Here is a 121,896-nt window from a genome sequence, read left to right as displayed (position 1 = left end):
CATATTGACACATACGGACTAAGAATGTGTCATCACTCAAATTCATGCATATGTAAAGGCAGATGAGCAAATACTTTTGGCAAAATTACGTAACATTGACCTATGAACCATTAATTCATAACAAGGCCCCTATATCAAAGAGATTAACAATTAGGTCTAGATGTAACAGACAATTTAGTAAAAACTAAACAAAAATTGGATCTGTAGACATTTTGTTTCAAGCATATAGTCGCTCCATGCCAAAGCAATGCAAGAATGAGCAATACAAATAACAGTAACAAGACAAAGGTGTCTGGAGGCCCACATACTTGTTACACATACAGTGTTAGTTTCCAGTTTCAGGTTTCTGATGATCTACTGCAGCATGGAGTGCCAGGTTTGTCAAAAATCAAAATAATCACATACCTTTATACACTACAATGCTGCATAGTGTATAATAATACACGCTGTCAAATACATCACCAGGTTTTAAATAGGCACTACCTGGTATGTTTGTACAGTGCTCTTGCAATTTGCTATTTTTTTATTGTTTTTCAGATTGTGGATTTTAATACTAGAAGAGGTTTTTCAAAGGTATCAGACATCTGTTCAGCATCCCAGAACAGTTGTCTGAACCTTCTTTTGTCTGCTACTTGTTCACTTTCCTCACCTCGCTGTCATGTGCATTATGCTGTCATGATTAGGTACACATACAAAGTTCAAAGAAGAACTTTATAAGACCTTCACACAATCTAGAGAATTACTTATCAAGACCACTTTAAAAGATTACAAGAAAAGCTTTCTGCTTGGTTTGACAATTAAAGAATCATTTTCAAGTTTTGCACAAAACTGTAGACTACAGCTACATTAATATACAATCTCCAAAGTCTTCTGCAATATTTACAGACCTTCAGTTCTTATTCTATGCTGAATTTAACAGCTATTGATTTTCCAACATCCTCGCAGGCCAAGCAGTCTGCCTCTTCCCCTGCCGGCTGTCTGTGATGTTGTTATGTAACAGATTGTAGGGGTTTCTGCAGCAGAGCCCTCTGCTCATTAAGGGGGAGCTAAATCAGCTGTCAGGTTACCAATAGTCTGCCTGATATATTCCTGGCCTGGTGGGGCAGCTGGGTGGCTGTTTGCCTGCTAGCAATGCAATAGCCTGAGGCCCTGCAGCTCAGGAACTGCTGCTTTTTATTTATCTGGCCTCGGCTCTCATCCACATGCTCCATTTGATGGCAAGCCTAACCATTTGTCTTCACCTTCGATTTTCCAGAATAATAATGGCCTGTTTTGTTCAGGGAGCCAGCCAAATTGGATTTATGACATGCCAGCGGAAGCTTTACAAAAATCATAGAGTTATGTAAAATACTAGGATATGGGGAAGTAATCTGAGTTTGGATACAAGGCAGCAATTTAACTAAAGAACAGATGGAAAGGCTAATGGCAGCTTAAAAACGGTGGCATGCATTTGTGGCATTTAGCCTCTTCTCTGATACCCCTAAATAACATCCAGAGGAAGCAATAGTCTACAGAACCAGCTAATTAGTAAACTGAACTCCAGTATGTAATTTAAACTCAATACCAGTACAGAGTTCTGTAAATGTCTTAGTTAATAGGATAAATTAGTGAGTAAACAGCATATGCTGTTTATAAGCATATAAGTCCAGTTTTTTCACAAGGGATGTAAGAGACACAGCAACCATGTGGATAATTGTGCTCTGCTCAGATGAGACCAAATCTAAACTTGATGGCTAAACAGTGTGGAGAAGAATTAGCACAGCACAACATCCTGAACACACCATCCCCATGTTGGGACCCACAGCCATGGTTACAACGTGAAAGGCCAGTACAGATTTTCCTGGAACTTTCAAAATAAATTGCATTAACCTACTTCCGGCACAGCCAAGCAAACTGTAGCAGCGGACTTCCCATGATGCCACTGGCTGTATAAAAGCACCCCCTTTCCAATGGTCCGACCTCTTCCACGCCGGTGATCATCGGGATAGGAGGAGACAGCGCGCTAATGTCTCTTTGCTGGCAAACAGACATACACTCTTCAATTGGATTCAAGGGTGTCATACGATCCCGCGATTATATGCACAAGTTAAGTACTGATGTACTGATGAATTACTGTTGAAAGAATCTGGTACTCATTCATAGAAAGGGGTAAATTAAGGTATAAGCATTGATTACTTTCTCTCTGAGGCCTGCAGAAGCAAACTGTCGCAGAGAAGTCCCCAGTAGAGAAGCTGTCTCTACAAGCCGAGTGAAGCGGTTTTCCCTGCCTGAGAGAAGGACAACAGGAGCCGCGTCACAGGGCCGACAGAACAGCCGCCACTCCCCACAGCTACGGAGGTTAGCTGTAGCTAACCGTTTAAAGATTGTGGACTTTTCTTCAAACTTCTCCGCCTTGGACAACATTCCTCACCACAGTTCATGAGGTTAAGTGTTTGGGCAGAATAATATAGAAGTGATTTAGATTGAAATTATCTAAACCTTTTCCATTTTATGAAGTTTAGTTTTGTTTTGGGTTGAACTCAGCTATCTTGGTGCTAGCAGAATATCTGCAGCACACGTGCTCAGGTTGTGTTCTTTGTATGTTTTTAAAGTTAAGACAAACTATACTTGAAGGGTGATTTTAAACAGAAGATTGATCCTAACGCGCCATCTGCGCTTATGCATTTTAACCCTTTTATTGACCCTGGTATTCTAAAGGTGTGGGTTTGATTCTGGTGCTAAGCTACCTGCTTCTTTGTTAGCTTCCACTGCTAACAAAGGACACGTGCTTGCTGCCAAAAAATATTTACCCAGAAAGGTTTAGTTTTCAATCCAGTAAATAATGTGTCCCCAACATCATTTTACTAAATTTGATAACTAAGCAAACAACATTAAGCCCCATTTCTCCAGAAAGACTTGGCTCTTTTCCAAAATATTCCCTTAAATATTTTACCATTTCCTTTAATAATATTTCTTTAAATATTATTTCATTAAATAAAGGCAGCTAATGAGACACCATTGAGAATTAGTCATCCAGAAAGTTGGTTTTATTCAGCAGATCATTTGTAAAACATTATTTTATTAAAATAATATTTTATCTGATCTTGCATTATGATTGGTTGTCTAAAGGTATGATGATTATTGTCTAAGTTAATTCCAAGACTAACTTAACTTCATTTCCAGATTCTTCAAGATAATCCTTGGTTCTCAAACATAAACATTGCATGGTAATGTTGCATCACTCCTTCAGTCATGATTTTCAATCATCTTTAATCAACATGTTTATATTGTTCATAGCCCATTAGTCTTCATTATTCTTTAATTCTGCTTGGTAGTTTTGTTGGACTGTTTTAGCATAGTAAAGAGTTTGTTGATTGAAATATGTTTGACTTTGAGTTGACTTATTTTTGTTAATAAATTCTTGTATTTTAAAAAACTGTGTGAATTAATTTCATGTGTGTGCAGAGTTTTTGCTGTTCAATAATGTCAGAGCTTGTCTCACCCTTTTCTATGTTGTCCTAATACCATCGCCTTACTGGGCTGGTATTCACAGGACAACACTTAACAGACCAAAATATTATTTGATAAAATATTAAAATATTAATATTAAATATTAAATAATATTCTCAGATTCATAATCCTAACACCTACAAGTGACCGGAGGTGGCAGTATCATGCTGTGGAAATAGTTTTTTTATTCTGTATAGAGAAGGAAGTTGAATGACTTGAAAGGAAGATGGATGGAGCTATATACTGGGCTCTGCTTAAAGAAAACCTGTTGGAGACTGCAATAGGCTCAAGACTGGGGAGGTTCACCTTGCAGCAGGATAACAAACCCAAATACAAAGCCAGAGCTACGAAGAGCTGTGACTTCTAGGGCCCTGCACAGTGACTCATACTAACATTTAGCAAAAATGCTCTATAACTGACCAGTGTTGTTGAATAACAAAAAAGAGGGTAGAATTTGCAGTTTTTCTATGTTTTCATCCAACACCTGAATTTCCACAACAAAATGACAATGAAAACTCATTTTGTATTTTATGTCAGTTAGCCAAAAATGGCAAGTTTCTTTTCCCCAATATACAGTACATTGGGCATTGTATTCAATTTCTTTTTTGTAAAGGTTTGATGTTTGTCTTCATTATAAAATCTAAAACAGTAGAAATTGTGATTTTTTTAATTCAACCATTAAATACAAATTTCATTTAGCAGATGTTTTTAAAACAGGTATGTAGGTTGTGCAGCTTTAAACTATTTTTATTTAGTAGGAATGAGGCCAGAATTTGCTTATTCGAATGCAGTGATTAACTCTGGATAAGTTCAAAACATACCAATATGTTAGATTGGCCCAATCAAAGTCCAGACCCAAATCCAGTCTCAAGAATCCCTGGCAAAACATCAAAATGGATGTTTACCGACACTCGCCATCCACTCTGACTGAGCCTTAGTTATTTTGCCAAGAACTTGCAGATTTTCAGTCGCTAGAGGTTCGTCTCTAACAGCGTTGAACATAAAATCCTTCAGCTGTAATTGCAGCAAAAGGTGGTTCTACAAAGCAGTAAAACAGAGGAATGAATACAAATGCCTGCTACACTTTTCAGATTTTTATTTGTAAAACATTGTGAATACAATGTTGGTCTATAACACGGCTGAAAATCCTACCAATCTACGAGATCTATCTGGGAGCTCTGCCACATAGTGACCATGTGACTGTTCCTTTTAAAGAACGCTGAGTTTGACTAAAACCCACAAAGAAACAGATTTGACAGTTCGTAGGGTATTAACGGCCCCTCATTTTACTGACTGATCATCATGTGTTAAATGAGTTCTGTGCTTCACCCCACACACAGCGTGGGTGGAAAAATTAGTTTGATATGGACAGTTATTAAAAACACACAACCCTGTGTGATTCTGCAGTGTGTTTTTTAAAATGTCCAGTGATGTGCCGCTCTGGATCAAAAAGGAAAAAGGAGGGAGCGGTGGGAAGCTATCAGCAGGGGAAACCAAACACACACGCTCTGTAGCAGATTCTTACACACCTCCATTCAGCACATTAGCACATGAAGGGACAGAGATGGAAAGTCTTTCCAGTTGAGCGTGGGCGTATTTGTGTGTTGACTCCAAATTGCTAAAAGGGCCCGGAGGCTTTCTATTGCATTAAATCTCCTAGTCAGCTTTGGAGAAACTAGTTCAAGGTACCTGTCCTCTAGAGTGGGAGACAGCGGGGCCTTCGCCTGACTGACTCGTTGACTAACGCCCACCACAGCCAAGCGCCAGTTTCACTCTTATGGAGATTGTTTTATAAGCCTGCTCCTTTTGAAGGGAGGCCAGTTATGCCCTCAGGGCTGGGGAGGGGGGGGGGGGCAAGAGACTGAGTTGGCACTTCCTCTTGTCTCCACTTACTTAATTCCTTTCAGTCATGATGGTGACGCTTCAGTCAGCTGGTATCAACATATTTAACCGGTTAGTTTGCTAAACAGCAGTCCTACATCTTCAGTTTCTATTTCTACCACCAACGCTGAAAGCTAAAATATTGATGTACATTCCTATCCAATTTAGTCTGAGCTGTTCTGTGGACATTTTATGCATTATGCTTACTGTATAATGTAATAACAGAATATTCACACTCATTAAATCTGCCATCAGGTGAGCCAGGGACAACAAAACTCATAAATTCCTACATGCTTTACAGCAACCTCTGCAATTACTGGCACCCCTAGTAAATATGTCGTTTTCTTGGTGCCGTTCTAGCAGAGGCCACCAGATTATTATTATTTAAAATGTTTTTTTTTTTTTTGCAAACCAAGTTCAACACGTAAAGTCAAGTCACGCCAAATTAACAATATGGAAAAATTTATTGATACATAAATGGGGCAGTTAAAGCCCTATTTATTTCACCCAGTGTTATTTATATACTCCATAATACCCTAAAAGTCAAAGGAGAGCCCGACATAAATGTAATGAACTACAGCAGTTCAATAATCACAGATACCTTGACATGCGATAAATGTTTAAAACTTGATTATGTTTCATGACCTATCCCCACTTTAAAGATCTCAATAATGTTATTCCTGACCTGTCTGGTGTTTGCTCTTCTGTTTATTCTTTAATTTTCTGAAACAATTTGACAGCCTCTGTGTAGATCAGTTACTTTTTCTACTGATACATAGTTTTTGAAATAGATAAAAACAATTATGGAGTGTTCATTAAATGTTGTGGGGGGGCGGGAATAAGCTCCAAACAAAATAAATAACTACTTTAAATGATTTTCCCCAAAGAGAAAGTGATTTGTCAGTTTGCAGTTTGAACAGGGCTACATTTAGGCTTCATCCGATATCTGATCCGGACCAACTCCTGAATCTGGCTCTGTAGCCGCAATCATGTTATTCAGCTTTGTTTGTCTGCTGGGTATACAACACGTTAGCATGTGGTGATCTTTCAGATAAAATGGCTGCCTCCTGCTGCTGAAATAAGTCTTGTTTTCCATCGCCCCCAAAAAACAGAAATAGAGTAGGAAGAAAACAAAGCTTTTGCATGCAAAGATCTGAAATGATAAACTGGACTACATGTGAGGTTCAGTCCAAACTACAAATCAGTCTATGTATTGCAGCTCAGCAAGAGCACTTGTAAACAGTTCAAATTTAACAGGTCACCATAGTGACAGAAAAGACTTTGAGAACATGAACTGACCAACTAAAGTTATTGATTATTACTTCAGGTTAGATGGCTTTGATATAGTCAAGTATAGTCATACTTGGATTAGAAACCACTTACATATTGTCTGTAAATTCCACCCAGATCAATGCTATTAAATTCAAACTTGCTGTCATATTCAACACAACTGAACCATCCATATGGTGCACTTCAAACCGTACTGTCTTTTACAGACCTGAAGAAATTTCAACACCTTACCCCTGGATATTAAAATATAATATTCATTTAATTTAAGCCTTTTTCAACATTTAATCCTGTTTAAAATGGCTGAGGAACAACAGAAAAGAATAACACACCAGCATGTCAAACCAGGTCCACACAATGACAACATTGTTACTCAGTCTTAAAGAAAGTTTACCCTGTTTTAACCTCAAACATTTAGTTGGGTGTTCCTGATTGTTGCAGTGAGAGTCACCACTATTGTAAGTTTCAAAGAGCTTTCTTCCGCAAGAAGGTTGTAGCGGCTTATGGGTCTGGTAAGGAATTTTAAGAGGTCTCCAAAGAATTTAAAATCAGCCATTCTACAAAATAGACTAAAGTGGATGACATTGAAAAACTGATAACTCCAAGCAAGTTCACCCTGAGAGCAGACTGCAAATGCTAAAAGAGGTCTCCAAAAACCCTAACATGTCATGTGACTGACAACAGGCTCTTACTACTGCTGATATGAAATTGTATGCCTGTCTAATCAGAAAGAGATTGCAGATGCTGAACTTCCATGGGGGATGTGCAAGGAGGAAACCTTTCCTCACCAAAGACAACATGCAGGTCAAACTGAAGTTTGCCAGAGAGAATGTTGACAAACATCAGGACTTCTGGAATAATGTTCTTTGGACATTGAGTTATCTGGAGTTATTATCTGGAGACCAGAACCACTGACAGGTTTGGAATAAACTTATCCACTAAAACCACATTCCAAAAAAATATCATCATGACAAATGTGACGCATAGAGCTGTGAGGGTTATGGTTTGGGGATGCTGTGCTGCATCAGAGCCTATAAAGCCTGCAAAAACATTAAAGTGGAGCAGAACTGGACCCTGCAACATCACAATGATTTAAAACATATCAGAAAATCCACAAAGGACTGGCTTAGGACTTGACGCACAATCCAGTTCAGTCTAAATATTTCTAATTAAACACCCTGATTCAATCTAACAGATTGCCATCACATTAACTCCAGTTCAACCTATTTAATTCCCAAGAAGGTCCTGCTCTATACAGAGTCCAATTCAGTCAAATTCATTCCTTTTGCATACAATACCAATCTGATGCTTTTATTTCTAATTACACAATCCAATTCATTCAAACTAATTTCACCTACAGGCATTCCGACTTAGTCCTATTATTTTCAATTACATATACAGCGGTATATACATGGTAAAAAATAATAATAATACAACCTCTAACTTTTAAGTGGTTTGTACAAAATGTTGTACATAGGCGAGTTTTTATTGTTTTTTATAAATGTTTCCAGCTGTTAAAATGCAACCTTTGTTTTCAGCTTCATATGTGGCACAGCCAGCAGACACTGATCACAGGACCTGGTGGGGGACCTATGGATTTAAAAGACCCGGTCCTTTGTCCATTAAGAGCTCAATAAGTGACCATGAGTTTCCGTTACCTGAGGTTTAGTTTCTCTCTGGAGCGCAAAGAAAGATTTCAAGTTTTTTTTCCAGGAATAATAAATAAATAAATAAAAACATTTGTTCTTACAGTCTCACTTCAAATCAAACTAAGTTTTCCACGATTTAGGTCAGTTAAGGTTTCAAAATGTATTTGTATTTTTTAAATACCAGAATGATTACTATATTAGACTTTTAAATTTTTTTCCCAATGTCTTCAAATTAAGTTTAAATTAATTTTCTTAGTAACTGGTAAGCCTGACTTATAAACTGTATGACTTTGCTAAAACGTTTTGGACATCTTTGTACAAGCAGAACCTGTCACGTTCCTGAATGGCATAATGGCTGGGCATTCCCATGCAGTTTTTACTTAATTATTTGTAGAGATTAATCTGGCATCTTCAGGTATCTGGTAATTTTCCTCAAGGGTGAACCAAGCCTGTGGAGGTCCAGATTTCTCTTCTTAATATCTTAGCGGAGTTCTTTTTATATTTTTTCCCATGTGGTCACACTAGGAAGTGGTGTGTTTGAGGCATTGCCTTAAAATCCTAACAGACTGAGACCTTTAGTTTGATTTAATGCCAGAAAATAAAATTGTATTTTCTTTTTACAGTGTATGTACAGGGGTTGGACAATGAAACTGAAACACCTGGTTTTAGACCACAATCATTTATTAGTATGGTGTAGGGCCTCCTTTTGCGGCCAATACAGCATCAATTCGTCTTGGGAATGACATATACACGTCCTGCACAGTGGTCAGAGGGATTTTAAGCCATTCTTCTTGCAGGATAGTGGCCAGGTCACTACGTGATACTGGTGGAGGAAAAGGTTTCCTGACTCGCTCCTCCAAAACACCCCAAAGTGGCTCAATAATATTTAGATCTGGTGACTGTGCAGGCCATGGGAGATGTTCAACTTCACTTTCATGTTCATCAAACCAATCTTTCACCAGTCTTGCTGTGTGTATTGGTGCATTGTCATCCTGATACACGGCACCGCCTTCAGGATACAATGTTTGAATCATTGGATGCACATGGTCCTCAAGAATGGTTCTGTAGTCCTTGGCAGTGACACGCCCATCTAGCACAAGTATTGGGCCAAGGGAATGCCATGATATGGCAACCCAAACCATCACTGATCCACCCCCATGCTTCACTCTGGGCATGCAACAGTCTGGGTGGTACGCTTCTTTGGGGCTTCTCCACACCGTAACTCTCCCAGATGTGGGGAAAACAGTAAAGGTGGACTCATCAGAGAACAATACATGTTTCACATTGTCCACAGCCCAAGATTTGCGCTCCTTGCACCATTGAAACCGACGTTTGGCATTGGCATGAGTGACCAAAGGTTTGGCTAAAGCAGCCCGGCCGTGTACAGGTCCTTCTCAAAATATTAGCATATTGTGATAAAGTTCATTATTTTCCATAATGTCATGATGAAAATTTAACATTCATATATTTTAGATTCATTGCACACTAACTGAAATATTTCAGGTCTTTTATTGTCTTAATACGGATGATTTTGGCATACAGCTCATGAAAACCCAAAATTCCTATCTCACAAAATTAGCATATCATTAAAAGGGTCTCTAAACGAGCTATGAACCTAATCATCTGAATCAACGAGTTAACTCTAAACACCTGCAAAAGATTCCTGAGGCCTTTAAAACTCCCAGCCTGGTTCATCACTCAAAACCCCAATCATGGGTAAGACTGCCGACCTGACTGCTGTCCAGAAGGCCACTATTGACACCCTCAAGCAAGAGGGTAGTCACAGAAAGACATTTCTGAACGAATAGGCTGTTCCCAGAGTGCTGTATCAAGGCACCTCAGTGGGAAGTCTGTGGGAAGGAAAAAGTGTGGCAGAAAACGCTGCACAACGAGAAGAGGTGACCGGACCCTGAGGAAGATTGTGGAGAAGGGCCGATTCCAGACCTTGGGGGACCTGCGGAAGCAGTGGACTAAGTCTGGAGTAGAAACATCCAGAGCCACCGTGCACAGGCGTGTGCAGGAAATGGGCTACAGGTGCCGCATTCCCCAGGTTACTGACCATGGTATCACTGTGCTCAATTGGCCTGCCAACTCTCCTGACCTGAACCCCATAGAGAATCTTTATCACAATATGCTAATATTTTGAGAAGGACCTGTATATTGCCCCTGTGGAGCTCCCGACGGACAGTTCTGGTGGAAACAGGAGAGTTGAGGTGCACATTTAATTCTGCCGTGATTTGGGCAGCTGTGGTTTTATGTTTTTTGGATACAATCCGGGTTAGCACCCGAACATCCCTTTCAGACAGCTTCCTCTTGCTTCCACAGTTAATCCTGTTGGATGTGGTTCGTCCTTCTTGGTGGTATGCTGACATTACCCTGGATACTGTGGCTCTTGATACATCACAAAGACTTGCTGTCTTGGTCACAGATGCACCAGCAAGACGTGCACCAACAATTTGTCCTCTTTTGAACTCTGGTATGTCACCCATAATGTTGTGTGCATTTCAATATTTTGAGTAAAACTGTGCTCTTACCCTGCTAATTGAACCTTCACACTCTGCTCTTACTGGTGCAATGTGCAATCAATGAAGACTGGCTTCCAGGCTGGTCCAATTTAGCCATGAAACCTCCCACACTAAAATGACAGGTGTTTCAGTTTCATTGTCCAACCCCTGTACATATCTGGTTTCAACTATATTTAAGACATGTAACTTAAAACCTATTGGGGCTTTTAAAAGCTAGATCATCAGTTTATAAGGAATGTCTTTAAGAAGCTAAAAAAGTGTCAAAGAGGGAGCAGGTACACAAGTAACAACATGGGTCCTGAAAGAGAGCCTTGAGTTACACCATAATAGAGGGACCTGCAATTTGAAGCAGCTGCAGAAAAGGATTTGTCTGATAGATATGATGAAAACCACTTTCAAACAGATTCTAATAGACAAACCGAATAGATGAGTCTGTCCAAGATGAGGGTCAACTCTATCGAAGGCTGAGGTTAAGGTGCCCCCCAGGACAAAACAAGTTTCACCGTTATTCAGAAACTCAGATGTTCACAAACACATTTAGGCTATATCTTTGTTTAATACATAATGACAGTGTGGAGTCTGTGGGTGTGCTTTTGTGCACCTGAGAATATATTTAATAATTAAACAAGATCACTTATACATTCAAACCCTTTAAGTATCGCTGTCGTTTATTTTATTTTACCGGGCTCCAGTCTGATTCAGTCCAGTTCAGTTTAGTCTAATTTATTCTGACAAACAGTCCAGTTCAGTCCAATTACTTTAAAAGAATTTAAACTAACCCCTAACTCCTAACCCTCTAATAACAGAATGCCATTCAGTCCAGTTAATCTGATTTACATGCATTGAAACCTAGTCCAATTAATGTCTCTTACTTACCGTTGTATTTGGTTACATTAATACCAGTTTCATATATGCCAATTAATTACATTGACATATGGTTTAATTCAATCCAGTTATGGTTAAATTAAATGTAGTATATTCAGGTTCAGTGCCTTATTTCCATTAGTAATCCCTAAAAAGTTGTCCAGCAAGGGAAGCAAACTGATTCCACTGAACTCCCTGCAGATTTGACTCAAATGCATCTCTGACAATGACAATGTGATTTTCTTTCAGACCAAACACCAAAGCCAGTGTTTGGATTGAGCTTAAACCAGCAGTGTGTACACTTTAGCATCATGGAGACTAAACAAACAACAAAGACGAATATTGACAGAAAGATGAGGGAGGATTAGAAAGACACTCAGACAAGTAAACACCAACAAAGAAGGCAGTGCGCAAAGACGCTCGAGGGAAAACAGCTCTTTGAGGGGAGGGGAGAGACTGAGGAGAAAACGGAGATGGGAGGAGCAGCCAAAGAGAGAGAAATGTGAAACTTTGAGAGGACAGGAGGAGTTCAAGGCAGCGCTGCCAGTCTGGTGAAGGGTGTTTCTGTGTTTGTGCTGTCATGTCGGCGAACAAGGCTCAACACTTCCCCTGTGGAGTGGATGAGTGTAACGCATGTCGCGGTTGGAGGCTGGAAGGCCGAGCTGTGATAGCATGTGGTTTGCAGGAGACTCCTGCAGTTGGCTTCTTGCAGCGCGGGAGGCTGGTTGAGAGGCCGATCAAGGCCATGGAAGACAAGTACAGAGGGGTCTTTCCTTTACTACATTTAGAGTAAGAATTTATTTGATTTATATGATTTATTTCCATGTTTTTTTTGTTTGTATGTTGGGTTTTAACTGCAAGAGCCATGGCATCATTTTCTTCTACGTCATCATTTTACATGTTTTATGTTTACAAAGAGCAGTAATTCAGTTTAATTCACTTTCATATAGCACTCCCAAATGATAATATGTCCAATATATGTCCAATTATATGCAAGTCAGTCTGTCCAAATTTAGTTTAAATTATTCTGTTTCATTCTGATACAATCTAATTATATAACTAGATTCAGACCCAATTAATTTCAGTTGCAAGATAGTACAGTCAGACTCAATGCTACCTGGTAACTGATTTTGCAGCAATCAAATAGACTAAAGTAAACAGAGAAGCAACAGGGCAGCAGTATTGTCAAAGATTACACATTTCAATGTAGCTTTAGCCCCTCACAACAAGAGAAACAGCTAAACAGAGAATCACTGAACCAGGGTAATATCTACATGACAGAAAAGTTAGAATACAGTGTAAATGACAGCAACGGTAGGTTTGTCAGTTGCTCTTTAAAGGAAAACGACATGGCTAAACAGATAAACAAACAACTTCCTATGTGAGATATAAATAAGGAAAAAATAAGAGTAGACACAATTTTTAGCAGCAATATAGCTGTCAATAGCCCATCCAGGAATGAGACACAGCTAAACACAAAAGCATCAAGACAGCTGCTCCATCCGTAGAAATGCAGGAAACTGATATCGATTGAGTGGTAAGGCTGTCATAGACACTGTATGTTAGGGACACGCTTGAAACAAAGGGCTATGGGCAGTATTTGGGAAGCCAGTCACAATTTTTACTCTCTAAAAAAAAAGCATGGTGTCCCAACAACTATTATAGTGTGATCTGATGTATTCTGGTGCTTCACGTTTTCCACAGGTGAAAAACAACTTCCTTAATAGAAACATTTTAATACCACAATATTCTAACTTAATACATTAATCACTAGCTTAAAAATGATATATCGTTGTTAAGTTTGGTAACTGCTTGCATGATACGTTGAAACTCCAGCCGGACCCCTTCATGTTTATTTAGAGAAAATACAGTAACACTGAACAGTGTTAGCTTTCTGAAGGGGTTAGTTTCATCGTATATTTTTCAACCACCACCTGAGATTATTTCAGTGCCTTATGGGACACTAGTGTCAGCAGGCTAGTGTTAAACCAGCCTACCTAAAGAAGTGGTTAAAATATTCCACTTATCACGTCATCAGCGGTCAGAACGTATTTCATGAAAAAATATGTTATATCAAAATGTCATGAAAACAGTTATTAAGACAATGTTGATGGGCAAAAGAAAGAAAATCCCAAATTGAAGAGCCACTTTTGTGCTGCATGTCAAAAAGAATTGGATTGAAAGAGAGTTTGGCTAAAATCTTAAGCAGAAACAAACGAATTCTCCAACAATCTGACTCAGCCTTAATGTGTTCTAGCCGGCAGAATGTAGAAAACAGACTCAGTCAGATACTGACTTACAAGAGGCGTTGCTTGATTTTGTGCTTCTTGTTTTGTTCATTCAGATTAGTTTGGTTTCTGGACACAGACTGTCTTATGTTCTGGTTTGCAATAGATATGAGGGTATCTGAGAAATTAAGGTAAAACATAAAAGAAAGAGTCAGTATTTGACAGAAGCCAAAATATTTTCACTATATTGCAAACTCCAATTTGCAGTTTGTCAAGCATCATTGGTCTGTGAAGATATCTTTTTTTCCCTCTCCTTCATTCTAATTCACTAGATAAATGGTGTAAATTAGTCAGAGCGCATTCCGGGAGATGCTTTCCAGTGTGATGGTTCTGCACTCACTAAGACAGGAGAAAAGGCCCACGTTTGCATCTTTAATGTTGCCATAAATCTAATGCAAAACATTTGCTGTTTTTATGCATGCAAGGTGAAAGACGATTGCTACAGCTGACAGGATGAAAACGGCTGCGTAAATTACACCGAAGACAAACTGGAAATTGATCGGAGGTGGCATTCCAGACACTTTCTGTGCCCTTCTGTGGCTGCTTCACCCTCTGCAAATTGTTGTTTTTTTCCCCTCTTGTAGCCCCCATTAGGATGATAGATGAGAAAAGATGGAGAGGGTATGGTTAATCTTCCGAGGAGAGAAAGACCATAGAGGGGGGGGGGGGGCGCGAGACCAGCGTGGCCTGTACATAAATAAACAGGACAGTTGCAGGACGGATGAAAAATGACTGCCATCGCCCCTTAAAAGATGGAGGATGGGTGACCGGGAGAAAAGGGACTAAGCCAAGCACGACTGAGTGAGGGGATGGAAAGTGATTAAAAACGAAGGGAGAATGAAAAGCAGAGAGATGAGGAGGACAAGTGAGATCTAACGAGAGGAAGAGGAGCGGGATATTGTTGGGCAAGGGGCGGGGATTCTGGAGGGGGCTATATTGAGCTCAGCCTCTCTGCAGGAGCTGCTTAATGAGCACAGAGATTTTTAAGTAATTATTGGTTATCAACCTGATGATAGTCATTGCTCTGGTTTTGTATTGCAGACTCCCTATAGTTATTCAATTATAGGCCTTTTTTAACAAAGCCCCAGCTCTGAATTGCTGCCTTGTGTTCAAAACGTATAGCGTGTTTGGACTGGGCCATTATTATACTGTTGCGTAACACAGGTTGCCAGCAGGGGGGAATATATAAACACAGTGTCCCTTACTGCTGTAGGGTAGACTATGATTAATTGTTTAAACCAGATGCTACAATTTATTAAAGTATCGACAGCTAACGCTTTAATGCTATGCTTGATATTTATAAAAGAAACTTTATGACAAACTGCTTTGGGATTATTTCAATTGTTACGAACACGGAGACAGAAACGAAAAGGAAAACATAAGAAGCACGAAAGAGAGAAAGGTGGGGCAAAAAGGAAAAAGGGAAAGAATGGGAAAAGAATGGAGGAGAGGAAGAAGGATGGAGAGATTACAAGCTTGCTTCTACGCCTGCAGAAACAAACATAACAGCTTTTTTACTGAAAAGTGCACGGTACTTATGAATGCAAGATGTATTTAGTGGTAACTGCAGCTCAATATAGAACATTTGTGTATCTGTTAACACCTGAATCTAAACACCTGTGGGTCTGAGTGTTAGCGTGCTTGTGTATACAAGGTTTCTCCATAAACATATGCAATAGTGAGTGTGAGAAGCCACAGACCTGCCCCCCTGGACCTGGGACAGATATGGAGGAGATCCGAGCCACATACATCCAAAGGCCCCCCAGAGCACAGGAACCCAGGGAGAACCACTGCCGGGACTATCGCAACAGCCCCAGAGAAGAGCAGTGGAGAGTCCCAGGGGAACCACCCAGCAGCCACAATGCAGAAGCCTCATGGAGCTGCAGCGACGAGCCCACAGGCCTCGCTAGCAGCCATCTACGCCCGAGCAGATCGAGCCATGGACCCAGAGACCCAAGACCCCGGAACATATCACTCCCAAGTAGAGGCCCAACAGAGCCCAGGGGTCCAGGCTCCAGCAAGCAGCCAAGTGAGCCAGCACACACCAAATCACCCAGCCCTGGATACCGAGAACCACAAGTACACCAGTGGGCAGAGACACCAACCACCGGTAGGTAGTGTGCCGGGGAGGAAATAGGACCCACAAGGCTTTAATTTTCAAAAGCATAGTTAACATGTTTATATTATTGCTTAAACTTGAACACAAAAGATTGCATATTTTCCTGCTAGTCTATCAGTTGCATGAGATGAGGCAGTGAAGACATCAGACATCTGAGAATTACAGATGTAGTGTGGCGGGAAGGAAATAGGTCACACATTTGATGGGTAGAAATTCTGAAACTTCTACTAATAGCAGATCATAACTATTGTGTCATTTGGTTGCTGCAAAGGGTGAATTCTGCTAATTTTTTTATTTAGATCCAGAAATTTTATCCATCACCTTGAATTCACCATGTCCACAGAGAAACATGGTGGTGGCAGCATCATGCTGTAGGGAAGTTTTTACCCAGCATCCAGTCAGAGCTACAGTGAAATGATTAAGAACAAAGCACAGTCATGTGTTAGAATGGTGCAGTCAAATCCAGAACTGAATCTTCAAGACTTCAAGACTGCTTAACATCCAATATAAGATTGAGCAACGAAGAATAGGTCATAATGTCAGTCTCTAAATGTGTAAAGCAGACATACCCCAAAAGAGTGGTGGTTCCACAAAGCATTGACATAAAGAGGCTGCAAATGCTTTGTGTTGGTACATCCTCAAATTCCAATAGAAATGATAAAAAAAACATTGAAGTTTGTGGTTGTATTATGATAAAATGTGAAACAAAATTGTAACGGTAAAAAAAACAAACAGGGAAGTGTGGACTTTAAAATCCTGCCACACACAAAAGTGAAAGCGGAAAAAACGCTCAGAATTGAATGTTAGCATGCTGTGGGCAGCGTTACACAAAAAGGGGGACAAGAAAAAGAATCAAGGGTTGTGCCATGTATGCTCAGCAGCCTCCACAGTGCAGGGAAGTCATCCATTTTAAGGGCTGCAGCAGCAGCAGAAGACCTGCTAGCTTCTCATTAGCAGGTGAGACACACTGATAGGATTCTTGGGATGCAGTCGGATGGCTGGCCAGACAGACAGATGGCTCTCTGCTCCATTACTCAGGAATACAGCACAACACTGGATGCTTTCCACTCCATACAGAGAGAGTGAGAGACAGAGAAAGATAGAAACAAAGAAAAAGAGAAAAAAAGAGCACTTTAGTCTTTTAAGAGAATAAAAGAGGCAGAGAAGCATGCAGAGTAAAGTCTATAAAAGGACGAAGAGATGCAAGCGCACTGATGCTGCGGCCTCAAGATTTATAGCCCAAACAATGCCTTGGGTTTCTGTTAACGAAACTGGTCTCTTTAAATAATAAAGCTTGTTTTGTTTTTTCCTCTACTTTTCTCTCTTTTCAGAGTATTGGTTTTAAATTTCAGATGAGTGCTGCAAGGGGAAAAGAGATATGAGTGCTGCTCAGCTGAAAAAAGAAGAGAAGTCAGCGTTGGCTGCTGCAGCGTCTGTTGATTCAGTCATCAATTACAGCAGCAGCAATCGTGTTAAATAAAAGTCAACAACTGACTAACTGCAAAACCCCGTCCAGCTGTTTATTGAGTTCCAGGCCCACAGCATCAGCCTGGCCTTATACACACATCATTGATCTCTATAAGGTATTCAAAGTCTACACGTTTGATCAAAGCTGGTGGAGGGTGGGGAGCAGTTTTTCGGAGGCCAGTAATACTACCTGAGGAAGAATAAGAAGGTGGTGGTGGGGAGTCTCTGATGCCATGACAGATCTGGATCAAGAGTACCTATCACAGAATCAAAGTCAGCGGCATCAATATTTCATCAGAGGAGAAGCAGTCGGTCGCCGTTCACCCACACCCTCTCCTGCAACCTTCCCAACCAAATGCTTGTTCTTCCCTGTCCTTTGCTCTCCTATGAAGCTGCTTTTGGGTTACAGTTGCCTCGATCATATTTGCCCAACCTCTGGATTATAGATTCATTTTATTGACACCATATCCTGGTAGCTTACAGTGACTGCAGTGGAAAAATATCTGTCCCCTTACAGATATTTTCTGTTCTTGCTTTTTTGTCAGGCTTATCTGTTTGAGATCACCAAACCACATTTTAATATCAGAAAAAGATAACCTAAGTAAATATAAGACAGAGTTTTTGAACAACTCATTATCTATTCAAATCAACTTCGCCCCATGTGAAAAATATGTGCGGACGTCTGCTGGACAGTTTTTTACGGCTGCGTTTTTACTCCAAAAATTGCACAGCAGGAAAAAAATCTTCATATTGAACTGATTTATATGTGACACTGAGCCACACCGACAGGTGTGTGGTGGGTCCCCTGGTGGTGCCCAACTAGCTCATCAAACTTGCTACTATCTATTCGGAAGTATTCAAAGTGTTTCTCGCTGTCCATCGTCTCCATGTCCTTTACCTTGTATTCCCCTTTTTCATCACCTGTCTAGTTTATTGGCCTTATACAGGTCCTTCTCAAAATATTAGCATATTGTGATAAAGTTAATTATTTTCCATAATGTCATGATGAAAATTTAACATTCATATATTTTAGATTCATTGCACACTAACTGAAATATTTCAGGTCTTTTATTGTCTTAATACGGATGATTTTGGCATACAGCTCATGAAAACCCAAAATTCCTATCTCACAAAATTAGCATATTTCATCCGACCAATAAAAGAAAAGTGTTTTTAATACAAAAAACGTCAACCTTCAAATAATCATGTACAGTTATGCACTCAATACTTGGTCGGGAATCCTTTGGCAGAAATGACTGCTTCAATGCGGCGTGGCATGGAGGCAATCAGCCTGTGGCACTGCTGAGGTCTTATGGAGGCCCAGGATGCTTCGATAGCGGCCTTTAGCTCATCCAGAGTGTTGGGTCTTGAGTCTCTCAACGTTCTCTTCACAATATCCCACAGATTCTCTATGGGGTTCAGGTCAGGAGAGTTGGCAGGCCAATTGAGCACAGTGATACCATGGTCAGTAAACCATTTACCAGTGGTTTTGGCACTGTGAGCAGGTGCCAGGTCGTGTTGAAAAGTGAAATCTTCATCTCCATAAAGCTTTTCAGCAGATGGAAACATGAAGTGCTCCAAAATCTCCTGATAGCTAGCTGCATTGATCCTGCCCTTGATAAAACACAGTGGACCAACACCAGCAGCTGACACGGCACCCCAGACCATCACTGACTGTGGGTACTTGACACTGGACTTCTGGCATTTTGGTATTTCCTTCTCCCCAGTCTTCCTCCAGACTCTGGCACCTTGATTTCTGAATGACATGCAGAATTTGCTTTCATCCGAAAAAAGTACTTTGGACCACTGAGCAACAGTCCAGTGCTGCTTCACTGTAGCCCAGGTCAGGCGCTTCTGCCGCTGTTTCTGGTTCAAAAGTGGCTTGACCTGGGGAATGCGGCACCTGTAGCCCATTTCTTGCACACGCCTGTGCACGGTGGCTCTGGATGTTTCTACTCCAGACTCAGTCCACTGCTTCCGCAGGTCCCCCAAGGTCTGGAATCGGCCCTTCTCCACAATCTTCCTCAGGGTCCGGTCACCTCTTCTCGTTGTGCAGCGTATTCTGCCACACTTTTTCCTTCCCACAGACTTCCCACTGAGGTGCCTTGATACAGCACTCTGGGAACAGCCTATTCGTTCAGAAATTTCTTTCTGTGTCTTACCCTCTTGCTTGAGGGTGTCAATAGTGGCCTTCTGGACAGCAGTCAGGTCGGCAGTCTTACCCATGATTGGGGTTTTGAGTGATGAACCAGGCTGGGAGTTTTAAAGGCCTCAGGAATCTTTTGCAGGTGTTTAGAGTTAACTTGTTGATTCAGATGATTAGGTTCATAGCTCATTTAGAAACCCTTTTAATGATATGCTAATTTTGTGAGATAGGAATTTTGGGTTTTCATGAGCTGTATGCCAAAATCATCCGTATTAAGACAATAAAAGACCTGAAATATTTCAGTTAGTGTGCAATGAATCTAAAATATATGAATGTTAAATTTTCATCATGACATTATGGAAAATAATTAACTTTATCACAATATGCTAATATTTTGAGAAGGACCTGTATACCACCTTCTTTTCTATTGTTCTCCCAAAGCTTCAAGGCAAATTATGTAGGAAATTAGTACACCCGACTGTGCAGTACATGCATAGTATGTCTGACTCTGTGGGAACCCTAACTGTGGTGGAGGAACTTAATTCATAGTAGTGTGCATATAGATCTTTATATTTCCAGGATCTACATATATTTTGGTATGATTCTGTGTGATGTAATCTTTGCAACAACTTGCAGGTAGTGGCATTTCCTTGTTCGAGGGCCAAAGACCCCACACGATGACCCTGTACATAATTCATTTGTCTGATGAAAAGCCCATCACTTTAAAACATTAGTTTGGTGCCACATTATGGTGCAATAAATGAGCCAGCACTGAGTCCTGCTGTGTGGGAACCTTTTTGGTTCATCAGATAAAACATGTGTGACCTCACCCCCATGAAATTACCCAGATGTAAAGGACATGGGTAACATAAGTTGTACAAATATGAAAGTCAGTCAAATGTGTTAAAAGTTCTCTGCCTCATCTGACCTAGGAAGGCTTTTGGCTTGTCCATGTGGGAAGCTGCAAATTTAAGCCGAGCTTGAAGTTGTCAGTCTTGAAGAAAGGTCTTCTTTCTTAGTTGGCACCCTCCAGGTTAAAGAGTATGTGAAACTTCGTCACTGGGGATTGTAGGACTGGTTTTTCAACTATTTCCAGTTGATAACAGGCATGATCCATCTAAGGGGGATGGTTTGTTGTAATGTATGTTTACTCTGCAAAGTGCTATGGGATATTTCTCCAAATATTAGTATGGGTGTATGTATATATCTGGGCCTGTATAAATAATTTTGATTCCGTAGATTAGAAATAATTCACAGAAATTTAAATGTGTGACTCTTTTTATCATTATTGTATAATCATACTACAATGGAAAATAGTTCATTAAAACCCTCCCAAAAAACACGTTCATGTCCAAATGAGTGCGTGTGAACAACTGTTTGTGTCCATGTTCAGCCTGTACAATAAATACAAAAATGTTAATCCCGTCAGAATGTCAGGTTCATGAAAACAACTTCGATGTGTCACAATCTGGATTCTTCTCCAATCCCAAAATGGGGAGGCAGCAACACACGCTGTGCAGAAACTAGGCTACAGAGTGCTTAACATGGCACCACGTCGACTAATACAGGAAGAGGTTAAGTTACTTCCCAAAACAAACTCACACCGACACACCGTATTAATGCAGGAGAGGGGAAATGAAAGTTTGCATTATTTTTAGAAGGAAATTATGTCTGTGGAACTCCGTAATTATAAAGCTATTCAGAATTGACTGATAGGCCTCGGGTTTACTCCGCCATCCGTACTCTCGCAGCCTTATCTTTACCCAGCACAACCACATAGACTCCTACATCCATTTTAATATGGTAATTATTGAGCAAATTCTAAACAGCGAGCAAAACGGAAAAGCTGGTGAAAGCAGTTAAAATGGGATTCAGCTACCTGCCACCAATATCAACATAACTCATCCTTTCCCCTCACTTCCTGATGATCCGGGTTTATTCAGGGTATATATAGACCTTCTCCTCCTTTGTGTCCACTCCCTGGCGAGCTATTTTCAGCACCTCTGCTGCCGTCATCGGGCTGATTCGAAAGCATGATAAACTTACGCACAGAATGAGCAAGCGTCGTCATTTATAATGAAAACCATTGTTCAGCTTCTGTTAACAAGGCGCTTTATTCTAACGTCTATTCATTCCATAGGCTGAAGATATTGTCATGCCTTAAAATATAAAAGCTGAGCTTTCAGATTCAAATGGGGAACAAAAACACAGGATTTATTTGGCAACTCTGGTCTTAGTTTGTAAGAATTTTGCATCTCAGTGCTGAAATAGGAAGATAGAAAAATTGTTAAAGGGAGGGGAAGAAGTCCCTGTAGAGTTTTTCTTTCTCAAGGCAAGTTTTTTCTGGTTTGACAAGACTGACAACTTGTCTTACGAGGAAAGAAGTTCTGAGGAAGCAACAGCAGCCATTCTCTGGCTGGCAACATCTAACAGTATACTAAATCTTTTTGGCAGGGAAAGAAAACCTAATTTGCTCCTAATTTACCCAATGGAGGGGTGATGAAGGACAGGCCAGGCAAGGAGATTCCTTTTTATACTGTTTCTTAAAGTTTAAAACCCAAAGGTCACCTAAAAATTGATGGATGGACAGACAGATTCATGGACGGATGGATGACATTATTCCCACTTCATACTTTATAGAGTAGATGTTGATATTTTTGTCTGGACAGATGGAACATACCCATCCTAAAACTACAGACACATGGGAAAGTGTTCTTGTTTTTGAAAGACAGTGGAAAAGCTGACGTTGATCCCTGACATGAGTGGTGATACATGAAGAGCTGGGTCGCGCTTGTCTTTATTGCAAACCTTTTTGTTGCTTAACATTCTGATTGCTTTAATCGAATTAAATCTACAAAAAAAGAAATATCTTACGGTTTGCTTGCAACTTTAAAACTGCTAATTCAGAAGTATCGGTGCTCTCAGAGATCTCATTCTGTTTTGTCAGCAGATGTTGTACAGCCTCTCTCCACCCTCTGTGATAAATCCATCTCGTGATTTGTCCTTTCTGTCCCCTTTCTCTTCCTCCCTTCTGGGTTAGCTCTGCAGTTTAGCTTATGGGCCCAGGGATGTTGTATTAATTAACACGCCTCACTGCACTCCCATCAAGCAGCCAGTAATAAGCCCAGCTCCAAGTTTCCCTCCTGGAGCGCACCAAGATGGCAGCATCCGTAAACAACTCAAAATTTACAGCACTGCAGTCTCAGCAGCGGGGCCCCTGCTCTTCCTTATGCTGAAGGACCGCAGGCTGGAGCGTCCAGGCTCGAACAGACCATTTCTTTGTTTAATATCGTTTAGAATCTAAATGCACTTTTGTCATATTCAAACTATTGCTGCCTTTTTTCCAGTTACTTCTTGGATACCGGTAAATTGTGACTGCTGCTCAGGACAGTGTAACCTTTTCAGACGTGCAAAGCAGTCCTTATTGGGCCAATTGCTCAGCGCTGGAGCAACAATAATCAACTTTGTCTTCCTTCACATGTGGCAGGATTGAAATCGGTGCAAATCTCTGTCAATACCAACATGGTTCGACAAGCAGCTATGCAAATCAATCAGCTCCTCCGAGAGGCTGTATTGAGGTACATAGCCGTGTGTACATGTGTTACTGTAGTTGGAAATATCAGCAGCGCTCCTTGTGAAGTGCTGAGGTAACTCAAGGTGTGGAGATGCAAATGCAGCCCACGGTCCACGGAGACTCCAAAATCATACATTACCTTCCAGTAGATGGGTCACCAGATATATTTAGCCTTGTTTTTTCTTAGAACTGCTTACTTGTTTTGATTTCAGAGTACAGTATCAACAGTAAAGCATTAAAAACACAGATCTGCAGCCCTGTTGTTCTGGCCAAAATGATGCAAAATCACTGAATCCTCTACTGCAGTCACAACAAAACAGAAATGGTTTTTTTGTAAGAAGTAATAATAGTGGAGACAGCCACCACCACTTCAGGTAGAAACAAATGTATAAGTCAAGAAGGCATGAAATTCTGTTATGAAACATGTAATAATAATTGGTTGTCAGGGTGACCTGACTAACAGCACGAAAGGCGTACTGTTTCAACAGCATTGCACGGAAAAAGCAGTTGAAGTTTTGGAGAGGCCTTCAATGATCCCAGTCTTTCAAAAGATTCCTGGGCAGAGCTGAAAAGGTGCATGCGAGCAAGGCGGCCTATAAATCAGACTCAGTTACAACAGTTCTGTCAGGAGGAATGGGCTATAATTCTAACAGACTGTTGTGAGGAGCTCGTGGATAGATGCCAAAAATTTTTTATTCAAGTCATGCAGTTTATAAGGCTGTTCTACCATATACTACGAAAAGATAATGTTTACTTCTGAAATTAGAGAAAGCCTTAAAAACTTTCACTATTCTGCCATTTTGCAAACAGAAACACTTCAGGTAATGCTTAAAAAAAGATTCCTTATTGACCTAAAACAGGGAAGGTTTAGTATGGTATAATGACAGACTGTGAGCAGAAAGGGTCTCTCAATGTGTTTAAACATCTAGTTTGAACGGATTGATTGCTATATGACAGAACAAAACTCCAACAAAAACACATTACATCTGTTTATATATAAGAAACCGATGCCGTTGTCTGGAAGAGGTTTCCCATTTTGCTGTGGAATATTTCAACCCCTTACTCTTCAAGTTTAAATAAAGGTTAGGACAGTTCAGTTCTAGGGTTGGGTTAACTTTGCAACATAAGATTAAGCCAAACCAACCAAAGTACAAACAAACCGGTGACAGAGATCTAAATGAGCACAACGAGACCAAAACAAATGGGAAAGATAACAAAAATACAGAGAATGACAAAGAATTAGCAATGCACCTACGCAGATCTCAGCATCGGCTATCTGTCCGATACCATGTGCATGTACTCATACTTATATTCATTAATACGCTGCGATAGTACAGGATCAGGTACCAGTGTGATGGGAGCTTCATTTTCCCTCTAACAGTAATACACCATAAAATAAATGCATGCTACATGAAAAGAAGAAGACGACGACGTACGGTTGCTGGACAAACCACTTAACGGCAGCTGTGTAGTAGAAGAGGAGCCACGTCGGCGGCATGGAGACATTTTCAAGTGAACAAAGGTGATAAAAGAATAGCCGACTGCAAATTATGTTCAACAAAGTTGAGGTGTGAGATTCCTAGCCGCCACCACAACACTGACACAAAGTTGCCTAAACTACACAACTTTGTAAATAGTAATTCTTCACAGCCCGTAAAGGCTCAGACTCAGCCCTTAGTTACCATAAATTCCGGATTATAAGCCGCTACTTTTTTCCCCACACGTTGAACACTGCAGCCTATACAACGGTGCGGCTAATGCATGTTTTTTTTCATGCCGCCAAAAACATTTTGCCTGGTAACAGTAGAAGAATCAAATTGATGAGTAGTTCAAAGTGGTCCAATGAACTTGTGCAATAAATCAAGAGCACTTTCACAATTCAGTTACCAGTATTGTAAATCAGACATTTATATTCACCCTCATCAACATGGAAAATCACCAATGGATTTCAAAAGGCTGGACTGCGGCGTGATTAAGGGGACCGGGAGCGCTCAAGTGAGAGCGTCAACAAAGAGGCTGACATGAGTGACGAGATCCTGAGGCTGTTCAATTCGGACACAGAAGAACAGGACTTTGATGCTTTCAGTGCGCAAGAAGAAGATGAAGGCGATCAATGACTTTTGACCTGGTAGGCTGCAGTGTATATCAGTTAGGAGACACTGGAATGTTGTTTGTAGACTGTTCAGTTAAAAAGCATTAGCAAAGAAATTTGTGTGTTACTGATAACGTACGTATATTTAAAGGTAGCCGTGTTACAGCCACTGTTCGAAAAAAAGCATTTGAAATATGCATTTGTTTATATTACCATACGGATGAAGTTAAAAGCTAAAAATTTGTCACATGTAATATCTTTCTGTGTAAATTATATTACAATGTGGGACACCCACGGCTTAACATCCGGTGCAGCCTGTACAGGTACAAAATTGATTTTCTTTCTAAAATTAGAGCATGCGGCTTTTAATCAGGTGTGCTCTGTAGTCCGGAATTTACGGTACCCATTGATATAACTCCGTGTTCCTCCTTATCTTGAGGTCACATACTAGACAAGCCATCGCAGATGTGTTTGGTGACATGTTGCAGAAGTGGGGGTAACTGAAACTTCTGCTCCTGTTGTGCATAGTCACAATGCTAAAAACATGATAAAAACCATGAAGGATTCTGGACAACAGAGCCTGGTGTGTGTTGCACACACCCTCCAGCTGGTGGTTGGTGAAGGTCTTTTGGCCCAGAGGATTGTGGTGGATGCTGTGGCTGTTGGTCGGAAAATCATTGGACATTTGAAACCCTCTACATTAGCCTACTCCTAGCTAGAACACATTCAGGGGCAACTCAGCCAACCAATTAAAGGACAGGATGCTCAGACCTACTGGAATAGCACATTCTACTTGTTATAGTCTCTCACTGAGCAGAAGAGGGCCCTTGGACTATAAGAAACTGAACACGAGCTTCCACATAATCTCATCGCTCACCAGGTACAAAGATAGCTTTTTTCTTAAACATTCACACCGCTATGGAAGCTAAGGAAATGCTGAAGGTGGAGCTGAAGAGGGTATCTGGAGAATCTGGGTGAGCCACCTGCCAGAAAACCTTGTAAAGCACAAGCTAGGAAAGGTCTGGACAATGTGTTTAAAGAGATACCAACAATCTTCTTTAGTGAGCCATGAACCAGTAGGTGTTGCCATTCAGTTAAAGACCTGTCTTGGAGAGACTACAATTTCTCGGGAAGACAACCTGCTGCAGTACTGGGGTGGGGTTCATAAGGTGTGGTTCTTCACTTTGGCTAAGTATCCTGGAGGCACGTCTCAGTTCCATGTAGAGTGGAAAGTAAGAATTTTCAACTCAGTGTCAAACACTGTAGATGAAAACTGAAACAGACTAACTGTAAATGCAGAAATGCTGCTTGTCAAAAATTTGCTACTCACTTTCTTAAAATAGGCTTAGACTTCACAAACAGACTTCACAGATAACGTAACCCAATTTCAGTTGCTTTGCCACAGTTTTGTTTGTACAGGTACATATTTAATTTACATTTAGGTGAAAGTTGTGGCAAGGCTGTTTGTTAAAGAGATTCAGTTAATGTTAAAATGTAAGCAACATTTTGTTACATTAAGAGTATGGTTGTACATCAGTAAAATGCAATAAGAAGGTGGTTCTCCAAAAGTAAAATGCACTAAAAGTGTATTTCAGAATCAGAATCAGCTTTATTGCCAAGTTTGTACATACAAACAAGGAATTTGACTCTGGTACACTTTGCTCTTTGGTTCTGTTTTTGCATTACAGAATATACAAATTTACAATTTACAATGTACAATATACACATATCTAATAAAAAAGGTGCATTTGCAACATCTGTTTGCTGTTGTTTTGTACTCTATTGAATGTTCAACAGAGAAACAGCCTGGCGGAAGAAACTGTCACTGTGGCGGCTGGTTTTAGCGAACAGAGCTCTGTAGCGGCGGCCTGAAGGTAAAACTCTGAAGACCATCTCAGGTCCTCAGAGATGGTGGTTCCTAAGAACCTGAAGTGGTCCACAGCTCATACAGAGTTGTTGAGGATGGTGAGGGTGGTGTATGGGGGTGGTGTTCTCTGAAAGTCCACCACCATTTCCACAGTCTTGAGTGGGTTGAGTTCAAGGTAGTTCTGACCGCACCAGTGTACCAGCCGATCCACCTGCTGTCTGTATGCAGACTCATCACCGTCCTGGATCAGTCCAATGACAGTGGTGTCGTCTGCAAACTTAAGGAGTTTCATGGACGAGTCAGATGAGGTGCAGTCATTTGTGTACAGAGAGAAGAGGAGTGGGGATAGAACACACCCCTGGGGGGCACCAGTACTTACTGATCTGGATCGGGAGAAGATGCTCCCCAGTCTCACCTGCTGCTGTCGGTCCGTCAGGAAGCTGTTGATCCACTGACAGGTGGAGGCTGGGACGTTGAGCTGGGTGAGCTTCTGGTGGAGGATATCTGGTATGATGGTGTTGAAGGCCGAGCTGAAGTCTACAAACAGGATCCTGGCGTATGTCCCTGGACAGTTGAGGTGTTGCAGGATGAAGTGTAGACCTAAGTTAACAGCATCATCTGCCGACCTGTTTGCTCAGTAAGCAAATTGCAGGGGGTCCAGCAGGGGGCCTGTGATGTCTTTCAGGTGCTTCAACACCAGCCGCTCAAAGGATTTCATGACCACAGACGTCAGGGCTACAGACCTGTAGTCATTTAATCCTACAATGGTGGGTTTCTTGGGCACTGGGATGATGGTGGATCGTTTGAGGCAGGAGGGGACCTCACATTTCTCCAGTGATTAATTATTTCTGTTAAATATGCCTAATGAAAATAAATAATTTTCAAATTACATGTGCAGAGTGTAATAGGCTTTATTGGTACTCATATCGGTTCTCAGTATCGGCAAGTACTGAAATGTAGGTACTTGTACTCCGTTTGAAAACATTTGGTAACAGTGCATCCCTAAACAGAATATTTTAAAATTTTAAATTACCGCAATTAGAGGTAAATGGACAGCCTTTGATCATGTAAGACCCTCATTTTGGGGGTTTTAGTCCTAATTAAAATAAGAGTGGGGTAACTCTACAATGTTGAGGGTCTCAGCTAAGATAAAGAAAAGAGCCAGGGAACGGAGGATGAGTCACCCCACCAGTGGTGCACATAGCAGCTCCTTATTTTAAAGGCCAGGCACAGAAATACTCCAGCTCTGCTTCATCTATAAACAATGATCTGAGTTTTATTCTTCCTGTGGACATGGCTTTCACTTATTTCTTCCTCAACAATAAAAATAGACCTCAACGAGACACACCCAGAGGTCAGCTAAACCAAACATCATTATTACAAGGGGTAAATGTCAAGAAGAGCTCTGATCTCCACCTGAAGCAGAGGCAACTACTCTTCCTGGTTAGCTCTAAATCAGCTGTTATCACAGCTGGTGAAGTTATAATGTGTACATATAAAGCTCGTACCGCATGCATGGATCGACACATCATAATGATCCAGATGTGCATCACACAAACAGCCATGCTGAGCTTTCATCAGAGCCTCATCAACACACTCAGTGGGACGTTTCAGTCTGTCAGGAGAGTCTGCTTCCAGGCCTGTCTTTAGCTCGGAGACTGCAGCTCTGCTTGCTTTGGAGAAATCATTTGAGCAGCAACAAGGCAAAGAAGAAAATGAAACCAAAATAGTAAACATGACAATTATCTGCTACAGAAGCTCCACCACTGCCTGGAGAAGTTGTGAAAGTGTTGGGAAAAGGTCCGAACTGCAGCTGCTCTGTGAGGGAAAACTGACAGTCTTGTTGAATGGAGCTGCAGCTGCTTCACAACAGCAGTGGGACTCGCTACTCGACAAAATTTCTTGGGGATTTCACTCAAGTGCAGAGCAGAGACAGTTTCAGGAACTAATTACAGCAGATAATCCCAACTGTGCAACACTCCCTGACACGACTTTTTATCCCACCCCCCTTGTAAATACGAGGAGTTTTAAAAGCAAATGTTTTAGTTGCAAATGTTTTAGTTTATTGTGGATTTACTGTAATCCACACATGATCACATTTTATACAAACACCTCTACAAATATTGGGTTATCAAGAATCTGCCATAATCCTGGTTGCATATTTGACCACTCTTTTAAAAAGAAATAGTAGAGTTCATTTTAGTTAGTTGGTTTCTTTTTAAGGCCTTTACTTTTAATCATAGTCCAAACATTTTAAATCAGATTGAGGCCATTCCAGAAGCTTAACTTTAAACTGCTTTATCCATTCAAGCCCCTGTTTTCATGTGTGTGGGAATATGTTTCAGTTGTGTCAAAGTAAAAAAAAAGTGCAATTTTTGTCTCATCTGACAGTGAAATCTTTCTCAGGAAGAGAAATTAAAGGTGGAGGTGTAGTTTCAGTGGTTTGCCTTATTATGGCATGGTTTAGCTTTGGTGGCTCCTGTGTTGTTCCTAAACAATTTAACTCATTTCTTTTTTTCTACGAAATATTGTTTAAATTAGTTGGTTGAAACCTGGACAACAGAACTGTGATCCCAAAGACAGTCAAAAAACTGGTTTTAGAGTAGTTAAAGCAGCTTCAGGGATGGCCTCAACAACAGTCCCATTGCACATTTGTGGACTCTGCTTAAAAGTCCACACCAACTAATTTAAATGAACTGTTACAATTTCTGGCAAGAAGAGTCATCAAATATCCAGCCAGAAATCTCCCAGACAGTTCTTGAATAAATGCATCCTTGGCAAGCCTCAGCGTTCTGTAGCCCCCTCTGTCCTCACTCATAACCAAACACATTAACACCCCCTGATAAACACCACTCTGCAAACAGCAGTACCTTTTTACAAATTAATTTATTAATTCCCCATTATTAATTCCCCTTATTCCCCATTGACTTGATATGGTAGTAAGAAATAGAAAATATGTTAGGGCTACAACTAACAGATACATTTTTTATAGTGCAAATAACTCCCCCCCCCCAGACAATGCCACCCTGGGCAGAGGGCCATATCGCCGCTATCAAACCCCGCTGCTGACGCCAGAAGCTTGTTGATGGCCCAAGGTGCAAAAAAAGAAGAATGAGAAAATTCTTGTTTTTGAAAAAAAAGTAATTGAAGATTGTTGGACTATCATTTGACCAAAACTGTAGGATGTAAATTTTGGTACATTGAAAAAGACTAAGAGAACATCTATCAATTATTTGGTAAACTTGCAAAGGATTAGGAATGCACCATTTTTTAAATCAGTGAAATAATTCCAGTTTTGTTAGTTGTTTTCTATATGTAGATGTTCAGAAAACCTTGAGATATCTGCGAAAACAAATACTGAATTGTGATTCCCAGGCCCTCAGGCAGCACAGCAGTGAAAACCTACATGATTCAGTAATAAAAAAAAAGTCACCATTTTGACTCAGGAACCACTTCAGAAAGTCACTGGGAGTAAACAAAGTTTGTTGTTGCATCCAAATGTAAAAATCTGCCATGTGAGGGAAAGCAAAAACATCTAGAAACAAGAAGTAGAGAAGTGACTGTCTGCTCTGAGTTTGAGCTCATTTAAGATGCTTACAGAGTGGAATTTGGTGGTAAATATTCCCTCTTTCCTTTCTTTAAATGACCTACCCATATAAAATTAACATGAATTACATGTCTCTCAGCTCCAAACCTAATTGGACCACTAGGATCTAATGAGCCGATCTCTTTTGACCAACAGGGGACCCAAAGTCTCAAGCTGCAGTATGAGCCCATTCCCAAACACTGCTGTCTGAAATCCTTGTTTACTCGTCACTGAGAAACAGTTCCTGTCAATAACAATCCCTGTCAGAACGTGCCTCGCCCAGAGAGGGCTTTATTCGTCTACTGTGGTTTGTTTTGAGCTGACAGAAATCAGAGGCCTGGATTTCCTCTGCGCTCTCCACAGCATGTTGGAGAGGGCCAAGACTAAGACTAAGACGGAAACGGTTTGCTGATTTCCTTCCTTGTTCCGGCTGCCTGCCACAGCTACTTTTCTTGGGGCCTGTTTTGCGTGGGGTTGTGGGGGGCTCGTGGTTGAGAAGCAAAGAGAGTTAGAGGCGAGATTTCGCCACGGCACCCGCGGAATGAGAAATGACACAGTTTCCCCAAACGTGGCGCCTCATCGGGCTGTTACGGATTAGTTAAGGCTGTTATTCTAATCTGCGCCCCTTTTTTCTTTGCCGCCTCATTATGGAGCGGAGATGCCAAGGCCTCATGGCGAGAGTAATCTGTTAAGAGTGGTGAGGGTACAGATGATGGAAGCCAGTGCTGATCTGACGGAGGCTGGGGGAAGCCAAGCTCCAACCATTTGTGGTGTAAGGATTTAAATCCAATCACTGAACATGTTTGACCATGGACGGCAAGAAATAGGAAGACAGCTGAACAAGGACGCACGTCTTTGATGTCAGACACATGGAAAAATGACGCAAAAGAAGAGCATTAAGTATTATGTGTTCCTCTTTGTAAGCCACTGGGCTTGTCAGTCAGAGGCAGAGACTGAAAATGAGCTGCCAATCGTTTTAGCCTTCAACATACACAACGCCTTGCAAGCGTATTTTGCCTCGTCCACATCACAACTATATACCTCAGTGTATTTTATTGGAATTTTATGTGATAGAACACAAAGTAGTACAGAATGGTGTAGTGGAAGGAGAATGATGCACGTTTTTCCAAAGCTTTTCTTATAAAATTTTAAAATGTTTGGCTTGCATTTGTATTTAGCCATCCAGATTCAATATTTTGTAGACCCACCATTTGCTGGAATTACACCTGTGAGTGATTTGCACATCAAGAGACTGAATTGTTTTCCCCAATTGTCATTTATAAACAAATGCTCGAGCTCACTCAGATTAGATTAATTTAGAGTCTGTGAACATCAATATTCAAGCTTCCTAGTATTAGCTTCCAGCCCAGATTTGTGGCGTTCACAACTAATAACTGTTGTGTTGATAGACTCCCCCAGCTGATCTGTGGATCTCTGCAACTCCTCCAGAGTTACCAGCCTCTTGGCTGCTTCTCCAAATAATGTTCTCCTTACCCAGCCTGCAGGTTTAATTGCATGGTCATGTCTTTGTAGGTTTGCATTTGGGCAATACTCGCTTTTTTAATGGAGGAGTATGAAGGTACAGAGGTCTACATATAAATGCACGACACTCTCAAGTTTAATTAAAAAAATATATATTTACCATTTTCTTCTCATCATGCACTACTTTTTGTTTGTCAGTCACCAGTCATCCCAATAAAATACCTTGAAGTTTGTGGTTTTAATAAGCAGAAAATGTTCAAGAGGTATTTATACTTTTGTAAGGTAGTGTAGCTATAAGTATTTAAAGAATTATTAGAATTATTATGCTTTGAACTAAACTGTTCTAGTTTCCCCAACCACTGATAAAAATATCTCCCCACAGCATAATGTTGCCATCACCATGTTTCATTGTGGGGATGCAGGCTGATGTGTTAGTTTGGTGCTACACTGGTCTACTTCTGAGGGCAATCGACTGCACTGGATTTACTTTAGGGGTATCAGAGTAAAAAGGGCCACATTTTTACGAAAAGAAAAATATTTTTGTATGAAGTTGAAGATTTTGGTTGCAACGTATGAATTAGTTTGCAAGGCACCATAATTTACTTTAGGTTAGCGAAAAGTGGCAGCCTCAACTTTATTTCAGTGTTTTAAACTTTGAAGTCAAGCCATTTGAATTTAAGCAGTGACAAGCATCACTGATCACCACTTATCCTCGTATACAACAGACAGATACAACATCAGGACCCCTTCCTAAAGGCTAAGAAGTGCTTAATGAAGCAACCTCACATGTGGAGAAGGCACTTGTATTTATCTGTGACACAGACCATTAAAGCCACGTGAAGCACCAGTATTCAGCTACTTCACCCCAATCAACTTCAAGGCCTTTTCATTTAGCAAGTTCAAGAGGGTTTCATCTGGGGACAAAAGGGTGAACATCAGTAAATCAGCAGAGGACAGAGGAACGCCTCAAAGGCCTTCCAACCGGGAGGGTCAAAGCAAAGCTAAGTCCTCTATGCTTGTAATGTAGAAGAAGGCACAGATAGAGCATAGCAAGGCAAACTGCTGAATCTAAATATTTTAAAAAAGGGGATTTATTTCAGTACTTTAGTTCAAAAAGTGAAACTTATACATTATAAAGATTCTATACACAAAAATTGATATTTCAAACATTAATTTCTATTAATTTTGGTGATTATGGCTTGAAGCTATTAAAAACCCAAAAATAAGTTTCTCAGAAAATTACATTATTACAAAGTAAAGCTTCATGCAGCACTCCTGATGATCCAATATTTAGCGCCGAGGTTTCCTCACTAACCTACACCATGGTTCTTCCACAGTTCCTCTTCCTGCATAAGTAGTTGATTTATCCATTTCTATTTATTGTTCTTCTTTCTTTGATTTTAATATTGGTTGTTTTGTTCAAAGTCAGATGATTTCTCCATGATTGTGTTGGTCACCACATACCATTTCTGCATCATTTTGTCAGTGAATAAATGAAGGATATTAATCGGTTTACCAACAAACACCACTGTTAAAGTGTAAAAAGAAAGTGCACTCTCTAAGTTCTAGGGTTTCCTCTTTCACATAGGAGGTAAGAATCCTCTGGTCTGTAACCGATTCTAAAATTATTCAAAACTAACAATATGTGTACAAAAAAAGTACACAACAGATCCAGACAGTCAATCATTATTTACTAAACAAAGATCCTACTCTGCAAACCTGTCATGCTGCCATGTTGTTCTAAATGGGATGTTTTCTTCTGGAAACCCTTGTAAACAAACTACAGGTCCTTCTCAAAATATTAGCATATTGTGATAAAGTTCATTATTTTCCATAATGTCATGATGAAAATTTAACATTCATATATTTTAGATTCATTGCACACTAACTGAAATATTTCAGGTCTTTTATTGTCTTAATACGGATGATTTTGGCATACAGCTCATGAAAACCCAAAATTCCTATCTCACAAAATTAGCATATCATTAAAAGGGTCTCTAAATGAGCTATGAACCTAATCATCTGAATCAACGAGTTAACTTTAAACACCTGCAAAAGATTCCTGAGGCCTTTAAAACTCCCAGCCTGGTTCATCACTCAAAACCCCAATCATGGGTAAGACTGCCGACCTGACTGCTGTCCAGAAGGCCACTATTGACACCCTCAAGCAAGAGGGTAAGACACAGAAAGAAATTTCTGAGGGAATAGGCTGTTCCCAGAGTGCTGTATTAAGGCACCTCAGTGGGAAGTCTGTGGGAAGGAAAAAGTGTGGCAGAAAACGCTGCACAACGAGAAGAGGTGACCGGACCCTGAGGAAGATTGTGGAGAAGGGCCGATTCCAGACCTTGGGGGACCTGCGGAAGCAGTGCACTGAGTCTGGAGTAGAAACATCCAGAGCCACTGTGCACAGGCGTGTGCAGGAAATGGGCTACAGGTGCCGCATTCCCCAGGTCAAGCCACTTTTGAACCAGAAACAGCGGAAGAAGCGCCTGACCTGGGCTACAGAGAAGCAGCACTGGACTGTTGCTCAGTGGTCCAATGTACTTTTTTTGGATGAAAGCAAATTCTGCATGTCATCCGGAAATCAAGGTGCCAGAGTCTGGAGGAAGACTGGGGAGAAGGAAATGCCAAAATGCCAGAAGTCCAGTGTCAAGTACCCACAGTCAGTGATGGTCTGGGGTGCCGTGTCAGCTGCTGGTGTTGGTCCACTGTGTTTTATCAAGGGCAGGGTCAATGCAGCTAGCTATCAGGAGATTTTGGAGCACTTCATGCTTCCATCTGCTGAAAAGCTTTATGGAGATGAAGATTTCCTTTTTCAGCACGACCTGGCACCTGCTCACAGTGACAAAACCACTGGTAAATGGTTTACTGACCATGGTATCACTGTGCTCAATTGGCCTGCCAACTCTCCTGACCTGAACCCCATAGAGAATCTGTGGGATATTGTGAAGAGAACGTTGAGAGACTCAAGACCCAACACTCTGGATGAGCTAAAGGCCGCTATCGAAACACCCAGTGCTACAGGCTGATTGCCTCCATGCCACGCCGCATTGAAGCAGTCATTTCTGCAAAAGGATTCCCGACCAAGTATTGAGTGCATAACTGTACATGATTATTTGAAGGTTGACGTTTTTTGTATTAAAAACACTTTTCTTTTATTGGTCGGATGAAATATGCTAATTTTGTGAGATAGGAATTTTGGGTTTTCATGAGCTGTATGCCAAAATCATCCGTATTAAGACAATAAAAGACCTGAAATATTTCAGTTAGTGTGCAATGAATCTAAAATATATGAATGTTAAATTTTCATCATGACATTATGGAAAATAATGAACTTTATCACAATATGCTAATATTTTGAGAAGGACCTGTATATGTATTCAGTTTTTCACTAAAGAGTGATGAAAAAGCATTTTCCAGCTCACAGTTACCTTATTTACTCAAGTTCTCTGACTGATATTAAAATATATTTAATTATCTAAAACATTCAAATGTAGCAGAAAAAGCACCGATGGAAGAATCTGTGAAAGGGGTATACTTTTTTTCCAGGACTGTAACTGTCCTCTCATAAGCTTCAATAAATACACACTGCCTGCAGCTCCTAAAAATTATGTTCTTGAGCTTTCTGCAATTTCTCTGAGCAGTAGGGTTATATTCTGAAGAATTTCCTGTGACCTCTTCTTTTGAACAGAGGAGTTTGCATAATTCAGTAATGGCCTCATGCAGCGTTTGCAGCACAAATATCTCTAAATATCCTGCTTTCACATTTCTTGCATGTTTGACATGTTTTAGAGGGGATCAGACCTGCTGATGATCAACTAATCAACACATTTCCTTTGAAGCACCTGGTTGCAACTTTCCCTCTCAACTCAGTCCGTAGGCGTGTACTTAGTTATACATTTTGTCTTCCTTTTGGTTTGATAAGTAACAACAGCGTGGAATCTGTTGGGTTGTTTTGCACGCTTGAGGGATATTTTCAAACAATTTCAGAACCTGTTAGACTAGAGCATTTTGTATTGGATCCAAATAAATAAAACAATAGAATGGGATTGTTTACAATTACTGATGCTGAAGGCGACTATGGGAAAATGTACAGGTCCTTCTCAAAATATTAGCATATTGTGATAAAGTTAATTATTTTCCATAATGTAATGATGAAAATTTAACATTCATATATTTTAGATTCATTGCACACTAACTGAAATATTTCAGGTCTTTTATTGTCTTAATACAGATGATTTTGGCATACAGCTCATGAAAACCCAAAATTCCTACCTCACAAAATTAGCATATCATTAAAAGGGTCTCTAAACGAGCTATGAACCTAATCATCTGAATCAACAAGTTAACTCTAAACACCTGCAAAAGATTCTTGAGGCCTTTAAAACTCCCAGCCTGGTTCATCACTCAAAACCCCAATCATGGGTAAGACTGCCGACCTGACTGCTGTCTAGAAGGCCACTATTGACACCCTCAAGCAAGAGGGTAAGACACAGAAAGAAATTTCTGAACGAATAGGCTGTTCCCAGAGTGCTGTATCAAGGCACCTCAGCAGTGCCACAGGCTGATTGCCTCCATGCCACGCCGCAATGAAGCAGTCATTTCTGCCAAAGGATTCCCGACCAAGTATTGAGTGCATAACTGTACATGATTATTTGAAGGTTGACGTTTTTTGGATGCTTCGATAGCGGCCTTTAGCTCATCCAGAGTGTTGGGTCATGAGTCTCTCAACGTTCTCTTCACAATATCCCACAGATTCTCTATGGGGTTCAGGTCAGGAGAGTTGGCAGGCCAATTGAGCACAGTGATACCATGGTCAGTAACCTGGGGAATGCGGCACCTGTAGCCCATTTCCTGCACACGGTGGCTCTGGATATTTCTACTCCAGACTCAGTCCACTGCTTCCGCAGGTCCCCCAAGGTCTGGAATCGGCCCTTCTCCACAATCTTCCTCAGGGTCCGGTCACCTCTTCTCGTTGTGCAGCGTTTTCTGCCACACTTTTTCCTTCCCACAGACTTCCCACTGAGGTGCCTTGATACAGCACTCTGGGAACAGCCTATTCGTTCAGAAATTTCTTTCTGTGTCTTACCCTCTTGCTTGAGGGTGTCAATAGTGGCCTTCTGGACAGCAGTCAGGTCGGCAGTCTTACCCTTGATTGGGGTTTTGAGTGATGAACCAGGCTGGGAGTTTTAAAGGCCTCAGGAATCTTTTGCAGGTGTTTAGAGTTAACTTGTTGATTCAGATGATTAGGTTCATAGCTCGTTTAGAGACCCTTTTAATGATATGCTAATTTTGTGAGATAGGAATTTTGGGTTTTCATGAGCTGTATGCTAAAATCATCCGTATTAAGACAATAAAAGACCTAAAATATTTCAGTTAGTGTGCAATGAATCTAAAATATATGAATGTTAAATTTTCATCATGATATTATGGAAAATAATGAACTTTATCACAATATGCTAATATTTTGAGAAGGACCTGTATATCATGTTACAGAAATATGATACTGGACAGGTTCATAAGTGAGTTGAGGAGGGAGTCCCAATTGACAGAAGACATTGGTATATGTTGTGAGAACATGGAGGGGTGGAGATATAAGACAGAATGGAACTGAAAGAAGTAGATGTATTGAAAGTAGAGGAGATTAAGTACCTGGGGTCAACAATCCAAAATGGTGGTGCATGAGAAAGGTGCAGCCAGGATGGACTGGTTAGAGATGAGAATCAGTGATTTAAACATGATAAAATACAAAGTAAACATGCATGCATATGAATGTGTGCCAGTCTGTTTATCCAAAATGTATGCATTATAATCTGTCATTAAAGGCTTGTATTATTCTTTTCACCTGCCGCTGCATACAGGCTCTCAAAACACACAGAGGAAAACCCTGAGCTTGATAAAGGCCTTTATAATGCCAAGGAATATGCACAAGAGCAAGGTGCGGATAATAAATGAGTCCAGCAGAAACAACTTTGGGTTATAAATCACTGCAGACAGACCGTATGCAGATGTGTTTATGTGCGACTCTGCTGACATCGGTAGCTTTGGACAAACATCTTTTATTTATTCCCAGTCTCATTGTGTTACACTATGTTTCAGCGGAAGGGTAGACCCAGAAAACGTATCGAGGACACAGAACCTAGGCTCAACTCTCCATGTAAGGAGCCATGTGGGAGCTACAGGTCAAAGCTGCATCGCTTTACACCTTTATGTAAAGGACAAACAGGACAAAGGGGTTTTTTATAGCTTCATAAATCCAACCAGGAGGTAAATCTCTATGACAAAACAGCTATAAACACATTTCTTCCCTGAAGCATTAGTCTCAGGGTGGGGCGTGAAAGATAACAGAAACTGTTGGCTACAGTGCTCTGGAAAAATATTCATTCCTCTTGATTTTTTTCCCCCTTATTTTGTCTCTCTGGAAATGTGGCAAGAAGAAAGCCAAGTCGTGTTGGAATGACAGTAAACCAAACCAATCTTTCTGGCATACATGAAAAATCTTTTGCTTGGTGCCAAAAAAACCATCCACATGTTGAAACATGGAAGTGGCAGCATCATTCTGCATTTCTTTAGCAGGCACAGGGAAGCTGGTTAGAGTTGATGGGAAGATAAATTGAGCTAAATATGAGATAATCCAGGAAGAAAACCTGTTAGAGGCTGCAAAAGACTTAAGATTGAGGTGGAGGATAACCTTTTCCAGGACGACAATAGACAGCACTACAATAAATTCACCAAAAAACAGTTCCCTGTTCATATAAACTGACTTTCTGTAGAGCATTTTTGGGTATAAAAAGCAAAACTTATAACATTTGATATGGAAAGATTAATGTCGACATTGAATCTACTCAGTATTGAGGGAAGGTTAACATCTTCCACCTGGCAGCAGCTGTTTTCTTTGAATCAAAAAACCGAGATCTGAGAAGTTCTCCAAGGACTTTAAAGACTAAAAAGAAACAGTTTGTGTTTGATGTAAACTACCTAGAAACACGTTTGTTTTATAATGAAACATGCTAAAACAATTGTTAGTCCAGTCCAATAACTGTTAGAAGCAGTTTGTCCACATTAAAGCACAATGGTGGAAGTGTCATGGTGTGGCCCTCGGAGAAGGAGAAAAATATCAACAACCTAACTTTAAATCCTGTATAGTTAGCAGTGGTTAAATTCAATTTATGGCATGTTTTTGTTCTTTCAAAACTTTTTTGTGGCCTTTATTTCGCTGTACATAGACAGGAAACTGGGAGAGAGAGTAGGTGGGAAGACATGCAGCAGAGGACCCAGGGTTGGGAGTTAAACCCTGGAGGACTGCACTGAGGATTCATAGCCTCTATACATGGTGTGCGTGTTCTACCTCGACACCACGCACCGCACCCATTTCAGACATGTTTCTTCCAAGTTCTCATCAGTATAACCATTCTCATGACAAACAAATCTAACTTTAAAAAGTTGATTTCAGAGGCTGGTGATCACTGATGCAAAACGCAAACAGAAACACATCCTAAGATAGTTTGTCACTTCCATGTGTGAAGCTAAATAATATAAAAACAAAAACAAAAGAAACCAAGGACAACGCAGCCAAAAATTGCTTTAGAGAGTTGAAGTTACAGATGAAGCACCAAACCCAGGCATCAGTGCATAACTCAATGGTCACCCAGAACAACAATAGTAATGGCATTGTTACTCTGATGCTCACAGCCATGAGCACTCTCTTTTAGCCAAACAACTGTCACCACAAAACTTTATTTTTATGGTTGTGTAAAACTTCACAACAGTGGATGGAAAACAGCTAAAGTCTTCACTTTGCGCCACATAATCTGTCCGTGTTTTACTCGTAAGAATTCAGCAGCACTACAGTAATGTAACCAACAAAATAATATTTAGAGGACACGTTCAGTCACCCCACCCAAGCTTTGGTAAGTTGTCTCACAACCTGCCATTTGGCAATACAAGGTCACTTCAAGATAATGTTTAATGTGTGGTGACTGGAAGGGAAAACAATGTCATACAATCAGTGATTCATTTGGCTCAGGCACAAAGAAAATAATTATCTTGCTGCTGCAGCTTTTGTAATGGGTAAATAGGATGGAGGAAAGTTTGGAGAGAATTTTTGATTTAATTTAATTCTGGTTCCACAGACGTCAATGGAAGTTTTGTAATGACAGATAAATAAAAAAAAACAATGCATTTTCTTACCTGAAAAACTTTATGCTCACAAACGCGTGCAGCCATCTCCGTCTATCAGCAGACTCCCCGAGAGCTACTACTCACAGCCGTGTCATGAAGTAGTTTGCGTCCTTGTCCCTCAGCATTTGTTCCTTCTTTTGTTGCAGAGATTTGAAGCTACTTTTTCACATTCCTGGAGTAAAAAGTGGTTTGAACAGGTAGACCATCTCCCTTTTCTTTCAGGAGTCTTACCCTCTTAAAGAAGCTTTAGAGAAAGTAAAAGTACTCACTCCATAATTTTCTATGCTGCTAAAGCTGTCACACATCAGTTCAAAATGTTCCTGTATTTTAGTCAATCTATTTTCTACACTGAATGAATAATTTAAAATGTTTGTAATAACCGTGGAGTTTCAATCAGTGATGTTACTTTTTTGACAAAACAGGTGTCTCTTATTTTAGGACAAAGACAACAGATGTTGTACATGCTGCTTATTGTGCATTCTTCTCTGTAAATCTGAAGAAAATCGGTCATTCCACGGCAAGATTAATGTAAGAGGGGTTAATATAAAAAATTTAAAAAAAAGCACAGAAAATATATTTAGTGTACCCACAAACATAATTTAGGCCACAACATTGTGAAGCATGGTGGCTCTGGTATCATGGTATGTGGATGTTTCTTAAACTATGTTGTTGGGGCCTAAATATCACATGACAGGAAGCACGGATCACTTCGAAAACAAACTTTAATAGGGCCTTTTGTCCTTTACTTTTCCCAATTTATTTGCATCTATGGAAATAAGTTATTTGATTAATTAGTCACATTTCTAAACCCAGTTATTTTTAAACAACTGTAAGGTAGTGCCGGTCTGTTTTAGAGTGGCATGATCCTAAGGCTCTTTATCAATCAAAAGTGGACTACTCAGTGGATTTTTTATTTATCTAATATTTAGATTTCCTGGTTATAAAAATATTTGCTGTTTGGAATAATTCTACTGTTTGGAAGCATTTTAGTTTAAACAGCTTTAGTAATCTTGAAAAGGTTTGATTTGACCTGTTAAATGAAAACTCCTAGAGATGCCGTCTTGTGAGGAATTTTTTCAATTGTATGAACCTCGTTTTCTGAAACTGGGTCGAAATAAGGCAGCAGTTTGCAAGAACTTGTCAAAGCACTTGAATGTTTTTTTTCTGCTGAAGGGTGAACACAAACATTTCTCCTCAAATACCTAAAAAGGACGAGACATCAGTTTACGGCAGCTAATCTGACAGCCTTCGACCGGTGAACCTAATCTTGTTTTATGTAATCGTTTCATACAGCTCAAACATTTGCCAATATGACGGCTCAGATAAGAGCCAAATATGGTGTCATTCATCTCCTCGCATCTTCAAATCAGCGTAAACTAAACCAGCAGCCCTTCACTTCCAATACTGGAATTTTAAATCTGCTTTCAAAGAAAACATATTTCAGTTTCGGAAAAGAAAGTGTTAAATATGGAAAGCCTCTAAAAGATTTTTAAGCAGCTCACACAATTTAACCTCTTTTCTTTCACAACTAAAAGCTATGGTTTCCATTCTTTTTTTTTACCTCTTTCATTAAAACAGTGTTCCTAGCAAGAATGGTACAGTGTGGGGAAGCCCTCTTCATAATCCATTTCATCTTCATCTGTTACCGACTGTTGATTCTTGCAGGACTTCTACCCTCAAGCTTTCAGCTGCTTTTTGTTGGCACCTGAACTGAGATCCAATTATCTGTTCTAGTTACTTATAAGCGTCCTGTCACCTACAACCCAGAAATGCAACTAGAAATGCCATAATGCCATGTGTGATTGACGGACAAGAACTTTATGGTGTTCCGACTCTGGACATTAATATGCATTGTTGATAGGGGACAGTGTTCCTACAAATTCCAGTATTTTAAAGGGTTTGTACATCATTAAATATAAAGCACTAAGGTTCATTATGAAACTATAGAGACAGTGAGCAGGTCTTAAATATGAAGCCTGCTAAAAACTTGGAAGGAAGACCTGCAGAGGACACGATAGGAAGGAACTGAAGGAATGAAGGAAAGACCTCGCTCCGATTTTGTGTCCAACCAGTTTGCAGTTGTTGCCAATCACTTCCACTTTGTTATAGTACCAATAAATATTGACTGGAATATTTAGCTGCTTCAAAATATCAGAAAGACTTATTGAAAAGCCACCGTTCCATCATGGTGCCATACTGGAATTCTCAGAGCTCCTAAAAATGAACTATTCTTTCACACTGTTGTAGAACCTGTTTGCAGGCCAGAAGATGCCGGATCCTATACACCTGTGGCCATGGATGTGATCAGAACACATCATTTACATAATTTGGAGGAATGAACCCAAAGTTCAGGCTACCAGTGCAACTTTGGGAGTGATAAATGATCCCCTCACCATCCATATGTACTAATCCATTACGTTTTCAGGTTTACCATGCTGACTGACCTGGGTGACAAGTAAATCCGCGTTTTGATACTAAAATCCCCGAACAGAACCTCTGTAAGCCATTAATCCTGGATTTTAGTGTAGGCTTCGACTGGAATGGAAAACCACAAAATACCATTAAAAGAAAAATCTCATTGCAATGCTTTGCCCTTCAAACTTATTTATTGATGTACTGAACATTGAAAAAACCCAAAGTATCCAAACACAAAGTAAAGAACATGTACATCCTCTTAAATAGTCAACAAAAGATATTCTGTTCCAAAAATGCTGTAAACCAAATCAGACTATACAACTTCAAATAAATAATTATTCCCATTAAGTACTGAGATAAAGCGGGTTTGGAGGGAGCGGTTTTTCACGCCGGACCATCAGCAAAATTTGGAAAGACCAAACCATCAGCAAAAGGTTTCGAAATGATAAAGATTTAAAACGGCGGTGAACCGGGCATGAAAAATGTGCTCCCCGTCTCCCCCTACAGCAGCAGGTATCACAACTCATCTGGACTTAAAGTTTAACTTTTACAACAACAGAAGGAGGAATAGATAACAAAAAAAGCAGTTGCAAAGAAGTCTATAATGCATAGCATACTGCTCGTTTGAGGGGGGAAGCATGACTAGTAACACCAAGCAGGATGCAGGTGCAGTAATCTGTGCATCTAGACGTTTGGGTCACGATCTCGTTTAAGATAATTTTGCAGCCAATTTTTTTGTTGACGTTAATGCAACTGCTTCACTGTGCTTCCCCAAACATAAAGCAATATACACCTTTTTACGATTTTAAAGACAGGTTATATGCATTACGTATATATGAGTATGAAAGAAAGCAAAGTATTTCCAAACTGTGGTTTATATCCATTCTTTACCACATAAATATATTTATCTATAATGTTTATATATATTAAAAAAAAACCAAATGTCTATACTTTATACTTTTTTTTTTCCTCAACAAAGCAAGACTATCTACAGACCAAACAACCAACATATTTGAATGCACTGAAATGCTAGTCCATGGGACGACAAAATATTTTAACCTAGGGGAAATTCAAGGTTTGAAAAACAATCTTACATACTCTGTGAAAGAAAAAAAAAAATTCACACTTTCCAACAAAGTCTAACCTAGAAAAAGAAAAACGAAAAGTCTGGTTAACATAAAAAAAAAAAAAGAAAAAAAAAAAGACTTATTTACACAGCTCAAAGCTCAGAAGTTATCCGTTTGATTCTTCAGACTCTTTAGATGCGGCTGCCATCATCAGCTTGTCCACAATCTTTCATACAAAGAATGTAAAAACCCCTAATGGTCGATATTAAGACAAAAATCCGTCTAACGATACTGTAGGTACACCACAAAAAACACCATGAGCTCCATCTGAAGGAAATCTTAGAGGAAGAACTGATTTTAATCCCCCAGAACCTTTTAGGATCTCTCCTTACTGTAATTTTGCATGCACATTTTTTTTTTTTGCAAATGAATCTTTATTTTGTTCGTTTCCAAATCTAAAAATCGGAAAAGCAAGTTTGTAGTCGAGCAGACGACCGGGATGGAGGACGACCCACAAGATGATTTACAAATGAACCCAGCACTGGCGCCGATTCTGTAATCTAAAGGTAATACAAAGATCTCAAAAGGTATCTTTTACATCATAAATCTCTCCAGAAACGTCAACCACTGCAAACTTTCCGTTTAAAGTTCAAAAGCTCACAAGGTGTCATATGAAGATATTTCTCAAAGTATCCAAGTCAAAATATTTTGTTTCAGGTCCAGTAAAAAGTTTCTCCAAATTTTTCTTTTTATAAAAATAGATGCTTTTTTTTAAACCCACATCAAAGAGGTTCTTAGCTCTTTGGCAAGGTACTGCTTTAAGAATTTTTTTTGTCTTTTTATCCGTTAGGTTTACAAGAAGCAACATTATGTAGCCAACCAATTACAAACTCAGTACAATAAACTCAACTAAAACAGCTCAAAATAAGTACCGGCTAACCACTCAAAGCGCTAACGCACCGATGGCGAATCAGGACACAAAGAAAAATCACAACCACCTTACGAGACGAACGGTTTCAAAGTAATGTGCAAGAAAAATCAAGAAAACTGTAGTAGCCTTATAGGTGATCCATCTGTGACGACAGCAACAGATTCAGTTACACAGGTTCTAAAACCTGCTTTTTTTTCTGCTTTAAAACTAATGAAAATATTCAAAGCGTAGCAATGAAGGAAAAACAAAAACATTGTTGGACTAAATATCGATTACAAAGCTGTTTTGCTAATGTAGAAAGTTACGGTCAATATGCTTCCATTTTCCCTTTTCTTGGTGAGTTTTCTAGAAACAATCTCAGTGGGTTTTTTTTTTTTTTTTAGGCTTTGTGTGTTTTGTTTGTTTTGAACGAGACTTGCAGAACTCTGTCCCCGAGGCGGTATCCGTTCAAGCTGGCGATGGCCACAGCCGCCTCGTCGTAATTAGTCATGGTGACAAAACCAAATCCTTTGCATTTGTTTGTGTTGAAGTCGCGGATGACCTTGACGTTTGTGACGGCGCCGAACGGCCCGAACATCTGCCACAGGATGCTTTCGTCCGCGTCTGGAGCCAGGTTGTAGACGAAGATGCACCAGCCGGAGCCCGCGTGCCCCGGGATGTTGATGCCAGCCAGACTGGTCACCCCGTCGATGGCCATGGGGGAGAACCGGCTGGAAAAGAAAAAAACCCAACATGGTTAAAGGCAAAACCAGAATGAGAACAGAACTGTCTGTTTAAAGATCAGTTTTCAATCAAATCTGACAACTGTCAGGGATCAGTCTCATCCACTAATCATCCTGAGTTAGTTTAGTCTCTGAAACTAAAACATTTATTCATATCAAACCTTACTCTGCTGTAGTAGCCAGTGTATTAGATTGTGAATTATAATAAAATGTTGACAAACTGCCAAATCTAATAGATCAGGTCACCGTTTACGTAACAAGTTCTACTCATTACTGTTCTGTTGCATTCTCAACCCTTTCATTTCAAAAACCCTTTAGTTACATAAACTACTGTTGCAAGAGCACTTGTTATACAACTTATACGTTTAAACTTCAATACAGGCTTTGAACCAGACTAAACCGTCTGGGTTCAGTCTAAAATATATAGTATAAAACATGAATTTTAGTCGACCAGGGGTGATTTTCAGGTCCAGCTGGAACAGAGGAACATTTTCTAATCGCTGTGCTACACGAGATTATTAGTTATCCTTAACCTAGCCTCCACATGTGCACAAATTGCAGTTCCCCACCAACATCAGTGGGTTTTCACTGGATCAAGTCCCTAAGATGAGCATGTTCCACAAACAAACTTTACAATAGTAATGTCTTTGTTTTTGCAGCACTAGTGACCTCTATTTTTCCTCATTTTTTTGACATTAAGCTGACAGAAAAGGGTGGAGAGAGGTGGAAGACTTGCTATAAAAGGTTGCCAGGGCCGGGAGTCGAACCCTCGACAGGCCGCGTCGAGGACTGGAGCCTCTGCCCCTGGTGTCAGATATGTTCTTGGAAAATTGTTACTGCTGGTACTACTGACGTCTGGTTATTCCCTTTCTTTGCCCTGGCATGAGCGTGTCGATCACCATCTCCTTACCCTCGTCGTCCTCTACCTTTTTGCAGCACCTGACTATTAAGTGCATCAACAACAAGTAGTTAATTTATTGAGGGTCTGATATGTTAGTCGACTGTCCAACATGATTAGGCTGCAGCAACAAATCTTGCAGTGTGACATCTTTCATCATGTCTGACAGCAGGTACAGTTGTGTTACCCTCGCCCAGTACATGTTCAAGTCCTATATGAATGCTAAAATTGCACAGGGTGTACTAAGCTCAAAAGTAAATAGTCAGATTTTTCTTCAAAAGTCAAATCAGGTAAACTGAGCATGATCAAGTGCTGTCAGATATATTTAAATACATCACAAGACTACATGACAAATGTGTGCGTCAGTGGTGCTGATGCTCTGTTGAACTGTGGTGGTACAGTGGTTAGGGAGGAGTTGACCCTAGAATCATGAGGGCAGTGGTCTCAAGCTCATGTCCTTGATGGCCAGTGTCCTGCAACCGTTAGATGAGTCTCTACTTCGACACGCCCTAATCAAATAATTAGGTCTACAGCAGAACTCTAGAAGTGGATCAGCTGCTGACCAGGCAATTCAGCTATATGATTCCAATATGTTGGACCAGGAAAGCATCTAAACGTTGCAGGACAACAGCCTTCATGAACTGTAGTTTGACACCCTTGCACTAGGTTCTGCACCTTTGGTTACTCTGGAAGGAGTAGATGGTTTCTCACTCTGGATAGAACAATAAACTAAAGTTAAAGAGGTCCGATGTAATATCTCCTCTGAAACAAATGAGGCAACTTTCAGATCATAAATTTGTTCCATATTCACTTTTGTGAAAAAAAGTTTTTATAGCTCACAGGCCCCATGTTCTATTACAAACTAAGGCCCTGTTTACACGACAGCATTTCTGTTAAAAACTTTTGGAAACGTCCCGGTCTCAGTTGTTGATGGGGAAAATGGATCCTTTCTTATGGGGAAGCCCTGACTCATGCAGTATGAATGTATGGGCACATGCACAACGTAAGGGCTGCCGACCAGTTTAAAACCCACAGGAGGTGAAGATAATGGTGGATTGCAGAGCACTTACAAGCAGTGCTCTGTAATCGCTATATTGTACACAGAAATAGAACGATGACTGTTGTGAATAGATATATTGTGTACCTCTAAAAACTATTCGAGTGAATTAAAGGTGTGAGAATGTAACAAAACTGACGATACTTTGTCCTGTAGTGGCAGGGAGTTGAACGAGCGTTTTCACAGAGCATTTAAGTGTTGCATTTTGTTCTAAGCATGATGACTCCAGTTGCAAAAACCCAAGACCAAAAGAGAGTTGAGAAGGTCATTGGTGTGGTCTCTACCCTCTGTCCTGGAATCCGTTTCAAAGGCGCTTCTGGAGCAGAACCATCAGGCAAACGGTACCACAACATTAACAACAACTTTCTATAGATAAAATCGCCTCTTTGTAATTGCAGTTACACCAACAGAAAGCTACAATAAAGTTTCATGAACAAGTTACAAGACATCTGATTTGAGGACCAAACAAAGACTGAGCTACAAACAGACATTTCATTTTAAAAAGCTGATATTTATCACACTATATTAAAAGAAATATGACTTTAGAAGGAGCATTAAAAATGTTGTGCTTTCAACTAATTGTAATGCATTTTTTAAACTTTGTTGCATCGTTGGTTTAATGTTGAAATGACCTCAAACTCTGACCTCTTTGCTTAAGGCTCTTCTGGCTGAATCTCATCCTAGCCCAGGCATAAGCTCACAAGTCAGCCAGAGAATACAGCTTTCCCTGTTCGTAAAAAAAACTAAAAACTACAGCTGCTTTTCAAGCTTGGATTGCTTAAAAAAAACAAAAAACAAAAACAAAACAGATGACATGAAAAAAAGCCCTTGAAATCAAAGGCACAGCATAACTGAAAATAAATATCCCATTACCATTAGAGCATTTGCCCAGACCAACGGAAAGGGGCACAGAAAAGCCCTGACCATTAGTGAATGTGGTTTTGGGAAACAAAATCCGGAGTGCTTGGAAAACCTATGAATAATTGCAGCAGGTGTCACACAGGATTAGCTGCTCCAGTTGGCCTCTCAGGGAACATCCACTGCGACAGGTGTGCTGCCAGCATCAAGGACCCACAGACAGATTTGGCAACGAAGACGTACGCCGAAGACCGAGGCAGACATGAAATCACAAGTGTATTGTTGCTGGTGATGGCCCTTTGAGCTTCCAGAAAGCTGGACTTCAATCACACTTGAGGAAACACCGATACTCTGGCAGATCCTGAAAGGTATCTGACGCAACAGAGTTTAAAACAGAACAGGGCTGTCCATAAAAGATCAAGGCAGGAAAAGTGGAGCTCAAAATATAGGTATGTAATTTTGTGCAATAGCAGGGATGATTGTAAAATGTAGGCCTTTGTGATGTAGACGACGCAGTAATCCAGACACGTGACATCCGTGTGTCAGCATTCTGCACGACAATGTTTGAATGAGCACTTGAGGAAAAACAGGCAATGTGTCGTTTCGAATACTTCTCTGACCTTTATCCAAGCAGGCGTCAACCTCCCAGTGAGCTTTTTAAAGATTTGACCATGAGCTGCAGTACATGCGAGGGCAACGTATAATCCAAATACTATGCAGTATTTCTTTCTGAAGAAATCTCATGAAAACTTCCCAAACTTAAACTAGTTCATTTAATGGCTTTGAATTGTTTAAAATGTTGATCCATGAAAAATAATAGTTTAAATTAGTTTGAGAGATATATAAAATCTATGAAGAGTTTGGAAAAATAAACATTTTTGTTAAAATCTTGGGACCATTTTTCTCAAAGCAATTTCCTTAAACAAGTTCTCCACAAAAAAACAAAATTTGACTTTAAACATGTTTTTTCAGACATTTATTCTCCTGTTTCAAAACTTCACTTCCCTCTGACAAAGTCAAAGGGCAAAAAACCCAAAAGATATTTAGCGGAAAATTAAGACAAAAAGCAATGCCTAAAACGGCGATCTAACTGTCGACCAAAACTTTACCAGGAGGCACTGGGAACTGCATTGGTCAGGGACCAGAAACGTAAAAAAAATAAAACTATTTGCTCCAACTTTTATTAAAAGGTGTGGCTGTTCAGACATACTACAAAACAAAGTGTGTATGTTGACTGACATCTTGTTCTCTTTCCATTTATATAAAACCTACTAAAGTTCCCCTAACCTTTCGTGCAGTATGCTTCACAGCTGTACTAAAAGCCAGGATCAGCTGGAATCACTGGGTTTTCAAGAAAGAGGCAGAAACTCAGACCTGTTGAGGTCATCTTTAGATTCTTCCTTCCAGGGTCTCCAAGGACCATCAGAAGCTGTAACTTCGCCCTTTACAGCACAAATAATCAACCCTTCAGTCTTACACGCAACCTTTGAATATTAATATCTTCATCTATGTTTTTCCACTCCTACTGAACTATGTGCATAAATTACAGGCAATGTGTGTTCACACATTCTGTGAGTGATCTCCTGTTGAATTGGTGCAACCTTGAAGCTGTAACTACCTACACAACAAACTAAGCCCTCCTATTAGGTTGATCATCCCTCGGGATCAATTAAAACAGATTTCAAAAGAGAATCGGATTACCTTTTGACTCCATAGGCCATGTTCAGCAAATTGTCCAACCTTGAGGAAAAAAGAAAAACATTTCAGCAAATAGTTTTGTTGAATATAATGCATTTGATAAGATGACAGATGAAAAATGGTTCTGATACAATGATTAAAATCAATTGTTCCACACAAGGGAATCCCATGACTTATATGGCCTTTAATAACCTGCTGACAACCTACACACAGCCAAGTCAACAGACTTCAGTTTATACAGAGTTGGCTTTATTGACATGTTACAAGAAACTCTTTCTAGAGATCAGTATGGTGAGTGGGCTGAAAATATTTTTTAATTGAAACACATCGACTCGGGATTCAGAATTTTATATATTTCAGAAAATGTGTGGGAAAAAAAATAAATAAATAGGGTGGAGAATGTAATTATGGGGTTGAATCATTCGGTCGTCTGATCAGATACCTGAAGCGCTGTGCCTGCTGTGCGAGGGGTCCTGGGTACCTTCGATTGGGCGATTGATATAGCTGGGACAGCAGCGCCTGGCTGGTCTTCTGGCTCGGGTTGTTTGCAAACTTGACTGTAATGGGTTCGGCGGCACCGGGTGGCTTCTGACAGTTCAGACCCTTGATGGCCTCCTCAGCCTCAACTCGCCGGTCAAAACGGATGAAGCCGACTCCCCTGGAAACACCTAGGGAAAGCAGACCAACCCTTCAGTACCAAACCTTTGACATAAAAACCAAATGTAATAAAAATTACACATCTAGAACCCTATTCTACTGAAACCTATCCTAAATACTATTTTAATGTGAAGTGATGGAGAATGCTTCCTCTGCTACTGCTGACTTAAGCTCAGTTTGATATTTTTGACCATCACAGTGGGCTTCTGAGATCGACATACAGTAGATCTCTTTATGGTTCCTATTGTTTCATCACATCATAAGTGCATTTATGGACATTGTTCTTTACTGCTAAGCTGATATTTAGTTCAACAACTCTTAAGCCACAAGATACTTAAACTACACAATTTACACGGGCCTTTCCAACTAGTTCTGTTGACAGATTATTTTCTAAGGTCATGCAAACTACATCCTCTGCCGCATTTCCCAAATCGTCTTTTTAGAAAGTTGGTCAAACCTCTGACTTCACTTTCACTATTCAAGTTAAAAAGGTTTGCTCTTGTTTTTGTTACCTAGAAAACATTGCTCAGCTCTATTTTGTCATCGTCTTCAATGAAAACCAGTATGCCAGCTTTTATTTCTTCACATTGAAAGGTTACAATCCATTGTTCATCTTATATTATGCCCGTTTTAAAAGCTGCTGCATTAGTTCCCTGCATGTTTCAGGAGGGATTTTAAACATCTTGGGCCTTTCTATCTTACAAAGTTGCTTTTAACTTGTGAACCCCCGTGGGCCCTGAGGTCCTCCGGCATGGTCTATTAGCAGTCCCGAGAGTCAGAACACGCACCTCCAGACAGGCTGCTTTACTTATATTGGAGGTCACACCCCTATAATGCCCCCCCCATTGCAGAGTCATTTTAACTATGTCAAATTTATTTTCTAAATACCATAGATCACAATAGGAGTCATTTAAGGTTACCTTTCCTATAGAAAAACAGGTCTATGCATTGTCCTTTTATGAAATAAAATGATCTTATTTTCACAATGCTGTCATGTCTGCCTCTACAACTTTGTCCTCTCCGTATCACTCACGGCAGGCAGCCACAACACGTGTGCACACACGTTAACTCATACTCCCGTCGGTAGAAAGACCAAACTGGAAAATATGGAGCAACCACCTGCATAATGACATAAAATGTGTTTTTTAAAACGCCCCACGGAGTTGAGCCGTAACTCTCCTACTCTGTATTCAACTAGAGAAAATGGCCCAATTGCTCAGGCCCCGCCCCCATCAAGCAGCAGAGATCAACACGTCACTGCATGAGGAGTTATGACCCAGATTGGCTGTCAGACAGGAAATACTACCCCTGGCTGTACAAGACTGATCTTGGTAATTAAGCATGCAAACATATTCATGTAATAATTGAAGGATAAAGAGAACAAAGCTGGACATATAAAACTCCCTAAAAATCATGTCTCCTTTAAGTGCTTGCGTTGTTTAGGCCCCCCATTCGTAGTGAAAACAGTATTATGACCCCGCCACGGCATTTCATGAATTAAAATTGGCTGATCCGTTTCTAAAGCCTTTTAGAAACTTAGAAAAACTGACTTAATTAAAATAATACTCATTTCCCCTGAAATCATTTCAAATCAAGTTCCTATTTGCAGGTTGTACTAGAAAAAATCAAATCAAATGTAAGCAGATCTGTTTGTTTTCTTTCATAAGGATTCTACTTTCAAATGATGGCGGAGAAACAGAAAATCTAAGGCATCATAGCTTGAAGAACAGAAGCCAAAAAGAATTTTTTTAATGTGTGAAGAGATTGAAGGAAAGAGAAACGTTAAAGCACCGACTCTTTACTTTACAGCTGCCACTTTCATATTCTGTCGATGCATATTTATGAACAGCTCTAGTGGAAAATTGCATTTTGGGGAGAGTCTCACACCAGCACCTCTGACGCACTTCTCCTTTTGGGGCAGCGTCATTTTGTTCAGCAGTCACAAAACGAAAAGTGGAAAGGAAGAAAAAAAAAAAAACATGAAGGTAAAAGCAGAAACAGAAAGGAAAAGGGGAGGCAGTCCTGTTCTACTCACCGGTCACCTGGTCCACCAGGATACGTGAGGTAATAATGCGTCCGTACTGAGAGAAGAGCTGCTCGAGTTCTTTCTGCGTCATGGTCTTTGGTAAGCCACTGACGTACAAATTTGCATCTCTGATGGAGGCGGAGCTTGGACGCGCATAGGAAACCTGCCGGGGGAAGTTTACATGAGCACCACAACGTAAACATCACAGCAGCATATGTAATAAACTCATTACAGACTCATTTCCGCGTAGGCCATTCATCACCTTTGATGGTAGATTTGTTTTAAGACAAGAACAGAAACTGATCAAAGCAGAAACGATACAGGTGATTCTTAAAAAATTGAATCTTGTGAAAAGTTCAATATGCCACCACACTTATTCCTTCCACTAAATGTTCTATGAATATGCTTGGAACAGCAATGACCTTTGTGGCTCCTCCTCCTGGTGGAGGTCGTCAATGACAGTCTTCTGGACATCTGTCCAGTCAGCAGTCTTCCTATAAGAGTGCAGCCTGCTGACCCAGACTGAGGAACCATTTAGAGGCTCAGGAAACCTTTGCCAGTGTTTTAATTCATGGAGTCTCATCCTAATCAGCTATTTAACTCAACACTACAATTTTCACAATATACACATTTTGAGACACCAATTTTGGGGGCCATATACATAATTACAAGAAATAAAGCTTGAAATATTCCAGCCTGTGTAATGAAGCTATATAATACTCAAGTTTCACTTTCTGAAATGACAAAATATTGAATTTTTTTCCACAACATTTAAATTTTTAAAGCTGTACCTGTACATGCAAACAGCAACCTATGGTAGCATCTACCCAAGTCTTCTCATCTATCAGTATAAGTAGAGAAACTCCTTCAATGATTTCTCATCTCAAACACAAAACTTTAGGCTACTAAGCATTTAATTAAAACACATTTTCAGACTGATGACTCAGTCGATCAAACAGATGCAAAACTCACTTGAAAAACAAACTTTAGTTTTGAGGCAAATCCACATTTTTAATTCTTGAGTGAGTTGAAATTAGGAGGACTGCAGAATATTAAGAAAACATGTGAATGCTGATTGTTGATGGTGATATCGGTTAAAATTAACCCACATTTAAATAATGTCTTTACCTTGATCATTACGTTCTCACCATTGTTTCAGCATCTGTATAACCAAAACCCATATTAGGTACGGGCATCAACTGTGATGACAGTCCATCCAATTGGCCAAATACAGGTCCTTCTCAAAATATTAGCATATTGTGATAAAGTTCATTATTTTCCATAATGTCATGATGAAAATTTAACATTCATATATTTTAGATTCATTGCACACCAACTGAAATATTTCAGGTCTTTTATTGTCTTAATACGGATGATTGTGGCATACAGCTCATGAAAACCCAAAATTCCTATCTCACAAAATTAGCATATTTCATCCGACCAATAAAAGAAAAGTGTTTTTAATACAAAAAACGTCAACCTTCAAATAATCATGTACAGTTATGCACTCAATACTTGGTCAGGAATCCTTTTGCAGAAATGACTGCTTCAATGCGTCGTGGCATGGAGGCAATCAGCCTGTGGCACTGCTGAGGTCTTATGGAGGCCCAGGATGCTTCAATAGCGGCCTTTAGCTCATCCAGAGTGTTGGGTCTTGAGTCTCTCAACGTTCTCTTCACAATATCCCACAGATTCTCTATGGGGTTCAGGTCAGGAGAGTTGGCAGGCCAATTGAGCACAGTGATACCATGGTCAGTAAACCATTTACCAGTGGTTTTGGCACTGTGAGCAGGTACCAGGTCATGCTGAAAAATGAAATCTTCATCTTCATAAAGCTTTTCAGCAGATGGAAGCATGAAGTGCTCCAAAATCTCCTGATAGCTAGCTGCATTGACCCTGCCCTTGATAAAACACAGTGGACCAACACCAGCAGCTGACAAGGCACCCCAGACCATCACTGACTGTGGGTACTTGACACTGGACTTCTGGCATTTTGGCATTTCCTTCTCCCCAGTCTTCCTCCAGACTCTGGCACCTTGATTTCCGAATGACATGCAGAATTTGCTTTCATCCGAAAAAAGCACTTTGGACCACTGAGCAACAGTCCAGTGCTGCTTCTCTGTAGCCCAGGTCAGGCGCTTCTGCCGCTGTTTCTGGTTCAAAAGTGGCTTGACCTGGGGAATGCGGCACCTGTAGCCCATTTCCTGCACACGCCTGTGTACGGTGGCTCTGGATGTTTCTACTCCAGACTCAGTCCACTGCTTCCGCAGGTCCCCCAAGGTCTGGAATCGGCCCTTCTCCACAATCTTCCTCAGGGTCCGGTCATCTTCTCGTTGTGCAGCGTTTTCTGCCACACTTTTTCCTTCCCACAGACTTCCCACTGAGGTGCCTTGATACAGCACTCTGGGAACAGCCTATTCGTTCAGAAATTTCTTTCTGTGTCTTACCCTCTTGCTTGAGGGTGTCAATAGTGGCCTTCTGGACAGCAGTCAGGTCGGCAGTCTTACCCATGATTGGGGTTTTGAGTGATGAACCAGGCTGGGAGTTTTAAAGGCCTCAGGAATCTTTTGCAGGTGTTTAGAGTTAACTCGTTGATTCAGATGATTAGGTTCATAGCTCGTTTAGAGACCCTTTTAATGATATGCTAATTTTGTGAGATAGGAATTTTGGGTTTTCATGAGCTGTATGCCAAAATCATTCGTATTAAGTCAATAAAAGACCTGAAATATTTCAGTTAGTGTGTAATTAATCTAAAATATATGAATGTTAAATTTTCATCATGACATTATGGAAAATAATGAACTTTATCACAATATGCTAATATTTTGAGAAGGACCTGTATTAGAGAACTCTGCTGTTGACCAGAATTACAAGGTTTGCAGCTTGATCGATTGGGTCAGAAGTCTTTGATTAGTACACAAAATGTGTAGGATTCAATTTATAGGGGGTATGCCCACATGTTTTACATGTTGCCTGATTTAACATACCTTGATCAAATTAATGGTCTCATAGGAGGCAGCTGCAGAGCTAGGAGACTGATGGAGCAAGAACATGTCTAAAACCTACAGGACACAGACCCTTGAGGACTTTAGATGGACACCCCTGCTTCAAAGGGTGTTGGTCGTTTCAACCTTTGCATTTTGCAGATTTGGCATTTTAGCACCCAACTTGTTCGGGTATGAAAAAGGTACAGTTTGCCACGAGTAGTCAGCTATTGCCAGCCTCGGATGTTTTGTCAAATTGACAAAGAGGTCAAATTATTTGAGCCCACATAATCAAATTGCAGAAGAATGACTACAACTTTGCCAAAGTAGCCCTTTATCCCCACCTCTTTTACGCCTTCAACCTCAGTCATGGAACATTCTGGATTTAGAAGTGCCAGCAGCCTTTTGAAGATCAAGAAGTTGTTTTTTTTTTTTTATTCAGATTTGCTTTTTCTTACCATTTTATTTGTTTTTAATATTTCTCATTTTGTCTCGTTATAATTTTATTGTGTTTTAATGCTTATACTCTATGTGTAGCAATATAATTTGTTTCCGTTAACTTGCTTTGAACATAGATGCAAATGACAACGTCCTTCCCTTCAATAACTGCCACACCTTTGGTTTTAGAGTTCGAATTAGATTGAAGTGTGAATGTCTCCATGTGTTAAATTTGTAGAATATTTTCACCTTGGAGGAAACAACTGGATAAATGTAAAAGATTAGCTTAATTTAACTACAAACTGGTTTGAAAAAAAAAATCAATGAATCAGTGCTGCCATAAAAGTAGGAATGATTGAATCAAGTCACATTTTTATTTAAAAAGCAAAACAAGAACAACTTAAGTTGACTAAAACAATATGAAATATAAGTTGTATGTAAGCCATGACATCATAGGAAGTTCCATAGAGATGCAGTGTGGGATTATCCATTTTTTAAACAAAGAAAAGTTGACATTTTAAACTAAACCAGTAATTGAATCCAATACAAAGCAAGGAACACATCCAGTTCAAATGCAGCCGTTTGTGCGCCAAGAGCATTTTAGGATGGAATTTTAGGAAAACAATAAGATTCGATTGATCTTATTCACAATTTGAAGACTTATGGTTCTTTAAACTTCATGTACAAGAATCATGCAGCTATACTATAATCTAAGAAGCCTTCTTTTATGACAGCAGAATAGAGAGTCATCCCATTTGATAAACCCACCCCAAAATCTGCTCTGACGTGAATGCAGAAAGTGTAAAAGCTGCAGCCCTATGAATGGATTCAGAAGACTCCGTCCTCTCACCTCTACCTCTCAGTCTCACCTTCACACTTTATTTGATGCTAATACGCACAAAGTGTTCTCCTCCAGCAAGCTATGGCTTATTTGCACATCTGAGAGCAGCAACAGAACTTTAGATGTGCGACACAAAGAAACGTTAGCATGTCCTACTTTCAGGGGCACGAACTGGGAGATTAACGGATGCACAGACAACAAGAGAATAGGGCGATTGCTTGAAAAAGCGATATGGATTGTAACATGCCACATCGATGCCAATTTTTCAGTGCTGTACAATAAAACAAACATGCATCTTATAATTTTGTTCTTTTCAAGCAGAAGTATTCTAAAAAAAAAAAAAGATTTACTTTAGTAAAACGAGTAAAATATGAAACAAAAATATCACTTAAGAATAATCTGACTCCCTTGTCCAGAATCCGACAGCACTTCATGGAGCAAATGAGTTTCCCCCCCACCAGCATGTCGAGTGCTATGTTGTCTGATGAATGCTAATGGCAGCCACCTCCCCGTCAAGGCATACAGCAGAGCTCCTGCACATGCAACCATAGAAACAGTTCTGCTCTACTTGAGGCCCAAGCAAAGCCGTCTGTGCCCAGATTAACAATAGGCTCCCTTTCCACCCCACAGTGTCCAGGCATTATAATGCTTCAGCTCAGCCAGCAGATATGAACAGCACATATTGGAGTTGTTTTTATATCCAGTACCTTACCTTGATGGTTTTAGTCTGAAGTCTCAAGCCATTTAGGGTATTGATGGCCTTTTCTGCATCTTTTGGGTCCACATAATTGACAAATCCATAGCCTAGGCTCTGCCCTGCAAAACAGGCCAAAAACAAAAGGTATCAGACTGGAAGTGTAAAAAATGGGTTGGAAGAGAAGAACAGACTGACATTTCAACATAACGTGGACGCAATGACCTTTTATAAATCATGGGCCAATGCAATTGTGGAAAAAGGATGGATGCCATTTTACATCAGCTAAAAGACCAATAAGTAGCAAAGGATGGTGTTATGGTCAGCTATTCAGGTCAGAAGTCCATTCTCGAATAATCTGTTTGAATAACAACTCACAGTATAAACTCAAATATGTTTTACAACCAATACGTTTGAAGCTCTTACAATACATGCCTGTGAGGACAGTTTTTATTTTTTATTCAGCTGATCTCAAACTGTACAATAAATTGGCACCCACTCTGTACACAAACCTACTGAGATAACGCCAGGTTTCTCCGGTTCCTACACATTAATACTGTCAAAACTAAACATGTCAAATCAGTAACTCTGGAGATGCTGTTAGATGAAGAGTATAAAACGGTCTCATTTCCACAGTGGGGATAAAAGTGACAGAAATTAAGGTTAAATAGTTTACATTAGGGATATTTTATAATCTTAGCCTAAAACAAACTGTGCACATTTGAGATATATATAAAAAAAATAATCAGACATCCTTCATACCCAGAATTAAAGGTTCAACTTTCAAATACTGGAGGGGGGAGTTTCAGTGCTTTGTCAACCTTTACAGTCTAACAGCTGCTGGGAAAAAAAATAAAATACTTTAAAGCCAGAAATTTGTAAAAAGTCTGCTCAAGGTTTAAAAAGGTTTCAGTTTTAAAATGCACTTTTCTGACCAAGATGTTTTGAAGCCACATCTCAAACATATTCACCATAACATATGGATGATGCTGATCGTCAAAGCCAGTCTCTTAGATGTGCCTCCATTTCAACAAACCTGAATCAAACAATTAGTACAACAGCAGAATTCTGCAGAACTTGACTAAACGATGAGTGAGGAAATTTTTCCCTCAGGCTCAGGGGTGTTGAACCAGAGATGAATCAAACGACAGCAGAACAGCAGTCCTGGAGGGTTTGAATTTAACACCCCTGATCTAGTAACAGAACCACTGCCTATAGCTGTAAACAGAAAACTCATTGTTTGGACAAAATGTGCAATGGATATGTGGCCGCTTCGTGGCACAACACAAGAAAAAAAAACGGGGTGAACATTCCTACTGTTCTTCTGCTTTCAGTAATCTGACCCACATTTCCTGAATTAATAGGACAGACTTCTAGGGTCAGCCACCGTCCGTCTCAGATCAAACGATTTTGTCCAAAAAAATAAATAAAATTACATCTGAGACAAGGAGCACCACAAGACTAAGGGATAGGAACAAAAAGGTTCAACTGACAACTTCAGCAGTGAGACAGCAGTGTGACTATCAAACCAACCGGAGGCGTTAATCAGCAACAAGTCTCTGGTAAGAAATTATTTTTTATTTACTTTCATGAGTAGTGTCAGTACAAAACATCAGTCAGTGTCTGCTTTATGAAAATAAATTCAATAAACGCTCTCTCCAAAGGCCGGTCTGTATATACGATAAATAGCTGCAGCCCTTGGGTTGCATTTTGTCCATCAGTGCTCGACAGCATCGTATTAAACATGGCTGTCTCAAAGTTCATCTAATGTCACTCTTTTGCAACTTTTGTCTGTGTTCCTTACTGCCTTATGCTTTTTCAAATAATTTCAACTGCAAACCTTAAATTATCGTAAGCGACAAGCCAGGAAATAATTTAACATATTTTTACAACTTTCAAAGTGCGAATCCAACATTGACTTAATGTAGCTTTATCATCGTCTTTAGAGCTTCTTTTCCAGTCTAAAGCAATCGCTACACCTACTTTAAGAACGCTTGAACCCATTTTAGAAAACTTCCATCCAGTCCAGTTGGTCTCAACTCTGAGGAGGAAAATATTTTATTTCACTCTTTCAGATGATCTAAAAAAAAAAAAAAAGTCATGCTTAAAAGTTGTTAACCAGTAAAAAGTTGGAAGGTTTGGATTTTTGGCTAGAATTCAAATGTTAAACAGGACATAAAAACACCTCCTAAACCAACACCACATTAAAGTCTTAAAACTACAAGTGGAGACAAAACACTTGAATTTGGTGATTAAAGCCACATGTCTGTATGGTACTTACAGTACTTTCCATTCAGAGTGTGGCTAGCACCTGCTCACCCATCCATTTTGTTGTACGATAAAGTCACTCCACAGACAGGAATGCAGAGTTAACTCATTACTCATAACTTTTCTTTAAGCTTTCAGTGTGACCAAAACGTTTCTCAAGCCAAGTAATTCATTAATGGGTCTGGACCTTGAGTTGACATTTGATTACTCTGCAATTGACAGACTCCCTACTGGGTTCTTTGTCACGTTTGCTACCGCAAGAGGAAAATGAGAAACCGGGGTGCTGTGCACAGTCTGACACAGAAACAATAGAGCTCTTCGCCCACCTACTTCTCCCAAATCGTATCAACAAGACATTTGGAGATGTGTCTGGCAGTAAAAGTTCTTTCTAGAGCCAAGTACATGAGACAGCTTCCCAACTTTGCTCAGGTTTCTCAGTGCACTAACTACATGGTTTTGGGCAAGTCAAACTGAGTGGGAGTGTATGTTGTGATCAACTTATGATTGCCCATGGGCATCAGCTTTTTAAAAAACAGGGGAAAAAAAATAATCTTGGATCCCTGGTTTAGAAGATTACTATTAAAATTCGGCTGTTCAACCTCCAGTGTTTTCCATTCCCATTAGATGTTACCGTTCTACTGAGTTAATACTTACCCTTGGATCGGCTTTGCTACTATGAAGTTTCTCCGAAGACATAACTCTTCCCACCTGGTAAAATAATCTTTAACTCTAAATCTAATTAAGACATCATTAACCTCCTGATGCTTTTATAAAAGACCATTACTTTATTCTAAAACAGCCGACACTGTCCCAGCATCCACCACTGCTCTCACCTACCAGTACAAGAAAAAACCCTTCGTCTCCACTGTGCTTTCACACCAGAAGCCATTTACTCCACTTTAGATGGACCAGAGTTTGTTTCCTCCCATACACCATTCAGATGATCCAAGCTCATCCAACAATGGAAACTCTGGTCTGCCTGCTCATAAGAAAACCTTGGTGCAATCCGGTGACAGCGGAAATGCAATCAGACTACCCAATGAACAAAAGAGAAAAATTAAGTCAAAGGGAGGAAATGACATCGTGCATGTACGATTTATGGGAGGTGTATGTGATTGGAAAGCTTAAATCCTCTGCTTCACAGCAGCATGTCAGTCTGTTCCTCTGTAGTGCTACATTCATCTCATGTACAGAGCAACATAAGGCGATTTAAGCACATTCATCTGCATCTCTATGGCATAAACACCAGCATTCTTAAACTCAACAACTACCTGCCGCATTGCAGGGTAGCAGAACTAGTTATTACATGTAAATTACACACTGCAGGGTGTCGTGAAAATGGCACATCACTACAAGCTACCTTGAGACATGCCACCCTGAAACTAGAGAATGTCTGGAACATCTTAATGGACTAAAATTACCCAGCATACGCAGGCTTGGATGTTTACACTGGAAAGAGACTTGCAGCTGATAAGCAGTTGCAAGTTCCTTTCCCGACTGCTGACACTTCAACATGAAGACTCTTTTCCAGTGTGTTATTTGTTATGATGTAACAAACATAATGCAGTCAGTGTGTGTTACATAAACTCTAAACAGTTATTTTCAGAGATGCTACACGTTCTCCTTGTGGAAATGTGTGTACCATTTGCAAACTTGTCTAGAATTTCCCACCATTTTTGATACAACATAATGCTGAAGTTGGCTTCTGATTCACCATGTGGTCTAAAAGCCATCTGGTCCAACTTGGATAAGCTCTGATTCAAAATCTGTAACTTCCACATTACAAATCTGGACTAGATTACAGATTCTACAAAAACAAAATGTATGAGATTTGGGATATTCTGATTTAGTTTGTAAAAATTCATGAGGCATTTTAATGCTTTAGCATCTAAAAATCGAACCCCATTTGATCACCAGTTCTTAGTTTAAAACTGATCTAAGAGGGTCTAGAGGCCCAAAAACTGCTTTTAGTTTTCCAGGGAGGATGCAGTCAACTGTGGGTTGTGTCAGAGACTTGAATCCAAATAGGATAAATGAGATGGTCATTGCTTCCATTTCATCTTTAGGCACTACAATAAGGAACAAAGTCTGGAAAAATTAGCATTTTCCAAGCCAATCTTTTTGAAAATATTTTTACCACGTTTTTCAAGACTGCATGGGAACTTTGCAGTTTGATTCATTTTTAGTTTATTCCAGTAACATAATGTACCATATATGATACAGGGCTTCTATTTGCTGAGCCGTTTTTCGACTCGCCCACTTCCCTTTGTACTGCTGACCTCCTGCAACCTCCAATTATATAACAAGTGCATCATATTCAAATGTGTGCATTGATCTGAAAGTAACTAAAACTGAACCTCTGGCTTTTCCACACCAATTTGCCAATACTGTCAATACATCAGAAAAAAATAGACATTTATATAATGGACAGTTATAACTTTGCAAAAAGTAAAATGAAATTATATCAAACTCATAAAGTTAGGATGAAACTGCCTTGAAATCTTTGGCTTCTGGCGAACAAAAAAAAAAAAAACAAATCCCCATGAAAATATGGAAAAATTGCATTTTAAAATAAAAAACTTCATTAAAAAGGATGCCAAAATATGAATGCACCAAGTTGCTTTAAGCATCTCATTCGTACTTTAATTTTGTTTCCCAAAAACAATTGTCCCAGTTAACAAGTTTATGAACTTAATTTCACCTTGCATATCCAATATAGCCAACAGGAACACGTCAAGCCTTTGAAACGAACAAGTAAAATGACACTTCTAGTTAAGCCTGCAGGGCTTGTTGTAATGCACACATTAAGCCTTTACTGAACTGATTTGTGTCTGGAAGGAAACATCCCCTGAATCTTTTTATTAACCAAAAAGTCCCTAAAAAACACAATTTACTCAATGTTAGTGGAGACTTGCCAAGATGCCCTTTTAAAAAACACCCCACTGCATGTAAAATGCTACTGCTGGCCATACTGGGAGAAAGAAGAAAGTTGCACAAACACTGAGCCGTTTCTGCAGCAGCAGCCAAAGCATGAACATGTAAGGCAAAGAGGAAACACACATCTTTCTGGTGATTACTAAACATCTGATGCAGCACCCGTACATGTAGTAGGCTGGCTTAAATCCATTGCCACAGGGCCTAGGAAGAGACAAAAGCAACAGTCTGGAGGGGATGTGGTGTTTTATATAAAGCTGAAATCAGAGCACCAATCCAGAGAAGTCTCACTGTATGGCTTTGAATAATATGAAGCTTCTAATTAATCTCACCTCAATTCAAGTTGAAAGGGAATTAAAAAAAAAATTTTTTTTAAAGTACTTTTTGGCTAAATATATAATAGTGCTGGTTTAGAGACTGGCCATAAATCCAAGATCAAGCCACACTACAACTTAGATTGAACAGCTGATGAATTCCTGCCCTAAAATCTGTGCTGGTGTGCTAGCAGTAGAGATCAAAACCCATTACAGATTCAAATTTGATCAGCTTAGAGCTGATCAGTTTTATTTATTTTGTTAAGTTTGTGTAGCATGAGACAACACCTTTGTCCTGTAAGTCTGGTGTTACCTCCGATGCAGATAGATCTGAACCTAGCTAGGAAAGTTGATATCCAAACTACTTAGACAAACTACAAGTGCCTCTAAACAACTTACAAATGAAAATTGAATTAAACATTTCACAGATGGATTGAAAGGTCTACCATAATTAAATGTACCATTTCTGTTTAAACGAGGAAAATATTCAATACTGAGCTCATAAAATCTAAAACAAACAACAAAAAAAAGGTACAGCAAAGACTCAAACCCTCGATTAAAAGGCAAAATAAAAAAATGCACTAGACATCCCAGCTTGAAGTTCTGAGGTACTACAACATTCAAGGTGATCATCCACCACAAAGAAAACTTTTTATCTGGTTACAGTTCAGACTAATAGTTGAACAGATTTAAAAGCAGTCCCTTTAGTCAAACTGTGCAGATATCTGTCATGTTAAAGACGGCAGCCTGGCTTTAATAAGCATCAACCTTTAGTCTGCGTCCCTGTAATACCAAATTGAACAGATTTTCAATGATCTGTTATTTGATTCATACAGTTTGCAAACACAATTTTACAGTTTGTTAACCACGGAACCCTGCACTGATATGAACGGATAATTATGAGAAATTAATGTAGCTCAAGTGTTTTTTAAATTAAAACCTGATTATTATTGAAATCCTGACCAAGCATTTAAACTGTGTGATTTCCCTTGAATCAAGTTTTGAAGTTGATGCAAACAGTTTCTATAAAGATGCAGCATACTGAACCACAGATGGGTTTACAGGCATTTAGTGTAAGACCTGTTTTTTAGAGTGCCAGTATAAAAACATTATTTTCTCACGCTAACAAGTAGCTGGGTGAACCTGGTTTTGTATAAAAATCTCTTAAATACAATTATTCCATGTAAGATTAGACACTAGGCATGGGCTGTTTGCCAGCATCAATATTCACGACGTATTTAAAATGTTATTTCTAAACCAGGCTAATTTTACAATATATATTTTTTCCACAATTTCAAGTCCTTTTAATAAGATGCTGGAGAAACCAATGGCGTGACCAGCTGTATGCAGCATAATGCAACACAGCTCTGCCCCTCCCTTGGTGTTGCTGCAACTGTTAACACAAGTCTAGCACACTGCTATCTTTACTTAGCAGAGAGATATTTGGCCATACTGAAATATTTCTGGTTGTGACGTACACGGACAAGAATCACAACCTAACCTAATCCAGCTGACAGCTTTTTCTACTCCTAGTGTTGCCATATAAACACAAAAATTTATATTTTAAGTGCTAGTTTTAGTCTATGTATTAAAATAAATGTTAGAGAAGCAACTAATAAATATGGTATTTCAACAGTACAATGAATAATTCTTTCTTTTCGGTTTTAAATTTAATCATGTTATACATTTGTGTTTTAAATATTTTTGTTATTACAGTAATGCCATGAGACCATGGTAAAACAAAGGTTTTTATCAGCTTTGCATGCAGAAAGAGACCCTCCCATACACAAATTAAGTCACTGCCGCAAAAAACTAAAAATCTTTCTGTTCAGATGGTGCCATCAGTAACCAATAGAAAGATGAACTGTAGCAACCCTGCTTCAGACCCTTATAATTAATAACAGCAGCAGGCTATTTGCAACTGGTGACAAATTCATGAATTACTAAAAGGACAAAATAAGCTCCAGCTGGACGCACATCTTCCCCATCCATTTACTGAAGGTTACCATATTTAGGGTCAGAGAGTAAACAATCTGTGGTCCTTCAGCTTTGTTACAATAGAAAGGTCTCCGAGTCTGATTGGAAATAACACCAAATGAAAGCAACATTGCACATAATTCAGACAGGAAGGTCTGAATAACCACGCCCAAAACCAGCCAGTAGTTAAAACAGCAGCCTCAGCGGTCAGCCTGCTCATGTCAGTGTCACCATGAGCTTCTGTCAGGTGTGCTCCTACCTTTGAAAGCAACTGGAACCAATTTAAAACTCAAATCATTCGGAGTTTCTACAATATTGGAAAACTAGATGAACACATATTCTATAACTTTAAAAATAAACGCTTCATTAGTCAGTAATAATATTGCTAAAGTGAGCAAAAATGCTAAAATCCTGTAGGATAACATTCAAAACCACATGCAGCAAAACTCCTCGGCAGAGCGTGAGCTATAAAACAAGCTATTGAAAAAAAAAAAAAAAAACACCAACATTACCTGTGATTTTGTCTCGGACCAGTTTGCAGGACTCAATTTCTCCAATACTTCCAAACAAACTCTTCAGCTCCTCCTGGGTCATGTTCTGAGGCAGATAGTTGACTATCAAGTTAGTTTTACTGTCCTCTATGCTCCCTGACTCTACAGGCGAGGAGCAGTTGTTTAAGATTGTTGAGGGACCATTGCTCGTGTTGTTGCACGTTGGCCCATTGGACAGCTGTGTTTCCATGGTCGCAATTACCTGCTAAAGAGACAGAAGGAAAAAAAATAAAGTAAATAACCCCTTTATGGATACTGGTAGTAAAATAGCAAAGCACCAGTTAAAAAAGGAAGCTCTTCACACGTCAGGACATTGTTTTGTTGAAAAAAACTAATATAGGGTGATCTAAAACAGTTTTTGCCATTTACCAAAATTTTAAAAGTATCAGAACTACAGTCAGAATAACTTGTTTTGCATTATTTTACCACCATTTAACAATACGGTTTTGAAGTTTATTGCAGAGCATTTGCACAGTTGGGAAAAAAAAAAAAAAAAAAAACAATTGACTATTTAAAATTGGAATAAAAACGATTTTCTCGTTGCTACTACAGCTGGAAAACGCAATCATAGCCTTTAAGACAGACTTATTCATCTCATCTATGAAAATTAAAATGCAGTAATGAAAATAAATGTTATTCAGCATAATTAAGTAGATATGCCAAACCCACTAGCAGCACCAAATCTGCAGTTGCCACTACACTATCAGACAAAAAGCCCTCAAGACTGATCAGCGAGGCAGCCAGCAACAAGGTCATGTATGAAGAGTCATCCTTAATTAACAAATTCACCATGTGAGGAAGCAGATCTGTGTAGTCAACCACAATCCATATTTTTCTTTAGACATCACATATACAGATACAATTTAAGAAAAAAACAGTGGCAAGCAGCTTAAGACCATACCAATTCAAACAATGACCATTTAGGAAGGTTTCAATCCACACGGTGAGCAATTTTCACCCAAATTTAAAACAGGATTAGTTTATTCTGAACAACATATGGCCAAGCTAATATCATTGGTATGGCCAAAGCACTAAGAGGAAAAGACCTTCAGGCCAAATGATTTCAAGATGAAAAAGTGCCACAGACCCCAGTCCAAGGCTCAGGAGCCCACGAACCACTTCTAAGCAGAGAAGCCACATCGCACAGTCTGACTGCCATGTTAGTTTGGAGATGCCGTCTGAAAATGTGGACACAGAGAGTACTTCATGTTAGAGAAACAAAGATAAAAACAGAGATGATAGATTATTGTACGAAGGTTTGTGAGGAGGCCATTTTTTCCCCTTACAGGCTGTCCATGCACGTTTATTTCAACAAAGGAAAAAAGCAAAAGGTGATGTTTAACTTTAACAGAAATGATTGAAAGTGAAAGACCCGTCTCAAAGACGTGGATAGCTTTAAACCAAGAGATAAACCAGGGCTCAACAGCATGGACAAAAGGCCAGAGTGAAAGGCTTTCTGCACAAGGATGCACTGAAACCAAGAGGTAAAATAAAATGAATCCGATAGAGATACCTCTGCTTTGACAAAAAGAGCTGATGATGAAATCGAGGACACATTTCTGCATTTGTTGTGAATGGAAACAATGGACGTACAAGATGCAAATATTCAATAATATTTCATAACCCATTTCCTTAAAAACATGTTAAAAAATATATGCCACCGTGGAAATTATTCAGGCAAATTAGTGTAGATGTTGAAAACATTCAAAGCTCAAGTAAAACTCAACCTTTGATTTATACCACCTTTACTAAACAAGCAGGCAAAACTATTTCACTTCATCAAATTTAAGGTCATGTGTGGCATTGATTTCGCAAAAATGGAAAATGCATTTTTCTCTGGCTGTATAGAAAAACTAAAAGCACCACATCCTCCACACAACAGTAGCTGCATACTTCCAGTCACCTGACTCAAAGCCACTACGTTTTTCTCACAAGACCAAAAAAAGAAGAAAAAAAAAAAAAAAAAAAAACAAGATTCGGCAGTTTGGAAATATTTCTGGCCGTTTCAAACAGCGATAGTCCTTGTGAGGACACTGACGGAGTGCCACCCTTCACTCATTAAAATAATGCAATTTTAAAAACTAGTTAGAAAAGTCTGTTAAACAGCTGACTGCACGCACTACCAGAGCCTGAATAACCAACCAATAGCAGTCTGTAAAAATTGTTACTTAAACAGCTGAAGGACAAAACGGTATAATAAGCAGCTACAGAGGAAACTAATAAGTGGGCTTTTAGTTTGCTTTAGCTTAAGTTTACATAGCAAAAAATAAATGTATAGATGTAATAATCATCATTTATATATATGAGCAGCAGTAGGTATTGTTGCTTTTCTGTTTTAAATACAATGTTTTTACAGTTGTGTAAATACTGGTACCATAGTTTCAGCTTATAACAACCCATGCATCACATTACTTTATGGTTGATCAATTTCTGTAATAACAAGTACAAGAAGCTCCAATTAACCAACATAGGGGTTTAAGAGAATCCCACCTTCCAAAAGGAAAATAAGACCTGTTTTGAAGTCAAAGTAGTCTACATCAGTGGCCTCTCTTTAAACTGCCTTTAGACCATAAAATATTTCCTGCCTGTGACTAAACAGCATCCAGCTACAGAGCAGAATACGACGACATCTCAGAGGAAGCAATTTTCAGAGCTCTTTATAAATTATATAAATATAAAAAAATTTTTAAAAAGCCTATAAAGATGTTGGGAACATTGTGGCTACTTCTTGAAGAAACTAGTCAAAACAGCGGTAAAAAGAAGCAGCGTTTATGGCCCTCCCTCTGCAGAGCAGCCGGTTTCAGACCACAGTTGTGATCTCAGTGGCATAAACACCAACTTCCTCAGTCATTTCACATAAACAACCAAAAGCATGATCAAGCCTTCACTGTACATGAATAATCTGAAGCACAGGAAATAAACCGACTCAGATACCGCAAGCAGCAACTTCAAGAGGATTTGCAATGCATTAAAGTACAACTGCGTCGATCCAAGTGTGCAAATCTGTAAAACGTCATTTTTTAAAATGAGATCTTTTCCATTTTGCCTTTCACATCACAAATGTAGAATTTATAGTTTAATCCTGGAAATACCGATATTATCGAGATGGGGAAAAAAGAATGCACACACTTCTAAAACTGGCCATCCATTCTTAACACTATAATAAGTCAATTATCTCTTTTTGTTTTTTTTTTATATTCCACTGTTTGTTTTTGGTGTTATGCAAGCATTAATGTGAGCTTACAGAAAAGCTGCTTAAGACACATTTATAACAACTCAAAAGTAGCAAAGGTAAACTTAGAGCTCTGTGCTTTTCAGTTTGTTGGTGACAAGTAATGAAAATGTCAGCTTGCTATAACTCAAACACCAATTGATTTTCTCTACTCAAGCACAGAAAACCACACACCTCTCGCCAAGTGAGCAGGCAAAAACCAATGATCCTGACCAATATTTCTTAAAAAGAAACCTGAAGGGGAAAAGATGAAATGCACCAGTTTTTATCATTTCAACACTTCTCCAGTATGGATTTTGCCAACTGCTTACATTTAAACTCCTTTAAATGCATCATCAAACAAGCCTGCATATCCTTTTTATAACTAAAGTCATAGAGCTTCAACACCATAAACCAGGGCTGGGCAACTCCAGTCCTCGTGGGCTTTAATATGCGTCCTTGGGTCCAACACACTTGAATCAAAAGGCTGAATCACCTCCTCAGTAAACAGTCAAGTTCTGCCCCTGCCTGGTTTTGATTCAGCTGTGTTGAAGCACAGCGACATCTAAAGGTTGCAGGACACTAGCCCTCGAGAACTGGAGCTGCCCAGCACTGCCATAAACATTGGCAATGTCTCATTTTGTGTTAAATCTTAAAAAAAAAAAAAGTCTTCACCAGTACCAACCCACATTTGTTTAATCTTATAGAAAAATCATCTGACACTGCCAAACAAACTGCTGTATTCAAAGATTTTCTATGGAACGCCTCATTAAAAGATAAGACCATGTACTTAAAGTTGCACATGGCTTCACAGTTAATTCAAAACAGGAAAATAACATGCTTTCTGGACAACACTACTTTAATGTATGTTCTCAATATGCAAAGAGCTCTTGTTAGCAGTTACAGAGGAAATGTCATTGGACCAGATATACAATTGGTCTTGATTTGAAAAAAAAAAAAAAAAAAAAAGGAAATATTTGGGAGCTCAGCTTATCAAAGTGTTGAGGCTGACGTGTGTGTGGGAGGCATAAGACTAAAAACATTTTCTTGTGTACATCTGCACTTATCTCAAGAACACAGACAAGTGCAGATAGTTACATTCATGTACATTTGCCAACAAGTATAAACAACAAGCCAGTAATTTTAGGGGATTATGAGGGTTAGGATCATTCATTTACAAAAGCAGGCCATAAACTGTAGGATTGCTGCAATGGCCAACAAACAGCCCAGATCACAGACTGATTATGGTGAGAAAGCCAAATGCAAAAAAAGGAAAGTAAATCTTAAGAAATGTATTTGCCCCTCAGGAGGAACATTTATAGCTGCACCATGTAATCTATCACACGGTCTCATTGTGAGTGGTTCCCCAGGTTCCCATATGGGATATGAAAATAATTCACAGTCAATTGTAAAATACTTGATACCAGAAATGTTTTCAAAGTCAGAACTTCAGCATTCAAGATATTCAGGTTAGTTGAAATTGAGCAATCTAACTGATTTTCCACCGACAGATTAAGGAACAGCTGTCGAGATTGGTGTTTACAGAGTTTTTGCAAACAGCTGTAGGGAGGTCAGCCATGTTTGAGCAGTTCTATATGCAGACGAATCAAAACTCACTTTCATGCCTGCGATTTATACCCACTATAACATACACCATTGACTATGTATTTCTTGGATAAAAATGCTGCCTTGTCTTATATTATGTCTTGTTCAGACAGGAACAGGTTTCCAGTTAAACATACACTAGAGTAAAAAATAAATACATAAATAAAGGGCTGCTTTTAATAATTTATCAAAGACAAAAACTCTGGATCCGAGGTTGTTTTTAGCACAAAGCAACCTGACAGCTGCATACAGTGCCATGCCAGGCCCTGTGCCTGGTTAACATGGGTCAAAGAATAATTATGATTATTATTGTTTCCCAATCCAAAAAGCTTTTAAAGAAAACCATAAATTACCATTTAGGCCAAGGAACATTTCTAAATGGATTTGAACCAGTTTGTGCAGTTTTGCTAATGCGTGTCAAATATAACTGACATTAATAAGCACGTATAAAACACTGCAGCAAACTGTTCTGTCAAACTGTTAGAGCAAAAGATGCTGCAAGATGTTAGGACTGTTGTCAGATATTTTGATGGTAGTCCAAGCTGGTAAATCTGAAGACCAAAACATTCAAGTAAAATGTTTAATAACTTTGCATAAGCCATTGGCTGCAGGAGGCAGGGGACCATTTGTGTTATTTTCCTATGCCGTGAAATGAGAGGAGAAACATTGAAAGAAGGTTTCTTGCCTTGTTACAGAGTTCAAAAACGGCTACATTTACAATTTGCTCTTGTGGTTAAATATTTGCATCTCTAATGACAGGTCCAAGAAGCTGTGGTTGATCACAACTCTTGATGTTTTTAAATTGCACTGGAGCTGAAGACAGTTTTAATTTCATTTTGAAACAGCAATGGCAACAAAATACAGATTCTTAATTTTACCATTGTTAATAAAAATGGAAACCATTTCATCACTACTACATAAAAAGGACAAAATGCCTGAACAAGAGCACAGAAATGAAAAGCAAAGTGTTCTATAGACGATCCAACGGGATATCAACATGCGATCTAATATCATTATACTGCTTACTTCAATGTCTGGATGAATAAGTTTCCTGTTTGACAATTTTTCAGCCAACAAGAAGCACATAACCTGGCTACTTGGAACCCAGTCATCCATGGTCATTTTATCAGATACGTCAACTAAACCCCTACCTGTTTACCAAGATTACACTTTGTTGAAGCGGACCATTTCGGAGTCTGATAAGTCGGCAAACAAGCTAAAACAAGTTTGTCAGGCAGCAAATGCAAGTTTAAAATGGAAGAGACAAACCCTCAGTCTGTGCAGTTTGTATTTCTTAGTGCCATAGTTAAATCTAGTCAACATAATCTGTTCTTGTTCAAGTCTTCCACTAATATTTAGAACCATTTCAAGTCAACATCTCAAAAACCTGCATGCTTTCTGGTGACTTTGTTGATAATAGTATAACTGTGTCCGTGTTACGTCGGGATAGAATATGCAAATGTAGAAATGTTTAATATTTTCTACAGCGAAGGCTGGAGACTAAGCTTGAACATCATTACAAAGAATTATGTCCGACTTGTAGAAAAATCAGACATTTACAGAATAGCATTTATCGTTCTGAATGTTGCAGTGCCGGCAACGCATTACACAACAACATATACATGAGTCACATGATTTACAGACATCTCCCTAAACCAAGGTCAAAACCAAGAAAACACACAGCTCTGGCAGAAACTTGAGTGATGATGCAATCTGCTTTAACCCTGATGGCTTTTACCACCAGATTTACTTATAGATGAGACAAACCTTAGAAGAACACGAAGAATCATTTAGACTGATAACATTCAAAGACCTAGAGGCCTGTCCACTGTTAGGTGGGATTTTTTTCCCATAGCTAGAGAGAAATACATTTACTTCCCCTGTAATCACCACTAATCTCAAATATTTACCAAAAACTTTCCACAAAACGTATATTTAAACCTAACATAGTGAAATCCTCTTGCTTTATTGTTGAGGCAAACAGATTTGTTAAAATAACAGAAAATTGCTCAGTCCCTTTAACCATCATCTCCCAGTTTAATTTTATTTCTGAATTTCTGGCACCATCAACGCTACACTCTTACAGCTGTAAGAATGTTTGCTGAAAGATAAAAAGTTTAGCTCAGGATTTCCCCACGTTGTGTAAGAGCAGAGTACATTTCCACCTCAACCTTTTTTTGGCTCAACCTAAACATTGTAGCTCTGGGTTTTCCAAATTTCCACTGATGTTTAATTAAACAAATAGAGTAGATTTCTGGTAGTTATTTGGGATGCAGTACTTGTCACAAAAAAAAAAAAACTTGAAACCCAGATGTGCTATGACTGTTTGCTGCTCAACACAACTCTTTACTAATCTAATCCACTGCTCTTTTTAATCATAATAGCTGACCCGTCCTCTGGGTAAAGTGAAATCAAACCTGTAAATGTGCATCATCTGGATTCAGTCTAAATCTAATGCATTTTTTTTTGATTGGCCCCATAAAGCAGTGTAGCTAAAGCTGAAATGCAGCTGAATATTACTGCTCTGCTTACATCAAACATGTGCTCCAACCACTTTCTACACATTGAAAAGCAACGTTTTGTCTGAACATTAACTTAACCTTGTCTTGCAAAGAAAATATTACAGTTTTGGTCATTTTTAGTATGGAAAATGACAGATCAAATGACAGTTGTCCTAGAAACCAATATATTTACCTCATCTCTAAATTCAGCAGCTGAAAATATGAAAAACATTTGTCAAATAATTTGTAATTAAATCGACTGAAAAGACCAAATTATTTCATTTGTTGACATTTCAATGCACTTACTGAAAGATCTCAACATTTTATCTAATGATGGTCATTTTTCTGATAGCTGGAGTTGACTCAGATCACGAAGCATTTAAACTTCTGGAGGTGGCACTGAGTTGTTGTGTTGCCCAGTGGTGCGGGCACCACCATGTCTTTTTGATCTGCATCCGTGTTCCGACACGGGAGAATAGACCCCAGCTTTGTTGATCGCTAAACGCCACTGCAGCCGCCGCAGGCGATTGTCATCTCCCAGTTTAACCTGTCATACCATTGCAGTTTTGGTCATGCCTAACCTGGTACGAGATGGTGGCATCTACAAATGTTTTGCACCTTCAATGCATCCATTTATTCCCGTCAGGAGGACGTTTTGCTAATCCTCTCCTCTTTCTGCAATCTTTTTTTTTGTGGAAATGTTTCAAGACAAGATTGCGCAACACGTGGTTTCAGCATTGCAAGGGACGGCAGCGTGCTTCAGTTGCAGAACTACAGCATACCCGCAAATTAGAATATGCCAAATCAAGAATTATAATACTTTTAGACAACATTGTTTTGGTTACAATTTGAAACCTTAAATCAACATTTAATAACTTGAGTAATTGCACCTTTGTCAAATAATTGTCCCAATCGCTCTATACGATACAACTTATTTACAAATCTTGGGACTTAAAAAGCCATTGTATTCATTATAAACTACACCAGGAATATGTGCACACTATATCAAATCACAATATAGCAATTGCAAAGGACTGATTGGATGCAATATTTGCTAGGATATTTTATTTATATATTTTAAGTGTCAGGCATAACCGCTCCTCGTATGGGTAACATTTTTGACCAGTTGGATGAACTCCAAGACACCTCAATGCCCACTTATGATGTATGTTTAACAAGTTAAAACTCACACATACATCTCTGCTATTAAACAAATTTAATGGCAGGAAACGTCTTTAAAATGTGGGTTAAATCGATATCTTCTTTGCAATTTTCAGCAATAGTATTACAGTAAAATATTTATCCAATATTGTGCAGTCTTAGTGGCAGGTAAAATTAATATCGGTTTATCAAGTATGCAAACATCTAAGGACAAGGAGAGACAAAAATGTTATCTGGCCAAAGATGTTATTCTAAGCAGTTATTTACTCAAGCAGCTCCCTTCATGTTCAGGGTGTCCGGAAAATCAGGCAACAAGAACATATTGTTAACTTCAGTCTTCATTATGGTTTTCATTTTATTCCAAGTACAAACACTGGCTATTGTTCCAATTGAGATACTGCCACAAGGCAGCAATATTTCATTAGATAAACACTTGGAACAGGACGCTTGGCAAGACGCCTCTTTCCAAAAAAAATAAGGAATAAAAAAAGACATTCAGTTAAGCCTTTCTCTTGTGCAGGCAGCCTGCAGCATCATCTTAATGCAAGCATCTGAGTGCAGAGCATCTTGTTCCACTGAGACGTACCCTTACAATTTACCACAGAAAGCAGGTTAGAGAAAAACTACGAGGTTCTTCAGTTATACCATTATTTCCACCTCCACATCTTCACCCCAGTGAGTGGGACATTCCAGGAGGCATTCAAATGTAGCATGTTTAATTAGAGATGGGTTCAAATCCCACTGCATCTATGCTAGATGTTGTTATGCATAATATGAGTGATATTAAGACAAGAATGCTAATACGTATTTAACTATCAGAACCTAATCCTAACTATTTGCATTGTGAAAATTAGCTGTCAAACTTTGATGAGCACTGTGTTAACATACAGAAAAACAGCACATATGCAAAAATATTCCCAGGAAACCCAGGTAAACCCTAAAACTGGTTTTAGTAAAAGTAATGAGGAATTAACCCTCTTTAATGCAATTTAACATTATGGAGAAGGAGAGATGAAAAAAGGGAAATGTTTGCATGCTGCTAATCTGCCAAAATAATAAACCTTGCATATATTGACTTGTCATGGTAACTGAATGAGAGCTGCTGCATGCAAGATCAGATATTACACTGGGTTTTCGTGTCACTACATTTAGGAGGATGTTGATACTGAGACAATTTACTTTACCCATACAGGATCTTTAACTTCCTCAGAACATTGCATTCATTGTTCATTAAAGTGTCAAACCCATCTGTCATATTCTGGTCCAAAGAGGCCAGCAACCTGCATGTTTTTTTGATGCATCCCCTGATGCTGATGGCTGAAGTACCCACTCAGAATATCACATTCAGAGGTTGGGTAATGACCCATTTACTGAAATCAGGTGTGTTCAAACAAATAAACATCTTAAACATGTCCGATCTTGGCCCTCAAGCGCTGACACCAGGGTTCAAGACTCCAAGGCCTCACACCGTCAAAAAAAAAAAAAAAAAAAAAGAGGAAAAAAGGAGGAGAAGGGTGGATATTGAAAAATGTGCCTTAACCTGTTCTTTTAAGTAGAAGGAAGGTAGGCCGTGAAGCCAGCTTGGGGAAAGAGGGTGGAACCATTTTACAGCAATTCTGACCCAACCAGGAGAAAGAGGTTCAAGACCTGCCCTCAAGACACCATACCCTGAAGCCCAAGAGACAACCGACTGTGACAGAAATCCCAAGACACTTAACCATCACCACAAACCAGTAAAAACGAATTCGCTTTCACGCTTTTGGCCTACACACCCAATTCTACAGCATGATTTTAATATTTTCACTTTAAGAGCTTTGCCCACCGGGGGTGTCAGACACGCAACAAAACAATACGACCGCATTATTTTCTATTTTCTGACGCAAGCCAGTAGCATCTGGTCGGCATGCCCAGCAATCCTTTTCAAACCAGTTCTACTCAGGAGTGTTGACACTTCTGAATTAAGATACTATGTTGAAGTTGTTCCGCTCCTGATGTACGATCCCCTTTAGATAAACTGCCTTAAAAAGCCCTCATTAATCAGACATGGCAACAGTCCTGATTTGCCAATTTTTCACAGGTTCCGAGTCAGATTTATACCACAACCAGGGTTTATGAAGCTCTTTCAGCTTAAGAGTTAGTATGGTAAAGCTTTTACAGCTGGTACCCCTGGCAGAACTAGTGTAATATCATTACATGCCACAGTACAAAACTAAGGAATCCACAACATTTCAATCTTTTTATTGAACTGGACATCTCATCAGAAAAGTGGATAAAACATTTGCAGAGAGGCGTTTCATTTCTAGATTAATATGGAGCGGTGCAGTGAAAATATTTTCTTTTCAAACAAAGATTAGCCAATTCACTCAGACTACCAATAAAATTATAAGCTGAGCATGAAGCCAACAGTGAGATCAAAATGTACCGATGTGACACCGAGCACTCAAAGTGAGGAAGCACGAATCTCTGCTACTTACTCCTCGGAGAATTAAATTGACCAAGTATGCGTGACAAGCTGTAGCGCAAAAAAAAAAAAAGTACCTCCAGAGTACATTCACTTACATGCACAACCTGTCCTTGAAAACTAAAAGCCTACAAGTAACAGTTCAAAATATCTCTGTTGAAACCACAGATGTGACTTGCCTACCCACACACCAAGTATACAAAAGCATATTCTGCAGCTTTAAAATCCTGCAAAAAAAAAAAAAAAAGTATATAAACTGATGAGTAAAGTAAGGCATTAGGTGGTGTTTTGCCCACTGGTGCAAAGAACAAAATTAAACTGACATTTGTTCAGGCCAGAAATGAGCATTTAATTAATTTGCATTTTCATATGTATTATATCTTACTGTCATTCATGAACTCCCATTTTAATAACTGAATTAAAAACGCAACAATGTGTTGCACTGTAGTTTAAATCTCTAATTACTGAAAAAAAGAAAAAATACTTCACTGTTCTTAAAACCTATTGATTTGCCATTGCAAGCAAACCATGCAGACTCAGAAACCATCAGCAGAGTTGGTAGCTTTTCAAACAGCTCTCAACATGCTCAGAAAATTTCAGAAATGCAGCTAAAACTCCATCTTCGAAAATTATTTCCAATAAAATAAAAACCTTACAATGGCTACAGATATTCGGTACTTTTTAGGTACCGACCGAATTCAGTCGGTACTACCGGGTACCGATTCACGTAAAATCAAACGGTACCACGTTTCGGTACCTAAACGCATCATTGTGACACTGAGGGAGTGGAAGAGTGGGCGATTTTCAATGCCAGACACAAATACAGCATTGCACGCACAAGAGTGTAATGACGTCAGTAGCCGCTGGTACCGTCAAAGAAAGCATGGCTGATAGAAGGCGTTCAAAAGTATGGCTCCAAAATGCAGTGCAGATTACACTCGCTGCAATATTTGTAATGCTGTGTGCAAGGCCAGCGGCGGGAATACTTCTAATCTGTGGAAGCTCCCGCAGCATTTTCCCGACCACTAATTAAGGAGGATGGCCCGCTATATTCTTCTGAGTGTGTGTGTATATACACTGACCTGGTTAAGCACAAGATTTTTGTCAGCCTTAGATCTACGGCTACAACTCCTGCATTCAGCATCGCTTGCACGCCTGCATTCGTTAGTGGCTCGTCTGCAGCCAGCAGCATGGCTGGGTTTTCATTTGTGGTTTTAAGGTTTTAATGTTGAAGAAATGTTTGAAACAGATGTTACAATACAAACAGCTGGATGTTGTTTTGATATATTCATTAAAGTTTATATATTGAGAAAAAAAATGTTAAATGGAAAATTTCAGATTTTATTATTAAATGAATTAACATTTATTACCACATAAACAGACACAAAAGTGCCAAAAACTGGTACCGTTGAGTACCAGTATCGATTTCCAAGTACAGAGTATCGGTACGGTATCGGTTCAAATGTGAAAGGTATAGCTACAGAAATAAGGATAAACTATTGCAGTGTCTTACAGAGACCTTTTGTGGGTCCTCACCGTACACTAAAAGGCCATTCTCAGCCCCCACCAGACTGCGACTTCTCCAGATAAACTATTTTGCCAAAAATAAAAAATAAATAAAAATTTCCAGACCTAAACAAAGTAAAAAATAAAATAGCCTCTGCTAAACAGAAGGGAGAACTGGATTCAACAGGTCCAACAACAAGCAAAAGTACAGTTTTGTATTGGGAAACTAAATGTGGAGCGTTTTTAGTTTTAGACATGGAATTTACATATGTTCCACCCTCAAAAAACAAAAAGATAACCATTTACACAGTTTGGGGGATCAATCATGCTTCAAATCCATTTCTCTCTTTACATTCACAAGGACTGCAAGCTATACAGAAGCTAATGAAAGCATGAGATGTTGCATCTGTGGAAGCTGTTGTAATTCACCGTGTGTGTTCAAGGGCAATGCATTACTGGCCTGCAGTAAGGACCTGCCATGCAGAGGGACGGCCACCCAGTGGCCAACCGACTAACAATCTTGTGCACCATCCAGACAACCCATACTACACTAGGGGAGGAGGCCATGTTATGAAAAGAAAAGGGGACGGAGGACCATTTAAGCAGGACAAAGGATGTAAAATAGCTTCTCTCTACAGCCAGCCACTGCATACTAACCTAGTTCTGACAGGGAAACACGATGCCATACAGAGAGAAGTGATGTGTGGCCTCACAGTCCTGCATTTTAGTCACTGTCAGCAGCCTTTATTTAGAAAGGCAAACGTAGTTGCAATACACAGACAGCCACTCTCATCTCTTGTCCTCAGCAGTACAGGAGTTGCTGAACCTGGGATTGTTGCAGGAAAAGAGGGGGAGAAAACTGCTAAAAGCAGCAGATATTCATCACACATTGTGACTTGATCTGCAGTGACTTCATTAAATTGAAGAGCTCTTGTGCTCTCACGCTTTAAAACTATACATAACAGACACCGCGTAATATTTTCGAACCATCCAGTTGCTCACAGAGGTTTTTAATAATGAAAGACTATATTTTAGGTGCCTGGCTTTGAAGATGTAATTGAAAAAAGTGCACATCTTGGCACTATCAAGTCAGCATTTGTCCAGACAAAATTTATGTTAAAGGTCTAAAGCCCTAGTGAACCAACTACACAATGGGGCAATTTTAAGAACATGATATTAGCCAACTCCCTACAAGGAGTTTGTACATTTCAGCAACCTAGTAAATTACGCGAGTAGGCTCAAAACGGGCATAACTTTAAATGACATTTCCTAACGACACAACTTAAGGACAATTTCACACCAGATTCAAGGCCAGGTACTAAAACCAGAAAGATTTTCATAGCAATACGAAAAAAAAGAATCATTTTATACTAAATTACTATAGTGTTACATTCGAAGGGGGCAGCAGGTAAATGAAAGGTAAAACTACTACTGCAAAAAATAAATTGATATTGAGTGCATCCTATAACAAGGTTAAAACGCTGTAAACTAAAATGTGTTTAGGAACATCCAGCATCTCAGCCAGAATGTATTTTAACGTTGTTGTCCAACATACTGCCAAAATAACTCAAAGAAGTTGCATAAGCATGGTGGCAATACCATACTCAAAGCTGACATGTTTCCTTGCCTGTCCCTCTTCCAGGATTTTCTTTTTTTAAGATGTACAAAAATGGCAACTGTTTGGTGTGGCCACCTTATAAAAGTTAATTTATGCCAATTAGTGACCCGATCTGACTTAGAAGACATCTTCAGGATTGAAAAATATGTGACATTAAAATTGGAAAAGCTTCATCATTTTCCAATTTCCCAAACTCTGAGTCTGTCCAAGTCTTTTTCTGGTGAGCATCATATTAATTTATTGGCAAACTTCTGAATAAAAACCTCTTACACAGCAGGTTTAAAAAGCTCTGGAGTTCCAGACCTTTTTAGTCAGATGATGCTGTATTATAATCTGCTCTTCTTGAGCAGTGGATCACTGAGACCTAACCAGTTCGGCAGTGAAGGTCACCCAGTCTGGAGGAATATCCTTACTTTCATGGGTGCAAATGTTACCATGTCAAGCAATTGATGGTATGTGTTTCGGTCCCCATATTTACAGTCTGTCCTAGTTTTTGGTTCTCCATTAAAATAATTACTTTTTAACAATAAAAAGGCACAAATGGCATCAAACTACTTTGAGTTAAATAAAAAACTAAAAGTTTAAGAATATATTTTACTGTCCATTTAACATTCTAACAGTTTGGTAAAAAAAACAAAACTTTATAAGACTTGTGTTTTTTAGAACCACCAAGTAGTGCATTAGTTTATGTTTTGAAATACCTGTTTATTCAAAGTCAACTAATATGACACATTACCACTTTTAACCCCAGCAAAATGTGATGTATATGATTTCAAATTGATGCAACGCTGCAATTTCTCAAACTTAGATGTATGACCTTGGTGTCATTTTAAAGACTAGTTTAGGCCAGAGTTAAACATGTTTAAGTCTGACCAAATCCGGTCATTTAGATGCCCCGGACAGGTTTTGAATAGAAAATCTGACATTAAATGTTTTACTCTAAGGGCAAATCTGAATACAAATCTATTATTTGGGGAAAAAAAGCTTCTATTTTAAAAGGCTTGAGCTGTTCTTTCTCCAAGTAGCTACATTAGCATTTTTACATGTGTATCAAGGATGATTGATGCTGAAAAGAGGCTAATACAGAATAAAGAGCTTCTGATACATGGCATTCTAAGTCCATGTGGGCTGCACAATATAAATGCAGCTGCAATATCAGTGTGCACAATCAGTGCAAAAGATCCCCAGACTTAACTAATGATGGCACTCAACATGCTAGTGGCCACAGGGCTTAATTGAAGCAATACCGCAATGCAATGACCTACCACCATGTAGCCATGTATTACTGAAGTCACGGATAAAAGGGGAGAACAGACAAATGTCCTCTGGGATTACAGCTTCAATTAAAATTATAAGGCTAAGAATAACAAAATGGCAATGACATTTGGTTAGAGATTACATGCCTAAAAATGTTTGCTAACCTATATGCAAACACTAAATGAAATAGTGGGAAAATCGCAGTAACGGCTAAAAAAAAAAAAAAAAGAAAAGAAAATACATCTTTATTATGTATAAGTGGGCTTTAATTGGGAGCTGTGTTAAAAAAAAAAAAAAAATTGTTTTAAGTGGTGTTTGAAAAAGCTAAGGAATGGAGGCGCCATGTTTAATTAATTAATGTGCTGCAGCTGCGCTACTGCAGCTGAACTAACAGTTAGCTTGATGTCGAGAAGACTCGAAAATAAATCTTAAATATCAAATTATTTGCTTATTTAAAAGAAAAAAAAAACTCACTTGAAGCTCCTGGTTAAACCTGTAAGTGGCGTTGTTAGCAAGACGTAGTGAAGATTAGCAGCAACACTTTCAAATAGCAACACGACTCCATGTTTCGTACTTTAATAACAGTTTGAATTAGCGTAGTTTCGGTCAAACAAAAATTTTTGATTTAGCCACCATTTTTTTTTTTAAGTAACTCAGTTTTTGAGTGTCCTAATTAGACCAAGCAATAGGGTAATGACAGGCAACTGCTAGCTAAAGTGCTAGCTACCAAAACCCCCAACTAGTTAAAACAGCCTTCAGTCGAACACACCCCACGGTGCCCTTTCCACGCTACAGATTTGACGTGTCTTACCTCTAGGTGTTGGACCGGTACCGCGGGCATTTAATGAAGTCCCTGCAGACAAACGTTTGGTCACAGTCTTCGATAAGCATAATGGGGGCGGTGGCGGGAAAGCACACATCCTAAATAAACTAATCAGAGCGTCAGCCAATCAGCAGACACGCACAGCCTAAACCCACCAGTAGCGTAATCATAACTACATGATTAACTGCAGCTGCATAAGTTGTATACTTATAGTAGAATTTTTACGATTGAACCAGTTTTTGACAAAACGTATTTTCCATCTGAGCGGATAATTTGGTCCTCATCCCTTAATTAAAAGAAAAATGTAACTACAATAATCTAAGGATATGCAAACACAGTTGCATGGAAGTTTCGCTTTGTTTGCCTCAAATTGCAGACCACTCTATACTGCCCATCTGTGGGCTCCTTGCCTAATACATCTAGCAGACAGAAGTTGCACACAGTGGTGCCATGGAAATCTGTATTAAAATACCCATAGAGGTTTGCTTAGAACTGTATTGTTTAACTTTATGCAAGCATCTGCATGGTGCTGTAAACAGTGTTATCATGGCACTCATAAATCCTAATGAGAGTTGTTCCCGCTGCTTATCCAGGCTGACTATGCTTTTTTTCAGAAATATGTTTATGGATTTTTAATCATGCTTTTATATATTTATCTTTTTAGACATTATTGTTAGCGGCCTTGTCTGTGTAGTTTTAGAGCTGAATCTGCAATCAAAGCTTTAATAAATTTTTTAATCAAATTCAAAAACAAAGAAATTAAGATGAATAAAATAAAACAGGGCTAATTGGCAATGTGTGAAAATTTGACACATAAAAAGAAGAAATGGCTTGGTTAAACCAATTATTTTGTATTTTGCTATGTCCTATATTCAAATCATATATCTGGCGGGGAAACGCCCACTAATAATAACAATTAAAAAAATAGGCTAAGATGTATCATTCTGGGTGTAAGATGAATTAATTTGATCCACTGGCCTACAATTGTGCATCTACAAGCAATCACTACAGGTACAACCAGTTCCAAGATTATTTCTGCATGTGCAGATATCCTTGAAATAATACGGAATGCATATTTGAAAGTAGCCTTTCTCCAGTGAGAGTTTGTTTTTTTCCCTGCCATAAATAAACTTGACTTATGTAGTCACACCTGCAAGGAAATTCAGAAATAGTATAGAAAATGTGCATAAGCAAGAACTTCATCCAGCAACTCCAAGTGACACAACACACAGGCTGCACTGAGTATAACCTACATAGAAGTATTCCTGTCAAGAGTTACGCAGGAAATATATGTTTATCGAAAGTATAGTGTTTTACAAAGTTTTTCCTGATTGAGCATAAAAAATGACTTTTTTGCTTCTAATAAAAGGCATCTAGAACGAAACTATTTGCTATGTTTTAAAATTAGTCTGTTTTTGTATCAATCCTAAATGGCCCTTTTCCACGTTTCAGCACTCTACAAAACAGAAAAAAGCTTTACTGTAAGTCCCTCATAGACTACCTGAATGCTCCGCAGTTCATATTTGAAAATCAGCCGTCACATGAATGCACCACAGTGACTTTCCCCCCATCACGTCTGCATGCAACAAGATGATCTGCTCTGCACACCAAAAGGACCAACCGAAACAGACTATTCATTTATGTCGACTTCAAAATGCGAATGAGCAAATGTGCAGGAAAAAGATCTTACCGTTTCTATAAACGAAAGTTAGGGACGTCCTTGGGGCAAACAATCTCTGAATGAAACACCTGGTCAAATGATGTGGATTCCGCTCTCTTTCTCTCGCTCTTTTTTTTTTTTTTTTTTTTTTTAGTTTGAACTTGGAAACATAAAAAAGCCAACACAAACAAGATAAAATGAGGAAAATAAAATGTTTATTAAATCAAAACACAGGAATGATTTCTTTTCAGCAAATGCACGAAACAAACATAAAAGTAAAAGGGAGGAGGAGGAAGGGAGAAGGGGGGAAGATAAAAAACAAAAGCCAACAGAAGAAAGAAAAAGGAATCAAATAATGAAACAAAAAAAGAGCCCGGCTTTCTGCCCCGTGTCTCGCTCTTTACAGGTGCGCCACACAAATACGCCACATCACTGGAGTGGAAAGCGACGCGGAGGAGGAGGCTGTCTTTAAAAGAAGCTAGTCCTGCCGGCGAATATATGCGGGCCGCATCACAGCTCGCCTAAATATATCTCCGCACACGCCGTTTCATTCCATTCAACCTACACAAGAGCATGCGTCGGACGCGGAGGTATACTCGGAGTGGCTCCCCATACTCTGCGGCGGCTCCTTAACGCCATTGGCTCCAAACGCAGCACGTCTCTCCTGAATCACATGCTGCAATTCGTCCCCGAGACAGTCACTCAAAGAGAGAGAGTGTTTATTCCTCATGCTTTATTTTCTTTCTTCTCCCTTTATATGGCATTTGAAGTCAAACGACGCACCACTGATGCAAAGACAAGCAGCATTCATATATCTTTTCCCACTTTCTGCATTGCAATTACGCGATTTGGCCATTTAGAGTGCGCGCTACTTTCACGTGTTGGCTTTTATTTTACTATAAAAAAACAGCTCTATGGCTCTATTCTTACCTCTGTCTGTCTTTATTTGTCTAGTTAATTTACATAATTTATCATCAAGGTAGCAGCAGACACTAGCGTCTAATTCAGCTGCAAACCCGTCTATGTACAGATCGAAAGCTGCTGATTTCAGCACCGCGGACAGCGCCGCACTCCTATATAGACATGCCTGCAGGGCTCTCCAGTCAATGGTCAGAGCTATAGTACAGCATCCAGCACATAGATTAGAAACAAAGATGGGCGTTCACTTTATGAACAGGCTCTTAAAAGCTCCAGTTTAAATCATTTGTGAGGCTCACTGTGTTGCTAGAGTGCAGCAACAGTTACTGTATACTGGCACAGAAAGTGTTTTTGGGCAGAACCCTGCCAAACTCCTTCACAGGAAACAGCATATTCATCGCAAAGCATCCTAATAGATACTCCTGCAAAAGTGCTCAAACCACTTGTCATGTTACAACCACAAACTTCAATGTATTTGATCTGAATGTTATGTTATAGACCAACACAAAGAAGTGCATAATTCTGAAGTAGAGGGAAAGTGTGGCACTCTTATACAGCCTCTTGACTCTGGCATCCCTAAATTAAACCCAGTGATCAACTGCCATCATAATTTACTGAATTATGATTCCACCTATGTGTAATTTCATTTTAGTATACCTGCGGTAAATCCAGCGGTTCTGTGAAGGCCACAGAGGCTTGTTAGAGAACATTAGTGACCAAACACCATCACAAGGACCAAGGGACACAGCAGACAGGCCAGATATAAAGTTTTGACTAGGTTTATGTGTCCAAGCTTTGAATATATCAAAGAGCACTGTTCAGGCCATCTTTAAAAAAATACATAGGATGGCACAACTGCAAATCTATGAAGACATGGCTGTCCACTTAGACTTGCCTTTTATGGAAGAAAGGCAAGATGAAAGCTGTTAAAATGAAATTTTAGAACGTTACAACAAAATGTGCCACGAGTCGTGTATGGGACATTACAAACATTAACAAGAATGTGTTCTGGTCAGATGAGACCACTTGTGGATAGGCCCACATGTAGAAAACTAAACAATATCTCAAATACACAATCCCCACACTTAAAAAGCAGGTGGCCACATCATGCGACGGGGATGATTATCTTCAACAGGGACAGGGAAGCTGGTCAGAGTTGATGGGAAGATTGATAGATTTATGGCAATCTAACAAAGTCCAGAAACAGGGCCAACCATAAGTATGTAGATGGTCTTAATTACAGTTTGTGTCCTCTCTAGTATGATATGTTTATCTTTTAAAACTGTGCTTCAGTTGATGAAGAAATAGAAGGCTTACAGTTCCTGTGAGAGGTTCTCATTCATTAATCATGGTCAAGATTTGTCAGGCCATGATTACAAAGTTCGCTATAACTTGGAGCTTTTAAGGAATCGCCAGTAAATTTTAAAAGCAAGAACAGAGTTTATTGTGGACCGACTCTAATCCACACAGGTTCACAATTATACATCCAAACTCATTGTTTGCTTAAATGACCATGAGTGTTATCTGCCAACACCTGCGACCACGAGGAAGTTTCATCTCAATCATCATCAAGCTTCTGGATTTCCTGCCAAACCTGGTTTTTAAGTGTAGTTTAAATTTATGGTTGGAGTGATTCCTGAAGTTTGGGCTCTTTGTTCAGTTGAAACACCAAGTTGTGTCCAAGGTTCAACCATCTTTCCCAAACTGTCACCTTCAGATGATTTACAATTAGTTAAGGGGTTTGAGAACAATCAAGGCTCATAAACTGGAAGATGTCTCCACTGTGAAGCTGGTTTTACATCAACATGGAAAGAGAGGTTGAGTTCTGCTGAAATTTGCTGCTGCCCATAGACGAGCCAAATCTTTTTGGAAAAAAGGTTTTATGATCAAGTAAATCAAAGATTAAGTTAGTTGGGAACAATGTCAAGAAGTATGTTTGGATGACTAAAAGTAAGACTTTCAAACCTAAGAACATTGGGCCAACCAACCAGCATGAGGGTGGTAGCAGCATGGCTCTGCCAGAGGTACTGGCAAACTACATAATGTGCATTGAATAACGAAGGACGACAACCTCCAAATTCTTAAACTTCTCCTCAAAAACAGCTAAATGGTTGAAAGTCGAAAGCTATTGTTAGAATGAATAAAGCAGGCTAACATTAAGCTTCTGGAACAGCCTTGACCTCATCTTATTAAACATTTTCAGTTTGCTAAGTATGTTTAAAAGCCACATCCATCACAGAAAACCACCTAATTTAAGTGACCTCCTTCAATTCTGCCAACAAGAGTGGTCAAACATCATGCCAGATTTATGTCAGTAACTTCTCTGTTTCAATCTGCATTTTTCAATAAACGGGTGGCAGGGTGGACCGTTTGCTAATTCGTCATAGTGACACAAAGGACAGGCACTCAGGCATATGCAAAATTACCCTTGAGTAAGTCTTCAATTAAGCCAACATGCAGGTTTTTGGACAGTGGAAGGCCTCTGGAGTAATCACAGAGAACCTATGCATGCACAGGGAGACTGGAATAAAAAGGATACATGGTTATGCTAAATGTTTTAAATAGATATGAGAAGCTTGCCATAGAATCTCTATTCTGTCCCTCGGAGTCCATAGGCCAACTCTTTGGGGCTATGTCTCTACTGGTTTTGCACATCTAGAAACATAAACCTTTGTTCATTGTTTTTTGCAAAACAGCTCAAGCTGAGTCAGACTGGACGAAGACCATCAGTGAACAGCCATTTTCACTCAATGTCATGGATTCTCAGTGGGATCTAGGTCTGGACTTTGATCGGACCATTCTAACATGAACATCATTTGATCTAAGTCACTCTGATGCAGCTCTGTCTGCATGTTTAGGGTCACTGTTCTGCTGGAATGTGAACCTCTGCCCCAATCTGAAGCGTTTTGTAGCTTCTAACGGTTTTACTTACTTTTAATCCTCTGCATTTAGCTCCATCCATATTCCCATCAACTCGGGCAAGCTTCCCTAACCCTGCCGGAGGAAACAATCACCACAGAATGATGCTGCCACCACCATGTATAACATTGGGATGGTGTGCTCAGGGAACTGTAAAGTGATGGTTATCTACAACACAGAGCATTTTGCATGGAAGTCAAAATGTTCAATTCTGGTCTCATTTGACCTCAGCAACTTCTTACATGTTTAATTATTCTTTATGTTTTTCTTTTAACAACTGTTTTTTTTTTTTTTGCAACTCTTTTATAAAAGGCTGGTTTTGGGGAGTACTAAACTATTGGTTGCCCTGTCAAGAGATTGTCCTACCTGAGCTGTAGATCTCTGCAGCTCCATCAGAGGTACCATGGATCTCTTGGTTGCTTCTCTGATTATGGCTGCCCTTGCCCTGCTCGTCAGCTTAGGTAAATGACTTTGATAGGTTTGACGTTTTGCCATATTTTCAGTTCATAGATTGAGCAGTTTTCGGTCAGACATTCAAAGCTTTGGCTGATGTTTTAAAACCTAATTCTGCATTAGACATCTCAACAACTTAATCCCTGACCTGTCTGCTGTGTTCTTTTTGTCTTCATGATGCTGTTTGTTCACTAAAGGTCTCTAACAAACCTCTGAGGCCTTCAGAGAACAGCTGGATTTAGAAACCTTACAATTATGTATCAGTTTATGTTGGCATTTCACATAAACCCCCCATAAATTACATTGAAGTTTGTGGTAGTGTGGTGACTAAATAAGCAGAAGTTCAAGGTAGTTCAAGGTAGGAATACTGTAGCAAGGTGCTGTATCTGTTCTTAGACCTAATGGCAAAACTAACCAAAGACAGTGATACATAATGCCAAGCACAGTGTTTGAACGAATCACAGCCAGTTTAAAAACAATAAGAAGCCCAGGGACCATGAATCAATTTTCATTAATAAGTAATTTCATCCTCCTGATTCAGTGTGTTTTGCAGAACTGTACACTTGGGTATACGAGTAATAAAAAAAAATAGAAAACCCTAACCCTCTTGGAAAACAAAGATCTAATCCTTCAACAATATACTACATGTGTTATTTCTCTGCGCTGAACTTAAAGTCCATTCAAAAGAGGCAAATGCCAAACCAATTTATGTGAATTAACAAGATACCACAGAAGTGTTTGTATGAATTCTACTCTTCCATAAACAAAGCAAAGAAGTTGTGATACAGTGTCTGAAAGTGTTGAAAAGAGAATTTGCCTGCAGTTCTTCTCACAGCTTGTGCTCGTCTTGGCAGCCTTGCCGACAGGTCTGAACTGAAAAAAGGGGAAAAATAGATATTTAAAAGAAATGCACAGATTGAAAGCAGATGTTAGCAGATAACACAAATATTCAATCCATACCACAGATCATATCCACCTGGCACAACTAAACAAATACAACTTCTCAGCTTCTTTGAAACAAGGCTGCATGAATAGTGCACCAGTAGAGAAGTGTGTTTGAGTGTAATTTTGTTGGTCTGAGCATCACTTCTCATGGTTTGATGTAGGTCCAGCTTTCTGGCTCGCAGAAGTTGGTATTAGCATGTGATCATGATGTAAAACCTGGAAATCCTTTTCAGAAGTCTGCTTTTAAAAATTTATTTTATCCTACCTTCAACATAAAAGAAAAAGACAAAAGCAATATGAATCAAAAAAAGTTTAGGTGCAGTCTAGTTTCTAAATCTTATTGAAGTAATTGTCACTCACAAATATTAGATCATTAATGTTAAGACTTCTTAACATAAAAGAGGATATGAACTGTATTGTCTCATTTTATGGTAATGTAATGTCACATCACATCCACAGAGCTGTGTGCAGGTTGTTTGGTGATTTTTCCACATCCTCCTTCGTATTCCAGGGTGCGACCGACAGGTGCAGGATTCGCAGCTCGGCTCATTAAGGCTCATCAAGAAGAGCTTAAAGAGAAGCTGAAACAGATGGAAGATTGTTTTGCTCACATTAGGGGTAATCAGGCTCATCTCTTTGCTTTCCTTTCTCCTCAAAGTTCTGACTAGTGACTTGTTCTCTGAGTTCTGGACTCCAGTGATCTGCTTCCTAGCATCTGTGTGGAGAACATCTACCAGGATCCCTCTCCTTCCCTCTGCTGCTCCTCCGTAAACTGGTCCGGAAATCTGCAGAACATATTTCATGTACATATTATACAATAAACCATAGTGCTGCTTGCACTAAAACACCACAGTCTTCAAGTCTTTACTGTTTTCAGCATTATGTTTCCAAGGAGCCATATTTTCTCATAATCTTTTAAAGTCCCTGATCAGTCCTGCTATTTAGACCTTAGCTGCTTTTAATCAAATTTTCCCTCCAGAATCTGATCATTTGTAGAGGAATGTTTTTACACTTGTTGCTGCTGATGTTGTTGGTTCTAAGCACCTGGAATTTTACTTATAAATAATTTGAGCATCAAAAGGCTCAAAAACTCAAAGGATGAACCTATGATCTGTTTACACATAACAGCTTGGCAAACATAGCTTGGTAACTTATCTGAATCTTTAGGCACTTACTTCAGCCTGTCCCTGCTAATTTCTTTAACCTGATCTATGAAAAACTCCAAAGATATCTCAGTTTGAAGGACAGAAATAAATATTTTGGCAATAACAAGTTGATTCCCAAAATGCTTTCAGTTGAAAACCTTTATTGGATATTTTCTTTACACATTTTGTAGAAACAAGACTGGTCATATGCTAGTTTATTGATGACTGACACTTGGAAGTGGCCAGGAAAGATTGGGTAAAAACTTAAAAAGGCATAACAAAAACTTTGAAAGACCTTCTGGACAGCCCAAAACACTATTGCTTAAGACCACTTAGAAAATGGCACAGTGCAACCCTGATCTTAAAGTATTTAATTGGAATTTTATGTGACAGACCAACACAAAGTGTTGTACAATTGTGAAATGGGAGGAACACATGGTTTTTAGAAAATTGTGTACGAAATAAAAATCTAAAAAGTGTGGAGTGCATTTGTATTTGGTCCCCTTTGCTTTGATACCCTTAAACAAAATCCAGTGCAACCAGTTAGCTTCCGAAGTCACCATACTAATAAAGAGAGTCCACCTGTGTGCAGTTTAATCTCAGTATAAACTCAGCTGTCCTGTGAAGGCCTCAGAGGTTACTTAGAGAACATCATTTAACAAAGATCATGGATATAGTTGTGAAGATGTTTAAAGTAAGAATAAGTTATACAATACTCAACAATATCCTGAGCTTTTAACATTTTAAAGATAACATTTGATTCCACCTGAAAAACAGAAAGAGCGTGGCACACCAGCAAACCTTTGGTCGTCCACCTAAATTGATAAGCCAGGCAAGGACAGCATTAATTAGAGAAGCTAAATAGATCAACAGAGAATCTGTTGACAGCATAACTAGGAGTTGTGCACTCCACAAATGTGGCTTTTATGGAAGAGAGGCAAGAAAAAAAAGCCCTGAGATGTCCTATTGGCAGTTTGCTACAAATCATGTAGGGGGTACAGCAAATATGTGGAAGGTGCTCTGGTCAGATGAGATTAAACCTGAACATTTTGGTCCGCAAGCAAACCGTATCTTTGGTGGAAAACATCCACTGCAAATCACCGTGAACACACCACCTCCACAATAAAACATGGTAGTGGCAGATCATGCTGTCAGAATGGTTTTCTTCAGCAGGGACAGGGAAGCTGGTCAAAGTTGATAGGAAGATGGATGGAGCCAAATACAGGAAAACACTGGAAGAAAATGAGTTAGAGGCTGGAAAAGGCTTGAGACTGAATCGGAGACTCACCTTCTAGTAGGACAACAAACCTAAACAGCTAGAGCTACAAGGGAATGGTTGAAATCAAAGCTTATTCAATCAAAGCCAAGACCTAAATCCAACTGAGAATCTGTGGCAAGACTAGAAGATTGATGTTCACAGATGGTTTCCATCTAAAAGAGCTTGAACTGTAGCAGAAGATGAGGCTCTGTTTCTGGGAACAATTAAGAGAGTATAAATGTTCAGGGTTGCTGTTTGCCTTGTTGCCAATAATGAAACTTGGCTCTCTGTTTATACAATAAAGTAATAGTAAAGAAGCTATTTGGCTATGTGTCTTATTGTTCCTTGTTTAATTTTTAAAACAAGCCCCTCCACTTCAAGTATTCCTGAGTTACCTCTTAAAGTCTACATTTAAAACTCAGGCATAGCATCACAGTGTAAGAGTCAGTCATTCTGGCTTGGGACTGAACAAACAGCCTGCAAATACTCCTAGAGCAATGGTATTAAATGCTATGCTGCTTAGGAGAATTCCCTGCGTAGCAGCCAAGGCAACAATCATTAGCAACTCTTACCAGCTTCCTGCAGCTTTGGTCCAGCACTGTCTTGCTGTCAGGGCCTCGCAGCACGCTCCTGGCCAACCACACCATACCCAGTGAGCTGTAGGAAATCAGCCGTCTCCATTCCACCAAGGAGACCAGACATATTAGGCTGCAAGCTGCAGAGCACCCTCTGGGTGAAAGATTAATTAGAGCTGACAAATCGCATACTATTGGAAACAAGCCCAATACATCACACAAAGATGGCTCACATGAAGCAAATGAAAGTGATTCAGTGGCTCCAAGAGGCCTGAAGTATTCCTCCAAGTCCTGTTGAATTATGGTTAGCACACTACTGCTTCCCCTCCTGTGAATCAAGTATTCAACCAGGAGTGCTTGGCTGAAAGACATGCAAATGTAACGCATGTGTTCACCTCCTTTTTTACATTCACACAGGCAGCAGCTGTTGTCTTGTCTGTTCGATACCCAGTTTTGCTGCTTGTATGAACTCAGCCTACAAACCTCAGGTGCTCTCACAAAGGCAACATTGGTTTATAAGATCACCATTTCCTGGCAGCCTGCATGTACTGTCCAAGAGGGCGTGGCCTTAAAGGGACAATAAGCTCTCCACACAGTGACTATCAAACTAGCAAAAAAGAGGACATTTTTAAATAGAAGGATAATACAGCTGATTGAAGGCATATAGCTCACACAGGGGCATAATGGAAAAAAAATGCATGGGATTCTGAAAGCTTTCTCCAAATAAGGGCCACAGAATATTGGAATTCATGTCATATGTGAACCCTCTGGAGAGAATGCAGGTCAGTATTGTAGCCCGATCCATCTATTTTAAGTTGTAGATTCCTAAAATGGACCTAGATCAGGAGACTACAACCTGCGGCTCCAGAAGTACATATAGATCTTTAGCAGGTTTTTAGCCTTTTAGCCTCCATGGTGGATCTTAATAACCTTGAAGAAAGCTGATATTGAAATAAGTTATATAAAAACATAAAATAAGTTATGTTCTTAATTAAAAAAGCAAATGGAAAGGGGAGCTTAGGCAGTTTTCCTGGATGTTTATGCTATATTCACATAGAACTTCTGTTACATGTTAGTTTACATCAAGTTTGCACAATGAAAGCTGACATTTGATCCATCAGCTCCAGCCCTACCTTTACAGGTACAATGCATTATGAGTTGTTTAACTTTTACAATAAAACAGAATTTTATACTGTACATATTTTAAAAATTTCAGATATCTTTGTTTTTTCAAAGGTCATGTAGGCTCTAAATCAATGCTATTTAGAAGCAACAAAGATGAAAGCAGCTTTTGGAAATGAAAAGGTTGCTGACCTCTTGTCAATTAGGCTGTGATTACTGACAGTAGAGGGTGCTCTTTTCTGCACAGGTGAAACAACACCATCCCAGACATGTGCACTGTGGGATTGGCAGCTAATCTGGTGGATTATTGGAAAATATTTTCTAACAACAAATAGATTTTTCTATAATGTTTGCAATTTCCTTGTAACTTTGTTTCTTTAAATTTATACGGTAAAATTTATGACTTCACTTGAAGACGCAGAGACTTGATTTGGTGTTGAGTTAAAAATAATCGAGGGTTATAGTTTGGTTGCACAAGGAGCCCCTCCATGTTCAACTCACACTCACTAAGGCCCTTACAATATCCCAAAGATGAAGCACCTGTGATACAGTGCATGCATATTTTATACAGTGGATGATGTCAAACAAAATTACAATGATTGGTTATAGAAAGGTGAGTCGGAATCCGTGGGTCAGACTGATTGGTTATATATAAGAGGAGGAGTGGAATTGGGGGGTCAGACTTTCGACCCCCCTTCGTAAAGACGAAACATTACTTCATCTCTGCTCTGCTTAATCTTGATCCCAGCTGGCCAGTTTGTTTTGTTCTGTTATTGAGATAGTTTGTTGATGCGACAACACTTATTTTACATGTGTTGTCATATGAGGCTCAGAGCTTGTGTCAGAGTAAGCACCTACCAATTTGGGTAAAATTATGTCCTTCACAACGTAGCTGACTGGTCTGACTTCCTAAACTACTATTTACTTACAACACAAATGTTCCACCTCAACAGTAGTAAGGAAAGATTAGAATTCAAATCTATTCTATACTATAAACTGTGCAAAACAAGACAATTTTATTACATTTTTCTATTACGTTAAAATCTGTCCCAGCAGCTGAACATTTTGAAGTGGAACAATATAATATTTATTCCTTAAGATACGGTGCAGATCAAAAGTTTGCTCATTCTCATCATTTGCATAAAGATGATTTTAAACCATTCTTTACCTGTGTGGGATGATTGTAAAAATCTCAGTGTGTTTGAAAAGTCCAAACTGAAGTTTGAAAGTTTGAATCTATTGTGATTTTTTTGCATTAAAAATATACATAAACATATTTGATTCACTATTATTTGGATAAATGTTCCTCAGCCATTTTTGTAGCAATCAAAAAGCATCTAGTATAATTCAGCCCAAATATTTAAGGAAAATTGGCAGACCTCATTTAGTTTTGATGCATGTTTGAGATCATTATCTTGTTGGAACACCAGATTTTGTCAGGCTATAAACGATCTAGCTAATACATTGAAGTAAAGTTGCAGAGTTTCAGAAGAATAGTCTCCAAAACATATTAAGCATCCCTAATTTGAGCAATAATCTTATTTTTAACAGAACACATTCATTTCCTGTAAGAGTATTTCTGAAAAGTAGGCTTATTTGATTGTCCAGCTGTGCCAGCAGCAAATTAAATACCAACACTCCAACTTGATCCATACACTTTGTGTGATGCACCAGTACCACTGGCAGTGAAACGGATCTATAGCATGATACTGCCCCACCACGGTTTACACTTGTCCATAGTGTAACATTAAGTTTCTGCACTCAGTTCCAGTTGTTTGTTGGATAATCAGAATCAGAATCAGAATCAGAATCAGAATAGCTTTATTGCCAAGTACGTTTTTGGACATACAAGGAATTTGTTTTGGCGTAGTCGGTGCAATACAATACAAATTAAACAGTATAAACATATCTACAATATAATATAAATATATGTGCACAGTTTTAAGTGAGTGAGAGTAAATATAGAGCAGTATAGGATGCAAGAGCAATACAACAGTGCAGGTGATCATTGTGCAAGTATGGCAGTGCAAGTAAAGCAGGAGTCCAAGCTGAGCGTTAATGTAACTCATAGAGTTACAGGTTACAGGTGTCCTGTCAGCAAAAAAGGGGGGGTGTGGGGGAAAGGGAGAGTGTCAGGGTGGTTTCCGGGCTTTGTTAACCAGGCTGGTGGCAGATGGGAAAAAACTGTTCTTGTGGCGTGAGGTTTTGGTCCGGATGGACCGCAGCCTCCTGCCAGAGGGGAGAGTCTCAAAGAGTCTGTGACCAGGGTGGGAGGGATCAGCCAGAATCTTCCCTGCCCGCTTCAGGGTCCTGGAGGTGTACAGTTCCTGGAGCAACAGTAGACTGCAGCCAATCACCTTCTCAGCAGACCGAATGACACGCTGCAGCCTGCCCTTATCCTTGGCTGTAGCAGCGGCGTACCAGATGGTGATGGAGGAGGTGAGGATGGACTCAATGATGGCTGTGTAGAAGTGCACCATCATAGTCTTTGGCAGGTTGAATTTCTTCAGCTGCCGCAGGAAGAACATCCTCTGCTGGGCTTTCTTGATGATGGAGCTGATGTTTGGCTCCCACTTGAGATCCTGGGAGATGATGGTTCCCAGGAAGCGGAAAGATTCCACAGTGTCAATTGTGGAGTCACAGAGGGTGATGGGGGCAGGTGGGGCTGGGTTCTGCCTGAAGTCCACAACCATCTCCACTGTCTTTAGAGCGTTGAGCTCAAGGTTGTTCTGGCTGCACCAGTCCAACAGATGGTCCACCTCCCATCTGTACGCAGACTCGTCACCATCAGAGATGAGTCCGATCAGGGTGGTGTCGTCCGCAAACTTCAGAAGCTTGACAGACTGGTGACTGAAGGTGCAGCTGTTGGTGTACAGGGAGAAGAGCAGAGGAGAGAGAACACAGCCTTGGGGGGAACCGGTGCTGATGGTCAGGGAGTCAGAGACGTGCTTCCCCAGCCTCACACGCTGCTTCCTGTCAGACAGGAAGTCAGTGATCCACCTGCAGGTGGAGTCGGGCACACTCAGCTGGGAGAGCTTCTCCTGTAGCAGAACTGGGACGATGGTGTTGAAGGCAGAGCTGAAATCCACAAACAGGATCCTGGCATAGGTTCCTGTGGAGTCCAGGTGCCGGAGGATGAAGTGAAGGGCTAGGTTGACTGCATCATCTACAGACCTGTTGGCTCTGTAGGCAAACTGCAGGGGGTCCAGGAGGGGGTCGGTGATGTCTTTTAGGTGTGAGAGCACAAGGCGCTCAAAGGACTTCATCACCACAGAGGTCAGGGCGACGGGTCTGAAGTCATTAAGCCCTGTGGTCCTTGGCTTCTTGGGAACAGGGACGATGGTGGAGGACTTGAAGCAGGCTGGCACATGACATGTCTCCAGTGAGGTGTTAAAAATGTCTGTGAAGACTGGAGACAGCTGATCAGCGCAGTGCTTCAGGCTGGCTGGTGAGACAGAATCCGGACCAGCAGCTTTCCGGGGGTTCTGTCTCCTGAAGAGTTTGTTGACGTCCCTCTCCTGGATGGAAAGAACCGTCCTCGGCGTGGGTAGGGGGCTGGTGGGGGGGAACTTCAGGGTGGGGGTTGGAGGTGCCAAGGCCCCTCTTGAGGTTGGGGAGGTGGGGGTGGTGGATTGTGGCTGCAGCTGTTGGGGGGCGTCGTGGGGGATGGTTGCAGGACTGTCCCTTTGTCTTTCAAAGCGGCAGTAGAACTCGTTCAGGTCGTTGGCGAGGCGTCGGTCGTTGATGGAGTGGGGGGCTTTCGGCTTGTAGTTGGTGATTTGCTTGAGCCCTTTCCAGACAGACGCAGAGTCGTTGGCTGAGAACTGGTTTTGGAGCTTCTCAGAGTACAGTCGTTTGGCCTCTTTCACTGCCTTGCCAAACTTGTACTTTGCCTCTCTGTATATGTCTTTGTCCCCACTCCTGAAGGCCTCTTCCTTATCCAGTCTTAACCTTCTGAGTTTAGCTGTGAACCAGGGTTTGTCGTTGTTGTAACTCACCCTGGTGCATGATGGTACACAGCTGTCCTCACAGAAGCTGATGTAGGAAGTCACAGCCTCTGTGTACTCGTCCAGACTGTTGGTAGAAGTCCTGAACACATCCCAGTCTGTACAGCCTAAACACGCCTGGAGATTCTCCACAGCCTCACTGCTCCACTTCCTTGTCATCCTCACAACAGGTTTGCAGAGCTTTAGTTTCTGCCTGTATGCAGGAATCAGGTGGACCATGATGTGGTCGGATTGGCTCAGTGCAGCACGTGGGACGGCATGATAAGCGTCTCTGATGGTGGTGTAACAGTGATCCAGAATGTTGTCCTCTCTGGTCGGACATTTAATAAACTGTCTATATTTGGGGAGTTCGTGGGTGAGATTACCTTTGTTAAAGTCACCAACAACGATTACTAAGGAGTCCGGGTTGGTCCGCTCCACACTCAGTATCTGGTCGGCGAGCATGCGCTGTGCGACCTGCACGTTAGCTTGCGGCGGGATGTAAACACCGACCAGGATGAACGAAGCGAACTCACGGGGGGAATAGAAAGGCTTAGTTTATGATGAAGGCTTCCAGGTCTGGAGAACAGTGCTGCTGAATCACTGTCACGTCGTTGCACCAACCACTGTTGAGGTAATCATTGCACTCTGGATAAAAATGCAACTGTTCCTGCATCCCAGAGAAGAAAATGTTTTGGTGTGAAATGTGTGAATCAGCCCCTGAGCAAAAGCTAAAGACCTTGTTTACATAATGCTAAAACTGGTAGGAGCCTGTCATTGTTCTCCGTCAAATGACTCCTCAACTGAAATGGGTGGAAAAGGCCACTCAGTGAGGAAGAAGCTATTGGTCCAGATTACAGTTTGTAAATGCACACAGGGAAAAATACCTTCATTTTTGGAGACATGTATTCTGGATTGATGAAACAAAAATTCAAGTGTTTAGCCCCAATGACTATTGAAAAACCCCCAACTGTAAAGTACAGAAGGTGCAGTATCCTGTTTGGGTGTTTTGCTGCAAAAAGGTCTGGTCCCCGTCACAGAAAAGATTGCATCATTACAAAAGAACATTATATGAAAATATTGAAGAAACATTTAAAGATGTCAGGCAGGTAGTTAAAGCTTGGGCACAAAAGTATCTGAGGAAAATGTTATACGCCAAAAATCCATCTGTAATTGTGAGAAGCCACTAAAATTAGACCCAAAATGTTTGATCCAAGTCATTAAGTTAGAAGGGAATTTGAAAAAGTAAAACAAAAATCCTAAATCACCTGAAAAAGGAAACGTTTAGTCTGATTATTGTCAGACAATGAGAACAAAAAAGTTATGTGCCTTTTAGTGTACATAAATGTGTGGTTTCCAATGTCTTGATCAGTCCCTCATTTCTTATCTTTTCTCTGCTCATTGACAATCAAAAGCACTTGTCCTGGGTCCTTTGTGTTGCATCTAAATGTCAAAGGTAGGTTCTCCTGACCTTTGCTCCCTCTCTGCAAACTCAGTGGCATCCTGTGAAGATGAGAGGCCCAGCATTTCATCACACATGGGCATTCTGTTCCTGCCGTGCCCGCAGAGGAGTGAGATGTCAATAGCACTTCCTTCGAGACATTATCGGACGGCGTGCTGAAGCCTTTTGTGTGACGATGGTCCCAGTGTGGCATGGAGGTGATTATTAAAGCTCCCTGCTGTTGGCAGGATAAAGCATCCAGAGATGAGCTTAGGAAGATGCTGCAAAAGAGGATAATAAGTAAAACTGCTCTGAAATATTTCAGAGTAAGTAATTTTTTTTCAGTCCGAAAGATTGCAGTAATCAGAGAGATAGAAGGAGAATCTTAGATAATAAGTGAGAAGTTGGTGAGATCTTCCTTTTCTGACTTTAGTGCAGCTCATTTAACTCTACATGCAACACAAGAAGTGTGTCTTTTGGTGTGTTAAATCATTATTAGATGGAGAACTTGCATGGGATTACTCACTTCTGTAGGAAATATGCATAATTTATTTTCAGCTTTACCAGCAAATGATGTACATTTAGAGAGGCCATGTGGTAAAGGGGAGCCTTTAGCCAACACCATATCAAACAACTTTTCAAAAGCCATATTTGGTAACATTAGGGGCCAAAAAAATGTCTTGTGTGAAACTGTACAGATAAAAATGAAATACTCAGAGACAATTTTCAAAGACTGAGCTCTCACAGATAGTCACCCTTCATTGTTCATTCAGAGTTTGCAAAATGAACTTTTGTGCCCCTACCTGTTTACAGTCAAAGCACTGACACTGACAATGGAAAGACCTTTACATTGTATAGTTGAACATAGGAATATGGATGTAGAATTGTGTGTGATAAGAGACATCTGAAAATCAAAGTCTGCCAATGTTATTTTGTGGAACCAGAGCAGAAACATCTGGAAAACCATGCTCTCAAAACCAAACTACCAAATTATCACTTTCTGTACCATTTATGAACATCCATTTGCACCTATTGTTGTAATCCAAGATCTGGTCATGGAAGGCAACAGGTCCAGTGGAGACACTCACACATTCCGCTCCACAGGGACAGCAAATACCTCAAGGATTCATTGGGAATCATCAAGATGTTCTCTGGCTAAAAGGGATAAATATAGTCCTCTCAGTGGGACACTGCACAAAACCCTCCAAAATGAGGTGTCTATGGCACATCCCAGAGGTGTGGACTAGAGTCCTGAGATTCAACTTCACATACTCAAGTCACCCATTTAATGACTTTAGACTGAACTTGATAAAATCATAAAATGATTGGAGGACCAAACCTGCCATGATTAAGAGTACATACAGAAATAAATAAATGACTCAGTAAAAAAAAATACTGGGCCAAAAAAGTAACTAGACATATAAACTAGAGTGCCTTTAAATGCTATATATGACCACCAAGCAAACAGAGGGTTGGTGAAGCATAGACTTTGCAACTCAAGATGGTAGAGAGTTTTTCCATTGCTAATATCCAGCAAAAGTAAACAGGTTTGCAGGTCCAGGTGGCATGTAAATATTGTTTGCAAGTGTCTATATTGACAAAGACCATTTTAAACATTTTGCTTTGAGTTAATTATGATATGTGAATGACTTTATAGTGTATAAGTTGTTGGTTTGTGTAACTGGTAGGAAAATATATTGCTCCAGGTTTTAATCCAGAGGTCAGAGCTGGGAGAGAACATCAGATCTTTTTCCAATTGCTCTACTGGAATTGATGTTGTTGTCTTTGGGATACCTATTATGTAGTCTGGATATGAGTTTTTTCCTTGTAGTAGTTATTTTTATTTTTTCATCTCATAATTTAGGTGGTTCCAGTAAGTTAAGTTTGCTTGAGATTTAAGGATGGATTAAAGTTGGTGAAAGTGAACTAGCTCTTCTCTCCCAGCTCAATACTTCTGGGTCAATGCACTGAAAGATATAAACTCATTGATTTATAATAGCTGTTAGAGACAGATGATTCCCTTGTCTTCCCATGATGAATAGTGTATTGGGTTATGAAGTACTTGAAAATCATGATTGTGCTAGATTGGAGTGTGTTTACTAAGTTTTACTGATGCTCTAGTGATTCTAATAATTTTCCACCAGGCTGTCAGGGTTAAATTTATTGTAGCTGTTTTGAAGTACTTAGTTTGTTTAGTTAATTGTGTAAAAAAGGGAACTTTGATATTGTGCTGTTTTTGCATTAATCTCGCTCTATGATTAACCATGAGTTGTTGTGACTGTCAAACTGAATCCATTTGACCAAATATTGTAATTCATTAGCGAGTTAGTATTGTGAAAGTTAGGTGCCTCTTCCCTACCAGGATATTTTTCTGCAGGGTTGTTAAGGATATTTTAGTTTTTTTAACTTTTTAAATAGAAGTGAGAAACACACAGGTCAATGGCTTTAAACCAGTTGTCTGAGGGTGTAATTGGAAGCACTGAAAACAGGTTATTAAGTTATGGAAGTATGTACGTTTTAACAGCTGACATGCAGACGATAAGTGAAGGTGGAAGGCGTGTCCAGCGCCTAAGGTCGTCTTTAATCTTTTATGTTTTGTTGCTAGTGGCCTTTACTGACAGTTACCCGATAGGAAATAGACAGACAAAACATGCAGCGAAGATCTCAAGGTCGGGAAATGATCCCAGGATGGCTGTGTCAAGGACAATAGCCTATGTGTATGGGGTGCCCGCTCTGTCGCTGCACCACGGAAACATCAAAACCAAGTCTTAAGTCTTTTTAAGTTGTGGGTGTGGTTAGAAATAAACAACTCTGACAGCCAGGGGGAAAGATTCATTTATAAATATTTTATATTCCCAATGGTAAAAGGTAGTGGAGTATTTTGTCTCATGCCCTGTAAGTGAGTGGAAGGATAATGGATTTTTCTCAGTTTATCGTAGAGGCTGAAATTTTAGAAAAGTTGCTGATAATTATAAAAGCTTCCTGAAGGGAATTGTATAAATCTTGTAAGAGTGAGAAAATATCATCTGCATACAAACTGATCTGATGTTCAATGTCCTCATCACGGATTCCTTTGATTTTATTGTTTTTTCCTATTGCTACACTAATTGGTTCAATGAAAACAACAAATAGAGAAAGGTAGAGTGGGCACCCTTGTCTGGTTCCTCTGTGTAGTATGAAACTGGATGATGTGCTACCGTTAGTACTTATTGTGGCCCTCTGTAAGGAATAAAGTGTTTTTATCTGTCCAATGTATGACTCTCCAAATCCAAATTTTTTGTAATACCTTAAATAAAAATGTCCAGTTCACTTTGTCAAATGCCTTTTCTGCATCCAGTGAAACTATTACTGTTGAACATTTTTAATTAAGTTAAATAATTTAGGGTGGCATCAGTTAGGTTTTTGGTTCAAATGATGCCAGTTTGGCCTGGGCGAATTAGTGTAGGAATGATTTTTTCCTATTTGTGCTGTGAGTGCTTTGGTAATGATCTTCAGATCTGTATTTATTACGGAAAGTGGACGGTAGCTTGAAGGGTACATCAGGTCTTTATTTAGTTTTAGAAGTACTGTTATGCCAGCTGTGGTCGTATTGTAGAATTAGATTTCATTTCATTTGTTTCATTAGTGGTGATAAAATAGACCAGAACTGCTTATATAATAACTCCAAAGGAAATCCCCTGTTGAATTTAGAATAGCTGGAATGGTGGAGTTTTCTTTTTTACTTTTTTTGAATGTTTGATTTTAAGCACTAGAAGCATTTAAATAATAATAATTATTTTTTTTAAGTAGGTAGACATGAAATAGTGTTTAAAGAGAGGAGGAATGGCATGCCACAACTGTTGATGGGCCAGGACTCAAACCCACGACAGCCTGCGTCCATACATGGGTGGCACAATTAACCCGATACGCCAGCAGCGCCACTCCATTTTCTTTTTTACTTTTGAGCTGATTTATCAGGTATTGACCTCTTTATCACTGTAATGGAAGTTATTGTATTTAAGTTGTTGAATGATAAAGTGTGCTTTTTGTGGATAATCTTTTCCAGTTGATGTTTTAAATCATTAAGTTTCATCTAGATTTGCATCGTAAGAAATAGTTAATGACTGATTTTCTTTTCTAAATTATATTTTGTTTGCTATTATCTTACCGCTTGATAATACTTTTCCTGTATACAGTTATAAAGAAGGTGAATGTTTGGAGAATTGTTCATCTCCAGAAAGAATGCCCACTCTTTTTAGGTGAAGGTATCAGAGTCAGGATTTTTGAGAAGAGATGTATTAAAGCACCACTATTTCCCTCAGGGTTACAGATGGGCTTGTGCCCCCTGCAATCTCCAACAGTCATTGAGTGAGAGGTGGGGTACACCCTGGACAAATGGCCAGTCTGTCACAGGGCTTTTTTAATAATTCAGTTCTATTAAAATGTTTGAGTCAAAATAGGAAATGTTTCTATCTTTCTAATAGAAGCAGTCTCCTTGTATAACAAAATATTTTTGAAATGTGGCTGGTTTGAATACGTTATATGCTCTTATTGTACAATGTTTGTCATAGATAGGTGTTAAAAGTACTGCACTGTTTTGACACTGAATGTTTGGCGTGTAGAAACAGAGAAAATGTCCAGCATCTCCCACCAAAGAACATGATCCTGTCATGTAACCTGCTCTAAAACACACACATACACACACAAAGTGAAAGAAAGAAATGGCTCACGAGGTCTGAGATCATGTCCACTTGTTCTATATTTTCCGGTCAATAGCAGAGGTTAATACTGGTGCTGATGTCATTGATTGTAGACCTGCCGGGAAGTCGGTGCTCCTGCTGTGACTGTTAATGCTGAGTAACGTTAGATTAAGTGATGTCATTGTAGGAGCACTGGTACCATACAGACAAAGGTGGGATCGTGATACAGAGGTGCTCCCCAACATGACAGATGTGAGTCTAATCAAACAAGATTCTTCTTTTCTTATTATTTATTTTAATATGACTATGCCTGGATGTTTAATTATGTGCAATGCACTAAATGTCCATTACAGTGGCTTCCAAAAGCATTGAAACCTTCTGAATGTTTTCTCATAGTACAACAACAAGCTTTAGTGTACTTTATTAGAATATCAAGTGGCAGACCAACACAAAGTTATGCATAATTGTGAGGTGGATAGAAATGGATAAATAGTTTAGAAAATTATTCGCAAATAACAAAAATCTTAAATGCAAGGGGGCGTTTGAATTAAGCCCCCTTTACTCGAATACCCCTAAATAAAGACCAGGGCAGCCAAATGGATAGCTTTCAACATTTAATTAATTATTAAATTAAGTCCAGCTTTGAGACTGTGCTGTCCCAGGCCCTGGCAAAGCTGTCAGTTGGCCTGCAGCTGTGTGTAATCTGAGAACAACTACAGATGTCCTGGGAAGGCCTCAAAGAACATTAGTATCAAACAGTATCATGAAGAACAAGGAACACACTGAGCAGGTCAAGAATTATGTTGTAGAGATGTTTAGAGAAGAGCTAGGTTAAAATAACAGTATTTCCAAGCTTTAAACGTCTCACAGAGCTCTGTTCAAGCTATCATCTGAAACTGGGAAGAGTATGGAGAGTATGCCACCAACCTGGCAATGTGAGGACTCCAGAAACACTTATTGATAAACTAAAAGACAAACACGTTCCACCTGGTGGCCTTCATCAGAGTCATGAAAACATATTAAACAGTTTGTTCCAATGTAGAAAAAATATCAAATCAACCAACTTTCACATAGATAGGATAATCAGTAAGATCGATGCAGCCCAGAGGCCCATTGTAACTTTGGAGGAGCAGCCAAAATCCACAGCTTAAGGGGAAAAATCTGTTGGAGGGACAACTGTTAATCGTGCAATCACATATCTATTCTTTATGGGAAAGGGAGAAGAATCACAAAAAGTCCCGTTTACCTTTTGCCACAAGTCATGTAGGGTACAGAGCAAAAATATAGAAGAAGAAAGTGCTCTTATCAGGCGTGACCAAAACATGTGACAGAAAAATATCACTAAACATCACATTAAAAATACTGTCCCCATTAGACAGATAGATAGATAGATAGATAGATAGATAGATAGATAGATAGATAGATAGATAGATAGATAGATAGATAGATAGATAGATAGATAGATAGATAGATAGATAGATAGATAGATAGATAGATAGATAGATAGATAGATAGATAGATAGATAGATAGATAGATAGATAGATAGATAGATAGATAGATAGATAGATAGATAGATAGATAGATAGATAGATAGATAGATAGATAGATAGATAGATAGATAGATAGATAGATAGATAGATAGATAGATAGATAGATAGATAGATAGATAGATAGATAGATAGATAGATAGATAGATAGATACTTTATAGGGGCAATTCAGGTAAGCTCACTGGTATAAAAAACAAATACCATGACATTTAAAAAATACAAAAAAACAACAGGAATGACATCAACGATGACAACAACAGCTAAGCATTAAAAGTTTAAAGAAGTGAGTGAATACTGGAGATAATGATGCACATATTAAAATATGATAAAAGGTAAAACTGTGATCAATAAATAATTTGGCTAATTAATAACTAAAAACATATTGCGATTGTACTAATAGTAATAATAAAGGGACAGCAGTCTACTGCATGGTGCCCTTGCGGGGTGTCAGGGGGCAACAACAAAAGGCATCTCAGGAGCCTCTGTGATCAACTGAGTTTTCATACAGTCTTATGGCTGTGGTGAGTAAGGACCTCTTGTGCCGCTCGGTCCATGAACGCAAGGAGATGAGCCGCCCACTGCGACTGCTGCTCTGCTCTGCCAGAATGTGGTAGAGCGGGTGGCTGGCATTGTCCCTGATGACCAGCAGCTTAGTCATCATGCACCGCTCCACCATGGTCCCCAGTAGCGCTCGGCTACCTCCAATCAGTGACTCCCTCCATTGCCTTCCTAACCAGCTTATCCAGCCGCTTGGCATCTCTGTCTGTCATGCTGCCTCTCCAACAGACAGCAGCATACGTGAGGATGCTTGCTACCACCGACTGATAAGATAGTTGTAGCATCTCCCCAAAGACCTCAAACCACCTTGGATTGCTTAGGAAGAATAATTGACACTGTCCCTTCATCCACATTGGCCGACCAGTCCAGCTTGTTTTCACCATTGTGAAAAATTATGGTGGCAGTAAACATCCAGTAAACAATGGAATAGTTTAGATCAAGGCAAATTCATGCCCTACAAGTCAAAGTCCAAACCGAAATCCAATTAAGAACTTCTGACTTGAAAACCAGCAGGTAAGTAGCACTTTTTCACATTATTTCTTTGTTAAAAAATCTTTGAAACCATGCATCATTGCCTGCCCATTTCACAACTATGTACTGCTCATAAAAAATCCAATCCAATACACTAATGAAATGGAATATGTAATGTGATAAAATGGGAAAAATTTAAAGGGCTATGAATACTTTTGCAAAGGCACATTTTCTTTCAGACACATTTTTATTGAAAGCCACCGACAGCTGAAGGCTTTCTGGGATGTTTAAATTTGTAAAAAGGAATGAGGGTAGTTGTGATCTCTTTGGCTGGAGCTTTAAAACAATTTTGCAACTCTGTATCTATAAACATAATTCAAGTAAGGAACAGTCTACACCAGGGACAGTTGACGAGGGCTCTCTGATGACCTTGAGGAGCTATTGAATACTATCATCTATTCTGACTAAGCTATTTTGCAATTAATGAGTGAAAATTTCAGTTTTTAAATGTGCAAAGCTGGTAAAGACATACCACAAAAGACTTGCAGCTCTAGTAGTAAAAATAAAACTTTGTATAACATAAAAGGTATTGACCCAGAGGGGGGCTGAATACAAATGCACACCACAGTTTGGGTACGTACTTTTGCAAGCATTGTAGCTATTTTCTTTCGCTTGTCTTTTATATTTGTTGCATTTCTGAATGTCTGGTTTGACTGGCAAACATTAGGGAAAATCCATCTCTGCTGCACATGTTACCTTCAGCGTGCATAGTGCTAAAAAACTGTGTGAAAACACCTTGCTGTTCAAATACACACAGCCATGATTCACTTACTCCCGTGATGTCCACGCTGCTGTAATCAGACTGTGAATAAAGAGTTTCTTTGTCATAACTACGAGTGGTAAAAAAAACCCTCATGCCTAAGGGCAATTTAGAATATCCCACTAACCTGAGATGAAGGTTTTTGGAAAATGGGAATTCAACCGACTACCTGGAGAAATCCGACACATGCATGGGGAGAACATCCAAATTATATATAGGAAGACTCCGGCTGGGATTTGAGCCCAGCACCTTCTCCTCCATTGTCAGATGGTATGTCAGAACACAGAGCTTTCTACTAGCTTGAGTTTTTTGAGTTGTAACAGAAAGGCTGCTGTCTCTTCCAGCTTACCCATCATGACACAAGGCCATTGAGTTCTGTGAGGTGAGACTTACAAATTTCCACCATTGCTAAAATTCTGTGAGATAAGCGGATGGATTTCTTAATACTTCTTTTATTCATGCATATGTTGTTTTGTTTTTTGTTTTTATTGTGGAGTCGATGCTTCCCGAAGCTTGCACTGCACTTCATATTCTCTCCAGAAACAGCCCCGCTGTAGTGTTACTACAGCAGGACAGGGGAAATTTACCCTGCAGCACGTTATGCCGCAGCATCTTAGAATCCTGCTCTGAAGCTTTGTTTTAGTAGCCCCATTCCCAGAAATCTGAGCTACACCAAAACCTGTCAAAGGAAAGGATTTTAAGAACTCACTATGCCCTTCTTCTTCCTCTCTTATAACTTTTCTCCCCCTCTTCCTCATTCCCAGAATCTTTCTTCTTCTTCCTATACTGTCTGTATGTCATCCTTTTGTTCTAATGAGAGGCAGGGAACAGCGATGTAGACCCCTGGAGTTTGACAGAAATACCTGTTGTGCCACCAAATTTCTTCCTCCACACTCTCCTCCCCTCACCCTCTTTCTGTCTCTCTTCCTCTCCCTAAACGCCGGAGCTGTCGACTCCTGCCAGTTTGATTTTAAACTGTTCCCCCATGTTGGCAGTAGCTGCCATGACAGAGAATAAAAGAAGTAAAATATAAAGTTTTAAGCGAATAATGTAAGGATTGGTGTCCTACATTACAGGGTGTGGGTAAAAGTGGGGTCTTCTCTTTGTTATTTGGTATATATGTTTAATTTCTAAAGAACAAATTACTCAAAGTTTTGTGTGGCAAATTCACATACAGAGCTGCTTCTTTCTTTCTTTCTTTTTTTCTTTCTTTCTTTCTGTCTTTCTGCCTGCGTTGTTACCTACATGACTTGTGGCCAGCTACAACTGCCATAACTGTGGCTCAGTGGGATGAGTAGTCATCTGGCACCTGAAAAGTTGTAGATTCAATGCCAGCTTTCTACTCTGCCACATGTTGATGCGCCCCTGGGCAAGGCACCCAAGTTGCCTACCTATCTTCATATCAGTATTAATGTGTTTGCATTTGTTAATGCAGATAGGTGAATAATCTGGGTGAAGTGCATTGACTGGTCTGTATGGCTAGGAAAGGGCTGTATTAATTCAGTCCATTTAGTAGATGTCCTGCTAATAATTTGTCACACCTGAGGTGTGGATCTCTGCAGCTCCTCCACAGTTACTATGTGCCTCTTTATGGCTTCTCTGCTTAGTGCTCTCCTAGTAGCAGGAGTTGGAGAACTGGACAAAGTTCAGTATTGCGACATTTTAGTGGTGCCCTACAGTAGGAAATACATTTTATTTTGTCCTGGTTGGTATTGTCTTAAATTTGCAATCTTTAAACTTTAATGTTTCTAATTTGATCTCCTAATAAACAAAATAAGAGCTATTATTCTTAATCAGACTCCTTTTTTCTCTTGCCTAAGTGCAGATCATATTTGCACAATGCCAAGATGGATTAAAGGTAGAAAGGAAGGCAAGAAGAGAAGGACTTTGACTCCCGAAGCTCTCACTGTCAAGTAGGTCAATGTGACAGGCTTGACTGATTTCTCCACCCAGTACTGTTTTTTCTGTTCAAACCCTTTCTCAGCAGGTGCTACTCTGGATACAGGTCCTTCTAAAAAAATTAGCATATTGTGATAAAGTTCATTATTTTCTATAATGTAATGATGAAAATTTAACATTCATATATTTTAGATTCAATGCACACTAACTGAAATATTTCAGGTCTTTTATTGTCTTAATATGGATGATTTTGGCATACAGCTCATGAAAACCCAAAATTCCTATCTCACAAAATTAGCATATTTCATCCGACCAATAAAAGAAAAGTGTTTTTAATACAAAAAACGTCAACCTTCAAATAATCATGTACAGTTATGCACTCAATACTTGGTCGGGAATCCTTTTGCAGAAATGACTGCTTATATGCGGCGTGGCATGGAGGCAATCAGCCTGTGGCACTGCTGAGGTCTTATGGAGGCCCAGGATGCTTCGATAGCGGCCTTTAGCTCATCCAGAGTGTTGGGTCTTGAGTCTCTCAACGTTCTCTTCACAATATCCCACAGATTCTCTATGGGGTTCAGGTCAGGAGAGTTGGCAGACCAATTGAGCACAGTGATACCATGGTCAGTAAACCATTTACCAGTGGTTTTGGCACTGTGAGCAGGTGCCAGGTCATGCTGAAAAATGAAATCTTCATCTCCATAAAGCTTTTCAGCAGATGGAAGCATGAAGTGCTCCAAAATCTCCTGATAGCTAGCTGCATTGACCCTGCCCTTGATAAAACACAGTGGACCAAGACCAGCAGCTGACACGGCACCCCAGACCATCACTGACTGTGGGTACTTGACACTGGACTTCTGGCATTTTGGCATTTCCTTCTCCCCAGTCTTCCTCCAGACTCTGGCACCTTGATTTCCGAATGACATGCAGAATTTGCTTTCATCCGAAAAAAGTACTTTGGACCACTGAGCAACAGTCCAGTGCTGCTTCTCTGTAGCCCAGGTCTGGGGAATGCGGCGCCTGTAGCCCATTTCCTGCACACGCCTGTGCACGTTGGCTCTGGATGTTTCTATTCCAGACTCAGTCCACTGCTTCCGCAGGTCCCCCAAGGTCTGGAATCGGCCCTTCTCCACAATCTTCCTCAGGGTCCGGTCACCTCTTCTCGTTGTGCAGCGTTTTCTGCCACACTTTTTCCTTCCCACAGACTTCCCACTGAGGTGCCTTGATACAGCACTCTGGGAACATCCTATTCGTTCAGAAATTTCTTTCTGTGTCTTACCCTCTTGCTTGAGGGTGTCAATAGTGGCCTTCTGGACAGCAGTCAGGTCGGCAGTCTTACCCATGATTGGGGTTTTGAGTGATGAACCAGGCTGGGAGTTTTAAAGGCCTCAGGAATCTTTTGCAGGTGTTTAGAGTTAACTCGTTGATTCAGATGATTAGGTTCATAGCTCGTTTAGAGACCCTTTTAATGATATGCTAATTTTGTGAGATAGGAATTTTGGGTTTTCATGAGCTGTATGCCAAAATCATCCGTATTAAGACAATAAAAGACCTGAAATATTTCAGTTAGTGTGCAATGAATCTAAAATATATGAATGTTAAATTTTCATCATTACATTATGGAAAATAATGAACTTTATCACAATATGCTAATTTTTTTAGAAGGACCTGTACACCTGTACAAATGCAGAGTGAACTGCAATAGATTATTCAGTGACTCAAGCAAGCAAAAGCATCATTAAATTACATACGCGTGCACATAAAAAGGGACAAATACTTAAAAGACGGCACTGAAGTTCATCTGGAATTCATTAAATGCCTCTCGACATGTGATGGCCTTTAGGCTTGGGTACCTGTTTTTTTTTTTTTTGCAGGAACAGATAATCTCCATTGGTACCAGTCCTTATAGAAGTCATCTTCCCTTTTACAATGGTGTGTTTTGCAAAATACAGAGCATAACGACTTACACCCTCCACTTCACAGGCCCTCTTCCTGCACACTCAGCTGCTTCAAAAAGAACCAGATCTGACTCATAATAGACCTCATTAGACGGATATTGAATAAGCTCAGCCAGCGTAACCCACTCTCACTGTTTGCCCGATTGTGTGTGTGTTTTCCATTAGAAAATTAAAGATTAATTGCCAAATTTCCAAGCTTTAAAGCATTGATTAATGACAGTGAGAATCACCGGTGGATCCAGGAGATTAATGTCGTGAGATTCGCCTCCTTTAGATAGCTATTGATTTTGATTTGCTGAAAAACGCCTGTATTCTTCTGCCGGGAGGGCAGGAGGCTGCACTGAGCACAAGCAGCTTGCTCTAAATTACATTTCACCAGGCACGGCTTAAAATATGAGCATTAGGAATTAACATTCACTTAATTGGGCTGCAAGTGGTTGTGCTAAAAGAGGTTACCAATGGCAACAAAGACTCAGCTGTTGTATTACAGGGAAATGGTTCTTATTCATATCAGGAATTAGCTCAGCACAGAAGAATTAAACACAACCTTTAGCTGCTTTTCTGCTTTTTAAATCAAGGTGCTGTCTAGGAGAAAAAAAGATATGCAAGGTGGGATTTTACAGCATTGTGATTGCTTTGTCTCCTTTTCTGTGATAGTTGTCACGGTTCAATCTAAGTTTTAATCACAACAAAATTGAAGCATTTTGCCTGCCTCTTTAGTATAAGTGCGCCACGGGGAGGTAAATCTTCCCAATGCAGCATTGTGCCTATTCTGATCAGCTTAAGCACATCCCATTAGCCGTATTATTAGAAAACCATCCTAAAGCCACTTTGAAATGTAGGATGCTACTGATATGTCTGTTCAGGGGATCTTGCATTAAGAATCCCACATTCAATAATGGCTCCATTTTAAATGAGGCATCTTTAATGTAATATTCCCAGATAGCAAAAAATTGTGTGGTGGGATTCACAAGACTTATTTTTTGTTTCACTGTAAAAACACAAGGATGTTTCACATTGTATTAGAATGGGGGATACATATGAGAGCATCGTTGGGAGGGAAATATAGAGTTGCTTGAGGTGTAAAAATCTGATAAAACCTTTGCTTTGGTTGTTTAGGATTTTATGATTTAAATATATAAATAAATTAACAATGGCAACTCCATTCACAAAAAATATCTTGGCTTCTTCTACACTACAACTGTGATTAAGAGTACTATAAAAAAAGTATTTACCCCTTTACAGATTTATAATTTTTTTGCTTTTTAAAATACAATTATTATGTGCATTTTTGTATCAGACAAAGATAACAAAAGGATTAAATACAAAAATCAATTTTATAGTTATGATTTCATTGATTACAGAAGAAAAGTTATTAAAACTACAATTTCTCTATGTGAGCATGAATGGCTTGTTTAAGGTCATACCACAGCATTACAATAAGCAAAGACTTTTGTTTAGACCTCTCCGAACCTTTCATTTTTTTTTTTTTCTAGAAGCCAGAGGTGGTCTTGCTGGTGGGCTTTGAATCCTTGTCCTGTAATCCAAACACACATGACCTTAAAGTCACAAACTGATGCTGGACATTCCCCTTCAGGATTTACTTTTAAGGAGCTGAATTCATGGTCCAATCAAATATTCTAAGTCATCCAAGTTCTGATAGAGGAAAGCAGCCCCATAGCATTACACTGACACCACCATGCTGACATCAAACCTTGGTATGTTATTCTTTAACCTGTAACAGGTAACACACCTTCTAAAAATTACACTTTTGTCTCCTCAGTCTTTGGAAAATTTTACCAAAAGTCTTCATCATCACGTTTCTTTGCAGATGTAAGACCTTTTTCTTCTGTTTGATCAACAGTGTTTTTTTTTTTTTTGTTTACCTTGGGACTCTTTCATGGATGCCATGTTTCCTATTGTTGAATCAATAACACTTACCTTAACAGAGACAGGTGAAGGATGCAGTGCTTTAGATGTTGTTCTGGGTTATTTTGGACCCCTTAGTTGAGTCGTCAATGTGCTCCTGGGGTAACTTTGGTAGGGCAGCCAGTCATGGGAAGGTTCACCAGTGTTCCATGTTTTCTGTATTTGTGGATAATAGCTTAGAGACCCTAGAAATGGCTGTATAAGCCTTTTCATGTTTATAGACTATATTAAATTTGCCTCTTCTCTGCTCTTTAATGTCTTTGGATCGGGTCATTATATGTTGCTTTTTGTAATATTTGATATCAATCTGAACAAAAATGGTGGTTTATCAGATTTAAGTCAGAATTTAAGAAGGGGGCAGATACTGTTTTACAGTGGAGCAGGTTGGTTTGGATTGCTTCCCATTAATAAATGAAATAATAATTTAAAAAATGCATTTTGTATATGGTCAGGATGTCTTTGTCTGATATTAAATGTGTTTATTGATCTGAAACATGTAGGTGTGACAAATGAGCTAAAACAGAAGACATTTGTTAGGGGGCAAAACATTTTACAGCATTGAAGCAGTAAGTTTAGAGTAGATATGTTTAAGGCTCACCATTCCAAACTTGTTGAACCCAATCAGTGGAGCTAAGATGGACCAATGATTGCAGATCACGTAGGCAATGTTGGGAGAATGTTTGTCTCTGTGATTGAACTGTCCCACGGGCCAACATTAATTGAGCTCCCTGTAATCACACACTGGCACATATGATCAGTGTCTTGAAATGTTCAAGATTATCTTTATGCCTGGATGTTCCATTCTAAGATTGTAATGGATATAGATTTTTGTTTGCTTCTTCACTCTGATCGACAGCTAAACATATTCCTGCAGTACCATTTTGTGTACTCCATCTTAAATGAATGAGAACCTTTTAAGTGTTGAAAGCAGAGTCTGCCTCTTTGTTCTTGATTTAACAATTTTAAATTATAATAGATTTTGATTGACATGCAAAAATGTAGGAGGCCTAAGATCTGAAAACATGGCTAAATAGACTCATAACTACTTTCTTTTCTTCTTCTCATTTCTATCAAATAACCACAATTTTAACATACTGAAGCAAAGCATGCTAGCATCATTTTCTGTGCAGTTAGCAGGAAGATCATTAGTTCTATAGTTATTTCAACTTTTTAGCTGTCTTTGTTTTTTAAGTCATTAGTTCACTAACTGAGGCCAAATTCTCTGATATGCTAGATTATTTTTTTAATGACAGCTCTAAATTTCTGTCAATATGCTAGTCAGCTAAACAGGCAAATGCCATACTATCCAACCCTCCACGGACTGTGTGAAATCATCTTATAATAGATGCTAGCTAGTGAAGTGAACAATCAGGAAGCATCAAACTCAGGCTCAAATGTTTTAAGGCCCCACCACTCTCAATTATTTTCCAGCACACATTCTTCACTCTCATGCCCTAAAAACTAACCTTAACCTTAAAGACAAGCTAAACCAAATAGTACTTAAATGTTTTTTGTTTATTTTTCTATGTGGAGTCATGAACCAGAGGAGAACTAGGATGTTTTCCTTTGCGCATTTTTCAACTAAAAACAATGCCATGCATTAACCAGCAAAGGTCTCAGAGCGTGAGGCCTTACAGTGGTGTTGGGTCTCTGAGTGGTGTTGAGAGTTGGTCGCTATATCATATTAGAACAACCAGCTCTAAGGAACAAGTCTTTTACCAAAGCCCTGAGGAAAACACCAAGCAAATACAGTAAAAAATGCACATTTTTGACCATTTTCCATAATAAAAAAAAGTAATTTCTCACTTGTAATCAAAATTAAAAATATTTTGTAATTCATAGTGTATTTTCCTTTTTTTGTGACTACTTCCAGTCTGATCTTCTCTTGGGCTAGCTGTTAGGTCTAAAAAGTAACCACACTTGCATCGTAGTAAAGACAATACAAGAGTCATGTGATGCATGTAAGATATTTACTGCTCATATCCTCTTAACAGAAACCCTCTTAAAATATATATTATATATATATAAATATTGATCTTTCTTTAAAGAACACAATATATCTCCAAGTAACTCAAACTTCTGTGAAATCAAACTGTCCACTTAGGAAGCAACACTGATTGACAATCAGTTTAACATGATGTTGTGCAAATGGAATAGACAACAGAGGGAAATCTTTGGCGATTATCAAGACACACTCAATAAAGGAGTGGTTCTGCAGGTGGGGACCACAGACCACTTCTCAGTACCGATGCTTTCTGGCTGATGTTTTGGTCACTTTTGAATGTTGGTGGTGCTTTCACACTCGTGGTAGCATGAGACGGACTCTACAACCTACACAAGTGGCTCAGGTAGTGCAGTTCATCCAGGATGGCCCATCAATGCGAGCTGTGGCAAGAAGGTTTGCTGTGTCTGTCAGCGTAGTGTCCAGAGCCTGGAGGCGCTACCAGGAGACAGGCCAGTACACCAGGAGGAACAGGAGGAGCACTGCCAGAGCCCTGCAAAATGACCTCCAGCAGGCCACAAATGTGCATGAGTCTGCACAAACGGTTAGAAACCGACTCCATGAGGATGGTATGAGGGGCCGACGTCCACGTGCAGCACTCTTGGCATTTGCCAGAGAACACCAGGATTGTCAAATTCGCCACTGGCGCCCTGTGCTTTTCACAGATGAAAGCAGGTTCACACTGAGCACATGTGACAAACGTGACACACAGTGGAGAGCGATCTGCTGCCTGCAACATCCTTCAGCATGACCGGTTTCAGTCAGTCAGTAATGGTGTGGCTTTTCTTTGGAGGGCCAAACGGCCCTCCATGTGCTCGCCAGAGGTAGCCTGACTGTCATTAGGTACCGAGATGAAATCCTCAGACCCCTTGTGAGACATATGCTGGTGCGGTTGGCTCTGGGTTCCTCCTAATCCAGGACAATGCTAGACCTCATGTGGCTGGAGTGTGTCAGCAGTTCCTGCAAGATGAAGACATTGAAGCTATGGACTGGCCCGCCCGTTCCCCAGACCTGAGCACATCTGGGACATCATGTCTCACTCCATCCATCAATGTCACGTTGCACCACAGACTGTCCAGGAGTTGGCGGATGCTTTAGTCCAGGTCTGGGAGGAGATCCCTCAGGAGACCATCCGCTGTCTCATCAGGAGCATGTCCAGGTGTTGTAGGGAGGTCATACAGGCAGGTGGAGACCACACACAATACTGAGCCTCATTTTGACTTGTTTTAAGGTCATTACATCAAAGTTGGATCAGCCTGTAGTGTGTTTTTCCACTTTAATTTTATGTGTGACTCCAAATCCAGGCCTCCATTGGTCAATAAATTTGATTTCCATTGATGAGTTTTGTGTGATTTTATTGTCAGCACATTCAACTTTGTACAGAACAAAGTATTCAATGAGAATATTTCATTCATTCAGATCTAGGATGTGTTATTTGAGTGTTCCCTTTATTTTTTTGAGCAGTGTATATATGTATGTGTGTGTGTTTAAGGCCATTTCTATTATGCTTCACATATTTTCCAGCTGCAAAGCTATTCATTAAAACTTTACTTTCAATATAGAAACAAGCTAACATCTGAATTCAACTTTATGTTGATTTTAGCACAATACAAGAAAATGAACTGAACACACCAAAGATAGTTTCAAAGGTTTTTTTACTCTAATTTTATATTTTTATATTTAGATTTATTTGTTATATGTGTTGAAGTAGATTTTAACCCCATTTACATTCCTTTTAACAAAAATGCTTGGACTATCTTGCTAACTCTGGGCTACAGGAGGTCCTCTTTGTCCTCTGTGAATCTGCTTCCACTCATCAAAATACAGAAATAAAAGGTGAGGCAGCTGATTAATTTCTCTTGTAAAGCCTCACTGTGTAATCTGTACAAATATTTCTTTGGCTGGAGGCAATTAAATGCGGAGATGCACCAAGGTAACACTTCACAGCCAAATCAAAGCTCAGATGGTGAATACAAACAGGAGTGATCACGTTTCTCTTTAGTTAAATTCATTAGGTCTGAGAAGCCATTATCTCAGCAAACTGCCATGGCTGAATAATTAAATATCCTATCAACTGTTTGTTTGACCTGAGTTTATAACATTATTATTCCTAACTATGTGCCCCCTTATAAAATCATCTCTTTAATTTGAGAATAAATGTTGGCTCCTTATGTGGAGAGCTGCAACGTCCTGGCTGACTTTTGATTTGACTAATGCATAATTAATTGCAATTATGCACCACTTTTTAAGGTGAAGATCAAGAACACCTTGAGATAAAACAAGGGGCCTTTTGTAATTTAAAAGAAAAAGTGAAAATCAGTATCAATGTTAGGTTTACATTATTACAACTTATACAACCCCTTAATTTTGTCTCATAATATCCTTTCTAGATTGTTTTACTATAAAATTATCTTTTAAATACTTTTACTAAGTGATTTAAATTGAGTGAAAAAGACATTTCAGTAGATTGTTTTATGATTTCTGGTTTTAATCTCATTCAACATTAATTCAATTCAATTCAGTTTATTTATATAGTGCCAATTCACAACACATGTTGTCTCAAGGCACTTCACAAAAGTCAGGTACATACATTCCAATTAATCCTAACCATTGAACAGTGCAGTCCGGTTGAGTTATTTATTCAAACTGGATAAACAGTTTTTCTGTCTAATGAAACCCAGCAGATTGCATCGAGTCAGAGCATTCACTCCTCCTGGATGAGCATGTAGAGACAGTGGACAGTCACTGGCGTTGACTTTGCAGTAATCCCTCATACTGAGCATGCATGTAGCGACAGTGGAGAGGAAAAACTCCCTTTTAACAGGAAGAAACCTCCAGCAGAACCAGGCTCAGTGTGAGCGGCCATCTGCCATGACCGACTGGGGGTTTGAGAGAACAGAGCAGAGACACAAAAAGAACAAAGAAGCACTGATCCAGGAGTCCTTTCTATGGGAAAGAAAAGTAAATGTTAGTGGATGTAGCTCCTTTAGTCGTTTCATCTAGAAAGAAAGAACAGATAAACTTTGAGCCAGTTTTCAAGGATAGAGTCTGAAAGAGAGCACATATAATTAGTTACAGTAAAAGCTCAGTCAATTGCTATATCTAGGAGAGAGAAAGGGTTAAACACTAAAAGACAGGGCCATGTGGATCATCGGTAGAGGGTGAGCATTAAGCTGTTGCCAGCAGAAGCTTGGACGATGCCCCTCTCCAGAAAGGTGTCACAGGTAGACACAGAGTCAGACCAGGTGTAGCTTCTAGGAAGAGAAAAGAGAGAGAACATAAAGTTAAAAAACTGAAATAATAGCAAATAATGCAGAATTGGAGAGTAGTGTGAGAATGTAACGAATAGGGTGAAAGTGGTCATTATGTCCTCCGGCAGCCTAAGCCTATAGCAGCATAACTACAGGGATAGTTTCAGTTTCAGTTTATTTACTTATATAGCGCTTATTTACAACAATGTCGTCTCAAGGCACCCCACAAAGGGTCTGGAATAGAGTGGGGCCGCCGGGGAGGCCAGACCAAACCACCAAGTGCCAGAGCCCGGCCACCCCAGAACGGGCCACATGTAGGGGCACTAAGTAAAATAATAAACTGATAAAGTTTGTCCATCTAGAGCCCACTGATGGCCATTTTTATACTAAAAACCACAAGGATTGGATACCTCTCTCTGTCAGACTGATTATAACCATTGGAAAAGAGAAGGGGTCATACAGGTAGCAGAAATGGAGGGTGTGTTTGCACCTCAACCATAACTGAGCCGGTTTAGGCTAAACCTGACTCCGTTTTCCTCCATCCAACGGGGATGGAAAAATAAGAAAAGATAGCTCAGGATAACCTAAGCCACTCTAACTACAGGCTTTATCAAAAAGGAAAGTTTTAAGCCTAGCCTTAAAAGTAGACAGGATGTCTGCCTCACGGACCAAAACCGGGACCTGGTTCCACAGGAGAGGAGCCTGATAACTAAAGGATCTGCTTCCCATTCTACTTCTAGAGACTCTAGGAACCATCAGTAAACCTGCAGTCTGAGAACAAAGTGCTCTGTTAGGAACATATGGAACAATCAGATCTCTGATGTATGATGGAGCTAGATCATTAAGGGCTTTATATGTGAGGAGGAAAGTTTTAAATTCTGGATTTAACAGGGAGCCAATGAAGGGAAGCTAAAATAGGAGAAATATGATCTCTCTTTTTAATTTTCATCAGAACTCTTGCTGCAGCATTTTGAATCAACTGAAGGCTTTTAACTGCATTTTGTGGACATCCTGATAGTAAGGAATTACAATAGTCCAGCCTTGAAGTAACAAATGCTTGGACTAGTTTTTCAGCGTCACTTCTGGACAGGATATTTCTAATTTTGGCAAGGTTCCGGATGTGAAAGAAGGAAATCCTAGAAACCTGTTTAAAATGGGATTTAAATGACATCTTCTGGTCAAAAATAACACCAAGGTTTTTTACTTTATTACCGGAGGTCAATTTAATGCCATCCAGGTTAAGTGATTGACTAAGCAGTTTCTTTTTTAAAGACTCCGATCCAAAGACATCAACTTCTGTCTTGTCTGAATTTAGATGCAAAAAATGTAAAGTCATCCAAGTTTTTATATCTTCAAGACATGCTTGTAGTCAATCTAACTGGTTGGGCACATCAGGATTTATGGATAAGTAAAGCTGAGTATCATCAGCGTAACAGTGAAACTTTATCCTATGCTGCCTGATAATTTTACCTATTGGAAGCATATATATAGTAAAGAGAATTGGCCCAAGTACTGAACCCTGTGGTACTCCACAATTAACCCTGGAGTTTAAAGATGATTTATGATTTACATGAACAAACTGGAGTCTGTCAGACATATACGTTTTAAACCAGCCTAGCGCTGTTCACCTGATCCCTACATCATATTCCAGCCTTTCTAAGAGAATATTATGATCGACTGTATCAAATGCAGCACTGAGATCTAAGAGGACAAGTACAGACACAAGTCCATTATCTGAGGCCACAAGAATATCATTAGTGACTTTCAGTAGAGCTGTTTCAGTGCTATGATGAGCTCTGAAACCTTACTGAAACTCTTCAAATAGGTCATTGCTGTGTAAATGCTCACACATTTGATTAGCAACTATTTTCTCAAGAATTTTAGATAAGAATGAAAGATTGGATATAGGTCTGTAATTTTTCAAGTCATCTCGATCATTTAGCGAAGGTTTCTTAAGTAAAGGTTTAATTACAGCTACCTTAAAAGCCTGTGGTACATATCCATTTACTAAAAACAGATTAATCATATCTAAAATGGGGCTGGTAATCAGAGGGAACATTTCCTTAAATAATTTGGTTGGGATTGGGTCTAACATACAAATTGAAGGTTTAGATGAAGCTAATATTTCTGATAACTCAGGAAGCTCCACAGGATCAAAACAGTCCAAATACAGATCAGGTTCTACAGTTACTTCCAATGTTGTCTCACTTGCTGAGGATGAAGTAATCATCTTCGGGAGTATATCAAAGATTTTCTTTTTAACAGAATCAATTTTATTTAAGAAGAATCCCATAAAGTCATGGCTGCTAAGAGCTAAGGGAATGGATGGCTCAACAGAGCTATGACTCTGTGTAAGTTTAGCAACTGTACTAAAGAGAAACCTAGGATTATTCTTGTTCTCTTCTATTAATGATGAGAAATAAGCTGTTCTAGCTTGGCGAAGTGTCTTTTTATACAACAGTAGGCTATTTTTCCAGATTATGGAGGAATCCTCTAGGTGTGTAGTGCGTCACTTTCTCTCCAATTTTCTAACATTGTGCAGCTCTGAATTAAATCAAGGAGCCTGGTTTCTATGAATAATTACCTTCTTTTTCAAGGGGGCTGCATTGTCTAATGCACCACGCAATGATGAAGTAACACCATGAACACGAGAATCAGTTTGTGAAGGGTCAGAAACAAAATTATTGCCCTCCACTGTGTTTTTCTGTAATAATGAGGAAACCAAAAGTGGAACAGATTCTTTAAAGATTGTTACAGCATCGCCTGATAATGATCTACTATAATGAAATTTTCTTTCAGGTGTGGAGTACTCGGTTAAATTAAACTCAAAGGTTATTAAGAAATGGTCAGACAGGACAGGGTTATGAGAAAATATTGTTATGTCTTTACACTCAATGCCATATGTCAGCACAAGGTCCAAAGAATGAAGACATTGGTCTGTATTAGTCTGATCTAATTCGGTGTCAAAAATCTGCTTGAATTCACTTATAAAATCAATATAAGTGCAGCCGAAGCGGTTATGTTCGGTAAAGTGAGCCTCAGCCCATCTGAATGCCTTTCCAGAAAGGAGTTCTAAAATAAAAAAGATTTTAACATCATCATGGGGAAAAGATTGTGGAGAGCAATTAAACACTAGAGAGCACTGTAGTAGGAGACCTCCACAACTACCAACCTCACAGGAAAACTTTTCCGGATTGGGGGAAATGACGTCATGGGAATGAGGAAGTTGCTGTGAGACGGCGGACTCAGTGGCACCCTCTGGTGCATCGGGGCTTAGGCTGTTCAGAGCATTCTGGAGAAAAGAGGACATCTGTTCAATCTGTTGGTTTGTGTGGCGTTGTTGTTCCAGGAGTGATCGAAGTAAGTTTCCGTGGGACTGGATCTGAAGGCTATGATCTGAAAGAATCCTCCTGAGTGTATCTGCTGGGTCAGATTGGCCTGAGTGTTCTGTCATCGTTTTTCTAGCTGCTTTGACCCACATGCAGAAATACAGGTCCTTCTCAAAATATTAGCATATTGTGATAAAGTTCATTATTTTCCATAATGTAATGATGAAAATGTAACATTCATGTATTTTAGATTCATTGCACAATAACTGAAATATTTCAGGTCTTTTATTGTCTTAATACGGATGATTTTGGCATACAGCTCATGAAAACCCAAAATTCCTATCTCACAAAATTAGCATATTTCATCCGACCAATAAAAGAAAAGTGTTTTTAATACAAAAAACATCAACCTTCAAATAATCATGTACAGTTATGCACGCAATACTTGGTCGGGAATCCTTTTGCAGAAATGATTGCTTCCATGCGGCGTGGCATGGAGGCAATCAGCCTGTGGCACTGCTGAGGTCTTATGGAGGCCCAGGATGCTTCGATAGCGGCCTTTAACTCATCCAGAGTGTTGGGTCTTGAGTCTCTCAACGTTCTCTTCACAATATCCCAGAGATTCTCTATGGGGTTCAGGTCAGGAGAGTTGGCAGGCCAATTGAGCACAGTGATACCATGGTCAGTAAACCATTTACCAGTGGTTTTGGCACTGTGAGCAGGTGCCAGGTCATGCTGAAAAATGAAATATTCATCTCCATAAAGCTTTTCAGCAGATGGAAGCATGAAGTGCTCCAAAATCTCCTGATAGCTAGCTGCATTGACCCTGCCCTTGATAAAACACAGTGGACCAACACCAGCAGCTGACACGGCACCCCAGACCATCACTGACTGTGGGTACTTGACACTGGACTTCTGGCATTTTGGCATTTCCTTCTCCCCAGTCTTCCTCCAGACTCTGGCACCTTGATTTGCGAATGACATGCAGAATTTGCTTTCATCCGAAAAAAGTACTTTGGACCACTGAGCAACAGTCCAGTGCTGCTTCTCTGTAGCCCA

At 39.6% G+C, this 121,896-nt stretch overlaps 2 protein-coding genes and 1 long non-coding RNA gene across 8 annotated transcripts; 1 reads left to right on the top strand and 2 right to left on the bottom strand.

Annotated features, from left to right (window-relative positions):
• The first annotated feature begins 12,159 nt into the window (after positions 1–12,159).
• LOC124881098 lies at positions 12,160–18,498 on the top strand. 2 transcript variants are annotated; one of them, XR_007041529.1, is made up of 2 exons: positions 12,160–12,484; positions 17,434–18,498. XR_007041529.1 is itself a non-coding variant. In XM_047386598.1 (2 exons), exons 1-2 carry the CDS (start codon positions 12,276–12,278, stop codon positions 16,099–16,101), a joined length of 648 nt encoding a protein of 215 aa, XP_047242554.1. In that variant the 5' UTR covers positions 12,160–12,275; the 3' UTR covers positions 16,102–16,482. The 2 variants fall into 2 exon arrangements, 1 of the variants encoding a protein (XP_047242554.1); XM_047386598.1 differs by lacking the exon at positions 17,434–18,498 and adding an exon at positions 15,663–16,482.
• A 24,586-nt stretch (positions 18,499–43,084) lies between these two features.
• elavl2 (ELAV like neuron-specific RNA binding protein 2) lies at positions 43,085–85,226 on the bottom strand. 5 transcript variants are annotated; one of them, XM_047385594.1, is made up of 8 exons: positions 83,661–85,226; positions 66,915–67,005; positions 65,789–66,032; positions 57,802–57,905; positions 52,836–52,989; positions 50,625–50,811; positions 50,147–50,185; positions 43,085–45,620 (listed from the first exon to the last, which is right to left on the bottom strand). In XM_047385594.1, the coding sequence occupies exons 2-8, from the start codon at positions 66,984–66,986 to the stop codon at positions 45,290–45,292; spliced, it is 1,131 nt and encodes a 376-aa protein (XP_047241550.1). In that variant the 5' UTR covers positions 66,987–67,005; positions 83,661–85,226; the 3' UTR covers positions 43,085–45,289. The 5 variants fall into 5 exon arrangements, with proteins under 5 accessions (XP_047241550.1, XP_047241548.1, XP_047241546.1 ...); XM_047385592.1 differs by having other exon boundaries at positions 50,586–50,811; positions 65,789–66,029; positions 83,661–85,212; XM_047385590.1 differs by having other exon boundaries at positions 50,586–50,811; positions 83,661–85,204.
• A 3,765-nt stretch (positions 85,227–88,991) lies between these two features.
• LOC124880468 lies at positions 88,992–92,338 on the bottom strand. The gene is made up of 3 exons (XR_007041356.1): positions 92,077–92,338; positions 91,841–91,997; positions 88,992–89,650 (listed from the first exon to the last, which is right to left on the bottom strand). It is a non-coding gene; the product is annotated as an uncharacterized LOC124880468 (long non-coding RNA).
• Positions 92,339–121,896: the final 29,558 nt, after the last annotated feature.

The sequence above is a fragment of the Girardinichthys multiradiatus genome, chromosome 14 (genome assembly GCF_021462225.1).
Source record: "Girardinichthys multiradiatus isolate DD_20200921_A chromosome 14, DD_fGirMul_XY1, whole genome shotgun sequence".
In the NCBI taxonomy this organism is placed as follows: Eukaryota; Metazoa; Chordata; class Actinopteri; order Cyprinodontiformes; family Goodeidae; genus Girardinichthys; species Girardinichthys multiradiatus.
Note: the sequence above shows the minus strand (reverse complement) of the source record. Positions and strands in the feature narration are given on the sequence as shown.

Excerpts from the sequence above, each read along its gene's own strand:
- LOC124881098 (XM_047386598.1), top strand. The coding sequence starts at position 12,276 with ATGTCGGCGAACAAGGCTCAACACTTCCCCTGTGGAGTGGATGAGTGT. Across the intron at positions 12,485-15,662 it reads TTTCCTTTACTACATTTAGA|TGAGTGTGAGAAGCCACAGA; the intron begins GTAAGAATTTAT and ends CATATGCAATAG.
- elavl2 (XM_047385590.1), bottom strand. The coding sequence starts at position 66,986 with ATGGCAGTCAGACTGTGCGATGTGGCTTCTCTGCTTAGAAGTGGTTCG. Across the intron at positions 66,033-66,914 it reads CTCCTGAGCCTTGGACTGGG|CAGGTAATTGCGACCATGGA; the intron begins GTCTGTGGCACT and ends CTGTCTCTTTAG. Across the intron at positions 50,186-50,585 it reads CAGCAGGCACAGCGCTTCAG|GTTGGACAATTTGCTGAACA; the intron begins GTATCTGATCAG and ends TTTTTCCTCAAG.